At 46.3% G+C, this 141,763-nt stretch overlaps 4 protein-coding genes across 15 annotated transcripts in view; 2 read left to right on the forward strand and 2 right to left on the reverse strand.

The window, feature by feature from the left end:
* Nucleotides 1-2,510: 2,510 nt before the first annotated feature.
* CLUAP1 (clusterin associated protein 1) lies at nt 2,511-96,582 on the forward strand. 8 transcript variants are annotated; one of them, XM_068908797.1, is made up of 12 exons: nt 2,511-2,581; nt 21,009-21,120; nt 24,132-24,216; nt 29,960-30,139; nt 31,266-31,361; nt 46,395-46,478; nt 49,397-49,530; nt 50,695-50,836; nt 71,255-71,327; nt 81,507-81,614; nt 92,679-92,734; nt 96,277-96,582. In XM_068908797.1, exons 2-12 carry the CDS (start codon nt 21,020-21,022, stop codon nt 96,427-96,429), a joined length of 1,212 nt encoding a protein of 403 aa, XP_068764898.1. In that variant the 5' UTR covers nt 2,511-2,581; nt 21,009-21,019; the 3' UTR covers nt 96,430-96,582. The 8 variants fall into 8 exon arrangements, with proteins under 8 accessions (XP_068764898.1, XP_068764894.1, XP_068764895.1 ...); XM_068908793.1 differs by lacking the exon at nt 2,511-2,581 and adding an exon at nt 13,614-13,871; XM_068908794.1 differs by lacking the exon at nt 2,511-2,581 and adding an exon at nt 20,201-20,405.
* A 2,813-nt stretch (nt 96,583-99,395) lies between these two features.
* Nucleotides 99,396-126,492, reverse strand: NLRC3 (NLR family CARD domain containing 3). 5 transcript variants are annotated; one of them, XM_068908785.1, is made up of 20 exons: nt 126,000-126,491; nt 117,811-118,074; nt 117,235-117,422; nt 116,264-116,412; nt 112,235-113,978; nt 111,959-112,045; nt 110,888-110,971; nt 109,812-109,895; nt 108,899-108,982; nt 108,383-108,466; nt 106,847-106,930; nt 105,398-105,481; nt 104,526-104,609; nt 104,344-104,427; nt 103,914-103,997; nt 103,689-103,772; nt 103,519-103,602; nt 103,150-103,233; nt 102,753-102,836; nt 99,396-102,248 (listed from the first exon to the last, which is right to left on the reverse strand). In XM_068908785.1, the coding sequence occupies exons 3-20, from the start codon at nt 117,330-117,332 to the stop codon at nt 102,158-102,160; spliced, it is 3,261 nt and encodes a 1,086-aa protein (XP_068764886.1). In that variant the 5' UTR covers nt 117,333-117,422; nt 117,811-118,074; nt 126,000-126,491; the 3' UTR covers nt 99,396-102,157. The 5 variants fall into 5 exon arrangements, with proteins under 5 accessions (XP_068764886.1, XP_068764884.1, XP_068764885.1 ...); XM_068908783.1 differs by having other exon boundaries at nt 116,152-116,412; nt 126,000-126,490; XM_068908784.1 differs by lacking the exon at nt 117,811-118,074.
* NMRAL1 (NmrA like redox sensor 1) lies at nt 126,112-134,502 on the forward strand. Its single transcript, XM_068908982.1, is given in 10 exon segments — nt 126,112-126,405; nt 127,017-127,193; nt 128,259-128,621; nt 129,923-129,988; nt 129,991-130,153; nt 130,896-130,950; nt 130,952-131,084; nt 132,145-132,371; nt 132,758-132,895; nt 134,367-134,502. Coding segments are annotated over 8 exon segments (1,422 nt in total). The 3' UTR covers nt 132,316-132,371; nt 132,758-132,895; nt 134,367-134,502.
* The window catches only part of DNAJA3 (DnaJ heat shock protein family (Hsp40) member A3), a 13,959-nt gene continuing 5,646 nt past the window's right edge, over nt 133,451-141,763 (reverse strand). The window contains exons 7-11 of the mRNA XM_068908792.1: nt 141,139-141,203; nt 140,088-140,216; nt 139,197-139,312; nt 138,324-138,421; nt 133,451-134,667 (exon numbers count right to left, since the gene is read on the reverse strand). Coding sequence (XP_068764893.1) covers nt 134,645-134,667; nt 138,324-138,421; nt 139,197-139,312; nt 140,088-140,216; nt 141,139-141,203 — 431 coding nt within the window. The 3' untranslated portion in view covers nt 133,451-134,644. The remainder of the gene's footprint in view (nt 134,668-138,323; nt 138,422-139,196; nt 139,313-140,087; nt 140,217-141,138; nt 141,204-141,763) is intronic.

The following is a 141,763-nucleotide window of genomic DNA, read 5'->3' on the forward strand; positions in this document are numbered from 1 at the left end:
ATGGCTCTGCCTCTGCTGTTTTCGGTATGGGGAGAGCTGCGGCGAGCGGGAGGCAGCCGGAGGGCTGTGCGGTTCGACCGCGCGCGCCGGCGAGAGGTGCTGGAGGGCAGTGGGCAGCCCTGCGGGATCGAGCCGGGCGCCGGCAGCTCGCCAAACTGAGCAGTCGGTGTCAGCCTCGAGACGCTGCTGCTGGGGTCAGCGTTTGCCTCTGGGGCCCTTGTGCTGCGGGTGGGAAGCACCAGCAGCGCCACCCTGGTGCTTTGCAGGGGTGTCCCGGAGGGGCTCCTGGCGGAGGACACCAACACGGTGTGTGTGTGCACACCCACGTGTCTCCCTCCTCTTTTGGGGCCGGATGCCCCAAGCTACCATGTTCCCTGGGGGCTCTTTTCATCTGGACCTGGGCAGAAAGCAATCTCCTCCCACCAAAACTCACTGGGTTCCTTGGATAGCAGCGATAGGGGTAAGAAATCAGGCTGGGAGAAAGTGCTTTGGAAACAAGAGCAGGTGCCAGAGACACACAGAACAGCTGAGGTTGGAGGGACCTCTGGAGATCCAGCCCCTCCAGACCCTGGAGGTCCAAACCTTCTGCTCTGGCAGGTCACCTAGAGCAGGCTGCGCAGGACCCTGTCCAGGCGGCTTTTGAATATCTCCATGAATGGAGACCACAATCTCTCTGGGCAACCTGTTTCAGTGCTCCAGTGCCAGAGAAATACCAAGGATGACTACATTTTCATCGGCAGCTATTCACACGGCTTCTAAAGGCTTAGGCCATGACCTGTGGCTGCCCCAGCATGATGATGGTCCTGATGTTAGATCCTGGTAGGTTATAGAAACACCTGGGCAGAAAGTAGTACAGCCCCTGGCCACAGCCACAAGCTCTGATTAACACAGCTGGGCTGGTTAACACTCCAGAACTGTTAACTGGTAATGAAAAGACCTAAACATCATGTATTAACCCTTTGCAGGATGTTTCTAGGTGGAAGCTACCCTGGGCATCTGTCCTAACTTTATCAGAGCCTGCTGAGTGAGAGCTGCTGGTCAGCCGGGTGCTCAGAGGTGGCCTGAGATAGGCAGTCAGTAGGTAGGGATGGTAGGAGCACTGTATGGTTCCTGGGAATGAAGGTGCCTTTGCAGAAGTTGTGGGAGGATGTTTGTGCATAGTACTGAAGATCTACAGTTGGCAGCGTCTGGCTGAAGGATGGGGTTATCTGAAGGTGCAGCCACCCAAACTTCACCATAAGGTGGGGACACAGTGGCAGGAGACAGCGAGTTTCACACACTGGTGATGCCATTAAGATTAAGAAGGAGCAACACCACTGGCGGTGGAGATTACATGATAATTCAGGCTGGAGGGACTTCAGGAGGTCTCTAGTCCAACCTTCTGCTCAAAGCAGGGTCAGTGCTGGGGTCAGAGCTGGTTGCTGGAGGCTTTATCCAGTCTGATCTTGAAAACCTCCAAGTGTGGAGATGGAAGATGGACCATGCTAGAAGTCTTTAAAGCCTCCAGACGGCAGATGATGAGAAAGAAGAGGGTTTGCTGTAGGGTTTCTCTGCCTGAGTGCCGAACGCGTGGGACAGAAGCAGGCTCCGCAGCCCGGCGCCTTGGCCAGCCACCGAGCAGCACTGCGGGCAGTGAAACTAGTAAATCACAGAGGCGAAGAGAGGTGTGAGCAAACGAGTGCGTGTGCCTGCGGGCAGGATTAGCTAATACGAACAGAGATGCTCTTCGCCCGCTAACTACCGTGCTGGAATAAGATGTAGCAACCAGTAACGCCGAGAACGCCGGACCGTGGCCTTGGGAAGTCACTACAGCCGTGCCGCTGAAGCAGTTGTGCTGGGGCTTTTGCTGCCTTCTTTCCCGGTGGACAGCAAACTTTCTCCCGGAGTGACGACGTTTTCTGTGTAAGCATATCATTCTGCTGATATCCCAAGCTGCCCCTGAAAAGCAACTTTGCCAGAAGATGTCGAATCTCACGCAGTGCCTGTCAAAATACGAGCCGCTTTTCTTCGGCCGCCCAGGTGCAGAGGCAGGCGCGGGAGGGCTGGGCACTGGGGTGCACGTTTTGCAGGTGAACGTGGAAACGTTCTCCCCTCTTCACGCAGAAAGCCCATGGGGGAAATCCGTCTGCGGCTGCCCCTCGGAGAGGCAAGCCTGGCGTCTCCGAGCGCTCCGCGCAGCAACGGCCACGCAGCGAACACCCGGCCACACGTTTCCTTCCAAGTCGGAGCCAAAGGTCCCCCAGTCCCTCCGCAGCCTGATGCTTCAGCTACCCCTGCTCTCCCCGCCGGGGCTGGGACCCCACGGCTGCCGCTGCCACCGTGCACCGGCCGGCAGGGCTGGTCGTCCCCGCCGCCCGCTCGGGCAGGCACGGCTTCTCTTGCAGATGGTGGCAGTTAAACTTTGCCTTTCGCAGTGATTTTTCCATTACACCAGGCAGCCGAGCGTGACTCACGGGCGCTCTGCGGCTCATTTTGCACACTGAGCTCCAGATGGTCCCCCCGTCTCACCCTGGCCCGGACGGCTGCCTTCGCGCTGCCCTTTGCAGACTTGCTGCTCTCCCTCGACTGGCTGTTGCTCCAGGTAAGATCTGCTTCGCCTGCCTTGTCCTCCCTCCCGTACCGCTCGCCACGCTGCTGGCCGCTCGCGTCCTGGCTTTGCCCCTCTCTCCACGGGCTCACCCTTCCACGTGGTAGTTTTAGGGCTGACGGGGAAAGTGGGGGCTCTGGGCATGACGCAGCTGGTGCGCTGGTATAGTCCGGTGGATCTGGAGAAGAGCAAGGAGGACGTTCGGTGGCCCAGAAAGCTTCTGCACAAAGCGGGCCTAAGTAGATGAGGACTCCTCTGCCTGGGGGCAAAACCGTGGAAGGGGGTCCCCGACCCTGTGCCAGCACAGGGGAGCACTCGCATCACCTGCGCTCCCTCGACACAGGGTTCGGCAGCGGGCCCGGCCCAAGGACCCTCCTGACCGCCACGGCACGCGGGTGGGAGCACCCGGGGGCCCCTCCGCTGCTCCCGCGGGCCGCCCTGGCACGCACCCAAGCTGCACGAACACACGAGCCCCGGCAGCGGGGCCCAACGCGCACCGGCTTTCGCAGGGTCCCATCCTGCCCCGCACGCAGGCCCGTGCTGCACGCAGCAAGGACGTGGTGCTGGGCACCCGCCCTCCCGCTGCCCGCACCGGCTTAACGCTCTCGCCAGGATGCTAATATGCATCCAGGCTTTTAACGTTAACGGCACTGGAGGAAATTAATAAACTCGGACCTTCATCGGAAATTAGCAATTTGCTAGAGCGCGCGCGTAAGGGAGAGCTCGGGGAGATGTTCAGGCAGGAAGAAAGAGAAAGAGAGGCTTTTTTTCCTAGGGTTCAGGCAAATTAAATCCTGTGAAAATACTGGCTGTTTAGAGAGACTGTTTCTGTTCCCTGCCTGAATTGAACCCTTTCGCCATTGCTGAGGCGGCAGAGCCTTGGCTTTTGTACCCAAAAGGTCCAGGAGTGGTGGTAGGGCAGGAGGAGGGAGCCCAGGGGACCCGTCCTCTGCACCCTGCCCCAGCTCTGCCCAGCTCTGCGGCCCTCCGGCAGGCTTTGTCGCTTCTTTAACGTGCTTCTCAGTGGTGTCCTCGCCCGTGGTGGTGTCCCACGGGGAGGGAGGCCACCTGAAGCCGCGTGTCCTCCAGCTCCGGATGCCCCGAGGCTCTGCTGCGGCGTGGCTGTGCTGCCCTGCTGCCTCCCCGGGACTCTGCAGGGACCGGTACCCTGCCAAAACCCACCCACGAGAAGAAGCGGCGGACGGGCTCATCTCGCTGTAATCCTGGATTTGGAGCAGAGCAGCGATGAAGGAAGGCAGAGCACCCGGCGGGCGAGAGGGGCTGGGGGCCACCAGCGGGACCCACCTCGAGCCTCACAGCCGGAGGCAACCTCCCCGTGGAGCGAGCGCTGCCGGCGGGCTGAGGCCGGGGCCGCGGTGGCGTACGGGGATGGAGGGCCCATCTGGCGAGGAGCCGCTCACGGGGCCTTTGAAGGAGGCCGTGAGGAGGAGCTGGCGGGTGAGGAACGAACCACTCCAGCGCACGCGGATGTGCCTCGGCCGAGTCCCCACAGCACCCGCGGCTCCGCCGGAGCCCGATCGACGGGGTGCCGCCGAGCAGCACGTAGGGGCGGGCGCGGGGCGGGTGGCCAGGACGCCCCTGGCTGCCTCCGCTCTGGGAAACTTGGAGCCTGGTGGGGACCTTCACCCAGGGACCCTGCAGAGAGCTGCAGCGAGCGTGCAGGCGGCGTCCCTGGGACGGATGTGCCGATGGAGCCTGCTGCTCCGCGTCTCCCCCCTGCCTCGGCGCCCACATCCTCCTTCGCTTGGTGGCAATCGCAGGCTTTTGAAACGTCCCTTCCCAGTTCATCACTCAACGAGCAAAACCCCATGAGAGCGGCCACCGCTCTCCAGCAGGAGCTGGGATTCGGGGAGCTGCTTGTGCTGCATGAACATCCACCGCGGAGACACGCTCGATAAAGCTCATGTGACAGGGTTCGCTGTTAGAGGTCGGAAAATTGCCCCTGAACAGTCCTGCGCGTTGGGATGCTGATGCCTCTCTCGGGCAGGCTGAGCGCCGTGAGGGTTCGCGCTGGGAGAGCTGCTCAGAAATCAGAGTACGTCCGCCAGCGTCCGCCGTTAGCACCGCGTTGTGCTAGATACCGCACCAGAAAAGCGCACAGGGGTCAGCCTTTCTCCAAAGATCGTTACTAGACGTACCCATAGCACCCCAAAAGCACGTTTCGTTTTATGCAGCCGTTATTGACAGGGAAGTTCATGTGTGTGTTATCGTAGACTTTGCTAATCGTGCTGCTTTGCTTCACATGCAGAAGGAGTTCGGAGAGCAGAAACGCTAATCAACACATCATGACTTGCAATTATTCAAAGAACTTCTCAGAAAGGGCTGCCAGACCGTTACCAGGTACAGAAATCCATTAGCATATGAATGCAAACGCAGCCATGTGACGAGGGAGAAAGTAAAAGTCAGGGAAGATATTCCTCCTTGCAGCCACTCAATTCTGCGCTGCTCACTACTTGGTTTTAGGAGGCTGCTGTAATCTCGGATGCACCAAAGCCTTTTGGATACTAGAAAGCAAAACATTTCTGACATACCAGCAAACAGTGCTATTAAAGGTAGATAGATGCAAAAGTGCAGTCCCGCAACACGCGGCAGTGGATCCATGAAAGCGCTGAGCTGCTTGCTCTGGCGTTTGCTCTTTTGAGAAACTGCTGCATGCATGTAAGAAAAATTTGTTTCTTGCTCGAATCTCTCTGGATTTATTTGTTGGTTCAGGAGGGGATATTTCCCCAAAGCAGCACACAGCCATCACCTGAGCCAAAAGCAACCTGGTGCCAGGCTGAGCGCTGCAGGAGGTCCACTGGCTCGTGTGGGCTCGTGACGAGCGGAGTTTCCTTCAGACTTAATATTTCCTCCCCAAAAATGACGCTGAGCTTTGCCTAGCCACAGAGTGCTTCCTCTCTCCTTATTACAGTGGTTTTTGGTGGGTTCGACTTCACCCTCTGATACAAAGCAATGTCCTAATTACCTTCTGGGAAATACTGAGTCACTCAAGCCAGCAAGGACATCGCCACGGATTTCAGGGAAGCGGACCGCTGTGTCTCACCTCTGGGAGACATGCTTCTTTGGGGGTTTATTCCTGCAAAGGCCTTGAGAAATGCAGTATTTAATACTATTATATGCTTCAGCAGTTGTCTGACTGCTGCTGTCTTTATTCCAATAACATTATAAACAGATTAATTGGGCATTTATTCCCAACTAGTTTTAATGGTTTCAAGAGATACTAATGGCTAAAGGACTTTGGCTGGATGAGAGAGATGTTCTTTCGAGGAGAAGAGGAGGAAGCAGGCGAGTTTGCTGCCAGCCAAGGGGAGCACGGGGCAGCTCTGGGCTCCCCCTGGGGCCGTGGTGTCACCCTTACCCTCCAGCACCCAGCCCGGGAATCCCTCCTGGGTGCTGCAAGCCCATGCAGAGGGGACTTCTCCTTCCCACCCTGTCCCTCAGGGATTTTGAGGTCCACTCGCCCGATCCATAAACAGCACCATAGTGACCTTGCCTCCCTCTGCAACCTGGCTTAAAATTCAAGTGCAACGAGCTTGCCGTGCTCCAAAGGCTGCAGCACGGCAGAGCCGGCCCTTTCCCCTTAAGCGCTCCCTGGCAAAGCTTTGAGCCCAGGGTTTTGCCCGCTGTGGGTAGGAAGGGAGCATCCCATTTCCCCTTCCTCAGGCAACCGCTGCCGGGCGATCCCATGACATCTAACAGTCTGCGGCAAAGGTCACTCCCAACGTGGTGCTTCAGAGCGGCATTGCCGCTGCTCTTGAAAAGTGACTGCTCTCAGCTTACAACGCCATTATTGAATTCAACGCTTAATCAGAGAAACCCTCAACAGATGCCCTTCTTGCAGAGCGCCTGTGGATATTTAGGTTGCTGGAGCTGTATTCAAAGCTTAGCAAGTCCCCTTCGTTTCCGTTGTGTTTCTCCTTCTCATTCAAACGGAAAGGCTAAACGATAAGATCAAGAACTTCTCTGAAAATCATTTATATTCACATCCTACCCCGTAGCTGGACTCTTTGTACCCGTCCTCTGCTGAAGGGCATGGCCTGCCCTCTTCCATATGTAAAGCCTTGGCAGGCAGAGCAGCATCCTTATCCCGCGCCAGGGCGCTGCACCCCCGGCATCAGTACTTCAAGGGGCAGCTAGGAGGCTGCGCCTTTTATTTCTTCCTTGCCTACTAGGAAGCAGGTTGTGACTTCTATTACCACCACTTTAAAAAGAGTTGCAGTCTGATATACTATTTGCTTGTCTCCTCTTTCTGCCAGACTAGCTGTTTCTCATTCAAAGTTACATTTTCCCCTGCGTTCAGGCATATTACTGCCTGTCGCTCTGCTCCGGACCCCAAAAACTAGCCGCAATGGACACCTTGCCCTTCACCCAGAGCGGCAGCGCTGCTCCTCTGGGGTCCCGCGCTAGCCCAGCTGGAAAGGAGGAAAGCGGAGGCCAGGGCTCCTGCCGGAGGCTTCCTGCCGCACGGCCCCGCGCCGCGGCAGGCGCGGCGCAGCAGCCCCAGCCGTCCGGCGCCCGCGTCGCTCCGGGGATATCAGCTGCGGGGGCGCAGCGTGCGAATAAAGGCGTTGGACACCTTCCCGTGCAGATGCGATGTCCGAACGGACCTCGGGCCGAGGCAATCCGTCGCGAGCCGTCCTGCCGGGCTGGCGCCGGGCTTCGCGCTGAGCTGCGTTTCCAGCCAGTGCACGCGTGCGGAAAATGTGGCTCGCTTCCCAAATCTGAAGTGTAGCCTCAAAGAGGATCGCAAAATCCCTTTGGCCACTGAGCGAGAGGCAGCACAGTGGCAATCCTCGGGGCACGGGCACGGCCTGGCCCCGGAGCGCTCTGCAAACTGGGGTATGGCCGCTTTCCAGAAAGGCAAGAGGGTACGCACAGGTTTCCAGGTCCGCGGTGGCGGGAGTTGAAGATTAAACGTTGGCGGCTGCCTGCAGCGGTTGCTGCGACGGCTGCGGCGGGCCCCTCTCTGCTAAACCTGCTCTGCCCTCGGGGGGAAAGCTGGGCTGCCCCCTCCCCGCGGGCAGCAACGGATGGATGTGGAGCCTAGCTGGTCCCCTCCTCAGCACATCCTACCCTGCTCATTCACTGAGCTTTTAATAACAAACTTGAAACAAGTCTTGCCTATACCATGTTGCTCGTTTTACCCAGAGCCGGACATGGCAACGCTGGTCCCGTGGTGCGTGCGCTAGGTAGGATGCCCTGGAGGGGTTTCACCTGGCCGGAGCAGCTCCTCGGGAAACTCCACGTGCCACCACGACTGAAGTGCAAAAGCAGCAGCAGCAAACAGTAATGCTGCTTTCTGAAACAATTTGGCTATAGGTCAGTTCTTGCCACATCCTACTTGCTCCCACTGAAATACAGGGAAGGCAAACCTTGAATGAGCACCGGAAGTTTTCTTCTGATGAAACAATTTTAAATCAAATGCTTCATCCAATGTATGCCCCGGTTTGGAGAATGTGTTTCAGAATAGCTGAGCAAACACAGATAAAACGGAAACGGTAGTAGCTGGCCTCCAGCGACCGGCCAGCAGCGCTCCCAGCCTGCCAGTTCTCTTTGACCACATTTCTCTGAGATCATCTCAGACCAGGAGCTTAGCTTGGTTTCGGGTCTCTCTATAGACTTGTGTTCATATTACCTCTCACCTCTCTTTTTCTAATTTCTTTTTCTGATTTCTTTTTGTAAAGGCCAGGTTAAAAAGGTAGCTAGTAATTTTGTACGCCTTGCCCTGCACTGCAACCCTGCTGGCTGCAGGAATACCTGCCTGTACGAATGATACCCAAAATATCTGGGCCCTTTCAGAGCCCTATCGGAGAAGTACATCGTACAAAGCACTCTAAAAACACTCTGTGTGTCCATGCGCACATTTATTTCCCAAGGATCTTAGCACTTACATTTTTTTAATATACCCAAATGATGGTATTTCAGCTTTTCACCCAATCTAGGATGAAAATCACATTTACAATTTTTTGGCATTTCCAGCACCAGGAGAAGGCCGTTGGTGGCAGCGCCCAAGCTGCTGTGCCTCACAGACACGGCCCCATCGCACCCCACGACCCACGGGACTCCTCACGGCACCTCCGTTACAGACAAGCCAGCATCGTGGCAGGTGTTCTGCAGGTCACGGGATTTCACTGGATTTATGATAGACAGGGGCTTGTCTACCCGACAGTTTTAATTTCTTAATTGCCAGCTCGGCCAGCATTGCACCGAATGTGGCACTGGAGGAGACGTGTCCTGCTTCAGTGCCTCCCTTTCCCCACGGGAGCTGGGAGAACATTCATAGGAAGGTTGTAAGAAGTGATGGAATAATCCTTGAATTGGGGGGGAAAAAAAAAACCCAGAGAGCTTGCGTATGCTACGTGGGAAGTGTGCCGGCTGGGTGCGGAGGAGGAGGACCTTCGCTTCCTGGGCAGGGACCATTCCCCGTGGCCACCGCAGGCAGTGAGCCCACAAGCGAGGTGGCTCAAGGCAACGAAACAGGGCTGTTGCTTTTATTAGTGATGGGTAGCAAACGGAGCGTCTACTCAGTCTGGGAGCTGCTCACGTTAGTCCTGACTGTCTCAGATAGGAAAAACAGGTCTTGCTTCAAAATGCCAGCGCGTATGCCCAGATATATATTGCTGCAGCCACCCTGGGCTTAGCAATGAACCGTTATCTTTAACCTCTGTCTCTCCTGACCCCGCTCCAGGTGAAACGACAGCTAATCTACCGTTAAGCTCAGGCTGGGTAATGGGCTGGGCTAACACAGGTGTGATCTCTTAAGGGCATCTTCATCAGCTCGTTCCACTGACTTTGCTGGGACTATTTATGCGATCTCTGGAGGGATGGGTGGTAGATTGGGGAAGAGGAACAAGGGGGTAGCTTATTCTCCAGAAAATCCTTTGCAGGAAAGCTGAGTAGCTTGAAAGGTCTCATTCACTGCTGGCTAACATGTATATTTGCTATTGCTCTAGGGAATAAGAGGACCAATCCTGCTCGAAAGGCATGTGGGCTCCTGCAGCCTGTCTCCTCCCTCCCTGTGGTGTGGCCTGGGGCCATTCCTGAAGCCTCGCTGCGGAAGCGGAGGAGCGAGAGGTGGGCAGGCTGCATGGGCTGCTGCGTTAGGGCAAGCCGTGCACGGGATACGTGCTTGTAAAACCGGGAGCGCTTGTCCCTGAAACACGCCTCTCCCTCAGCCTCTCTGTGCGAGCCGGGCTGTGTTTATTTTTATTCTACCGGCACTAATACCCCAAGTGGTTTGTCTGGGCTTTCTTAGCCTGTAGCGGCTGGCAGAAGAAGCTGCGCTGGAGCAGCCGTGCTCAGAGGTAATCGCGTTCCCCAAGGGGAGCTGGCACAGGCTCTTGAAGCCGCGGCAGCGCGGCAAGCCCCGTCCTCGCTTCCCTGCGCTCTCATGGCTCAACCACTTCGGAGGGTGTTGAAGTTTTATATGACTTTGACATCTCTCTTTGCAAAACAGAGACAAATAAATAGTGACTGAAGAGGCTGCCTTGTTTTAGAGTGTATTCTGAGTCCTTCCTAGCCTCTCAGCTGTATCGAGTTGGGTCTCTTGACAATTTGTTGTATAATAAGATGGAAGAAAATGTGTTTTTCCCCAGGATTGTAATCTGCATGACTCACTAATGCTCTAGTGAGACACTGGAGTCCCTCAGACCGGCTGAGTTAGAGGAGCGCTTTACCTCTCCTTAGCACCTCTCACCGGCAGATCCAAAGGGCTTTAAGGAGACGATAACAAGGATGACAACCCTCCTTGTGATAAGCAATATGTTTTAGTTGGAGAAAGGGAGGTGCTGAGCCTGCACGTGCCCTGCGTTGTGTCACGGGGCAGGAGTGACAGTCCCCAAAGCCTAGCTACTGCTCCTGTGCTCTGCGTGTCAAGATGCATCTTCTCCAACATCCCTGTGAGGGAATTGTCCTGAGCCCACAGGTTTGCAAGGGTCCAGTGTGCCCGTTACCATTTTGCAGGACACTGGGCTGTTTAGTTTAATGGTGCTTGCTGTGAAAACGCACCCCTTTTCCTTGCTCTGGGGAAAGCGAAGTCAGACTCGCTGGCTTCTTCCCTTCTTACCAGTTTGTGGCATATATGAACACAGTAGCTCCCAATTAGCTGGTAGGCTGGGAAGGTTTGACGCTGGTCTCTGTTACGATGTTAACGGAGGCTGCTGTTCACCGTGCTTCTCTTTCTCTTGCCGTTTGTGGGGAGATGACTACCCTGCTTAAGCATGGCCTCCTGCACCCCATTGTCCCTTGAGGCTTGAACACAGAGAATCTGGGCAACTTGGCACGTGCTATTGTTCATTGGGCTCTCTTTGGCACTGGATTTTTTGGGGAATGTACAAAATCCTTAAAAATGCTGTTTTGGAGTGTATGTCTCTATAGCTATTAATAGATGCTGTGGGCTGGGCTGCAAATGGCCCCTTTGATTCTGACGTATTAGTCAGAGCTGCTTTTGCACGACTCGGCCTCTGATCATAGAAAGGCCAATTAATTAGTATAAAAAGTTGATGCTCCATAGTTCCCTGGTTTTCTCCTTTTCTGTTCACTCTGATTTCTCCTGTTGTAGGGAAAATCTCCAGGTGCAGCGGTATGGACTCAATGCGCTTTTTTGTCTCAGTATCATGTATCTTCCAGGAGCTTTGCTTCCATGTAGGAGGACACAGAATATCTTTAGCTCTCAGCCTCATAGATGCAGCCTGGGTCCTGTGAGCTGGCCTGGGCTCCTTTCTCCTGGCCCTCACTAGCACCAGACGCTGTGCGTTGACTCAGATTTCCACGCTCCAGCGGAGTGCCAACATGCAGTGATGGGACATTAGCAAACCTCTCTGCTGATGAGGGGTAAGTAGGAATGATCCCAGGCTCCTGCTCTGCAGCTTTTCCACCCAGGAGGCTATCTTCATGTGATTCAATAAGTTTTGGACTAGGTTTTGAGGAGTATTTGCTTCTGTTTTAGCTAATGAAACCTGAGCTGGTTGTGTTGGTGTGTTTCCTGGAGCTTCAGTAGAGAGCGATCTCCGGATGTACGTATTGCCTCCTCTCATAAAGAGGCACAGACATTCTCAGCCCAAATTTTTTGATGTGACCAGAGATCTTCTAACAGCTTAAAAGCCTATGAGGGCTCCCAGCCTGCAGAGGAAGCAATCTATCACTTGCCCAGGGAGCCTTAGATCCTCGTTACCTAGCCAAGGGGCATAATAATTCCCCAAATCCCATAATATCTTCAGTGCAATAGCTTCTGCTTCAACAGCAGGAAGGTTATAAGGTCTCCTTACATCCATCGTACAACTCGGACAGAGGCATATGACACAGCCAGAGCAAAGACAGCTCCTAAAAATGTTGCTGAATTTATCTACGAGGAATAGCTTCCTCTAAGCTCAATTTCACAGTTGAATGTATTTTTGCAATAGAAAAAGGTAGCTACCAGAAAGGATATAGGGGACGGAGCTGGGTTTATTTCCAGATGAGGTCCGGCTATCGTCCGTCTCTTCTCGCAATAGTGTTCCTGTGCTTTGGGCCTAGCTGCGCTCCTCGAGGGGCGAGGGATGCTGGGCACTGTAATCCCACTGGCTTTGCTGTAAGCTGAGAGGCAGGATCCTGCAGGAGGACTCAGCAGTCCAAAGCCTCTCCTCAGCCATGGTTACCTGCCTGTGTGAAGGTGCTGGCATTATTTGGATCACAAAACACTGAAAAGCTAGTTCCCATTTCTGCTTTTTTTCACCTGTTCTGTCTCTCCTGAATTTCTGAGCAGAGAGCTAATCCATGGGGAAGACCCAAAGGGAGCCCCCTACGCCTTGAGCTTTCAGCCTCTGAAGGACAGTATGGGGGCTTGATCCAGCTACGAGATATGGGACTTCAGGGCGCTGCGACCTGCACAAGGAGGAGAGGAGCATCTTCAGGAGCCGGCAAAGGAGAACAGGAAGCTCTTGGGGGAACCTGTCAGCCAGGAGGTGATAACCTCGAGGTGGCTCAGCAGGAGCTGCCTCTGCTTTACCTCTGTGCCCTGGCAATGCAAAGCACCCAACCGGGGTGAGGTGATGGTGCTTCTCGGTGGTCCTGAGCGTGCCAGCATTGTGCGGACCTGAACAAGACGGGTGAACGCGGGTTTCCTTCTGCCAGCCTAAGAGCTGTGCTGGTCTGTCCGGTCTCTCCGCAAGGGTCTGTTAGGGGCCCTTCGCCCCGCTGCGCCCATGCTGCACGCTAATGCTGCCCGTGCCGCACCCCAACGATCCTCCCCAACGCCTCCTTGCAGCTCCTGCCACGTCCTGTCCTCTGCTCCGAGTCTCTCCTCTATTTCATTATTTTTACTTAAAATGTTTTCTTGTCACAAACCTATTTTCAGTTGTATTGAACCTAAACCAGCTGCCCTGACCTCTTGACAGAGCAACACTTAATTCTGCTGCTGAGATCACAGGTTTCTGCTGCTACGGGGACATAAAACTGCCAGACTGGCTCAGAGCTGAGGTCTATTTATCCAAGACCCTGACTTCTCCCATGAGACAAGAGTTGTGGAGGCGCTTTGGTTTAACTGCTTGATGTATAAGCTGTACAATTGCTGATGACTGCTTGATGTATAAGCAGATTGGGGTACAGAAGACAAACCCAGCTTCCTTCCTAAAGAAGTGTCCTCCCCACCAGGCTGAGGGTTTTGGGGCAGTGTCCCAGGGATTGGATCGGCTCGGACCAAGGTGCGAGCAGGGCCTGGAGCTTTCGGCCGCATGGCGACCCGCTTGTGACGCTGGTGCACGCTCAGCACAGCGCTGCCCGTGCGTCCCCTCGGCACTCACCCAGCCCTTCTCCTGCTGCCCATCACCAAGCTCCCTCTGTCTTTTTGGCCTGAAAGCATCTTTTGACGGCGCCCAGAAGGCAGCGACAATCAAAAGCTTGAGGAAAGGGCTCCTGCGCTTGCAGCACGGGTAAGCGATGCCCCGACGACGGGAACTTGCCCTCGCAGGGCTCAGCTGCTCCGCTCGGCTGCGCAGGCAGAGAGGCATTTCAGGACTTTCAATGCAATTTGACAAATCTGAAATGATTTGAAGCAAGCTGTTTCTTCTCCTGACAGTGTAAAAGGCAGTAAGCTGAAGCAGCTGCTCACTGTTTAAATGCTAATATTACTTCTGCTTTTCCCTTTGGGCTCTACTGCGAGAAACCCGGCCCCTGGCAGCAGCGATGGGAGCAGCCCACGAGCGAAGGAGGAGGGAAAGGCATGCTCAGGGTGCCAACAGGGCAAAGACGGCACCTCGGCAGCAAAAGCCTTGCTGCAACTCCACAGGTAATGAATCTATAGGATAATACAGGAAGAGCTCACTTCCAGTTACTTGTGTCCTTAGTTCTGATGGTGATTCCTCAGTTATGATTGCAGTTAGTTTCACTAATGTAGCTGTGCCAGGAAGACCAGAGCTCAGAGAAGAAGGCCTTGCCCAGTAGGGCTTACTTCACCCTTGTTCTTTATGGGGCATGTATTGCTCAGCTGGGAAAGCACTGTGTTTTGCTTGGTGAGCCCCATCTCAAAGGCCAAATCAATAATTGGTGATAGGGTTATTCCAAGCTTACTTTGACTCTCTGTCTGTGACGAGGTTCGATTAAGGCTGTGCTCGTGTTGGCTGGTTGCTCTCCGTACCCTTCCCCCTTGCATGTCGAGAGCCTAAATGCTGACTCTGCAGGAAAACACCCCAAAAGTTTTCAAGAGCAAACAACGCTCCTAGGGAAGGTGATCTGAACTTCCAGCTCCCAGAGACGCGAGGGGTCCCCATACCTCTATAAATCCAGTTGTGCTGTGTCATCTTAAGCTGGACACCCCAGAACCAGGAGGATGGGGGTAGATAAGCACTTCTGGCTGGCTTCAGGCAGGCCAGGTGGTGCTTAGCTTAGAGGAGAGCTAGCAGAGAGGGGAAAAGCAATCTTGCTTTTCACTGCATACAAATGAGTGCTTAGTCTCTTCTCCTGGCCTGTCAGGTGAAGTCTGAGATAGATCTGGAAATCTACTTGCTTGGAGATGCTTTTTCACCCTCAGTAGCTTTGTTTGCTTATCTGCTGAGTGATCAAGCAGTGGCTGTTGATGTATTACCCCTTCCACTTGATACATGGGCTGCTTGTTATCCTGGGCATTGCACTCCGCTCTCAGCGCTCTCTTTAATGCCAGCGCATTAGCAGGCAGGGAGCTGCTGTGCAATGTAATTACAGGAAACGTGACATTCCTGCATGTTTTCCTTCACCGAACACAAAGGCTGCAGATTCCCCTGGGTTCCTCAGCCCACATGGCACTTCAGGCTTCCACCAGGGACCCTAAGCCACTTCCACTTCTCTGGGTCTGCACCGTATTGTTGCAGCTGGAAGTAGCAGTTAATTTCCTCTCTCGCTTCTGCAGTGAGGGTAATGTTAAATAAAGTGGCAAGGAAGGTGGGAAGGAAGAGGGCTGCTCTTGCAACTGCAATGTTAACACCAAGGAGTCTGCAAGCCGGCTGTGTGCCAAGCCAGCCCTCGGGGGCAAACAAACCTCTGACGGTGTGGACGGGGGCAGTGAATGTTGCAGCGAAAGACAGAAAACAGCCTTTAGGTGAAAACTGATCTGTCCCGGCTGGGTAACGAGGGAGGCTCTGAGTTGAGGAGCAGAAGGCTTTTACTTGCAAGTTAGACATTAGGAAGTGGATGCAAAAGACCGAGCGTGAAGCATCTATAGGACTCTTGCATATAGCAACCAAATGGAAACTTTACACTTTCATACCATGCTTTTTCTGGCATCGGCCCCTCTCTGGGGAGTGAATTTTTCTGGCAGACTCTCTTCCGAATCTCTCAAGCTATAAAGGCTCTGTCTGTAAAGCTGATGTTCTCCTACAGCATTTATCTAACGTAGCTTGGGAAATGACCCAGCAGAAGTATTCTCAAGCATCAAGAAGACCCTGTTGTCTAAAAGGTGACTTAGACAAGTAAATTAAAGAGTACAGTGACTTCATGCTAGGGTCTCTTGGGGCATAAATGAAGCTGGAGGCTTTTTTTACCCTATTCTCCCAACAGGGACAGCACAGATGAGTTTGTTCTGTTATTCGGTGCTTGAGAAATCTCAGGAATGCCTAATCATCTCAAGGTTTTTCTCTGCCTGATTTAAAAACATCAGGAAAGTAAGAATAAAAATTACTTGCTCTTACTTGATCAGATTTTCAACAACAGAGTATGTCCTAGCAATGCCAAGACCTACAGTCGCCCCATCCCTAGGATGAAGGACTGAATTTGCAGTGCAAGAATGACCAGGTAAGACGGTACCAGAAACAAGTGGGGAAAGCATGAAACTTTTTTATTCTGCATATTTAGGAGGCAAAATCAAATCTTGCTGGCTTTTCTAATACATGGGAAAGCAGGTGGTGGGACAGCGAAAGACTAACGGTTTAGTACTTTGCACCATGCATATACTGGAGCCATTGCTTTAGGCACATAGCAGAAGCAGGGTTACAGGTGAGTGTCTCAGCATGAGACATAGTTTTTTTCACCCTCCTATGTCTCAGCCTGTCCCCTGGGAAGGTGTCTGTGGCCACTGCAGCACTGTCACTCCGTGCCCTCACGCTCCCTCTCTCCAAACTGTCCTGCAGGCATGGCTCACCTGGCTGCTGAGCACAGTTTCATTCTGGATTTTAAGGCATCAAAATCTCCATTCCAATTATCTTGCAGGGGCACCACTGCTACTCCTTCAGGCTGTGTATAAGCTGGAATGAGTCCTGTCTTCATAACTGGCCAGAGGCCCTCATCTACCTACTGTGTCCATAAGCCCAGATGTGTATCCCAAGCACGGCCAAGGTCAACCTGACTCAAAGTAAAAGTCTGCCCCATGGGAACAGCATGAAATAGCAACTTTCCATTAAACATTATTCTCTGTTACTGGGAGAAAAATCTTGTGAAGAGGGTAATCTGCAAGGTACTATAATGTAGGAAGTAAGAATTTGGCTAGAAAGGTGTAATAGCAAAGCCCTCCCCAAAAAACAGCCTAGGAGAAGAATGGTAGATCTGTTTAAAAATAAATAAAAGGATGGTGACAAGAGTTCAGAAGGCTGAAGGGACTGACACAGGGAAAGATTAATAGAACTGATTATTTATATGTTGAAAACCTGCCAGATACAGGGGAAACATCCAGAAGTGATGGAACTGCACGGAGCCTGAGACAGGGAGCCTTTGTTGAAGGGTGCAACCAGCAGTTCTAAGATGATATTGGAAGCGATGAAAAATGCTGGCTGATCATCTGTAGAATCTGACAGCGAGATCAATGACACTGTCTTAGACATAAGGACTATTTGGATAACACAGTGAGGAAAGGGGTCTCTTAGCCTACCGACAAATCAAAACTTTGTTTCTCCACTCCTGAAACGTCAATGACAGGGCAAAGCAGTGGAAAAAATATATGGGAGAAAGGGAGAGTCCTGCCTGGGCAAATGTGATGCAAGAGCTCTTCCTCTCTAAAGTCTGTGAAAATGGCTTTTATGAATATGCAGAGGAAACAGATGGAGCCTAGCTATCCTTGCAATGTGACTACTTCTCCTTCCCTGTCTTTCACTTATTCCTTTGATCACAGAGGTCGTGTCTCTTGCATTGGTCCAGAAAACAAAGTTCTCCTAAGGAGAAGTCTGGAGTTTAGGCAAGGAGAGTCTATGCTCAGCCAACTCGGGCGCTCCACTTGCTCAGCTGGGAGCTGTCACAAAGACATCAGGTTGTCTGTAGTCTGACTATTCATTTGAACGATGTACTACTACTTAAAAGCACATTGTACTAACCATGCTCTCAGCAGTCAAAAGCAACGTGATGGCATGTAGCCTGAATCAATGTTGTTCAGCTGCCCAGGTCAATGATTTCTTGGTGAAATCATTGATTAATGGATGCTTGCGGGCCAAAGGATGACTACACACCAGTTGTGTTTTGAGGATGTATGGGAGCCAGATTGCTGGACTAAGATGCATTGGCAGAGTCCTGAAACCAGAAGGAAGGCAGTAAATAGGATGAAATCATACTAGCAGGGCTGGGGTGTGAGAGGCTTGCCTGGCTCCCCCTGTAGCACGCTTAGAGCTTGTCAGTCCTGAAGTCATTTGGTGAGCCCCCAAACTCATGTGTACAGCATATGAAACAGGCAGACTGTTTTATCTGTGAGGTGTTGAATAATAGCTGTTGCTAATGGTCTCTTCTGACATCCCAAACCACATTTCAGAATAAAGACATTCACAGCTGGGGCTGCTAATTCCTTAATCACCAGTGGTTCAGGCTGAGAGGTAGGGTCACCACCTTCCTCTAGAAATCAGTCTGTCTGGGTCTGAGCGATGGTCAGTGCCTGGCATGCTCACAAACAGCTTGGACAGGGCTGGCCAGCCCCGCTCCAGGCTGGCTTCTTCCCAGGCCCTGCCAGGCTCCTAGCAGGGGCTGTGGCTGAATTAGTGATTCAGATGGAGGCCAGTCACTGCAGGCGGGCAGTAAAGATGCTACCAGCTGTACTCCGAAACCTGCTCTGTCCATGGCTGCTGTCTGACAATTCACCTGTTGCCACAGAAAGCTGGGCTAAAATTTTCGGTCTCTGTTCCTTTCCAACAAGATTTCTAGTTTTTGTAATAGTGAAGGGAGAAAAGGACCCTCCACAGTGCCAACTGGGCCCAGTGGACTTTGAGTCTGCAGAGTCCAAAAATACAAAACAAAATCCAGAATCCACGGGGGTGACAGCTGCTTCATTCATGCAAGTGGTGGCACCTCTGGCCTGCAATCCCGTGGCAGAGGAGCGCTTGTGCTGTGGAGCTGCTGGCAGGTTCAGCTCAGGACCTGACGTTTTGGTTTCTGTGTCTCTGTCCCGCTAAAGCGTGTCAGTTGTTGCCTCTCGCTCCTTGGCTTCCCCCACGTAGGGTAACTTTTGGATTAAAGTATAAGCTCTTTGCTTACAGGAACGAAGCAGTGGGGTTCAGGGGAGCCAGGTCTGGAGATTGCCCCTCAGCTAGAGAATTTGGGGAGCCCAGGTCCATGCGTAGCTGTGATCAAGAACTGTAGTGGTATGCACGCCTGTCACAGGCAGATGGGGCACATAGATGGGAAGGGGACTACATGGCAGAAGAATAACTTCATTTTGCTGTGGAAGGGGGAGTTGTGTCCATGGGAGTTGGCTCTTGTGTCAGAGGTATGACTATAGACGTGTATCCCTTTTTCTTTCGGCCGTAGGTTTCCAGGGACGGGACAGCGGGATGGAGCAGGGCTTAGCCCTCGCTGACGCAGCATGAGCTTCTGCCACAGTTAAATGGCTGCAGTTTGCTTCCCTATGGGCCCGTTCTGTTCAAAGCTGCATCCACCCCATCTCCAACTGCACATCTGTGCTATCTAATATTCTCTTATCAGAATATCATTGATATTTATATGAAGATGTGATGTGCCTGCGGTAGACAATACACCAGCCATTTATATTCCATTTATTTTATGAGTTTGGATTTCCCCCACACATAATACATCCCACTAGTCAATGTACCACAGCAATAAAATAGGGGAACATTTCCTTCCTTCTCGTACTCCCTGCCAAAGTTATTAGATGCCTGATGCTCAATCTGGAACTAGTGACTTATTTAAGGTCTGCTATCCTGTGCCTTTCCATCATAAGAAACTTGACCTTTAATCATGCCTCATATTTTCTAATGCAGCCGCTTCTTTTCAGTACTTATCTTTCAAGGATACATTGTTATTTCCTTGTTTTTGATTACTTTTAAAATCATTTGAATAGGTACAGCTCAATATAGAGCCAGGTGCATAGATGTGTGCGTGTGCTATATATACTTGGGCAGTTACAACTGGAAAGCTTTGCAAAATGTTCCGAGACAGCCATAGATCAGCCTGACATCTAGATCATTTCCAGCTCATTCCCCCCGGCAGTATCGATGGCCCTGTCAGCACAGCTGTGGCCACTCAGTCCGGTGTTTCAGCAGAGTCCTGGGGTCAGAGCTCTTATGCCTCCAGGACACCTGAAACCACAAAGCGTTGGCAGAAAAAGTGTCATCTTGTCCTTACTTGATGCGTCAACATGGAAAGCCCTGCTGGCGACGTGCTCCGCCGGGGCAGGCTCCGGATGCCAGCAGCCCATGTGTATGAAACACTGCTGACACGAGCAGCCAGCGACAGCTGACGGCAGGAGCTGCGGGGGCGGCCTCGGGGGGAAGGCGGCTGTCGCGGCGACACCGGTTTTCCGTGGGCACGGACGAGACTGCTGCCTGCTCCCGCGGCCCGGGCATTGGCCAGAGGCCGCTGCGGGCATGGCGCTCCGGCCTGCCTGCCTCGCCTCGCCTCGCCGCCCAGGCCGCGAGGGCTCCGGCCGGCGGGCGGGAAGCGCCCGGGCCCCGCCGCGGCGGGGGTGCGGGGGGCAGCCCTCTCCGGGCGCGCAGCAGGCCTGGGCTCGGCTCCGCTCCCGCCGAGAGCCCGGGGCTGAGGGAGCGCGGCCTTCTCCTCCAGCGCCGCTGCCAGGGGCGCTGCCGCCTCTTCTCGGATAACGGCCGCAGGTGGTTTGTGGGCCCTCCTTCCCCCCTCCGTTTCCCGAACATCTTGTCTTCGCCCACGGCTTAGCACCGGCCCCTCCAGGCTCTTCGCTGAGGCGCCCGCAGCTGCCGCGGGGCGCCGAGGCCTCGGCCGCCAGCCCGGCGCTTCGCTTTCTAAGGCAGTTTGGCCCCGCCGCGGTGCCGTAGGGCGGTTGCTATAGCGACCCCGCGGCGCGGCGCGGCCTAGAGCGGCGGTGGCTGTGGCGGTCGCCGCCGCCCGCGGGCTCCCTGCGCGCTTCCCGGTCGCCGAGCCGCGATGTCCTTCCGCGACCTCAGGAGTGAGGGCGCCTCGCTGGGCGGTGCGGGGGGAGCGGGGAGGGGGGCCCGGCCGCCGTTCGGGGATATTCAGCTTTAAGTTTTTGTTAAGTCTTCGTTTAAGCCCTGCAGTTCCACACCGAGATCCAGCGCGGGTGGATTAAGTTGCGCTCGGGGCCTTGCAGGTGCCTCGGGCGCAGGCAGTCTTGCTGCCAAGACGGTCAAAGTGTTTCTTAAATTAACCTTTGCTCTCACGTCGCGTGAAAACGTGGCGGCCGAGGGCTCGGGCACCGAGGCTGGGGTAGTGCTGCCTTGGCGTAGCGCTGATTAGTGCAGTCTTTAGCTGATTTTATTTGAAAGGTGTGTTTTATAAAGGTGAGCTATTTTCAAATACTCTCCCTACCTGTGACTCTTTGGTTGAAAAATCACTTTTTACTTAGTTAGAGATAATTTGCTAGGGAAACGATGTTATTTTTCTCCCTTAATCCTTTCAGAAGCTTTATGACGAGTAGTGTTAACAGGGTTTGTTTAATGGTGAATGAACAGTGTGCTGTGGGAGCCTGAGTTGGTGGCGATGTCCATGGTGGATATGGAAAAAGAAATCGCTGCTGTTGGTTGTTTTTCAGATTTCACGGAGATGATGAGGGCACTGGGGTATCCCCGACTCATTTCTATGGAGAATTTTCGCAGCCCAAACTTCATGCTAGTTTCAGAGGTGCTTCTCTGGCTAGTGAAAAGGTTGGTGATTAGGCTAATGAATGTCGAGACTGATGCTGGGATGTGACATTTGCATTTGGAGCTGATGTTTTGATGTGAAATCGTATTAAGATGCCTAAAGAAGAACTTAAAGAAACTGAAAGAGAGTGCTACTGTTTTGAGGGAGCTACTGTTCCGAGTATCAGGTAGGAAGTAGGTATTTAAGCTCGCATTTTAAGCGTCTGACCTGTGGCTTCAATAGTTTGCGTATATCATGGATATCGCTGTGCTTTTTCAAAGAAGCCAACAATGGTTAAACCAAAGGAATGACACAAGCAATAAAGAAAGCTTTTTTCTTCGTTTCCTTTCTCTGGCTACCAGTGGTAGCTTCCTCTCTTCTGAGACTATGTAGTCCACAGCACAGCTTGAGCCTTGCTTTGGCGGTATTAAATTCAGGCAGTACAAGACTGAGCTATTTTCATTCAAAATCGTTTGTGGTGTTTGAATGCTCTGGAAGCACTCCTTGAAAATAAAGTGAGGTATATCACATCTCCCTTTGCGCAGAGCATGGCCCTTCTGACACTTCAGAAAACTTTGACGCAGTAAAGTCCTAACTCAGACTTCCAGATCTGGTTCTTACTTAGACGTCAGTTTAAAATAGTTTTCAAACTGGAAGACAAGATTAATGTTTGGAACGCACAGTGGTAGCTTTTTGCTAGTGTTCTGCAGTGACAGATACAATAGTGACTCGGCACTGCAAGGAACCCTGCATGGCCACATCACTCTGGATTTGAGTAATGTTTCAGTAGGGGTAAAGTGAAATTATCAAATATTCTGGTTTTTCCATTTTTATTATGTTAGCTGGAGTGATCGTTTCTTTGGCTTTTAATCAATGAAAAGGGTATTATAATTGTATTAAGGGTATAATTAAGGGTAATTGTATATAAGGGTATTCTACTCTTTTGTGGTTTTGTCCCATTATTAAGCTGCTGAGTGTGTACCCTGTCTTCCTATTGAAATGTGATGCAGTGTTCTTTCAGCTCTTTAGTTTAATTATAGAAGCCTAAAAATGTGTGAAGTAAAAAATAAAATGATTCAGTCCTGGCAGAGATTGCCTCCTGAAGGTGGATATATTTATTGCTCAAGTGTAGCTCTGTCCCTCAGTCCTGTGTTCTACAAGCTCAGTTATCATCCTTGCTGTATCTGATCTTGTACCCTAAACGAGATGGTATACAATGAGAATTTCTCAGGATATATTTAGTTCTTACTTTGTAATCAGAATTATTGTTTCAACCTGGTAGCGTGTAGCATTCATGCTATGTTTAAAAAAAAATCCACAGGACTAATCTGCAACTATCAAGATGTGGTTTTATGTCCACCTAACCTATTTGACAGACTTTATTTAAATAACTATGAAATTTGATGTGCTGATTAAATTACACATAATCTTCTTTCACTCATGTATATGGAAAAATAAAATACTTTAATTTTTAAACTACTCAGTGTAGAATATTACAATGAAAAAATGTGGAAGTGATCCATTTTTCAGACTTTTTTTTTGGCCTGGATTTATAATTAATCTCCATTAAGTTTAATTTCTCTTCCATTATATGTTTACGGAATACTATCACAAGTGGCAAGAAATAAAATAAGGGAATACTTAAACCAGTCAAAATTACTTGGATTAAATTACCTAATATTCTTTAAAGTACTGCTGTTAATAACAAGGGTCTAAATTACTTGCTGTTTCCATCTCATATTTAAAAACGAAAATCAGTATCCCTCCGTAATATACAACAGCAACACAAGAGAGCAATTAAAAGAAAATAAAAATGTTTTTTTTTTAAAAAAACAACACTGTTTGTTTAATGCACCTGAACACTTTCAAATCTTTAATTTTCTGTTTTACAAGATTACTAGGAGCCCTATGCCTATTAGTGAGGTGCTTCACTCCAAATAGCAGACTTCAGACCAAATAGCAACAAAACACTAGATTTTTGTTTCTGTTGCAAGTCAGATCTGCACTTAATGCCAACAGACAGCTTTTCCTGCTTCTAGAAGCCTTTTAATTGTACTTTAAAACCAAGAGGCTAATTTGCACTTGACTTGCTCTTAGTCTCAAATGTGATTTAAAAGTGAAGGTGCTATTTTGTCTGTGCAAATTGAAAATCTCAAAGCCTTTTATTAGACTTAGGGAATTTGCTTGCTTGCTTCTTCCCTGGTTCCTGTTGGCTGGTGATTTCCACTCTAGAAGTTTCTTTATCTCACTAGCAGCTTTTAAAAAGCATTTCACAATCTTTCAAGTTGAAAGACATTATAAAGATCTAATATTGAATACATTATTAGGGAAAGAGAAGTTAGTTTGGCAACAAGGTTAGGTAGTAACCAGAATTCTGTATTTGCTTCTCTGTGCGTTCAGAAAATTTCTTGCAGAACACACTTTCACATCAGTTTCATTAGTTTGGATTACCTTTGAAAGTAACATGTTTGAAATGATGTCTGTGAGTGTGAACTTCTTCCTGTCTTTCAAGGAATGGTAACATATATCAACTTTTCAAATTACATGGGAACTGTTTTTGCTATAAACTCTTAATAAGACTCTTTTTAACATGCTATCCAAAAGGTTGGCATTATTAGTTGTAAGCCTAGTGTTTTTAATTTGTGAAGCTATATGTGATTAAGTTCAGTTTGAATGATGTAAGCATCTTGTGATGTAAATGATAAATTATTTTTGAAAGCAAATATTTCATAGACTTGACTAAGCCAGCTAAACTTTGCTCCTTTGCAAAACTAAGTGAAAAGATTCATTCAGGCCCCAAAAGTAACAAGTACTTCTGCAGAAGTATCTTGGGTTTTATGGCTTTTGCAGTTTTTACGCAATCCCATTGTATGCATTGCAGGATTTAGATACTCTACCTGTACTAGGAGCTAAAGATTTATTTTGCAGTCTCTTACATGTTGATTTCTGTCTGACTCTGCCTCACAGATGTACCAGTCTTTTTAATACTGCAGATGTACTTCTTGTCAGAATCTATGGATGTTTCTTTCCACAGGTATGAACCTCAGACTGATATTCCTCCTGATGTGGAGACAGAGAAGGACCGGGTTTTTTTCATTAAGGCTGTCGCTCAGTTTATGGTAGGTCTGGTTTAAGCACACTGACATAATTCTTCAATATTAGACTTAATGCTTTATCTCTTAACTCCTTGTAATTTCCTTGCCATGGGTGGCTGGTATTGTATACATACAGTACACGTATTGTATTATAGTGCTGCATGTCAACTGCAGATCATCTTTGTTTTCTCTCTAAAATGACCATATACAAGCTATAAAATTGACCTGGATATTCTGCTAAGGATTAAAAAATAGTGAGCAGATGAAACAGGGGAGAGAGTGGTTTGTTCTTGAACCTTATTGATATTACAGCTTCAAAACTTGCAGTGATGCAGGTGTAAATGTATACATATTAATGTAGGTAGCTGCATTTCAGTCATAGTAGTAAAGCCAGATAGAAGAGTTCTTACTTGGATCATAAGCCCCTTTGGGCTTAGGGGAATCTTTTTGGTTTGTGTTTGCATAGCACCAAACTGAGTGGAGACATTGTCCATGACTTGAAGCCCTGTGGTAAGAGCTGTTATAAATTTGAACTGGCCAGGGTGTAGTGTTACTGAAATGGTGTAGTTATGTGTATGTCTTTGCAGAATTGGGATCTAAACATCTGACACTATAAAACAATATTCATCCTTATCACTCTCAGTTTGAAATATATATATGTGTGTGTATGTGTGTATATATAGAGAGAGACAGATATACATTTTATATATATAGATAGATAGATAGTGGAAGATTCAGCTATAGATATGAAATGATTTGAAACCCTTTAAATGGGTTCTGAAGAGACCCTGTCATATCTATTACTAACTTCAGATACCTGACCCTTTTGTATACACTAGTGTAGCCATAGCCTCTACTGATTTGTTCAGTTTGATAGAAAATTATACGCTGGTGTTCTGTTGTATGAGCCTTCTCCCTTACTCTAAGGCATGTGTTTCCCAGATCAAATCTTTTACCAGCTTCGTCTTTGTTAAGGAGCTGTTACTGTACTGAACCTTTTATCATGAGTCCTACTGTTAGAGAGGTGTTAGAATGAAGGCTGAAGTTGAAAAGATCAAGGACCGGATAATTCACTTAAAACAGAAGTACAAAAGGCTTTTAGCACTTCAGGGAGAAATGGAAATCCTAATAGTAAAAATCTTCCAGCTTCCCAAGTGTAATGCTTTTGATCTTATATATATTTAAAAAAAATCCTGGATATTTACTATTTTCTATTATTGTAGAAAAATAAAAATATAATATTATAATATGTGATATTTTTATAAGGATTGGTTCCATTAAGATTGGATACACAGAAGTATTGCAACTTCTCATAGACTTTTTTTAAAGCATGAGCATACTTGAATTGGTCCATTAACTTTTTTTAGTCCGATGGAATAAGATAACGTTGTTCACGTTACCTGTTATGTTGATGCAGCACGAACCTTTGTTGTAATGACAGATTTGCGTAGCACTATTGATCAGATAGACTAGACTGAATAGGGCTACAGGTGTGTCAGGAGACAATGGGAATCCTTATGCTAAAGCCAAAGATTAATTCCTTATAAAGTTTTTCTGAAACTTGTTTTTACGGTATCTTAAAATGACACTCTATCCACGCCAACTTTTGCCTTGAGATTTATGATGGTGTCCACCATAAATTATCTTAATTCCTAATTTTATTGTGTTGAAATATCATGCATTTCTGTATATACCACAATGCACTTTTCAGCCTTGGAGCATCGTAAGATGTGATTGACAGATCTATTTTTTTTAGAGAGATTTCCCCCCTCCAAGTCAAGCCTATTTTAAAAGGACAAGGATGGAATCAGAAATAATAATAGTAATACATCATTTTTCTTGTAATTGTTGATTTCATGCAAGATATCCCTAGAGGCTTTGAAGAATTATATGATATGATGCAGAAGATGAAACAAGTGGAAATTTCTTTACTCATCCTGTACTTCAAGTCTCAGTTAATATTACAAGATAATAAGGGGATTATTGTAGTTCTTCAATAACCAGACTGTCCAGCATGGAGTTTTTTTCTTTCTTTTCAGAATAAGAAAATCTTTTAGACATTTCCATAATAGTTTGTCGTCCATGAAACCCACAATTATCTTCTCCAATAGCTAATAGCTTTTTGCCTCTATAGCCAGATGTGACATTTAATGGAGATAGATTTACCTCAAAAGCAAATATTGGGGGTAGGTTAATCATCATGAAATATAATTAGAGTATCTATCTCCTTTACTGACTGAGGAGTAAAAATATATTAAGTTTTTACTCACATGGTGCATTTTCCTATGCCACTGGGCTTAAATATTTCTAATCTAATTAATATTTCTAATAGTTCAAGACTGCTATAATATTTCTAAGAGTTCAAGACTGTTTCATATCTGAGACAATAGTTTCTGCCCTTCTATTTTCTCTAATGATTCAAGGTCAGATCCAAAACCAGACTTAGGTCCTTAAGCATAAAATGGGAATCCAAAATGTGCTCATGTAAGTGGGTAGCTAATCCTGTAGTGCTGGAACTTACCAAATGCCTCTTTTTTGGACCTAGAAGTTCCAGAAGTGTCTGCTGACTTTTTTCATCATTCGCCTACCTAGAACTGCCCCTGCCTGATGGCTCAACACCTGGCTCCTACTTGTGCCCACTGGGATCCAAAGTTGAGACAGTGTTATATAAAGTCTCTTGAGAGTTCAGTCTCACAGGGATGCGTTCATGCATGCGTAGTTGGCAAACCAGGACACCAAACTTCTTGCCAAAGTAGCTATATATGCATTCTTTAAAAGCAGTGATGAGAGAGGTGGTGGAAGCAATGTCTGCTAATAACCTCATGCTTCCAAGGAAGCATGGTGGACATGTTCGGTTTCCGTTTCAGCCTGTGGAGTTTTAGAGCCCCTACCTCAACTCTGAGGAGAATATCCCAAGTATTAGGCAAGGCAAAGAAGCAATCCTTGTTCTTCCAGTTGAAACTGTGCCATTGTACAGGAAGGACTGCAAAATGTTTGGGCTAGACAGGTTAAAGGTCAGGACTCCATAACCACATGGCTGGAGCACTCAGCTGGGAGTTGTGGTTCTTTTTCCTTGGGCTGTTTGTGCATTTAGATTACACAGTCATTGGCTACCTATTTGGTCATAAGGACTGGAACTGCTCGCTGCCATAGGCACCCGAATCCTGCTCTTGGTATGGACTCCCTGGGCTGGGTGCTTTACAGGTCTGTGTCAGGGCACCAAAACCAGCAAATGCTCAGCAACAGGGATGGCTGTTGAAACTGAAGAAGGCTCTCTGGGGCTGAACTATTAGTCTTTTCTTTGAATGCCCTAGTGGTAATGTGCAGGGAGCTCTTACATGCCCAAGAATGTGTTAGTAGAGAGCAGTGAAACACAGCACTATATTGCAAAAATATTTATAAAAAAAACAATCTTTTGGGAGCGGAGGGGATAAATTGCAGGGTTTGTTGCTTGTGTGGTGTATCTGTAGTTCTGAGTCCTGGAACTACTCTTGTTGTTTGAATCTTCTTGTCAGAACCTAATGATTTTGAGTGGCTTGGAGAAGAGTAAGATCAGTCTGACCGTTTGTAGTTTTGTCTGTGCTTCATTTGCCTGGTAGGAAGGTAAATCTGCCTGGTACCTCTGACTCCTGTGGTCGTCTGTGACTTGAATTAATCAATTGGTAGAAAGTTTTAACGTAATAGGAAAGATGTGGACACACTGGAGAAGGAAAGACAAAAGTGCTCATCCTACCCTTTGGTTGACAATAACTTGTGCATTAGGTGGTATAGTTTTCCCTCCGACCCCCAACACACGCATGAAACTAGGATGGAACTGTAAAAATCCACCAACCTTCAAGGTTCCCCAGAAAGAGGAACATAACGCAACAACAGTGGCAGTGAAACAGTGCAGCGTTACTCTGTGGATCAGGCAGGAACCATTCACGTTTCTGGCTTTATCGCTGTTTACTGAGGCTCCGTTTTGCATCCAAAATTTGGCTCTGTAGCAATAGTAAGACATCTTAAAATAAAGCAAACTTTCTGCCTATCAATGCCATTCTGCAGTATATTTTAAATTATCTTTTGTATTGCATTGTGGTAATCTGACATTCAGAATAGGTGGGGGTGATTTTTTTTCAATGATACTTTAAAACCACTCAGAGTTGTTATAAAATAGGTGACCAAGGCTCACGTTTTCCAGACATGAAGTTACCTGCTCAAACAAGCAGAAACCTTATGTCAATCTGAAAAATATACATACTAGCATGTGTATTTTTACCTTTTTTGTTTTTCCGAGCAGTCTTTGAGTGGAAAACACTTTTTCCTTTTTATTAGACATTGATTTTTCTCTCTTGGGGTTGAATGAAATTGAAATTGGAATTCCTGTCTTTAACAGCATGCTTTATAATGTGGTGTATTAGGCTCCTTTGTGTAGAAGTTAACAGTTTCTGTCAATTTAATGTCATGCTTCTCTTAAATTTTGTACCTACTGCTTCTACAGGTAGTTTTTTAGATTCCTTCTACTGAAAAAACGTGAAGGAGAGCATATCTGGCTCTCTAATTTGTGCATTGGTTAATGCAAGGTCATACTGGTCAAATTTTTCAAAAGTGACCAGGTATTTTTGTGCCTTAAGTCTTGTACTCCCCCCAGTCAGGGTATACAACATCAGTAATCTTTCTGGAAGTTTTGACTTCACTTTTTAGCTGTCTTCCTCTATTCAGGAAGCACAAGTATAGTCAGTTTTCTCTGCTGTGTTGAAATTTTATGCGAGAAAGAAGTAAGAGTGAAACGCTTCTGAAAAATGGAGAAATCTGACTGTAAAGTCACAAAGCTCGGCAAGATGTGTAAGAAAAGATGTGGGCCTGCAACTTTTCGCTAAGTTGCTTTTTTTCCTTTAAAAGCTGGAGCTAAATCTGTTGTTTGAGATGTGGTCCTTGGTCCTTTGTCCCTTTAGTTTCACAGGGAATTTTCCTGCAGTAAATTACTCGGTGAAGGTCAGTGCAGAGCGGACAAAACTTGTACCACGTTAATGATTGAATCTTGGGCTTTTGTGAAGTTTTACCTGCTGTTTGCTCTTGGCTCTTTGTGGCTGTCCATCTGTAGCATAATCTTGTCAGGAATTTCAAGAACTGCATTTGTGTCCTATCTGCGACAGATGTGTAGTTTCTGCTATGCTAACTTTTCTTTCCCCTTAGTATTTTCAAGTATAAAAAGATAATGTTTTAATTCTTAATGGCATTTCCTTACCCCTTTGCCTGTGCTTTTCAGGCCTGGAAGAAAAGGGATCCAAGCCACTAATGTCAAAGCAGGGAATAATTTGAAAGAAACAATAAAATATCATTCTGCAGGTACTCCTGGAAAAGAAGATAGTTAATTTAGGATAATTGAACTTATTCTTGTAACTCATTAAGGGTGAAATTTACCCCTGTGCAGCATCAGCACAAGACCTGAGCAGCACTTAACATTCCACTTAAATTTAATTTGAATTTAAGTGGTGTACAGGGTTTTTGCTGATCTTCACACAGGGAAGAATTAATGGATAGTTTGAGTGTTTTCATTCTGATAATTATCTGGAAATATTTCTGACATACAGAAAGTGCATGTATATCAGAAGGTTTTCTTTTAGAAACATCAGTGACGTGTTTTAGACAAACGTGTTTCCAAACAACAAATTTTATTTCTGTAAAGCAGAGCATGGTGCCCCAAAAAAGTGCTTTTGAATGAAGTGTGAATACATAAATGAAGATCCTGTTCTCTGTGACATAGTAATTTCTTTCTTTCCGAAAGGCTACCAAAGCTCACATCAAGCTCAACACTAAGAAGCTTTACCAGGCAGATGGCTATGCAGTGAAGGAACTGTTAAAGATCACCTCTGTGCTTTACAGTGCCATGAATACCAAAGGAATGGAGCACACAGAAGTGAATGAGGAAGACAGCAGCAAGTTCAAGTTTGATCTTGGCTCAAAAGTAAGGAAAATTTGGACTCTTTATTTTGGCTGGGGGGGGGGTTGTGCTAGCTTATGAAAAACAAATCTATTTTCTGTCTGAAACTTAAATAGAGAATGTCCTCACAAGGGAATTGCTATGACTTAATTGTATTTTTACCTCGAACCTTCTGCAGTTGAATTTGTGTACTCTGACTTGTTTAATCTCTGTGTCGTCTTGACCAGCAGCATAGTACAAAGCAACAATGGCATGATACTGGTCATCTTTGTTTCGGAGCGCTATTGAAATTGTGGAAATTGGAGTAGGCCAGAGGAGATAATATTTCCAACCTATTAACCTTATTTTAAGGAGGAAGCTTGCACAATACTGACTGAAATATGTTTTTCAACCAGTTTGCTTTGAAGGAAAAGGGAATCTTTGTATTGTCATAACAGACATCAAAGCTGTTCAGGCTCTTAAAATAAAATCCTTCTACAGCTATTACGAAAGAGTCTTAAATAAATTGAGTCCCTGTTACTGCTTGTTGTTAATTTGTTTGCACCTTTTCTACCTTTTGATATTTTTAGTCTGTGTTTCTTTTATAGCTATATTATCTCATATCTGTTTGTTAGGCAATAATATTACTTTTCTTGGAAAAAATGGCAGTACCACAAAGAGATTTTCCTATAAGAAGAATTTGTGTATGTTTGTGTAAAATATGTTGTGTCTCTTGAAAGAAAGTACTTGATTAAATCATGAAAAAACCACTTCTGGAGTATCAAAAAACATTACCTATGCAATGTGTTAGCCATTGGAATGTATGCTTTGTCCTTTTGCTCATGAAAACTAAGAAGTTTGCCTTAGGCAGTTGTTGATTGGTGTTACCCAGGGCAGAGGCAAAATGAAAGTTTTGAGGAGTTTTTCTGTTGGCCTGATGTGATTAGGGTTTCACCTAGGAGTAGATGGAGCCTACTCTAGGACATTAGTAAGATCAAGAGACGGGCTCACTTTGATTCAGTGGACAACTCCCTCAATGTTACAGCAGTGTTTCAGTGACTGTGCTGACCCCCTATGTCATTTTAACATCAAAATGGGGAAAATCTGTTTGGATTGTCTTTGTGTTGTCGGGGTTCTCTTCTGCTATTCAGTGCTGTTGCTGTGTTTCCAGGTTGCTGATCTGAAGGCAGCTAGACAGCTTGCTTCTGAAATCACCTCCAAAGGAGCAAGTTTGTATGACTTACTTGGCAAAGAAGTTGAACTAAGGGTAAGTACGCCCTGGAGAGTGTGTAAGATCTTGTGTTCACTGGATGCTGCAAAGGAATAAGGGGAAACAAGTATGAGTAGCTGTTTTTAATAGCTGTATCTAAAATGAAGATTTTGTGAGTTAAAGGAAGGGATTGGAAAGTTTGCCTTTCCTTCCCACCCGTATTAGTACTTGCATTGCAGTAAGTCTGAGAGGAGAACAGTTCAGCATTTTCCCTTCAGAAAGAAACTGAAATACTCTCTGTAAAATCATTTAGAAACATTAACGCTATATGTGTGCTTTAGCAGTGGGGATAGATATGTCCTAAAAGATAAATGGATGATTATGCATTTAGATAACTAAAAGCATAGGCTGTTTATTTCTGTTACAGTAGCTGAGGGCCTCATAGACCTGTAGGTACATATTGTTTAGCTGAGTTGTAAAATCACAAGCTATTGCATGAAATTGGAGAAGTGTGATTGAACGCTCGTATTTGCCAATAAGTCTTTCAATTATTTTCTTAAATACATTTATCTGTGGTGCCAGAGGTTACTTTTTTTTTTTTTTTAAACTGATAACGGACATTAAACCCTGAATGTTCTAGCATTGTTCTTAGCAATCTTCAGATTTGCAATATCTGAGCTGTAGAAAGTGCACCCTGTAATTTACGAGTAGCAGACTGCATACCTTGATAGTTAATGCTCCCAGGTTCTTGTTTGAGTGTAAGTGTTTCAAAGGGTAGATGACGTTCAGAGAAGATTATCTGTGGAGCGTTGCCTTTTCTGCTTGATATGTTAGTCAGCACGTGAAGAATCATTGAGATAAGTAAGAGCTTCCATGCAACCACTTCTCATTGGGCCTGTTAAATAGGCGTCCATTGAAGATTTCTTAAAGTTGCAATTTCTAAAAGGGCAGGATTTATTATATCCTGTAGAGAGCATGTTTCTCATGGTATAATGACTGACTGCTAGCTAACCTAGTTAGGGCTAGCTAACCTTGTATAGGTACGTACTTTATATTTTACGTGGGGGTTTGACAAAGTGAACTTGTTATCTTTAAGAAATCCAGTCTTGGGAAAGATGACCTTTGCTTCTGTCTCATTAGCTATGGGTTTATATCCTAAAGGCACAAGGTGACACTATGACAGCACAGTGAGAACTTCCAGAGAGCAGCAGAAGAGACTTTCATGGTCTGTTCCTGATGATTTGTTACTGGTTCCAGCCTCGGAGCGAAACTGAAGAACCCATTTCTGGCTCATGTGTTAAACACAAAGTTTGGTACATAGCGTGTGGCTAGTTTGAGACTTGTCCATTTGGCAACAAAGTTTTCTTGTTAAAAGCCATGAGGTTGCAAAAACTAATTTTTCAATTGACTTTGAGTTTTCTTTTTTTTAAATTATAAGCAACCTTTTTATTTTTTTATTTCATTGCTCTGTGCTTTCCTTTACAAAGATTACCACTGTGGTGTGGTTGCTGGATTTTTGTGGAGGCTGGGAGGGTTGTTTTTTGTTTTATTTTTTAAAAGTGACTCTGAATACTTGCGCTGCCTTTGAAAAAGAAAGGGACACAACTTAGTGGTAGCTATTTCCTTTTTAGAACTGAATCATGCCTGTGATTCGTCGGCTACTGCATATGGGAATGCAGTGGATATGGTCTTTCTGATTGCTGTGTCTTCATGACTCATTCTACTGAATGGATGTTGTAAAATGGGTAGTAGAAAAGCACTTTCACAGTGGCTGATTTTTAGTTGGGATCTCTTTATTTTACTTTTTAAGGAAAGTTTATTTAATCACTTAAAGAATATATGAACTGATAGCAAGGCTTGAAGAACATGATTTCCATTAGTAACAGGAAGTTTCTTTAATGAATACATAGCTGCTGCTGTTAATATTTGTGGTGTCTAAAACTGCCATTTTGTGAAAATATTTCTGAGCCACACATTGGAAAAAGTGATCTAAAAACGAATCAAATTCCAAGTTTTTTGCAGACCATTTGTACTAGGAAGTAATCAAGGTGTTGGTCAATTTTATTGGCTTTGGCACTGTCATGCTGCTTGTTGCTCTGGGAAAAAGAGAGTGTATGGTAAACTTAGGACAGGATATTTGTTGAATGTAACCTGATATATTAGAAGATTTCATCCTTCTAGTTTTCCTGTGCAAATATTTTAAAATAATTAGGAGCTTATAGGAGTACCGAGCTCTGCCTTTCACTTAAAATATGAAACCTGGTTATCTGATGAGGCTTAGGGCCAAATGCTTTGGGTCCTGTTCCCCCCCATTACTGTTAAATCTGATAAAGCCCAAGGAAGTCAGTGGCATTAAAATTCTTTGCAGTAGCCGATATTGAGGACAGTAAGGAACTGCTCCATTTCAGTTCACGCTGTCTTCCTGGGGTTCTTCATAGATGTTGTGCTCTTTAGGTTCGCAGGGATGTGATCCTGTGTTTGCTCTTCTCCATCCCATTCCAGGTGAGCAGAAATAGAAGAAAGAACTGTCATTAATTCTGGCTTTGCGTAGGGAATTAGAACTTTGTCTCTATATGTCAAATTAGTTGTCATTAATCTAAGGTTACTTTTATTATTTTTTAATTTGGAGATTATTGATTTCCATTGCTTATTTTCTTTGGGTGTTGCATGGCAAAGTAATTCACACAATAAATTGCGTTGGCAGAGGGATTGTGCTATGAAAGGGCAGGAGGAGAGCAATATGGTTTATTTGCTCATTATATTTTATGTCCTGAAACCTGCTGCATATATTAAAATGTATTGACAGCTGTGATGTTGTTTTAATGAGTTTTAAAACATGATAGTTCTATATTCTTTGCACTGCTGCACCTCTTATTTCCAATCCGTCCATTTCAAGGATTGCTGCCGAGGATATGTCTCACTTCTGTCCTGAATGAAGGATACTTTAATTTCCTATAACTGTAAAGGGAAATAACAGCATTTGGCCCTGATGGGTTGAATTGGTCTGTTTTCATTGTTTCCCTTCAGCAGCTTTTGGGGAAAGATCACTGCAGAAAAGTGAACTAAAGTTTTCATTCTTATTTCTTTGAGAAATATCGAGTCTAACTTGCGTCACAACCTCTACGTTCTTTATTGAAACTTTTTTTGCACGTATCTTGTGTAGAGATTGTGTCGAAAAGCCTATACCTAAGATAAATCTTAGTCATGGGATATTTTACTTTTTAATAAATTATTTTTTGAATGAAAACAAATTTCAGCTAGAGCAGAGCAGAATATATTGAACAAGGGAATGTTTCTAATAGGTGTATCATAGATACATATTGATATTAGTATGTCTGTGCACTTATTGGTTAGGACTTAAGCCTGTATGCATTTTCTTGGAAATGCAGTACTGTGACTTTCTGGTTCCTTTTAAATAGATCATTTCCAGGTTGAATATATGGTTCTAATATATACATAAACTACTTTCAACACAGATAATCTACAATGTAAAAAAAACCCTTCAATTTCAAAACGGTAGAGGAAGCAAAACCTGCAAGTATTTATTTGCTGAATTCAGACTATGATGCTGTTGGTTAAGATTTAGAGCAGGGGAGGGGGGAAACAAACCAAAAGCTATACTATTTTCATACAGCAAAAATCACATATGTCATTTTTAGTTTAAACAAGAAGTCAGATTTGATATTTAAAAACAAGAGTAAAGCATTTCCTGAAGCAGTAGAAAGCTGAAATGTGAAGAGAAACCATTTGGTTCTAGCCTGCAGGTAGGTTAAAAAGATTTCCTTTCTCCCGACTGCTGTCCACAGATCCCATATCAATGGGATACCAGCTTGCACAGTGGGCTGTGGAGGGGGAGAAGTACGGGAGCTGCATATGAATTGTTATGGCTGTGCCACCCATAGGTGCTAGGTGCGAACTTGGTGCGGTTAACTGTGGGGAGCAATTCAATGCTAGGAAGAAAGAGCTGAAGAGCCTTATTTGATGAGAGAATCGTTGGAGTTGAATGTGGAATTGCACTGAAGTTGCTGGGATGTCTTTTTTTTTCTTTGTTTTCCTAGAACAACTGTAAATGAGCACAGCATAGGTTATTGGTGTCCTGTGGCAGTGCAATGTGCAAGAGACAATTTTTATTTCACAACCCACTTAACCCTTATGTTTTGCAAGGTGTTTTGCAGTTTGAAGTCTTGATGGTCTATGTCGTAAAACATAGAAATTGGAAAATAGGAATTCATGGAGTCTGAATATGCTGGTTCCTAACAATCTAATTGTTTCTCCATATGTAAAATCATTCTAATTTTGATATATGCATTAGGATTGTAGTGGACTTGATGAATGAATTTTGGCAGAATACAGTGAGATCCCCAGCTGAAAAGCAAATTCTATGCACAAAGGTGTGCGTGTGTTCATCTTCAGTGTTTCGTTGTGCTTCCAGTGGGACTTTCTCTGTATTGTATAACTATGTGGTCTTGATTTTCAGAGTACGTACTTCCAGTTTTGGATGATTAACTATACACCTTGAGTTTTCGCTTTCTTTAAGCTGTTTTCTAATTTTCTTTTCTTTGATGGGGAAGGGGGATTTGATTTGGATTTTGGGTAGAGATGGGAAACTTTATTTGGGTTTTTTCTTTTTTCTTTTTTTTTTTCCCCCTCTCTCTATATGCAGTATTTTCAGTATTTAGGATGATTAAAAATAGAAGTTGAAATTACCAGTGCTGCTATTAAGCCTGTTAAGCCCCTCCACCCAAAAAAAATGCGTCAATGTAGCTAATGTTGGTAGTTACAGTCACTTTGGTAGTCATGTGTGGTGGCTGACTCTGGACTTGCACAGCTAACTGCTACAGTCTTGTAAACAGCCAAGAGATGTTAGAAAATCAGCAATCTGCTGTATTTGTGTAACAGCTGGTGATAGGTCATTTGTGGGGGAAATGGCAAGCTGGATGTTGTGGGGAGGAGGGAAATGATGAGGTGATCCAGAAAAATTAAATAGCTTGAAATAAAGCAGTAATGACTTTCAAGGTTGGCTGTGATCAGTTGAGGAAGGACGCTCCTGCATGACCATGCACTGAACATTTGAAATCCAAAAGGAAAAATTAATATCTATTTCCAACACCTCAGCTAAGCTGCCTGACTCTGAGAGCCTGCCACTTTGCATCTGCCAGAGGTCCTGTAGACATATTAGCAGGAGCCTGTCAAGAAGCAGCCTTGCTTAGACTTGCTGAATTATTAGATGCAGTGAGATAATGAAGCAAAAAAATCCCCGAATAAAACTGCTTCTGAGCTGATGGCAGGCATAAAGAATTCTGACCTTTTCAAGGTTGATTTCATTTTATTTACCTCTTAATTAGATCTAAGCTGTGTAAAATCAAAGAAGGGTGAAAATAGTCTTTCTTCTGATGTAGCTTGCTCATGCTGAAGGTGGGTGACAAAGTGGGTCTCTATTTTAATCTTACTCTTGGCACTTACTCCTTTTAGACCTTGAACAAACCGTTTAGTCCCTGTTTATCCTTGTGTGTAAGTAAAATAATTTCTGTAGTTCTGTAGATTAAAGTTTTTAACAGCCACATAAAGGATTTATGGAGGAGCAATTTAAAAATAAGTGCAGGGTGTTGCTCTAATTGTTACGAGTGCACACAGTATAAGCTTGTTCCAAAACCTATGAAACTCATTGGGAACCTCTTTATAGACTTCAATGTGTAAAATATTTGAATTAAACTCTTAAGAGAGCCAGAGGCACTTAGATCCAGCTGTGGGATCGAAAAGATAGTTGCAGGGAAAAGAGTTGCCACTAAAGACATTTAACTTTTTGATTAAAGAGCCCTTGTTCTCTGTGTCTCCGCCACTCATGCTGATCAGGCAGATCACTGCCTGCCTCTCTTTATAAGGTATGGCTATGTGTTTGAGTGACAGCTGCGTTCTTCAGTACTCCTTGAAAATTAACCACAGAAGTTAGTTTATTTGTAACATTGGAAACATTTTCCATCTGCCAAATGTTAGTTCTGGGCGTTAGATACTGCTGTGGGGAGTCTGATAAAATAATTTCTCTCATTTCGTGTGTTTTGGTTGCATAGTTGCCACGTGCAAAGAAAATTACTTCTAGTGAAAATTTCTAACTTGAAATTGCCAGGATTCTGGAGAACCGCCTAGTGTACTTCCTGTCTTTTGAACTATCCTGCTTCAACCTGAAACCTGAATTGTCAGCTTTGAGGCAAGAGGCTTATTTCAAAGTGGGAAACCAAAATGGAACTCCTAGTAGAAATTAACTTGCAGTTGTAAAATATAGTTGAACTGATAGTACCCCATATTTTAGATTGCTTTAAGTAAAACCATGGTTATATGTTGTGTGGATACTTAGGTAACAAAGGATTTTGTAGTGAAATTTCCATTAATATTGGGCTTGCATCGTCTATAAATTGGCAGGTGGCACATTTCTGTTACAGTTTGAGGACCAGTTATTTCAGTGCATTGATGACTTTGTCAACTAGATGGAAAATCTGAATGCTTGTAGCTCAGATCTAGGTTATTTTGAAAACCCTTTCTAGCTTGGCTGGAAAGGTCATGTTCAAACCATCTTCTATATGTCACAAAATTTGTCAAAAACTATATGACTGTGCAAGAAATTCCACTTTCGTCTAAATCACAAACACTGAGGTTTTTGTTGCTTGTTATTCCTAATTGTCCTTCAGACGCAAAGTCAAAACCATGTCAAAATCTTAATTACACCAGAGCAAAATGTGCTGACTTGAACTGCCTTTGTTTCTGCTTGACAGGGGCCATGCAGTATTTCTGTCTTTGGGATGCTTGGAGCAGCTTCGCTGGCTGGTTAAGCTTTGCTGAGAGTAAAAGCCTGAGTCGTGTGGCAGTGTTTGCTAAAGTCAAAGGCTTGATGCACATTAGAAGATTAAACTGTCTCTTCGCATGATATTGCTGCATTCACAATACCTGCTCCTAGTTATGCTGCAGCTTTGCGTGGTGTCTTTGGACATCTTTTAGGTCTGAAAGGTGTTACTGAAGACTATATTCTTTTGTTGCTTATTTTTCCTGAGGAAATTGCAAGCCTCCCTGAAGTGTGTGGGGTTTTTTGTTTTTTTTTAATATATTATCTAGCAATGAAAAGAAGTGCTATTTCTAACACTTGTTACAGGAGAACGTAGATAAAGAGGAGATGCTCAAAGGAGGGTTTTTTTTTTTTTCTCCTTTGCCTCACAGGATGTTTTGCCTTTTTGACGACCCTGCTATTTTCTCCTTATTTGAGAACAAAAGACAAACTTCCACCTGTCTGTGCTGCCCAAGGACATATTTGGCTGTGTGTATTAGGAAATTTGTTCACAAGTGTAGCTTTTCATTTGCTAGGAGGAAAATGCTCATTCTTTTCTTGCCAGATGGCGGAAGAGACTTAGCAAACTACTTACTTGGTAAGGGCCTGTGGTCCAAGTAACATCCTGTAAAGTCCTGTGGACTAATCTGAGCTCTATCAATGTAACATGCCATGAAGCCTTGCAAGAAGTAGGCTGAAGATGAGATTCTTGAGGGATGTAAGAAGATACAGGTACAGCCAACTCGAGCATGTACTTACATATGTGCTGGAGTTTGTGAACTAAGGGTAGTTCAGTGAAATTGGCTATTGAAATAGGAGACGAACTGACAGCCTGGAGATCTGTATTGGGGGCAAGAGGGGAAAGAGAGCAGTATAACTTCACGCCTGTCAGAAATTTCTGAGGGGTGTGTGTGTGCTTTTTTTTTTCCTTGCTTTACAGTTCAGCAGTCTGCATGCTAGTATTTATTAGGGGTTTATTCTCTTCTAAGGCATATGTTTAGATTCCTTCTTACCCAGCTGGGCAGACCTTCTGATTCTTTTTGGTCTGTCTGCAGAAAAGTCACTCATGTTAAAACCTTAAGCTTCCCAATTGGTTTTCTGTCTCAGATTCTCTTCTTGTAGCATACTTTTTAAACATCATGACAGCTAGGGAAGTTTCAGACACTGTCTTTGATTGAGGACTCTGCATAGCTGAGTAGGGAAATGTCTCTGTGGAGTCACTTTGTGGACTGCTGAGATGAGCGTACAAGAAAGCAGCATAGCTTTATGGGAGTCTGGAGGCAGCAAAACTTCTCAATTATTTTGAGCTTTAATCTCTTGAGGAAGAAAATAAGCCGTTAGGAAGTATCGGGATCCTTCAGAACGTCTTGATTATTTTTAATGTCCCTCCTGTACCTTCCTGTTTAGACGTAACTATGCCTAATGATCCATTCCCTGTTTTGGCCAAATGTAATCCCGGTGTTTATTAACAAACTCCCTGGTTAATAAACTCTCCAAAAGGAGAGTTTTATTGCCTGCCTAGAGAGCAGTAGTTGCAAAAATCTATCTGAAGGGAGTGTGGGATGTAATAGATCCTGGATTAAGACTGAGGGCAATGGGAAGTAGCCATGAGGAGGGAGCTCCTCTGTATGCATGAGGCTTATGAGCTCCTGAGACAACCAGCAAGGATTTAGCCTATGATCAAAAAATGTTTGGTGCAAAGACTGGCAAACGGAGGGGAAAAAAGATTTCGTTTCTTGTCCTTATAACAAAAAAAAGTGTTTAGAAGCCTCTGCTAGACCTCATGCACATGAATGTATACGTATATTACATCACCATTCAGCATGAGTGACTTGTGAGCTGGTCAAGCTAAATTGCTTGTCTTGCTTCCTTACTTCAGTTCAGAAGATATGTATATTTATTTATCTGCAAGTCAAGCATGTAGGAAGTCGGTGAATTTGTTTGTGGTTCACTGGGATGGAAACCATTGCCAGTTGAAAAATGGCTCTTCAGCCTGCCAGCTTCATTGGGCATATTTACAGAACAATTTTTTACGGTAATGGCTCCTAATTGTTAACCAAGCATGAAGTTCCTAGAGGGGAAAAAAATCTCAGTAATAGAAGTGGGAGGGTGCGTTTGCAGAAATGGTAATGTCTTCCTTCTCTCACTTTTTGAGGCTAGTAAGTACATTTGACTTTTCCACACGGTGACAATACTGTGCAACAAGGCAGGATGTGAGTTTAGGTTGGCTTGGGTGTTCCGTGTTAACGCTGGGGAACAGGGAGACAGGAGTATCGGCAGCGGCCTAATGAAGTTGGAATGAGTTACCCCACTCGGGGGCATCGCTCTTGCACATTAGCATGGTCGCACAACAGCAAGACGACGCAAGGTAGCTAGCGCAGTCCATGCCCATGCCCTAGTTCACGTCACAGCAACTCCCGCACACAGACAAGTGCTTGCATCGCTGCTGCTTCCTTGACAACTGACTGACTTTAAGAGAAGCTCTTCAGGAGAAGGCCAAGTGATTGTACAGCTCTTACGTCTGAAATTTAAGTTAAATGAGTCCCTGAAAGTGCTTCTAGATTTCAGAATGGGAAAACCTTTCCCTCCCCAACCTATTTCCCCTGCTGCAGATACAAGGCCATGTTCTCGGGCACTTGCAGCATTTATCTTTCATGTGAAAGTTCTGAATGGGGTTGTAACATCATCCACATGATAGAAAAGCTACAGTGTACCCAGAAAGTGCTGTTTGCTGTTACCAGTTTCTGCTAGGGCCGTGATCACATGGTGCCTTCAGAGGAAGACTAATCTTGACGCTCTCCCGGTGCTTGGTCTGTGGAGCCCATATCATACTTGACAACATCCTGGTTCCCTCTGTAGCGTTTACTGCTAAATCCTGATGCTTTTGGAGAGTTTTGAATCGTCTTCTCAACTGTTTTAATTGTCCATATAAACTATTTCTTGACTTATAATTGATACTGTAAGTGGGCTAAAACCCAAACTTTTAGAAGCTTTTTTTAGCTGTTTTTCTTGCTTTGTGTTCAGGAAGATGCCAAATACATACTATGCTCTTGTAAGCTGCCATACAGGTGCCTAGTACCATTTGAGATGTCTGAGGGGTGTCCAAGACATTTGAAAAGGACTGGCAAATATAATATAGGGATCAGGGCTTCCCTGTACCACCTGGAAGATGATAGTGGATGCCTCAGGCAATTGAGGCCCCTATATTTTAGCATCTGTTTTAGATGCATACCATAAGAGGTAGTATACTTAAAATATAAGTATTCCTTAATGATCCTAGTGGGGCAGAGAAGCCCATGTGTTAAGGGGGAAGGAGCATCAGTGATAGCCATTCACTGAAGAGCAGAGCAGGAAGTTTAAGGTGGCAGAGCTTTGTGGAGCAGGCCTTCAGGGACAGGGAGGGTCCAGTGCTGCTTTTCTACCCTTCATATTTCAAACAACTTTTTTACGTTTAGCTGGGTATTAGGGAGTAGAGCTGCAAGAGGGTTTGATCAGGTTATCATCTCTCTGCTTGCATCTGACAGGATGCTTTTTGGTGAGTGATGTAGAGCTCCTGGTTAGTTGCACCAGTTGCTTTGTTATCCTTTGGCAGAAAAAAATCTGTACTGTGACAGTAAACTGCACGCTGAGAGAATAGGGTGTTTTGTGTCCTGCATTAGTCTGACTTTTCCAGTAAGAGCTAAATGGTGGCAGAGGCAGTGAGTGGGCCAGCATCGCTGTTCCAAGGCTCACTGCTGACCTGATTCTTGCGGACAGAGCCTCAGCGCTTCTGCTGTGAAGATCAACTGCAGCCTTCTCCCTCGCTGGTTTTTGGCCCAAAGGACCATCCCTCAGTGTGGGTGCAGGCTTGAGACAAGTAAATTCTTTAGACAGGTGGAGGTTTGAAGGTTTAAGATCAGTGTTATTCCCTGAAACGACTGCAGGGCAATATTGCTTAAGGGAATTTATCTTCACTTCTGATGCCAAAACTGGTGTGACTTGGGCAGAGCAGCCTTCCATATCCTATGGGGAATGTCCCGTCAGGCTGTGCTCTGTTCTGCTTAATTGGGTAGTCAGCTGGTCTCTGAGTGGGAACCTTTCTTGCTTTCTAATGAAATTCTCTTTTCCAAAGAAAACAAAGGTTTTTTTTTTTTTTTCCTAGTCTAAACCAGCCATCTACTTTGTTAGTTCTTCCAATTGGCTGTGTCTAAAGGTGAGATTCAAAACTTGGCAGAATTAAAATTTCAGCCCTTCCATACAGCACCAAATATTAGTCAAACCAGAAAGGATGAAAAAATTGCCAGCGAATAGTGTCTCTTGTGTGCTTTTATGTGTTTTCTGTAATAATTGTCAACTTTAGTTCATCAGAAATAATTTTACACTTGGCTTCCCTGACTCTCTTTTTAATCAGTATTTATTGTGTAAAACTGTAGCTGTGGACCTCTTGGACACTTTGAACAGGAAGCACTGGTAAGTGGTAAACAGATTGCTCATGAATATTTCTCTGTTTCTGTGTATGTTTGTTTTCTTAAGCTGTAATTATCAGGCGTAGTCCTAAATTGTTCTGCTTCTTACCTCCTCTTACTTCAGTAATTTTTTTTCTATATTTTTCATCTCTCTCGAGAACTCTATTTTTAATGCTTAATTTAAAGGAAATCTCCTGTGTATTCTGATTAGTACACTTAATTGCAAAGAGTACATTACTTCAAAAGGAAATGAACAAGGCCATATTTTTCAGCTCAGTTTCATTTGCATGCTTTTTTTGAGCACAAGGAGTTATGAGTACAGTCAATGACAATGTAATACCTGGTATTTGGATGGAAGTGGAAAATTGGTTTTGCCTTCACATATACACTCCGTTTGTATTCATAAATGTAAGCACAAATGGGGAGCCTCTATGTAAAGCCAGATTTTGAAAATCTCAGTTGTCATCTTGCTGAATATAGACTACTTAGCGATAAATATCAGTGATGATGACTAGAACCGGAGAAGAACATACTTTATTTGCTCATCTGGGCAGTCAGATTGTCAAAGTGGGTGTGTGATATTAAATTAATAACCTACTGTTTAAAATAACCTACTTTGATATTTTAAAGTAAACTTTTTTCCTAGCGTGCTGGTAACTTTTATCATTATTGTTTTATTTTATGTTATTTCTGTTCTTTGCCAGGCTTATTAATGTAGGCTACCTTCCTTTTAATCCTCTTCTGCATGGCCAATTGCAGGGTCCTTTCTGAAAAGAGATATTAAAACTAAAAGCTTCCTCTTGAAGAGTATTTGTAGGAGAACAGAAAGTGACCCAGTGACAGATATTCAGGAAAACTGGAAAAAAGTTGTGTGGGTGGTTTTGGTTTTTGTTTTTTTTTTTTTTTTACAACAGCTTTGTTGCTTGCAAATTACAATTTCTTTATTTTTCCATTGAGATTGAGTACCGACTTACATGTACTACTCTGAAGAGTCACAATCAGGTTGGTGGTAATTGTTGATAGCAATGAGTGAAAAATATGCATGTGCCAGTTTAGTTTTTTGGGGGGAGGAGGAAAGAGTTGTACGTGCGCAGAAGCTGACATGCCACTTGGATTCACTTGCCTGTCTGCTGGGGTGCCGGGAGGTTAACTGCACTGACCTTCTTGCTGTTCAGTCAGGCCCTGATCCTGCAAACAGGTCTGAAAATGCAGATCTCCGCTTTTGTACTGCTCTTGATCAGCCTGACGAATTTTCGTGAGCAGGCCTGACTGGACAACTGAGCTTTGCTCAAGAAATTGTTAGGAATTTCTGCACAAAGACTGTGGTCTGTATGTGAGACTTAGATGGAAGGCAGAGGAGGAAACCATGTTATACTTGCATAAATGATTCTAACTTAAAATGGTAGATTCTCAGAAGTATATCTAAAACAGTAGATCTAAATATTTTAGATCTAAATTTATATTAAATCAAACTTATGTCTAAAGCGGTTACCCTGATCTGGCACCGACTGTAGTGACTTGGGCATGTTCTGTGGGTGTTTTACCAGGTTACTAGAAGGAAATTGGCAACGGGGTTATTTCTAATTAAAACCTGAGAGGTCCTTGCTGTTTCTTCTATCTCTTTTGAAAATGGGAAGGAAAATCATTTCCTTTCTCCTGCTGAGTGATGAACTATTTTGTCTGAAATATGTTCGCTCTGTAGGAGAGAGCTCTCTGTTGCCCTCGGAAGAACTGAGGATAATGGGGAGGGCAGCATCTCCAGCAGGCAGAGCCTTGGCTTCCATTTCAGTGTCTGTGCATCTTTTCTCAGGGAAAATCATCACAAAGAAATAGGCATTTGACTGAGCTTGTATATACATGGTATTCTCCTAACATCTACTGAGATGCGTTATTTTTGTTCAGTCTTCCTCCAAAAGTGCCTACCTGTGGAGTTATATGAAGAGACAACCAAACATATTCCTCCACCTTATATTCATCCAAATTAACTTTCTGCTGCTTGGAGCTTATATTTCTGTGTGGGTGGGGGAACGTTCACAAGCACTTCAGGCAGTATAAGCTGTCGCTGCCACCAACAGATGTAGCTCCTGTCACTGTCCCCAACAGAATATTTCTCCTGCTTCCTCCCTTGTGCCAAAAAAAGTGTTTGTGCAGCATGGAGTAGGCTGCTTCAGGGAACTGATCCAATGGAAGAATAAATTCAGCAAAAAAAAAGCTGATTTTTTTTTTTCAGCTGGATCAGCTCCCTGGTTTGGTTCACTGTGTAGTTCCCTGAATTTGTGCTGCTGAGGTGGTGGGGAGGGAGCTAGGCTGCCTCTTCCCATACTTGCTTCTGCCACTTGGAGTGTGTCTGAACTGTAACATAGCAAAGTAGTTGTATCTGCTGCTAGAATACCTCCTTCAGTAGGATGGGTACAGCCTATTGCAACGTGTCTAATGCATTTTTAGATTTGTAGCCAGATGTGCTCTGGAGATACTATTTCCATCTTCATTTACCTGTTGCCAAATGGTTTGGCAACATAAAATGATTTTACGGACATCTAGCTGATGAGGTCTTCCCGCTTTCCTCCTAGTAGCAAACAGGTAGTCCAATGTTTTCGTATAATGACCAGGTCAGTTTTGTAAGACATCATACACACAAATGCCTGCTGAATACTCCTCATCCCATGTCTCCCCAAAATTGATGAGGCTGAGAAAGGATTCTTCGTCTTTTGGGATCTGAATAGGGAGCACTGACTTGATGACAAGTCTGAATTTGGGTCATTTGGTTATCAGAGTAGAAAATACCAATACACCTGCGTCATCTAATTTTCATGTGGGCACAGAAGGCACCTGCTGATTGTGGCAGCTGCCTGGCTAGGTTAGATACATTCATGTGACTTGTTGCTCTGCCTGTTTGTGGCACGGAGCTCATCCGTCTGTCCTATTGCTTTCACGGGTCATGTTGTAAAGATGATCAAATCTGTGTTATGTAGCATACCTTGCTCAGTGTAATGACCAGTGTGGTTTCCTTTATGTTAACAATAAGCAGTTCCTAAAAAAAAAAAAAAAAAAAAAAGGCGTTCAAGAATACTTGCAGTTCAGAGCAGTAGCACTCATCTTGTTTTGATATGGTGTCTTAAGTGCTTAGCATTGGGGAGCCATGAGGGCCAGGCTGCTCTGCAAAGGAAGGTGAGCCAGCAGCTGAGCGCAGTAATAAGGCAAGCATGAGCAGTGACCTCGCCAGCAAGGAGCCAGGATGCAGAGTGGCAGGTCCAGGTCCAGGTCAGGGCCAGAGAGAGTGGTCAGGGTCAGATGCAGTCCAGTCATCGCCCAGCAAGTCCGTAGGGATGAGGCAGGTCTGAGGTCAAGCTAGGCAGCTGAGCTGGTGAGTGTGGGTAAGGGTCAGACTTGTGGAGGTGGGAGACCTGGTTCAGACATTGCAGCTGCGCAGCAGCTGTGTAGCACAGGCGGGAACCAGCCGTAGAGCCTTAGCTTAAAAGCAGTTCCCAAGGGAAAGGAGGGGCAGGCCCTTGCTTCTAGCTTTCTTCACAACTGCTCTTACCAGTGATGGAGCTGACCTTGTACTCACCCAGCTAAACTTTTTAATGAAGTGAACTCCTAGAAGGTGAATACGCTCCAGGCCCCAACATTCAGTATTAGTCCCAGCCTCACTTAATTAACTTTTTCATAATTTCTCATTCTTTAAATCATCTGAGACATGATTTTTAAATATTATCCTATTCTGTTTGTTATGCAGCTGTTCATACGAGAGTTGCTTGACCACCCTCTGTTCTGCAAATATTAATTCCTTTATGTAGTGTTTGAATATATCAGTGTATTTTTATTTCATAGGAAGCAAGAACAGAATCTATTGCCAGACCTTTGGAGATAAATGAGGCTGAAAAGATGATGAAAATTGCCATCAACAATATTCTGGTAAGCAAAATGCTACTTTTTTTTTTTTTTTTTTTGCAAAACCTTCATTCCTCCCCTGCAAGAAGAACGCAGTTTGTTTTATCAACAGCCTAGCATTAAGCATGGCATAGCATGCATCACCTTCAAAGAACTGGGCCAAGCAGTGCTACACCTGGTTAGTTAACGTGCAATATTGAACTTCAGCAACTTTCGGTCTTCAGGTAATGTCAAATGTGTAAACTCAAGTTCATCAGGGCAGTGATCCGTCTGTGCTGACTCCTTTGGTCGTGACAATGAATACGATCATTGATGTTCCTTTTGATTTCCTTAGGAAGAGCATTGTGTTCAAAGCAAACAAACCTGTTAATTGAAACTAATAGCTCTTCTTGGCAGAGTGAGAGGTGCCCACACAGTGATGATTTCGAGCTCACAGTTAGAAATCACAGCCTGCAGTAGAAAGGGTAAACTATGTTAGCAGCAGTCCCTGGAAGAACCTGTTAAAACCAGGTCTGCTGTCAGACTGTTGCACTGTGTAACTGTGTTGGTTCAATGTGCAGAAACATTCACTCAGCTGATGTGTCTTTGCTGATAACCTCATGATATTTCTGTCAATACAGCTGCAAGAGAGTTGTGCTGGGCTTCCCTTACTGCTGATTTAGGGAGAAAACAATAGGAAAATCCTCTCTATTTTAGCCGCGTTCTGTCCCTGGTAGGGGCTCTATAGCACTGGAGACTCTAGGAAGGATAAAAACTACCTAAATCAGCAGAGAAATCTACAGCTCATCTACATCTAAGCTGCTTAAACTTGCTGCCCTAACTCAGTGGACTTGGTAACTCAAAATGTACTGGTACCTCTGGAGGGAGGAGTGAAGTTGGGCTCTGGAGGTGGGATAGCTGAACTGGTCAAGAAGTGAGAAGTACTGGTGCTGCGCTAATTTGGTGCCAAGTTGGTCCATCAGTACGGTTTTAGTTCCAGAGGTCCCTTGGTCTATCCAAGTCTTGAGAACACTGTCCTTGCTCCAGTGCTTAACTCCTATATCTCTAAACCATTAGCTGCCCTGCCAGCCATTGTGCAAGTATGGTGGCTAATTAAACCCTAGTAAGTAAGTAAGTAAAGTTATTTAACTGCAACCTGTATCCAGTCCAATTGTATAATTACACAGAGGAGAGTTCCAGATATAAATAGCCAATGCCTAATCAATAGATACTCCAGGTGATCTTTCCTTGCGTTTCTGCTATGGCTTGCAGTCTATATGAACTCTAAATGTTGTTAATGTGCATTGATATTCTAGGCAGTAGTGCTAATAAACTAACATCAGCATATTAGAGCAATAGGTTTCTTGGGAAATATCAATAACACATACCTCAACTGGTTTAGTTTGGACCAATTAATGAAATGACCTATTATAACTGAACAGCAAGTAACAGTTAGTGCTGGAATTTCAGCAAGCATGTGGTGTCCCTCCCCCTCCCCCTCCCCCTCCCCACAATTTCTAGAGCACACACACATTTAACGTACCCAGCTCATTTTAAGAAGCTGGAATATTTCCACTTCCCCTTCTGATTCCAGTAGCATCTGTTGTAACGTTGGGGATGCTTCCTAGCTTCTGTAAAGATGGGTACAGAAGGACTCGGAAAAGGATGAAGATATTAGAACAGATCAAGTTCTTTATAAAGTGGCATTTGTCAGGAAGAAGGAAAATATTGATGGAAGCCTAAAAATTCACTAAAATAGTACCTTGTTTGTATTTGTTCAGAAGCGTATACCTTGAAAGATGTCTTTATGCATCCTGTCAGATTTTCTGTTGCAGCATCTTTCCTTCCTGTTTCTACTGCTTTTTCAGTGAGAAATAAAAATAAAGGCCAGGGCAGATATTTTTTATTTTTGAACTTGGTAAAGAAATCTGATGTTTTACATTTGCAGAGGTCAGGAAATACCAAAATGAGAGACAGGAAATTGTAGAGAAGCTGATTTGCAGCTGGGGCATATTAGTCATGCTCCGTGTGCTGGTACCTGTGGAGATACTAAGTTTTCCAGATATGTTAGTTTTCCCCAATGAAGAATGCTTGAATTCTCTCTTAATTTAAATAACATTTTCTGTTATTGTGTTGGTATTTTAATGGCAGGTCTACTGCCAGGCACGACACTGGTTGGTTGTAGTAGGCCTGTTGGCTGTAGCTTATGCCATTTGAATTCAGCCTGCAGCAAGGCAGGATGCTCCGCAGTGATGTGTGATGGTTGATGCTTTTATTTTATATATATGTGTGTGTGTGTGTGTATATGTGTATGTATATATATATATGTATAAATATATATAAAAATACAGATATTCTAAAATTACTAATCTTTCTGGGTGAAGGATCTGGGAGGCTTTAGGGGTTGTGAATTGTCAGGTCTCTCTGTCCCTGGGCTAACCCCTATGCTCCATACCTCCTAAAGTAAGAAACTCTGGCCTATCCATCTTTTAGGATACATTGACCCTTCTCAAATGTAAACATTCTGCTTGAGCCTTGCTGAGGACAGGGAGAGGAGTGCTGCCACCCAAGAAGCAGAAGGGGGAGCCCATCTCCCAGGCCACCATTCTCTAGATAGCTGTGACAGAGGTGGAGAGCACAGGACAGATATATTGAGCACTACTGACATCTAACGATTTTGATATCGTTTGATGTGGCCTATGTGTAAACACCTAACAAAGAACATGCCAGGTGAGACCAGAGGTTCAGCTGGTTTGTTACCTGGGCCTCAAAGAGCTTTTTTTTTTTTTTTTTTTTTTTTAAAGAAACTTTTAATCATCTGAGCTCGGTTTAATGCTTTAGTTCGTTGTTCTGAGGTTCTTTGATAACAGGCGATGTGAGATAATATGGAATCTGGTTCAACATCTGAAAGATGTTTCTAATTATTCCAGTGCAAGCCATGGTTCACTGCTCTTCTCTCATAGGAACAAGTCCAAAAGACTAAGGACATGTTGAATAACGTGGCTTTGGATGAAGCCAATTTGGAAGCCAGGATTGAAAAACGGAAATTGGAACTGGAAATAAGCCAGAAGAGACTACAGACCCTACAAAGTGTTCGGTAAACTTTATGAACTGATCATCTACTGCATAAATGATCGTTAGCATAAATGATGGTACCGTGCATTCTTAATGCTTACTGCAGTGAGAAGTGAAGTCTGTAATGAGTCTGAGTTGATGGCGTGTGCAAGAGAGATTTTCTTCTCTACAGATGCTGAGCCGGGATTGTAATTGTTCATTTTTCAGTTACTGTGTATTTGAAACCAGCAAGATAGTGCTGTTAAAATGGCCAGAATATTATTTGGCGTTTTTTGTTAATTGTTGCTTGAGCTGTACAAAATACTCGGGTAGCAGGCCTGGCTCTTTAGGATATTAAATGTAAGTGGTGTCAGATGCTTCTCCTGGAAATGACAACTGACTGGTGCAACCATTCTTCTTTGTTCCTAGAGGCTTCTAGCATTCCCAGCCACCTGTAAGAGAAGGTCACTGAGCATCCTTTGTTGGGATTAGTTTTTCTTTTTCTAGGCAGTAATGCAGCAGTTGAGATTTACAGTTTGGGCTGATCTCATGCCCCTGTTTAAAGAGTGGGCTTATACTGTCTACAGGATCTATTTGTGACCTCATATGAAGAGAAAATAGTAGAAATATTAGAAAAACGAGCAGTGGAAGGAATGGCATTAAATTCATTTAGACATGTTTTGATCAGTAACACTTTGGGAGAAGTATACTTGGTAGGTTGAAGCATAAAACAGCAGTAGTGTTCTTTGGGGCCCAATAGTTGTCCTGTAGCAAAGGACATCAAGGCTTATTGCTGTCGGGTCTGGTTGTACTTCTAGCTACACAGCACAGTTTTGTTACAAATAAAGTCTCCAGGCAAGGTAGGTGACTTACAGGCCGTACTACAAGCTAGTCCTTGGAGTCATGAAATAGCAAGAAGATGAACCTCTCCTTAGGTTTGTTGAAATGCTGCCCTTCTGCCTCTTTGAAGGGCATGGTAGTGGGTACGCAGTAACCTTTCCTTTGCTATGTATAACTTTTGCAGGATAGGTATAGTATTTTTGCTTAATGCTTTTAGTCTCTGAAGTAGTATAGAATCTTGAAAATAAAAGGTCCTTTTACATTGGTTTAGCAGAAGTGGAAAGGCAACTCCAAAAACAACAATGAATTTTGGAATTCTGTGTCTACAGGTCAATATCTCTGAGTAGTTTGTTCTTGTTCTCTCTAGTCCTGCTTTTATGGATGAGTATGAGAAGATTGAGGAGGAACTGCAGAAACAATACAGCAGTTACCTAGAAAAATTCCATAATCTGACCTATATGGAGCAGCTCCTAGATGATCTTCGTAGAACAGAGCAAGAGATGTTTGAGGTAAGACAGCTGTCAAGTCTCAAATGACACTGTTGTTTAGCTACATCTATTTAATGGAGCCAGTTTCCGGTACATATACTATTGGCTTTAGCCTTGTAATGAAAAGCTTTCTAATACTCTCTTTACTAAAGCAACGTGCTACTAGTTGAAGATGCAGCTCTGAATGACTGGCAGTTTCTGCCATGCAGTGTAAGTTTGATTGCTCTCAGACAAACATAACACAGCTTTTGAAGCGACATCAGTGTAAAACCCACCTAAAACTCAATGCTGGACTCGGATACCTTTTTCCTATTTCTAACTTTCCCTGATTCTTCCTTTTTCTCTCAGTGTCTCTGTTCCTGAAGGATATTTTCAGCATTTCTAATCTTCTGGTGCCACGTACAGTGTATATGCTAAGAGTTTTTAGATACTTTTTTTTATCACCTGCTGACAATTGATGTGTAAGGGTTTCTTAGCACAAGGTCCTTCAGTTTCCTTATGATTGCCCTCTTCGGTGAAAACATAGTAAAAAGTATCAATGAAAAGATCGTGTATGCTGGAATCCTCTCTAACACAGACTTCAGTCTTGTTTTGCAGAAATTCTCTTTTTGGACTTCCTGAATTCTGTCAGTTCAGTGTGATTATCTGTTTCTTTTCTGTCTTGCTGGATAATCTGCCTCTCTGTCTCTTTTTGCTCCCTCCTTCAGGCAACCTTCCTTTCAGCTTTCTGTAGCTTTGTGTTTTACTGATACTATTGGCTGGTCATCTTTCTTAAAATCATTACCCCATGCATTTTCTGTTCTTCGTTTTAAACAGATGTTTTGGTGAATGATCTCTCATGAGACTTCTAGTATTAATCGATGTGTGTTCTACACCTTGTTTTAGTTAACTAGTGCTTCCTTTTTCTGGATCTTCCTGTCTTGCATATGATGATAGTATTTTATTTTGTTAACACAACTTGATCTTGGCAGAAATATTGGAGGGCTTTGAATAACGTTCCTTGTATCCAGCCTATAAATGCGTATTTTGCTTTTTCTATGTCTGTATGTGCTTACTGATTTGAAGGACCGAATTTTGTTTTCCTGTATTTATTTGCCTTCCTCCTTTAACATCATCATACCTCCGTTTAGTTGCAGTAAAATGTTGTGACCTGTGTTTATGCTGAAGATAAAGTAAGGCAACTTTTGTAGTTCCTCTGCTCCTGCGAGCTGCCTATCTTATATGTATGAGATGATGTCTTTTTTTTTAGAAAGCCTTGTTGCTCTGTAGAACTGATTGCGTCCAGAAGTCTCCTGCACTGAGCGTTGCCTAAGACACAGCGCGATGGACGGGGCTTCATAGCTGGGTTTCAGGCAGCTTTGCAGACGTGGGGGAAGCAGGATCAGTTTCCGTCCTCTTTCCGACATAGGAGAGGCATGCTGTATGCTGGTGAGAAGGCTCAAGTATTTTGCTGCATTGTTTGCTTGAGGGGTAACATACCCCGTATTTTAAAAGATAACGTGGGATTTGAAAAACCAATATAAGATTGCCAAGTCCACCCAAGCATTTGACAACTTGTTAATCACTGTGAACCAATTTCCCGTTAACATCCCTTTTTATAAGCACTGTCTCTATAAACATTAGTTCACGTATTTTTAATGTGTAGTCAGCTTCATATTTTCATGTCTTTTGTTTTATAATGTTCCTGTTCTTGCCCATATCTTTGGCAAAAAAAGGCCCCAATTATATGATAATCTTGAAATGAAGCCCAAAAATCTTACTTTTTTCCTTTTTGTTCAAATACTCTTGAAACTTAAGAGTAGGAATGTTTTGAACTGAGCTACTAGAACCCGTTTTTTTTTTTTTTTTTTTTTTTGAACAGAATTAATTAGTTGGCATACAGTTCTCGAGAGAAATATTTTTTAAAAGATAGTAAGATGAAGGAAAAGCCTTTGTCATTCAGGAATGCATCTGTGCTTAGAACGCTTTTTATTTTATTTTTTCCTCCTTCTCTCTAACTGTCAGACAGCTAAAAAAAAATATGCCCATATACTTTGGCTTTTAATTTATTAGGATAAGCAGATAGCGATACTTCAGCAACATTCAAAATTAAGGAGCATAAAATCTTGTGACAAAAAGGTAGGTTTCTCCCCATGTACTGCAGTCACTTGCTGTGTGCAGTATGCATTAGTAGGCATCAGAGCTAGGAAAGATCTTTAAGATATGCTTTATGCTAAATATCATCAGGTCTCCTGCATTTGGAATACATTCTTACCCTGTCTAGTGGTCTGTACTTGGGTGTCTCTAACTATGGGTGTACTCCCATGATCACAAGTGATCAAGCTGCCTGTGCTTAAACCGTCTGCAGAACATGTTGTGTTAGCTTAAACTGGCATGAAGTTTATTTCTGTAGTTTGAGTTTAACCTGAAAGGACCTGGAGGTTCTTTCATTTCATCTCCTGTGTATTAGAGGCTATTAAGTGTTTTCACTAGGGGGTAGTTGATAGGATCCCACTTCCTATAAGCTTTTGTGTTCTGAGCACCTTACATCTTGTGTGTGTGGATTCAGCATTAGTTCACAGGCCTTGTGTGAACTTAAAAAAAACAAACAAAAAAAAAAACAGGGGAGGCGGGGGGATTGCATCTGATAGTTGTTCTCCAGATTAGGAGAAGGAAGCATAAGGATCAACAGCAGAAAATCTGAATGTCTGAAAATAATAATAGAATATTTGAAGGAGGAGACGCTAACTATCTCTTCTTGGGGGGCAATCCAGTGACTCAAGTAGCCACGACTACTTAGCTATAGAAGCTCCTGCTTGCACAGAAGAAGCTATGCCCTTGTCTGTTTTACAGGCAGGTTTTCAGAAGTGCTAATATTCCAAACTATTATTTGAAGTCATCATGAGGTATCAGCGCTCAAAGCCCCAAGACTTGGCAAATGAAAGAGGGTGAAGAATCTGAGGCTTAACTAAACCCAGAGACTTGTGAGTGCAGTCCTATTTCCAAACCAGTGCTGGGATTTTTTTTTTTTTTTTTAAAAAGACAGTGTAGTGTTTAATCCACTTCAGATTAGTTCCCTGCCATCCTGAAACACTAATGCATCTCTCTCGCTTCTTCTGTCAGTCTCGATTTGCTTTTCAGGTATTATTTCATCACCTCTGGCTATTTGTTGATGAAGCAAAATTGTGGGCAGCTTATTCTGTGTTTGAAAACAGTTTACTCCAAAATTAGCACAGTTGCACACAGAGAGGTTGAAGCTGATGCTGCATGTTGTCCTGAGCTTTATCATCCCGTTACCATTTCTAGAATAAACAGAAGGAAAATGACTAGGATAATTGCATTTAATCTATTACAATACCCACTCCCTGCAACTGTCAAAAATTACTAAAAATTACATTGGTTTTTTTTTCAACCCTGATTTTGTTCCACCAAACAAACCTTAATTATCTTTTGTAGGAGAAATGAGAGTCTATTCTATTATCCTCTCCGTGTATTTTGTTAAATAGCTTGCTGGGAAAAAGCAACTCCAATGTAATTAGATTAATCCAGCACCCTGTGTGGAATTCAGTAGCAGGGACTGATTCCTGGACCTGCTTCCTTAACTAGATGCATGTTTTTAGAATTTTTTTTTTTTTTTGCTCTGATTAGGATACTATTGCAGCATAATGAGATTAATCTCCAGTGCACTTGCACTTGAAGCTGTTTTGGTACCATGCTGACGTTGCACAGCTAATGACATAGGCCAGAGTGCATTTCCTAATTAGAAAAGTGATTTAAAGATTGTACCCAAGTACACAATTTTAATTAAGTGACTTTGAGCAGATGAAGCACTCCAGCCTTTCTAAACCACAGTACTGGTGGTTTGAGTTGATTTTTCTTTTTTCTTCTTGTTTGTTTATTCTTTCGTTTCGTAGGTATACAGTTTGTACAGAGAGGGCTCTTTAGCCCGTTTTGTGGTGGTCTTGAGCTTCCTGTTCCTTTTGCCACGTGCTGTCGGTAATAACACTGAGTAGTATCTGGAAAGCAATCTGCTAGGTGCTGGACTCAGAAATATCCCTTAGGGGTTAAAAAGAACTGAAAAGCTTGGGGTTGAGCCTGAAGCGAATGAACTGCAATAACTGAATAGTTAGCTGATGGTGAAACTACTACCTGCAAGGTACCTACCTGTTTTTCTGTGAAAGCCCTTTGAAATGTATGAAAAATATGACATTATGTATGTTATCAACTCTGACTCATAGACATATCAGAAGTCCCCACATAACTCTTCCTTCGAGTAAGCTTTTTGATGTTTGTTGACAACCTGACACACACCTATTGGATCAAAGGAGTTTAAAATAAGGATATTTTGCCTTTGCAGTTTCCATAGCCTTTTTTTCCATTTTCAGTTACTCCTTTTATTCTGTTGCTGCTTTCTTGCGCTCTTCATGGGATCCATGCCTTTGCATTTCTGCGTGCTAGCAGGGATTTGTATGTGCTGTGTCCCCTCAAAGATTTGTTCTTACTTTTCTACTATGTGAAAACAATCAGTTTCATTCAAACACTTCATTTTAAAAACAGGATACAAATGAATGAAGTTGTTTGATTTTTTAAATATTAAAGCTATTAGAACTTTGAACTCTGAAAAATCAGAGTTTCAGGGCTTTTCAGATTTGGAGGCTGAATTTTTCTGTGGACTGTAACGAATGTCTGGACAGCACAGACTAACACAGTCCAAAAAGGCGTTTCTGAAACTAGCTTGCATAATGCCAGAATAACTCTGCAGTATATTATACCGCTTGCTTGCCTTTTCTCTAGACAGAATATACTAATTCTTTCTTTTACTGTTCAGGGGACATCCCTGAAGTACTTTCTTCTCCTTCGACTACTTTTTACTAAGAATACTGCATCATGAAATATTCTTTTAAAACTGCTTTTATGATGGTACTGTGAATTATCCACTAAGGAGCACCAGTGTCATGGTGGACACACAAGGGACAGTATGCACACAGCCACTTGGTCCTTATTTTTGGCTTCAGATTGCTTAAAATATTTTTCTTTTCATCACCCTGGTAGTACTATCTGTAAGCATGATAAAAGATTAAGCAAGGAAAAGCCAAACAAACAGAGTATATTGTGACTCTCCGTTTGCGTTTCCTACCCTCCACACCAAATACCCTCCTCGCCCTTCGTTAAACTCTTGATTTCTCATCAGAGCTCCATACCTGGAGAAGATGCTTTGTTTTGAATATGTACATAATAGGGATATCCGAGTTTTGCTTCACTCCAAGATACTCTCTTCTGTTGCTTCTTATATCTTCTGCATTCAGCGGTCCCATTTGAAATATTAAATCTAGAAATTCCCACTGCAGTGTGTCCTTATTAAAATAGCAGGACAGAAGGTTAATATGAAAAGCATTAAGTTTCAGTCTTTAGACTTCCAGCTAATGTATATTTGAATTATCAGTGTTTGGAAAAATTGTATTGGTACCAGGAGAGCACGCTTGGTCCAGTGTAGCTAAATTATATTGAATATCCCAATTAAAAGTAAGCATAGGCATCTTAATTGCTGATTGCATCTATTCTCGTATTTACTCTGGGGTACCCATATGACAGCCTTGGTGGGCTGAGATGCACAAATCCCATAGTGCAGAAACATGGAGAGAAAAAAAAAATGGAGGAAAGGAGTACACAGGGGCAGCGATACTTGGGAGAACAGGACATAGGAAGTTGCTAGACTGAGAAATGGTGATCACGCAAAAGGAGATGAGAAAGGTAGCGTGGAGTCCTAGAAGTAGAGATAAGTTGGGAGAGCCTGTAAAGAGCATGTCAGAAAAGATAAAAGCGTTCAAGTAGCTGCTGCTGCATGTGTTCACTCCATTGGAGCAAAAATCTGCCACCCCCTTATCCCAGTACATCCCATTTTTTTCCTCCTCTGAAAGTTCCAGAACAGTCAAGAGTTCTTTTTAAAGCTGGTTCTGAAGTTGAGATACAGGTGGGCCAGGTTGTGAGTCAACACCATTTCAGAACCATTGCCACAAGCTCAAGCATCAGGATTAAGGAAAAGTAAGACATCCTCAGGCAAATGGTGCCCCTTTCCACCCAGAGACTGTGTCATATTGATCTTGCCAGAATTCCACTTACATTCTCATCTAGGCTTATCTCAAGCACAGCCTTGTCCCTGGAAATGCCTGAAACCAATGGTAATCTCCATTTTGGGCCACTAAGTACTCTGAAAGCCTGCTCTTTTTAATGTGTTGACCTGGAGAGCTGTATGTGTCTCTCCTACTCAAGCTTTGTTGCCCCTCTGAGAGGGTTGAGGAGAGAGCTGACTTGGTCATAGCCCAGCCTGTTAAGTAGGGTTTAACTCACTTTGGCAGTGTTCCATTCACTTTAAATACCTGGTGGTGATTGTCTCCTAACCAGCAATGGCGATGTCTTATAGGGAGTGCATCCTACATCCCAGTTTCTCCTCAGACACAATGATTTTGAGCCCACAGCTCGTGTTTCTTAATCTGCAGAGCAGATTGGAATGAAGCTTCTGTGTTCCTACTGCTTAAGCTGGGAGATTGTGTAGAGAAGAATGCAGAATTATTGAACCTAGAAAAGAAGAGTAAGTAAACGGAAGCCTGATTTTTTTCGTAATTGTTGTAGATTAGTTGCTCAAAGATTTCGTATTCATTTAGTGTTAAAGAATTGCAACCTAATGTGTGTAAAGAGTGCTATAAACCGAACTTGCCATCCCCTTTCAAATGAGGGATTTGTCTGCATTACAAGTCTTTCTTACCTTTTCCCTTCTCTAACTCATCAAAATGAGATATGTAGAATTAGTTTTTATCCTAGTCTTCTAGCCTGTTATCTGGACCTCTCTCTTGGGAAGCAGGAACTGGAGGCTCAAATCTTCTCAGGCTGAAGAAATCCTAGATCTCCAATTCCTGTGCAAGGGCTCTAACAACAGGACTGTTAGAGAGAGGGATGCTAGTGCTGCCTCTTAATTTGGGACTTGATTGATGGGAAATAAGAAATAAACTGAAGTGTGCCAGCCACCTGGAGAAGAGATTCTTTGTTATAACAAACATGGACTGTTTTGGAACTAGTTGATCTCGAGATGATTCCAGGAATTGATAATGGAATCTCTTGTCTTTCAAGTTCACCAAGAACAACTACTCTCTATTATATTAACCAGTACTCTTGAAAGGAGTAAATACTCCCAACTCCCTTCAGAACACTTAAGTGTTTGTGCTACCTGTGACATAGGGAGAGGATAATTCTGACGTTAGATTCAAGCAATGATGTGACAGTGACTGCTTTATGGTGGTAAGCAAGGCACAGCTGTGACTACTAACTTCCAATCAGTATTAATTTGGTGATAATTTCTTCAGACAGTGCAAACTGACCTCAGGTTTACATTGCAGAATTGTACATTATTCAAGTAAGTATCACACATCCAACCAATGTAGCTTGTAAGCTAATACAATAAAAATGTAGTACATGAAGGGAATGCTCAATGAACTGTTATTGAGTCATTATAATTCATATCTTCCACAAAAGCAAATAGGAAAAGTAAAGAGAGGAGTTGTCATTATGGTAAACTTACATATTATCCAATGATGAATACATTTGATTTGCAGAATGAAGTCCTTCCTCTGTCACATTATTTTAGGCAGTAGTGAATTCCTGAGTGTTAGTGCTGACTTGAACCTAATATAAAAGCATTTTTAATTGGAAAACTCTGGGTAGAAAATATTAGTTTGTTGCTGGTTTCCACCCCCCACCACCTAGTGCTGTTGGATTCTATCACTTGACCATGTGGAAGGATTTAAAGGCTTGTGATCTTAACTAGTTCCATGCTACAGTCTGCTAGTTCCTTTCCAATCCTTTTGTCTTTTGTTTCTCTTGTCACAATCCTCTTGAACTTTACTCTGTTGCAGATAGTCATGTAAATCCTTGGCAGTGTCCTCAGTGGTGTATTACCTGTAATGTTCTGCTCCCTAGACTCCGATTTATTGTTCTTGGATGGTTCAGGAATCCTTCTTACATCCTTTTGAGCCCTTTGACTTTAGGCCTCTAGCCTGCTTTACTGAATCTGGATTGTCTTGATTCTGAAAGGAAAACCAAAGCATGTAAGCTTTCCATCAATTCTCAGTTTTGTGGCTTCAGCAAAGCCTTGAGGTAACTGTTCCTTTCTGTACTTGTAGTAGGAGGGTATGCTTCACTTAGCATGTCGGAAGAAAAGGTTGGATAGGCTTTGGGGGTTCACTTGCCCCCCACCAACACAGGAGACACAGGAAATGATTGGATTTGTCAGTATATTTGATTTTTTGTTCCACCTTCAGCTTGCCCTGTAGATTATTTCTATACTCACAAGACTGTTCAGGCCATCGTGGTGTCATAACCATCTTTTGTTCCTCAGAGAATCCTGTCACTTCCTAATCTTGCCGGGTGAGCTAGTGTCATGAAGCACTAGGAATGAGAGCTTCCCAGGAAGAGTAAGAGCTCTGAGGTCACCTAGCAGTTTATTGTCAAGCTGTGATCACTTTATGGTTATGCGATTCCCCTGCTTCACACCTTCTGTGAGTCTTGGCTGTTGCAGTTCTTGTTTCTATGTTGATGCCTCTGTTCAACTTTATTCATTAATGACCTGGATGATGGGACAGAGGGCTCCCTCCGCAAGTTTGCTGATGATACAAAACTGGGGGGAGTGGCTGATACACCAGGGGGCTGTGCTCCCATTCAGAGGGACCTTGGGAGGCTGGAGAAATGGGCAGAGAGGAACCTCCTGAAGGAAGTCCAATAAAGGGAAGTGCAGAGTCCTGCACCTAGGGTGGAATAACCCCAGGCACCAGTACAGGCTGGGGATTGACCTGCTAGAAAGCAGCTCTGCAGAGAAGGCCCTGGGAGTCCTGATAGAGAGGCTGTGGAGTCTCCATCTGTGGAGATATTCAACAGTTGCCTGGACATGGACCTGGTCTAGGTGACCTTTCTGGAGCAGGGGGGTTGGGCTAGATGGTCTCTAAAGGTTGTACCTGTTTGCCTTGTTCCTGTCCCATGCTGTGCTCTCTCTTACATCTTAAGGCTTTGCAATTCCTTGGGTTTGGCAACTTTTAACAGGTTATTTTCAAAAATGATGTTCTTCATAACTCAGTTTATGCCTAACCGTGCTAGACTTACCTGAAAGCAGGATCCTTATGCTACCTTTAACCAACTGAGGAAGGCATTTATTCTTGTACTTGTTCTGGTGAATCATGACACTGTAAAACTCCTCACTCTCAACGTGGCCCAATTTATGTGAATAACAAGATGATTCTGGTTAGTGGCGTAGCCAAGTGCGCTGTGGGAACAGTGATGGAAAAGCAGCTCAGCAGAAGCATTGGGTATAAACGTCACCTGTCTTTTTGTGAAAGCTCTTCCATATTTATGGTGCCCATTTCTTGTTGTGGAACAAATAAAGGTGGTCAAGGAGCAGTTATGTCAATCTGAAAGTGACCCATACTGTACAAAATGCACACGTGAGTGTGTGCATGGGGAGGGAACTGGCTAGCCCAGTTAGGAGCAATGGAAAAAATAGGCTGTATGCGTGTATATAATCCTAATCATTGGAGCCTCAAAAAGAGGGGGCAAAGAATTTGACAGAATAAAGGAGGATGTGAAGTAGCAAGCTATTCAGAGCCAGAAATGGCTCCAGAACTGCCAGAGCTCATTTTGAAGTAGATATGGTTGCACAGAGCTGAACTGCCACTCTTTTCAAGAGCCTTCAGGTAGCTTGCATCCAGTTATTTTGGTATTTAATTTGAATTGCTGTTCCTCCTAACATATAATCCAAAATAAACAGATAAACAGTGTAGCAATGGTGGGAGAATGTTTAAGGTGCAGTTTCTTTTTTTTTTTTTTTTTTTCTTCCTTAAATAGAAGCAGCTGTCTTGATCATAGAATCATCAAATAATTCTGGCTGGAGGGAACCTCATGAGGTCTCTAGCCCAACCTCCTGCTCAAAACAGGGTCAGCTGTGGAATCGGACCACATTGCTCAAAGCTTTAAATAGGATCTTGAAAATCTCCAAGGGTAGAGACTGCATAGACTCTCTGGGCAGCCTGTCCCACCATTTGGTTGTTTAATGATGAAAAGCATGCAGTGTATATGCGCAGAAGTAGAGTAACCTGGGCGGAAAGCTTTCATATTGTATTGAAAGCTGTCCAAGAATCTTGCCACTAGGAGAAATATCTACTTACTTTTTGAGAATAAGAGGGGAGAGCTGTAGCAAACAAGGTTCTTATGAAGCATAAATATGGCATTTGTATTTATAGTGCAAGTCATTAAACCCAATCCACAGTGCAAGAACAACCAACTATTCCGAAGTTTGGATGCTTACCCTTGAGCTAATATGATCTTTCTATTTAGTCCCTTCTCTTTGAGTTCCCAAAGGGAAGGTATTCATTTCTAGATGAGACCTTCATGCACAGACTACTTATTAAAGAGGGACAATAACTGGTCTGTCTTAAATCTCAGGACTCCATCTCTCAGTTTCAGATTATGAAGACTGCTGTTCAGTTCCGACTCCAATTTCTGTTCTGCAGCAAGTGGTTATTGCACTGTTTGAGTGGGACATACTGAAGTCAGAGCTGCTAAATAATCATATGACTGCTTTAGGAAAAAGCCTGTATGTGAGAAACATGAAACCAATATAATTTTGAAATACTGGTTCTGTGGACTGTGTTATTTTGGGGGGTGGGGGTGGGGAGATTGTGTTTGTTTGTTTGGTTGGTTTTTTTGTTTTTTTGTTTTTTTTTTTAAACAGTTCACTGACTGGTTTCATGCAGCCTGAACTTGATAGCATTAAGAGCTGCTATGTTCGGATAGCATCAGCATAGGTATCTTAGGCGATAAACTGCATCTTTTCGTATCTCTGCCTTCTGCTTCTTGCGTGACACTGCAAAGGCCCATCTGGGTAGCCTGATCCTTGCTCCATGGTCTTACAGGTCTTTAACAGCAACTTACCTTCCTAAAGGCTTTCCCTAAAACAAAGTAATCCTTAGAGTCCATACTAAATCTTTTACTATCCATACTAAATCTTTTACTATGATAGTTTTCATTTGCATCAGAAAGTTTTTTTTTTTTTTAGTGTTTTCCCTAATTTTTATGACATCCTGAATGAAGCTTAGTTAGGTTATTATATATTTTCTTGAGAAGATAAACCTTTCAAGAAACTTTCAAGGGTTTTTTATTACTCTGCCCTTCAGTAGAGATCTAACAGATCTAATTCTTTATTTCCATAACTGTGTTCACTGGAGTTCTTGTGTCAGAGCTTCTCAGGGCAGGACGCTACATTCTGCGGCATCAGTTCACTGTGAACTGAGTGATATAACCCCCGCTCGATCCTTGCGCTTCTGCAGAGCCTCTTTCAGTACGAAATCAGATTTGATGCTTCCCTTGATAAGTATTATTCTCTCAGCTTTAAGGAGTAATACTCTTCTGCCACACTTACTGAAGTACTTCCACTGTTACAGTACTGTTAATGAATACTACTTCTGCCACAACAAGAAGAAAAGCAGGAGACTGTCGTGATTTAAGATGGGAAAAGAATAAACTAAAAAGACTAAGTCACATGGTAAAGCAGCATAAGCTTTCCTGGTTTTTAAAAGAGTTTCTTTCTAGATAGAAGTACTGGCTGGTTGGGACAGAAGAAGAGTTTCAAGTTAAAAGAATTTCCCTGAAGAAGGACAATGAATCTAATTCATTATTTAAAATAATGGCTTTACAGCAGAAATGGATTTTTCCTCCTTACCACCATCACTGGTGGTGACAATATTATGATAACAGTTGGTGAATTTCTGCTAAGTATAAAGCCTATAAAATACTCTCAAGTGTGCTTTATATGTGTTTCAATGGAAATGATTACTCTAAAATGAGTATTAATGATGAGAGGAGATGACTACTTCAGGACATGAAAGTGAGGGAGGAGATGAGAATAATGAAAATAGAGAGGAGGTAGATGGTTTTACAATAGGGAATTATGATTTTCAGTTCATTCGGTGTGTGCCTATCCACTGTAAGGATGACCTCTCTAAAAAAAATAAAAAATAAAATAGGCAAATTGTGAAGATTTTCAGATGCTTCTCGGGCTGAAATGATAAAGATCTCTAAGTGATCCCTAAGCTGAATATTTATTAGTATAAACTTTGATGATGGATCCGGGGAATCTGCTAGAATAACTTCATAGTTTTTTTTTCTGGTATAGAAAGCTGTATTTGGAGCAGTAGCTCCTTTGAGACCACGTTCTTCAAAGCACGCAGTACTTATTTTAATTCAGGGCAGGGGAAGAGGGGAGAAGCTGCTATGGTATTTCTCGGAAAGCTGTATCACGGTGATAGTGCTATGACTGATGATGCCACCTCATCAGTAATTGTGAGGAGTAACCTCCAGATGCAAAATTCTTCTTTATGCCAGGAACCTGCTTTATTGCACTAAGCAGTTGTAAGCCAGTTTTGTTGTGGTTCTACGCTATTTACTGAGTACAGTATCATGTGATATTGAGACAAGTTTTTTAATTTTGAGTTTTGGTAGCTTTTATGGAAAAGTAAAAGCCCCTGTCAAGGAACTAGACAACAGATGGGAAACCGAAGCAATGGAGCCATCTCTAAATACTGCCCATCATGGTTTTTACTGAAGTGTATTCTCTGCTGAGAATATGACTCAAGCATTTAAAAGTTAAAGAAAGTTTAAGGTTAAAGTGAACATTAGTTTATGCAGTGTGAGCTGTGTTGTATTGTAGGCTAGCAGTTTGTCCTTTGATCCTTACCTACAAACTGTCGGCGGACTCATCCCCTACTGCAAGGCAAAATCCTGTGCATTCAGGCTGCTCCTTTGCAGAGAGAGCAACCCCTCGCCTCCTCACCTCCCAGCCTGTCCTTTCTAAAGTGCCTGTATCTCTTAAAACACTCCAGTCCTGTGAGCTTTCTCACCATATTTCTGTAATCCTTGGGAGATCAAAACTCTGCAACTCAGCACAGACTTCTAATTCCTCCCATTTGTTTCCTGTGCCATGTACACGTGTGTATAAGCACTGGAGATGGGCTCCCACTTGTGCTGCCTTCTCAGGGGAAGTGCCAGAGCCTGTTGCCAGATCTTCCGCTTCTCTTCAGGCCTTCATCATCATTCCCTGACAAACCTAGTTTAAAGCCCCTCTCATAGGCCCAGTCTGTTGGCCAAGATTTTTCTGCCTTGCTCTCTGATGGATCGCCTCTCTTTCCTGTAGTCTTCATTCCTCAATAAAATAAGAAAGAAACTCTATAACATTACAGTCATTTTTAGTCAAACATAACTGTAGCTATGCAGGTTTCAATTCAAAGCAAAATGGGCAGGAGTGTAGGGTCAGGTATTTAAAAGTAGTTTAGCAAGATACTAAGCGTTGTCTTCAGTTCTTAACAAAAGAGCTCTGGTAAGTTAGCATCTCATTCTATCGTCTATTTTAACTGTGCAACCTTAATAGTGTTCGCTTACCTTTCTGTTGTACCTAGGCAGGCTTCCTCTTATTAAAAATACTGTCACATTCTCTGTTCAGGCACCACACGATTTCTCCTAGTCCTTGTATCACACCCCTGCTGAATGAGTGGCAACACTCTATTATGGAAAAAAAAATCCCATTGTGCGCACATAGAAAGAGCTAATCTCAGTTGCTTTGTTCTATAACGAAGCAAGAAACGGCTGCTGAGATTAATAGGCAATGTGAAGAGGAGGCTTTTCAATCCATCTTCAAATCAGTTCATTTTAAGTATTACAGAGCAGTAGGATTACCAATATTCTCCAGCAAATCATCAGAAAAAAAGACAGAAAGAAATATTGTTTTCCCTTACTAAGATGAAAAGGTGTACATATATAGAGATGTCTGGAGAGATTTCTGAGGTTTGGAGGATGTCTGAGGTATGAGCAGAAGAAACAGCTTAGGAAAAAAAGGCAAGGTTGGCACCTGAACAAAAAAAGTCAGCTATCCCCAGTTGTTGTCCTGTCCTTCTTTTACATTTATCATCTTCCTGTTTTTTCCCATTTATTTTCCTTTTCTTTCTTCTCAGTGGTGACCGTGCTGTCTGGCCAGCTGGCTCCAGTACACAAATTCTTCCTATTCAAAATCCTGTCAGCCTTTTCTCCACAACTTTCTCAACAAATTTTTGAGTAACATAAAAATATTTAGATGTTTTAAATGATCAAATACTGCACCATTTTTTACGGGTTTTTCCTATTTTGGAGCCTATTGAAATTTGCTGCTTTACAGTCTAAAGGGGCAGAGACTCTTCTTCAGTTTCATGATTTCAGTAACTTGATTTTATTGTTTAAAACAACACTCGACAGCATTAGTTATATCATAAAACATTGGCAATCCAGAAATTGTATGGCTTATTCAAGTCGTGGTTCACTTGCGCAAAGTCAAACGATGTTTTCAACTGCTGGAGGATATTCTACGTGTTGGCATATTGGCCTCTTTTTTTGTTGTTCTCGTTTGTTTTAACAAAGAACACTGCACATAGTTGTGTGTAGTTTGCATATAGTTGTAATTGCATGTTGTTTAATAACCATCCTCTTCAAGAAATTGTAGTGCAAATTAAATAAAAAGCTGATAAATGAACAATCATTTCTCAGGCTACACATTTATATAGCTTTCTGTTAAAAGATTTTCAAAGCTGACTCCCATTCACCCTGCCTTAGAAACATGCATATGAGGTTTTACTCGTCTATGGAGTGATAGGTTAGTTTATGTTAAAGCATTTTGCTAAACAGCGATGTATTTTGTCTCGTTCCTGTTTTTCAAAGGCTTTCACTCTCAGATACAAGCTGTAAAGCCATTTGCTTTGCCACTTACAGTAGATTGAGATACAGGATAATATCTGTATTGCTCTCATTTAAATTCTGTTCTATGAAAAGCATACATGTCTTGAAATAATACATTCAAAGTTCTGCAGAAGACAGGTAAAATGCTTGCTGAGTTGGACAGACTTGAAGTTGGCATGGAAAGGGCTAAGTGGATTGTAAATGCAGGAGAAGTTTGTTTATTTAAAAAGCTCTTTTTTGTCCTGGTAGGTCAAGAAAATGATTTTTTTATTTCCTGTTAGTTTTGATTATATAGAGACCCGTTGTTTAAATGTCACAAGATAAGGTGCCTGCTATGGAAAACTGGTAACGTAACAGTAACTAATGTGAGTAGAACGCTTGTAGGGTTAAGACCTGGATGAATTATGAGCAATCAAAACCAGTTCCAACTTGATATCAAGAAGCTCTTTCACTTCAAGACAATTGGTCATCAGAACAGATTGCCCACTAAGGTTTTAGAGATTTTTAAGACCCAGCTTGTTAAAGCACTGAGCAATATGGTCGGATCCCAAAGCTGATCCTGCTAGGAGCAGGAGGTTGAACTAGGGGCTTCCTGAGGTCCCAAGCTTAGAGCCTGAGTTATTCTTTGATTCTAAGTGCCAGATAACACAAATTCCTGCAGCGCTGCACATTTCACTAGGCTGTCTGCACTGAGTTTGTAAAATGGTCAGATTGACTACTTTTGAAAGAGCGGACTTTGTCAGTGCACTACAAAAAAAATGCACGTTCTGTGAGGCAGAAGATGTAAAGTCCCATCTCAATGGAGATGGGCCTGCCTCTGAAGCAGGGGTTGCAGCCCCAGAACTTCTGGGTTCTCTGGTGTCCTGAAAGGCCTGGGACCTCGTTCTGATGGGGTGCGCTGGCACTGGTTTTGTGTTAATTGGCACTGTGTTAATTGTGTTAACTTGACGCTGTGGTTCCGCAGCTGGTGCTGCCACTGGATTCGGCGCGAGTTAGCTTTTAGAGTAAGATGTGTGAGGCATTTTGCCTGCAGCGTTTCAGTCTTGTTTATTTACTGGATAGACTGAACGTAAATATTGGCTGCTGCTCTTGTGCCTCCTGAGGCATTCAGTCCGTTCCTCATGGGCGCTTCGCGAGGGCAAAGCCAGATTTGTTGCTGCGTGGAGCTGTCACTCTGCACAGCAAACGTGCCTCTTGGCCACTGTGGAGCGCTCTTCTGTTGAAGTCCTTTGTACCACGTTACTTTATAGGTTGAAAAAGCAGCTGTGCCATTACGTTTGTCACGTTCTCAGCTTTTCTCCCTTGTCACATTTCAAAAGCGCTGCGTCACGTAAGAGCGGCCAACTGAAAAGCATCGCTGATTAGCCTGGTCTTGTTTTTGCTGAGCTGAAAATTAAATACACATGCATGACATAAATAATTTCTGCCAAGATCATGTATAGTATGAGGAATAGCGTTTACAGCGAAGGTGGAAGGAAACCCGGTCAGGCCAAAAATACAGGCGTATGATTACAGTCATTGAAAGTGGCAGGGAGAAAGAGAGTATCTGCAGCTACCACCGACTCAGCTGTTTAAAAAAAATGTATTTGCTTTTAAAACCATAACGCTCAACCAATGGAACTGTTGCAATTTTGTCACTAACTTCACCAGAACTAGAGCTCATCTGCATAGCTGAGGTCAGCCTTTTGAAGCAGTTTTTTCCTGCAGTGTACGGTAAGCTGTAGGCTGTGGTTTGGCAGCACGGCTGAACTGAGCTGAAGGGACAGCGTGGTACGCTCTCATCGGTTCCCTCGGGCTTTTGTTTGACCCTGCATCGAGCTGTTCAAGAACCTAAACCAGCAGAAAGTCAACACAAGAAACACTAGTGAACACTGCTCTGCCTGTTTAGCTCGCTGAGCAGAGGCATCCTGAAAGGCAAATCTCTTCAGTGGCAAGGCCTAGAAAGGCACTGCTGTGCGTAGATCCCGTGTGCTGCTTCACTTTCAAACCTTCTTCTCCTCTAGGTTGCGTCATTGCTGGGTAGAAGTTAACAATTATGCTGGCCCCTTCGGTGTGTTCCACTTTCCCCAGCAAAGTCTTTTGTGAATACGCAGTCACCTCTTCAGTACCTAGGGGACAAAATCAGTAATGAGGTTGAAAGCCAAAGGGCAGGGATTCTTCCTTGTGGAGAGTGTGATTTGGGACCACAGGCTCAATCGATCTCATGAATGCTGTAGAAGAACAACTAGGGGTTTCTGGAAACTGGAGAGCTCTGCTTAGTCTTGCTATAGGATGTGCAGTGAGTTTAATTTAAATAAATATGTTTTGTGAACAAGGAAGCAGTGATTCTTGCTCTATAGGTGGGAGTAACTAAGCCTTTGAGAAGAGGAATATGAAATATATTAGTATGTTGAGTTTGTGCTAAACTTGAGATTCTCTCCTCACATTCATGGTCCTCCCCTTGGAGTGTGCCGGATTAGAATACAGAAGTAAGGACCTGTAGGCCTTGAATCACAGGCAATGAAAACTGGTACTCAAAAGCATGGAATCCCAATAGTCCAGTGATTTCGGTAGTTTCTGTTATTGCTAGTTGCTGTTGGAGTATCTTGTATGCAGTATGACTTTGCATTTTGACCTTCTGCTTTACAGCCCTAGGTTTTGTGTGGCAGACACTTTCTGTGGTTGTCTGAAGTAGATTTTGGATCAGAATTTACTCCTTGTGTGGGCATGAGAGAGGCACTGACCTTTGTTTCTCACCAGGACAGCAGGTACAGGTTTTGTATCTGCCTGATCTTGGGGAACAGGCACAGCTCCTGCTAAGTGTTCTTCTGCAGTCTGCAGCTCATCTCTCATGGAACAGCATGAAATCGGGGCAACCGCTACTATAATTACCCAAAGAATCAGCCTTATCAGTGAGCAGTTCCCACGATATGAGGGTGTATTTGCCTTTGGGTTGTGTAGCTTTTGGCCTCCATTTCTACAGCTTCTTTTTCCTACAGTTTAGGCAAATCCAGAGCTCTTTGCTCATGCTTCTTTAATTATTGCATGTATTACATGAACAACTGCAGCAAGATGCTGGTAAGTGAGCTTTGTTAGGATCTTTGAAACAGGGTGCACCTTGATCAGAAAGCTCTTGGACAGGATGGCCAGTCTGTCTGAGGGGTGCTGTTGGGAATCCCCTCTGCAAGCATGCTCCAAGGCCTCTTCATCTGGGTCAGTTGAAATTCCTGGAGATGCCTGTGCTGCCAGCTTTTGTCAGTACCAGAGGTGGCAGTGTATGTGACTGGCCTCCCTAACTGGGCAAAATTTTAATAAAAACTTTGCCTGCAGTCACCGCGCTTTGGTTACATTCAAAACTGTGTTTGATTAAACACAACAATATAGAAACTATGATCTTTTCTCTGGAAACAAGTTATAAGAGTTCATTTAGACGCCTGCATGCATGCCACACGTTAATGAAGGTGCTGATCCCCATTGCCTATGTTACTGCTGACCTTGCTTGTTAATTCTGCTAAATATAGGATTAGACATAAATTGTGACAGTTTACCATTCCACTAATTAAATCTAACCACCAAACTCAAGCAACACAAAAAGAAAAGAAGTATTTATTCAGTACTTATTTCAAATATTGACAAATGTGGAACTTGAATCATCTCCCCTTACTACTTGTAAACAACTTTTCTGTAAGCTTTTTCAGCATGAGTTTTGGCTCCCAAGACAAATGTTTATGCCACTTAGTCCAGAAGTAATGCATCATGCAAGCCAGTCCCCAGGCCTCTGACCCCAGCAATTTCCTTGTGCGCTGAGTAGGGCTTGTGATTTCCCTCCTGGTGGGAGGGATTTTCTTTCCCAGCTAGTGCACTGCTGTTGTGCATAAAGATGCATGTTTCCATCTGAAAGTGTAGAAAAGATTGCCTATGATTCAGCCAAAGCATAACCCTTTCCAGACTTTCTTCTCATCTCTTTCCCTCTGTCCAACATGTATTTCAGTTGGAGCCCTTGTTTCCTTTCCACAAATGCACAGTTTATATAGAGCGATGACCCATTGTTGGCCTGTCAGAGCAACTGTTGTTTTATTATTTTTAATTGTATACTTGTTTGTTATCTTGCTAGTTGTGTATGGTTCTGCTTAAAAAAATTAAAGGCCCAGAAGAAAAATCTACTTTCAATCCACAGTGTCCCCATCTGCTTGTCTTGCTTGGCTGGAATTGTAGGATACTAAAAATCAAGAGTATTTTGAGCAAATTAGTGGATAAATTCTTCAATTAGTTGTTTGCCATATGTTCTGTCTTAATCTTATTGTATGCATTTGTGTCTTATCCAGTCTGTCTGCTTATCCACATCTAGTCTGCTTTCACCATTAACACTGTGCTAATTTAAACTTACTGTTATTAAAAAATACATTTTCCTGCCTGCTGCCCCTGGCATGGGGAGCACTAGTCCCTACAATTCCGTCTCTTAATATCTTGGCTAGATTTTAGTCCTAACTGGTTGGAGAACTTCGTGAACCCAGTGCAACACCTTCCAGAATTGCTTGGGGGCGCTTAGCAATCGAGTAGTACCTTTAGTGTCCTTGTTTGTGATGCTCTGCAAGTGCATACATCCTAGAAGACCAAAATTGCTCTCATCCGTTATTGTTTATGGCAGCGGGCATGTTTTCTTCCTAATCTGTTATGCTGGAATGGAAACATCTGTCTGTCTTAACTGCCGATGCCCCTGCTACCATCAGCCTGACTCCTTCCCTCTGAGCTTTTCATCAGGCTCCTAAATACAAAATAATACTTGCCACTTCTGCACCTTTCCTGTCTAAGAGACGCACATCTTACTCAAGTTATCTCTGCCAGATTTAGATTTTATAAGTCTCTATAGGCTTCTTTGTAAGGGTTTCCATTTTCACTGGAATTCGTTTGAATGAGTTGAGAATTGTTGTGATTTGCTTCTCTTACTCAGTACAGCAACCGCTGTTCTACCTACCTGTTTCCATTTGCTCTTAACCCCCTTTATGTCGTGACTGTATCATAACTGATACAATATACAATAGTATTGTACATACAATAGTACAACATACGATAGTGTTTCTCAGCCTATTTTTATCTAAAGGCCTGCTACATTTAATAAAGGAAATCAACAAACTATTTTGCACAGGGTTGCTATAGTGGTTTGCTTTTACACCCAAATACAATTTTGGCTATACGTCTAATGCATAACGAGTGGGCTTTTTCCTCCCACTTTGTTTGCATGTGTGGAAATGTATGAATTTGTTCTGTTTTAGTTTATGTATTATGAAGTAGCAGTCATTTCAAAACCACTTCTGGGGTTTAATGGAGTTTAAAACAACTACCAAAGTCTGCTTTCCACAGGAAGTCCTCTTCATTCTGTAATGGCAATAATTCTCTGTGGGATGAAGACAGCTGAACCCGTTTTCAATGAGATGAGTGAGGTTTCAGCCACTGGGAATACAGTTGATTTTCTGGGTATATTCTTTATATCCTGACCTTATGGGCGAAGTACACGGGAGCACCCATGCTTCAGTTAAGACCTTTTTTCTAAGGCATTTTCAGTGCTGAAATTTTCCATTCTCACTCTGCCTGTGAGTGCCCTTAACTGCTGTAGGACTATCCAAATAGCCACTCGACTGGGCAATGTGGCAGCTTTTCTGATTCGGTTGTTTTCACCTCTTACAGGAAGCAGCCAACAGACTCCATCTTATGCAGAACAGGCTGAAGGAGGAGGAGCAGCACCTACTTAAGAGTGGAGGTAAGTTGCATTTCTTCACTGCTTGTACTAGTAGAAAGATTGTTAAGCACTAGCTACGCTATGTATAAGTATCCACTTAAAAGCCTGAAGCTGAGCGGAGATGGGTCATAAACAGATAGAGTCAATAGACTGTATTGGGAAACGTGGAATGATAATGACTTGAAAAGTATAGCTGTGAAATTAGTAACCTAACTGCTGTGAAACGCTCTGCATCTTGCAAATTTTACCTGCAGTGCGGAGGGGTGAAAGCACTCACTAAACATACTATATGCAATTGCAGTGAGCAGATTTAGCCTTCATTTTGCGATTATCCAAGCCTGCAAGGACTAGCTGTGGACACTGCAATTGTCCCAGCACAATGGAATTGCTCATGAAAGGTTGGTGTGCTAACAAATTTGGCTGGAAGATTTCACCCAGCAAAATGCTTGTGTGTAGGTGAGTAGTCTCACTGGTTTATGAGGCCGCTCGACTGCCTCATGTTGTATGCCTTGCAAAACTGGAGTACAACTCTTGTTCTCAGTAGTTTGCCTGCTACGTCTGTGCCCTGGAGTTTAGTTTTGTGTACAGGTGAATTTTTTGTGATATGTGTATCAGGTCATAACTTTCACAGATGAAAAAACTGTCAGTTTGAAATCCTCTTTAATATCAATAATCTTCAAAGAGCGGGCCGTGTTTGCCTGCTTGCTTTTACTTGATTTTAGGGTAACTACAAAATGTGACAGCAATTAAAATTTGGGGGTTTTTTTCCTTTTTTTCTAAACTTACTTTTAATTGATTTGAGTTCTAGCTGAGGATCCGAAGAGAATAGTCACCTCTTGAGATTTTGCAGAAAGCTCACAACTCAGATTTTTCTCCTTTTGAGTAAAGTGTCAGCAGAACTTCCTCATTAATTACCGTGTGAATTTAGTATTGCAATATGTGCATTTTTATATGGTTAAAAAAAATAGAGAAGGATTAATTCTCAGGATCAGAGAGAGTGTATGAAAGCTGAAATTGACTAAGGACATGAAAGTTACACGTGACTGTTTCAATTTGCTGGCAGATGTTCTCTGAGCTAGCTCGTGAAAGAGAACTCACTTGTTTCTGCCCTTCTTTAATCTCATCTCTCTACGGCAGTGCAGTGAAAAGTGAAAAAGTTTTAGCTGAAATATGCAGGCTGTTTAGTATGAATCACAGGAACGTGAAATTGTTTCAAGAATTGTCTTGAATGAGAAAGTCCGTGGCCCGCTATCTGTCAGCGGCCAGGGTAGGTATAAGTTCAGAAGGGGAAGAACATTCATGACCAATAGTTAGCAGCACGAAGTATAGTGTGAACATTTCCTGATCTGCTTTCACCTTGTCAATAGATTTTTCACTTGAAAAATTATTCAGTGTTTTTGCATCTGTGAAATACTTGAATCTAAAGGTACCTTAGGAACACATGATTGTGACTGTTAATGACGTAGAGAATATTACCATAGTACATCATTATTCAAGTATTTAACTGTCAAAATTAGTGTTTATTCTAGTGATAAGAGCACCAGGATCCTGGTTTCAGTGTTAGCTGATTGTCCTATAGCCTTGGGCAAATCCAGTCATCTTTCTGAGCCTTTCTTTGCCTGTCGTTGTCTGCATACAGCTTTGAAGTCTGTGGGGCTGCAGAAGGATAACTGAGAGAATAATTTGACTCTTGGAAGCTGTTTCCCCAGGCGTGAGCTTGGAACACGGCTTCATTACGGGATGCTGTAAGGTTAATTTATTGAGTTTGTAAAGCTGTCTGAGACTGCAATTTGCTCTTAGATAATGATCAGGTACCAGCCTTTGCTTTCCCTTTAGACCAGACCGCACTCTCCTCCTCTCATTATTAGTTAAACGATGCCCTTTATACAATTCAAAACCAAGAGATGTGTTTTGGTAAGAAAATGCAGAGGTTAAATGTCTTAAATGACATGATGCCATATTAGTGGTATGTTTACGGAAGGGTTAGCCTAACTCTAGGATCCTGGTCACAAGAAAAAGCACATGCTACACACAAGGGGGAAATAAAGAAACAGCAGCAGAATCAGTGCAGCTAAAAAAAAAAAAAAAAACTTAACAGCTTTGCCTGGCCAAAACACCCTAGAGGTTAATTGTTGTGAAATTCATGCTTGAAATAGAAAGCATGACAAGGGATGGAGTTTCTGCAGTCGAGGCTTCCGAAGAGCCCTACAACCTTGCTCTGGCAATCAGTGATTTTATCAGCCTGTACTGTAAGCATCATATATATTCTGAGGAAATGGTGTAAACTGGAACAGGCATGAACACTTAAACCTTATTTTACCCGTATTCGGAGCTTGTCTGCCATATCCTCGTTCTAAGCTGGGACGTGCCATTTTAATGAGACAGACGCGCAGAAGATAGACAAGGGCTTTTCCTCACCATCAGAAAGATCCTTCTAAAGTAAGTTTTAGAAGAAAAATGCTTAGTCCACTTACATTTTTAAGTAATCCCACACCTACGAAGCAAAGTGCTTTTATCATAAGTAGACATCTGAATTAAGTTTGTTTAAAAAACAAAACAAAAACCAAAAAAAACCCCACCATCCAACCACAACATAAACCAACAGCTGTCTGGGCCTTTAAGCCAACAAATATATTAATGCCTGGTCACAGAGCTGTGAAAGTAGGCTCTGCAATCCCTTGGTCTTGCCTATTTAATGGACTGTGGAGTTGAAGGGATTAGCTTCTTTCCCGTGCAGCTTCACTCAGTGGAAAGCGGGTAAGCTGGCCTGGTGTCTCCTAACATCCTAAGACTCTCCACGTGAATCTTCAAGGTCCCCGAGTGGTGCTGTTAGCTTTGTTGGAATAGATTCCTTGTTTTCTGGCACAAAGGTGTTTCCAGATAGTGGGCCAGTGCCTCCTGCAAGGGAAAGGAAATAGTTCTCTGCGTCCTGTTACACTTTGTCCCGAGAACTGCAAACCACTTAATGAGGCTCTTCCAACAGCATGAACAGAATCTGCTGATACATTTGTTACCATTAACTGATAAAAGCGTTCCTCCTGTCCCCGTAATCACTCTTACCTTTGCATGCCTTCTAATTGATGCATTTCTCTTGCTGTCTGAATCCTTTGACCTTTTCTACTGCTAATTTGGTAAGAAGCAGTGGCAAATTAACAGTTCATTTCTCTGCAGTGAAAGTTGCAGGAGTTCTAGACAGCTCTCAGTTTAGTTTCGGGCTGAACTAACTCCAGAGAAACCTAAATCATAGCCTATGTTATTTGAAAATGTGTTGTGGAAGGTAGGTTAAATTGTGCAGGTCTATATTAGGAATATAGAAAACCTCTAGATAAGTCCTAATACTCGCACTAAAGATTTCTGCAAATTTTATGCAACAGCCTGGTTCTTTTCTTTTGCTGGAGGACATTGCAAATCGTCTCTTATTTCTCACAGAGCATCTCCATAAGACTAAGGCACTAAAAAAAAAAAAAAACTAATTTATGTGAAAAAGCATTCTTAAATTATGTGAAGATGTTGAACTTAGTGCTAAAAGCCTGATCTGTTTCTTATCTGCATGATGAAAATACATGCAATTGAGTATTTGCAGCAGTCCAAAAAATGTTTTTCATGATGAGTGATAAGAAAATTGCTGATATCTTTTGTAATCTTTATTTCGTATAAGATGCTGTTAGAGAAACCAATATACGATACGGTGCTTTTCATACAGTGTGGTGTTTTTTCACACACTATGCTGTCCTTGTAGCACATCCAAGGTTGGTGCAAAGAAACAAATGCCAACTGTCAGGAACGCAGGGCTTCGTTTAGTTGTGGAAAACAGAATAATGACTCTTAAAATATTATATTGGCTACTGCTCAGATGACCACTGTGAAGACTATTGGTAGAACTGTTGTCAGACATAGATACATGAAGAGCTGCTCTGGTGACGGTTTGGTGTGGAAGGAGGGGGCTAGGAAGGTCACTGACCACAGCAGAAATCCAGGATTTATTTCTTCTGGTTCATCCATGGTTGAAAAATCATATTTGCTGAAGGAAAATAGGAACACATGAGAAGTAGTCTAGCCTAAAAGACATTTTTAGCAGACTAATCCACTTATTTCATTTACAGATTTTTGTTTCTTTCTATTTTTTTGTGTCCATTTAAAAGCAGAATATAACAAATAAAGTAAAAAACTTTAAAAAAAAAAATTGGTTTTGAAAATATAAAAATAAACCCTTTAAACTTTCAGAATATTTCCTTTATTTCTTTTGACCAAAGCTATGCTCAGGATTAGATTTCAACTTCCAAAACATTTGCTGTACAGTTACATTTTTTTTTTCCAATGAATATACCACTTTCTGCAAAAACTGAGCCGAGCTTCACTTAGGTAAATCTGAAAGACTAAAGATGTACTCACAGGTCTGTCAGTACAGTCAGGTTTGTCAGCCCTGCATAGTCTTGCTTGGTCTGTAAAATGAATAACTATTCACGTTCCACAGGGTTATGAATTTACAGTAGTTCCACATTGTTCAGCAAAATTCAGGTCCCAGCAAGATTAACTGATGCTGCTGCAGAGCTTGAATTCTGCACAATGCACACCCAAAACGGTTTTTTGGCGAGTTCTACTTTCTCTTTTTGGACAGGCAAGTGAAACGTGCTTAACTTTATCGTCTTGCTCGATAAGCAGAGCAAATAGATGTGCTTGGGATGGCAGATCACATGATGCTTGCAGTTTGGTGTCGTCCTGACTCTGGAATTGGTGCTTTGAAGTCTGATAGTCGATAACCAAAAAGCCATATTGCAACAGTTGTGACATTTGGCGTGTAGTAATAAGTCGCTGGGTAATTTCCATGAGGGAGGGAAGCCTGGATAGCTTTGCTTATGCTCGGCTCCCTCGCCAGCAGGATGCTAAGACCATCTATCTTTTTGTACCAGACACTTGGAATTGGTCCACAAGTCTTGTGTGTTGCTTGCTAAATAATTGCAAATTTATGTTTTCATTTAGTAGTGCTTTGATGGATTTTTGGCTTTTAAAGCCGTTAGAAACTGTTATGGTCACTGAGTATGACCTCTTCTGTAAAGTGGGCCAAAAAATATCTTACCTACTCATTCCTGTGCCAAGACTATAAATCCCAGTCTAAATGGAGCTTGTCATTAACAATTATTTTTAATGATTTCAAGTGACAGAGACCTACTACTTCCTCAGGCAGTGGTTAATTATCCTTACTGTTAAAAATGTGAGATTTAGATACTGCAGCAATAGGCCATTTTAAAATAACCAAGAGAGATAAGAAAATGCACTTAGATGTAACTCTGCGACATACTAGTTGGTGTTTGTTAGTATGTTACTGTCCAGTTTTAGTTTATTAAGGTCTAGACACGCATACTTTCTGCTGAAGTTAGTAGGAGCTGCAGGGGCTTGGAGCTCGGTCACTAGCTCTTGGTACAGTGATGAATTTTTCTCAGATCGGATGAGGGAGCTTAGCTTTGTGCTACGGGCAAGGAATGTTCCCCACAGAATTTTCCTGTCTATTTTAAAGCATTTCTTTTCATTCAAATCGCAGAGCTGCGAACAGGTAAGTATTCGGGTTGACACACATGGCTGGTTTCTCTGACACAAGACATGAATATGAGTTTTGGTAGAATTGAGGCTGAGACTTTCAAATGAGAATTGAGCTCTACTCTCCCTTAGCTCACATTAAAAAAATCCCAATCTACTCATTTTTTTTCCCCTGTTCTAAAATTTCCTTCTATTATTAAACACATTTTATTTTTGGATCAAATGGCTGTCAGATACCCACTTGATTTTCTTACAGTGTTATTTCACCAAAATCAACATCTTACTGAATCCAGTAATTGCTGTGGAGTCAGTGCTCTTGTTTTCAAAACAGTGGTTTTTTATTATGAAATTATATGCTAAACAACATTTATATTTAATTCTAAAGCTTATTAATAAACTGTGCACCTTATGCTCATTATCTTCACCCCAGTACCTTCTTATTTTACAGTTGCATACATTTACTTGAATATTTATGCAAACAAACAAAACGGTAATGAAATCACTGTACATTATTAAATCATGCTGATTTTCTTTCAAGCATTGCAAACTACCTGAAATGAAATCATTATCAATATTAGTCGGTCTAAGTATCTTCCCCTTTTCTCTTTGGAAGCGACAGATGTGCTTTGGAAACAAATAAAATCTTTGGAGAGCAGCGTTTTCCAACTATGACTTTTTGTTAACACTGGTTTAATTGAAACTAATATGGTTGATTAAAGTTTAGGGAGTGAAAATGCTGAAATGTACGGAGAGAGAAATCTAAAATCCCGTGTCCAGGTATATTCTTTCTCAAGTAGTTTCATACTTTGCCAGTGATCTCAGTGCATGAGACTAAATCACAACAGTAGGGAAAGGGGCCAAATGCAGTTTAAAGAGTCTCTCTGTTGATTACCTTTTTATAGTAAAAATGCAAGGTTTAGTAAACAGACCAGGATTAAGCTCTAGAAAGCTGTCAGCATTGGCTTAAATTTGGGCACATGGATTGCTGAATTGCAGTTTATTGTTAAAAGTCAAATAATCTTCATGTAAACCCATGCAAATCTCATAAGCCAAGTGTGTTCTGTACTTCATGTACCAGTATGTGTGAATTTGGAGTAGTATGCTTTATCGTATTCTTTGCTTTATGCTGATGCTAAGAGAAATCTGCATTTTCTCTATAAAGTGTATGCCTTAGCTCGCTGGAATGGATGCATTGTAGTTTCTATTATGCAGTAATACACAGCAAACGATTGTGACTTCTCCTAGGGCAGCAGGTAGTTTCCCTCTATGCATTGCTAAATGAAACTTCCTGAATTGTCATCTTTTCATGAATAACAAGAGTATTTTGCTGAAAATTGGACACAGTGGATGTATACAATGAGAAATGTAGGATGCCAGAACCCTTAGTCCCCTAGATAAGAAGGGTCACACAGAGCATTAGACTAGTGTGCCGTTTAATCCCATTAAGCAGCCTGTACTCAGCTTGTCTTTATCTTGTATGTTTAAATAAATTGTCAGCACTATGCTCTGCTTCTGCATCCTTGGTATTTTAGCCTAGCACAATTCTGCTCTGCTGGTGATAACTCCGACTGTATACCAGGCAGAGCTGGGGCTGGTGATAGCAGCTCCAGAGCCATCCATCAGAGTGCTGGGTCAGAGCAGGATGTTTGTTTATTTTTTTTTTAATAAGTGAAAATGCGCTAGATTTCTTTCCAAATGGTGTATAGGAGACTCGGTCACAGATTTTGTTGTTGCTGAATTTGCATTTGCAGTTCCCATTTTTCCGTTCCTCCAGCTTGCTTTCACTATAGCAGCAGGCTTATGCTTCATATCAGACTATGTGCATCAGAGTTCTAGCCAGACTGTTTAATGAAAATCCTAACTCTTGTCGAACACTCATAACAAGAATTGTTTCAGAGTCGCACCTCGGAAGGAAAAATGATGTATTATGTTTATGTGCTGCTAATCTGCCTGGTGAATCTTCCTTCATTTTTATTGAAGAGTAATCCAAGATTTTTAAAGGCATAAATGAAAGGTAGCTGTTCAGTTGCTATCGGCCTTTGTTCTCTCCAAAGAGAGAATGAGTCCCTCCTATCCCAAGGCACAGGATCTTACAGCAAGTCCCACTTTCCAATAGAAAAATGCTATGAGGAATTATATGATGACATGAGCTTCCTTTTAGCAAGTGGAAACGGGTCACAAATGGCTGGAGTGCCAAGGAGTGCGCTACAGGGAGTTGGAAGATATTAAGGAGGCCACAGAGGAAGATGAGTATTTCAGAAAGAACTTTTCCAAGTACGTCGGAAGGAGGGTGGTAGATTCGTTCCTGGGTGTGTGGATTTTTTTTTCTTCCTAGCCATGCTTTTTCCTAAGGGAATTATATATATTTTACACATTATTATCTGAGTGTCTGCTGCCACAAGCAGTTAAAAAAAAAAAAATGTTTCCAGAAAAGTGAAATATAAAATTAAAGCCCCATGTTGTAACAGCAGTGACCCTACCCAGAGGAGAATCACATCACTGCACCTCTTTCTGGGTGAATGCTGTAAACCTACCTACACCCGAAGTGGTGTTAACTGGATTTGTCGCTTTGGATTATCAGCAGAGAGCACTGGTTCCATTAGTCTGCATCTCAGCTGGCAGCTCGTGCTCAGGAGGTCCCCGTGAAAAGGATAAAGTGCTAATGGGAATGAAACTGAAATGGTTTGGCAAAGGAATCGTATCAGCCCTCTGCCATATCATCAGCCCTGGCCAGTGATGCTGGTAGCAGCTGTACCACATTTGACAAAACCTGAAAAGGAGGAATTGTGCTCAATAACAAACAAACAAAATAGTCCAAAATAAGCAAGACAGCATTTTGTTTGTAGCCTGAAAACCATTGCAGATCAGGCAGTCTTGTTCTTTAGCATATAGAACGTGAACCAAAGTCCTTTATGTAGGCTACACATTGCTCTTCCCAAGGTGTTTGCCTGGGCAAGGACTAAACAAAATCCGGCTTTCCTGAATAGCAGCTAAATGGAAACAGTATTCAGGTCACACAGCAGTAAGTGATTCTTTCACTTACCAAAGAATAAACTGCAATACAAGTAACAGTGCTGGCTGCGATTTCTATGAGCCTCATAATCTTACTAGGATATCAAATACGTCCCTTGCTATAATGTTTTGTCATTAACTTAATATTGCAATGAAAAAAAGATTATGGAAAAATGTCTAGTATTTGTACATTGTCTAATAACTAAATATTGCAAAGATATATCAGCTCATTACTAATCATAAATAAAAGTGGTTATTTCCATTTTCAGCGCAGATGTGTGTAATTACATGAGCCTTAGAAAGGATTGCTTGTTCTCCCTAAATAATTAACTGGTATTGTAGCTGCACAGGGTGATGACCTAACACCGGAGTCTGGTTGGGTTTGACGCAGGGCTGTTGGTTCCACAGGCTCATGTAGATGTGCGATACACAGCAGTCCTTGCCAGGGCGACAGCTCTGAGCTGTAAGGTCAGCAGGCATAGAGGGGCTCATTGCTACTTAAATCAGGTAGTTTGTTAAGCCTTTGTGAGCTGAGGACCTACCTCATTGATTGACTGTTAGAAAAGCGAAGTAATTACAAGTGGGCCTTAGCGCTGGAAAGTAGGGCTCAGTCGGGAGAGCCAGGGAGTCTGCAGAAGGAGGTTGGCATGAACAGAATTGTTGGGGGACAGGGTGGAGGGAGAAGGGAGGCAGAAAAACCCCTAGGTTAGGAGACTTAAATGGAGCAGACCCTCTTCCAAACCTTCCACCTGCCTCTGAGCCCAATTGGACAGCTTCAGAGCAGACTCGGAGGAGAATCAGTTCAGTTGGTCATGCTTGTGAGCACCAAGATGGGACTGGTACAACTGATATGAAGAACAGTCTGCCCTCTTTCTTCTGCAGACGCTTTTACACATTTGAAGGCTTTTGCCATCCTTTTAAACGTCTGAAGGACAATTTAACCTGAGTTCTTAAGGTTCGTTCCAATTCAGGGACTGGGGAATGGGAGTCAGGGACTCAGGAGGATTTGGTTGGGATAGGAAGAAGAAAATGAAAAGGCAGTTTATGAAAAAAATTTGGAGAAATTCCTGCACCTTGGGAAGTTCTCTTGTCCTTCCAGGCATCTTGGGTTTAGCCATAACTCATTTCATTTATCTGAGGATACTTGATTGTGCTTTTCTAACCCATGATTAAATGGAAGGCAAAGAGTCTAAGGGGACATTTTTTGCTATTGCTCATGTCAAGGTAAAAGGCTTGGAGATGTATTAATACAGTTTCCAAAGGCTTTTAAAAGATCTTTATTCTGAAATCAATTGCTGAAATAGCACCTTATGACTGTATATATGATTCATACCCAAGGAGTATATTTAGAACATTGCCTTTATGGTACAAACTGAGAAACCCTGAGAAAGGTTTTTATACTGTACATTCTGTTCATCTCAATTTCTTTGGCACTGATATCTACAATGATGTCTTCCTTAGTGAGGACCAGGAAGTTGGCTGTTTCTCTGTGCTTGTCAGTAGAGCCAATGCTCTGACTGCTACCACATTTTGAATTCATCTTGGCCTGTAACAGAGGCAGAGCCTGCTAGCGTGCTCTTGCATCCAACTGCTATTCTGAGTTGTTGTGGGTTGGTTTGAATGATGTTACTCAACTGCTTTTGTTTTACCCAGATAATGACGATTCCGACGTAGAGATTCAGGAGGATGAAGGATCTGATAGCGAAGGGGAAGAGAGGCAGCTAATAAAGCAGTGCAAAGCCATGGAGACTGCAGTGCAAGGTATCTGAACCTTTCTTTAGTTTCCTTTCATCAGAAAAAACATGCTGAAAGTGTGTGAATCACCCTAAATGTTAGATCCTTTAGAATTCAAGGACATAGGCATTGCAGAGTCCTCTTGAGCTTTAAGAGGACAGAGTTTTGTGGAAAAAATGCTTTCAAGGGAGTGCATTAGAGAGTATTTACTGGAAAGAGTACCACATGAGAAGAATCTTCCCTTGGTTTTGCCTTGCAGATTCAGAAGTAGCTTTGAACGGAAAGCCTTAGAAAAGAAATTGCATTTCTCATTGCAAAGCATTTATTTTCCTTTAGGTCTAGACACGAGTTAGTCCTGGTAGGGTCATCTTCAAAAGGAAACCTTTAGTGAGTTCATAAAGCCACCTTCACTGAAACAGTTATCGATGCAAGACACCTGAACTATTTATTTTACGGAAGGATGTCTGGCCTCTGACTCTGCTTACACGTAGCAAAGTTTTAGCCTCTGGCTGCTGATTCCGGTAGAGCCCTCCCTGGTCAGTAGCAATTCAAAGAAATTACTGTCTGAGGGTCTGTGTTTCTGTTTTCTGTTTCCACTTAGGTAGAAAAAAAAATATTCTGCCCAGTTTACAGTCCAGCAAAACGAAACCACAAAATCTGGCTAGCTGTCACTGGCGTTCTTGTCAGCTGTGAGTGATTCTGACCACCAGCAGAAGCCCCTCTGGGCTCTGGGTGAAGTACCAATGTGGGTAATTTCATGTGCCGGTACTTCTGCTGGAACCTGTTACTTGGGTAGACTGCAAATAATTTTTTTTTCTGAGTCTAATTTTGCTCTCCTTTCTCTGAGCGAGGCCAGAGCTAGAAGCCGAAGTGCTCAAATCAATATAATTCAAGAATTTTGTATCGCCATTTTCTTTATGTCTTGAAATTTCTTGAAAAGTGCCAGAAACCCTGATATTCACTAATTTTTTACGTTGCAGTTTTTAAGAGAAAAGACCGTACAAAGTTTTTAGGGCTTTAGAGATGACTGTGTATAACTGTTCATAATGCCCCATCTCATCACTTCTCTTAGGCCTGGAGCGATAACCTAGAGACGTGGGAACTGGCAACAGTCAAATAGTCAGCTCTTAACATCACTTTTTGGAGAAAGAAGCTCTATTATAAAAACTGTAGATTTTGTTACAAGTAGAATTTTTCTAGGAAGAGCTTTGTTATCACTAACTACCCTGATGGCAAACTCAGCATTAAGTCAGTGCTTGTCACACTTCAAGCGTCTGTAATCCCCAAGACGTTTTCTCTGTCGTGCTGCTTAGATACGTTACTACGCTTTTGTAGCTCTCTGCCTTGTGTTTAGTAAATTACTTCTGGCGCATGCTTATCCTCTGACTTTCACATACTCTGCTGTTTGCTCGCTACAAGGTGGCCTTCCCAATCTTTACCGTTTCCTTATCTCTGTGTATTTTGGAAGTCTCCCTTAGCTGGTCTGTCCTCTTTCTACCTTCTGCCTGCTATGAACAGAACTGTCCAATCAGCTCCAGGTATGGTAAATGGCTCCTTTTCTGCAATTCATCCAGAAGAGTAATGGCTGTACTCTCCCATTCTTACTCATAGCACTTCAGTTCTACAGTCTCCTGGCAGAGACAGATACAAACGTTGTTAGACTTTTAAGCTGAGTCATGGGCTCACTTTTCTGCTTTGCTAAGGTTTCGCTTCATAATCTTGAGCCTACTCACCTAGTCTTTCTAGCTATATCTACACTGTGAAGTGAAGAGCAGGCTTTCTGTCTGCGCTGCTGGCTTTGGTTCAAAATGCCTACGTTTTTTGTTTAAGAAAACTCAACCTTGGGATTTCTATTCTTCTGGCTTGCTCATTCCTGCCCATCCCTTATCTGTCTAGACTGTATGAACAAAAGCTTGGAATATGTCAAGATACCAGTCAGGCCAGAGCTTTCCTCCAGCAGCTCCAGCCTGATCCGGAGTGCGTACTTACATGATGAGCGATTCTGGACTTCAGAACAGGTTCAGCTCTGCACTTGTCTGGGTAAATGGGCCCCTTTGGTCCTGGTCCTTCACTGGCAGTGAGGTTATATGTTTGACTGTGTGACCCTCACACACTGGTGCGCTGGTGGCCACGTCAAGACCTGAGACTGAAGTCAGGTGCTTCAGTCTCTTTGGAAAATTGAGCCTGAACATTCACTGGGTATTTGTCATTAAATATATAGAAAATCTATACATATACTTCAGTATGGATACTGTTTGCATTTAAAATATACTTAATTATTATGGCAGCATAATAAGAACATTATTGTATTTATTACTACTTTCTTTTCCTGACTCAGTTCAAGACATTTCAATCATTGTCTTTTGAAGAATTGTATTTTCTTAAAAGGTGGTGCTCCCGAGCCACATCTGCCCTCCTGCTGAGGAGAAACAGGCTGCTGGGGTCACTCTCTGCAGATGCTGTGGTTCACTTTTACATCTCTAATTTCTAGGTTATTAATATGATAAGAGAAGACTTCCTCCCTCTGTTCATAATAAGTGGGCAAGTACTCCAGTGTGTTTGGCCATGATAGAGGCAAGATTTGCAGGGAGAGATAATATCTGTTATTAGGCCACTCGGTATAATTGAGAAAAATGGACATGCTTTCAGGCTCAATAGTGCTTTCATGAGGTCTGTCTAGATGCAGCAAAATTCAAAGTAAATGCAGCTTTGACAGAATTGTTCCTAATTTTGTTTTTTTTAGTCAAATAAGAGACTTGAAGGGATAGGATTTAGTCTCCCGTGAAGCCGAAAAGAGTGATAGCAAGGGAAGACATGACAAGCTGCTAGTTCCTGTGGTACAGAGAGAGAACTGAAGCCTTATTCCCCTCATACAAGGAGGACTAAGAAGGGGCAAGTTAAGTAGGAAGTTTTAATGAGCTATGTAGCTTGTATCTCCACTGAGTTCAAGATTTTTAGACTCTGTTTCCAAAAGCAGCAAACCTAGCTTTAGGAAGCCAGGAAGGCTTGTGTTGGTATGAGAAGGGAACGCGCATGGGGTGGAGGAAAAAACAGCTAGGAGGATAGTAGCCATACCGGCAGATGTTGGCTTATTGAGTTTGTGAAACTGCAGCATGGTTTATAGTGATTCACAATTACAGGCAGGTATCCTCCTTGATGTAGCTTATTATAATTAAATCCACGTATCGCTAATCATTCGCTTTTATAACTAAAAGAATACATTGATCATCTGTACCTTCTAATTTGAAGGTTGTAAATGTGAATAAAAATGCACAATCCGCTTTCATTCTATCTGGCGAGAGATAAGTGAGGCAGTTATGCAAATGAAATAGTAGATGCATGGAGAAGTTAAGCAGCCCTCCCCAAGGTCACAGTATGGGTGAGTGGTGAAATTTGGAATAAGACTGTGTTTTATCAGAGTGCCAAAAAATAAAGAAAAGAAATTCTTACAGCGTTGTAAGGTCTTAATCATCTGCATCTTGACTGAAGCAGGCTGTAGACCACTAGTTTGCAACAGATTAATTGTTCATGTGCAGACAGGGTGGATGTCAGGATGAGGAAAGCAAAACCTTGTCCGAGGAATGTGGAAGTTGCCATGCCGGGTCAGTTGAAAGGTCCACCTAGCCTGGTCTCCTGTCTCCAGCACTTGCTGAAAGAAAACGTCAAGGGGAGAGTGTAAGACCATCCCTCAGGTACTCTCCCGTCCTCCAGTTGTTTTGACCCCCATCAGGGTTTCCTGAGCTGAATGTGATTTCCACATATTTAGTTCAACCCTCAGTAGATTTTTTTCTTCTAGGAACCTGTGCAGTCTCCCCTTGAGCTAAAGCAAGTTGTTAGCATCCCTGCTATCGGAAGTGACAGATTTTGAAGTGACATTGTGATTACATGGGCAGATCTGTTATTCCAGCCTCATTCAGACCAGAGCTCTGAAATGCATTTTGGAATCGTGAATCAATTCAGGATCGCTCCTGTTGCCAGTGTAGTACTGGCTCATTGTGCAGGCCATGGCAGGCTGGTACGCACTGTGCTTGGAACAAGGTAGGCAGTGAAAATGCTACTGAGTGAAACAGAAATGATCTGCGCTTGCAGAGCTATGGGACTGTGCCTGTCCATATTAAATCATCCTCTATTCCGCTATCCATCTTTCAGCTCCTATATCCAAATGTTTTAGAAGCTTGTTGATGTTAAGGGGCATTTTTGTCGTGTTCGCATTGAAAAGACTATTTCACTTGTCGAGGCAATAACAACTTCAGCCTCGTTTGGTGTTTATTGTAAGAAGATGGCTTTATCAAATTCTGAATGCTGCTCAGTAAACAGTCAGTTCAAAGTCAGACAATGAGAGTGCAGCTTTCTTGGAGCCCGTTACCTTTTCAGAACTGCACCCAGAGGATCAATGTGATAATGATGTGTTGGCAGACAGGCTTGCAAGTGTACTTGGATAAAATCTTAGCCTGTGAAAGCCTGCATGTTTTAACATAGCAAGGATGAAAATGTCTGGATGCAGTAGATGAGAATAAAGGATCTTTGTTAAGAAAGCAAAGTATATCTCCCTGGAGGAAATGAAAACAAATATGCAACAATCAAACCCAAGCACGGGCCAACTTGCCAGTGCCAGCTCTTCCTGCGCTATAGCCAGGCCTGTGCAGATTCCTAGTCCTGCTACAGAAATATTTCCTGGAGGGATTGCACATGGAGTGGCACATATCCAAAGCGTGCTTATGCTGCTGTTATGTCAGACATTCAGTATCTTGGGGTGATGATGATGTTTATCCCCCCTGTCCTAGTTTTCTTGTTAAATTTGAGCTTGTGAGTGTAAAATGGGAGCTGGCTAGCAGACACTGAACAAAGGCCAGAGATGACCTTTTCACAGCACGCAGGGTATGAAGGCTGAAGCAGCCCTCATTTTTTCCTCAGTCTTTTAGGGGGAAAGGGAGATTTGACGCAACAGCAAGAAATAGCCCCACTAACGTGTTTCCAAATCCCTTCTTACAGTGCACGAGCTAAAAAGTAGGAAAGTCATGATCTGTATTTGTTCTCTGTTGAAATGGTCGGTCGTCTTTTACAGAAATCCTCTCTCTAGCTTGTGACAATGTTCAGACATCTACTGCATTTCTAGAATGCTTTTCTTCTCTCTAGCTTCCCCAGGTGTGTAGAAACCACAGACGTGCTGTAAATCTGAAGCAGAGTGAAGGAATTCGATTAGGAATACACAACAGCTGCCTGCTCCTTGTTCAGTGCCTTGTTCACATTGAGCTCCTGTGGAGGTCGCCTGCCTGACTGTTAGAAATATATGTTAAATAATTAATCTATTTCTTCCTTCTCTCTGGCTCCTAAAAGAAATTACATCTAGGAGTCCAAGACCATGAAACATGTGCAAGTGAATTTATCTTTACAAATACAAGATGAACAGTTCTGCGCTTTCTCTCAAAGTATTGCCTTCCTTTCTACAGTGGAAACGATTCTTGATAGGAAAAGTGTGCTGAAGCTCCCTGCGCTTTCCTAGGCATCGTTCAAATGCTGTATGAGCCCATCAGCCCTGATCTCCTAGCTTCTTCCGTAGGGACAGCTGCCTTTTACTGGTATGCAGCTTAGTGCAGTGTGTAGTCTCCCTTTTTACTTTTCCAAAGTCATTCCTCCCAGCCAGTATATCCAGAAAGCATTAGAAACAGTGAACAGGATGTCCCTGCTGCTGCAGTCAGAGGCGCTGGAGCTTGTGTTGTTGGAAGACCAGAAGAAAGTGTCTCACTTAATTGCCCACACTTGGCAATTAAAGCACTCTGCCACCCTGGAAGTTTTGTCAAGGGTCTGTTTCACATGCACGCTTCAGCCACGGACTCAAGAAACTGTCAGTCTCCTTTTGATGTCCCAGCAATTCCAGCCTGCATCCCAGAAGTACCAGGAATCTGCAGTTCACATATGCAATGGGACTTCCAGGTACCCTGCACCTCACGCTTTGGGAGGCCTGCCCCTGGATAGACTTCAGTGTTTGCACAGGAAGGAGAGCTATAGCCTTTTTGTGATGCCAAATGGGCAGCGGTGAGTCAGGCATGAATAGCAGCCTCAACACAGGCTCTGCTGGGCTTATAACTCTTCATACCTTTCCTTTCCTTGTAGGGTTTGTGATTATTGTGCTTGGAAGCTTTGAAAATACCCATCTGATTTCTTGGCAATTAACAGTAGATACACAGCAGTAGAAACACAATAAATCCTTCCATCTGGTCAGACTGCTGCTCTTTTCCTGATGGTTCTTCATGAATCCTGATGTTTGCAGGCCTCTCATTGCATGTCTTTGCAGATGGTCCTTGATCCAAAGCCTGAAGTGAGGAGATGAGCAGGTTTGGATTTTGCTCTTACCGTGGTAGTGGCAGAGGAAGAGGACTAGAGAGGCATAAAGAATGCATCAAGCAGGAAGGTGTTTGGCTATGTGTTAGCAGGAATCAACTTCTCCAGCTGTTTAATAACGTATGAAGTCAAGAGGAACAATTTTCTAAATGCACCTGCTCTCAAAGCAGCTCACAGCCTTGTAGGACTCTACCAAACTGGTATTGATCTCTGTAAACTTTTAAAAATAAATTGCTCCTTTGTGAACGTCACAAAGTGCAATTTTACGCTGATTGGGACTTCATACACATGGCATATAGCAGCTCCTTGTGACTGTGCTTCTGGAGTAAATGTACTTCTCTAGTAAAGCAAAGCACGTTCTAATGGCACACCCCATAAAAACATTTTGGAGAGTCAGATTAGTCTCCTCTTCCTTGCCTCTTCAGTTCAAGCAGGAACAAAGTACAGTCAACACTGTAGGTACTTTAGGAGCCACTGAGTTTGAATGCCAGTGCTCAAAGGAAACGATCTGGGGAGGAAGAAACGTGACATAGTTGCTGTTCTGATTTTAACGTATTTCTGTGTGAATCTCCTTAGATTCCCATCCTCTAGATAAGAGTCTGAAAAGTCTTTTGCTTTAGCGATATGGCTAGCTGCTGGATGTTACCAGGAATGTGTGGCTGGGGAAAGGGTGGCAGTCAAGCTTTTTTGGAAACACTCAGCACGTAATAAGAGTTCAGGTCCTAGAAAAGGGGCTGCCATTTGGAATTCACAGAAATGAATTTGTCTTAACTTGAAATGGAGCTCCCTGCCTCAATCTGTTCATCTTCTTCTAACAGAGCTGTGTTCAGGTGCATATTTTTTGTCAGCAAAGTTGAGCACACATCGGGAAGGAAGAGGCTTTTCTGTCTGCCTTCAGCCCATGTTATGACAGCTGCAATACTGGAGGAGAAAGAGAGGTTGTAGGTCGGAAATGGTGAGCTTGAGACTGGCAACTAGCTCCCAAGCAAATTTCCTTTTGGGGGAGGTTATAAGAAATAGCTAGAAGTATGCTTATCCTGAGCAACAGCTGTAGTGGACTTAATTGATTGTTGTATTTTGGTAATGCCTAGAAAACTCAGCTGAGCTCAGGGCCTTGTGCTAAGGGATACAAACACTCCCACATCAGAAGGCAGTCCCCAAAGGACTTGCAGATCGGAGCGATCAGGCAAAAGATTTATCCCTGTTTTTTGGGTGAGGAGGTGAAGCAGAGGGAAGGGAGGTGTCTTGTGCAAGCTCACATTGGGAATTTGCATTAAGAGCTGGAGACTGAATGCAGATCTCCAAAGTGAGAGCAAAGTGTTGCAGCTGCAAGTCTTATCTCCCCCGTCATGGTAGGTTGTCCTGACCTCTCTGGTTAAATGTCACTTCTTGTTGTCAGGCATGGGGTTAACATATACCCTCTGCTGAGTAAGAACATGTAAATCATTCATATCCTGTAGATCCTTTGTAGGCAGCTGCACAGATTAGTACAATGGCAAGCATCACATGCAGAGGAAAAATTGCAAATGCTCACAGGCTTAAAATCCTGGATATGCATTTGCTTCTGATCTTTGATGGCTCCAATGGCTATAAACCATGGCAATGCACTGTGATTAGATTTGGATCCAAAGGTGCAGTGAATTACAGCATTTTACCTAATTATCACTCTGTACAGTCTGTCCCAGCTGAATTCGCATTGTCTGTGAGTAAACATAACCAGCTTTCACCCGCTTGGAAGCTGTAGCCAGAGTGGTGCAGCACTAATGCCATAGCAAACTGAGCCCGGCTAAATTGTACCCAATAAATTTCAAGCGACAAACACCTCGTACCTGCCAACTCTCCCTGTTTGGTACAGATGACTCCTCTCTTTCCTGCCTCCTCTCCAGTACACAAATGCACTCTAGCCATCTGTCCTGTCTCTTGGTCCTACACAGAGACACTTAGTTTTTCAATATCTGAAAGATAAAATGTGCCTCCCACCTTTATCACAGAGGCTCTTCTATTAATGTGGATAATCTGCTTTCTCTCCTGCTTAGGCTACAGCATATTGCATACCCTGAAACTCCAGACCCTCCACACCCTCTGGTGTCCCCTGTGAGTGCCCCAGGGTTGTGCCACAAGACGTAATGCTGATCCCACAGACACTAGTTCGAAAGGTGCTCCTGGCTGAAACCAAAGTAAGGATCAAAGTCAGGGCAGTATTTGATTCACTTCTGTCTCCAGCTGAAGCAGTCAGTTAGATGCTCACAAGATGTCCTTACTCTTTACACCGATGGTCTGCCAATATCCCATGGGTCTTCTGCTAGCATTCTCTAAGCGCTTCCCTTGGTGTTTTTGCCCTGCCCTATTTCATCATATCACCTTATATGATATCCTGATCCTCTTTTACATTCAGGATGTGTCTTATCTTTGTCTCATCAGTAAATTTCAGGAGCTGTCTTCTGCTTTCTCTTTTGAAGTAATAATTCTCCATCTAGCACTGGATGCTGAGTCATGTACATATCAAAACTACAGTTAAACTCTTGGACACATCTATAGACAACGTAGATCTATTGTCTCCTAGGGATGGTGGTTGTAGTTGTCTCTGAATTTATACAGTATGGTCTAGTGTGTATCACAGAAACTGTCTCTAAAGCGTTTAAATTATCTGCCCTGACGCAGCAAGGTTTTTGGCAACTTCTGGATGAGTTAGCCAGCTTTTTGCCTCATCTAACCAAAATCAAACTTGCAAAGGGAGCAAAAGGGAGCTGTATTATTTTGTACTTCGGGATGTACAAAGGAGGTTAGACAGGGTATATTTTAAAGTTGCTTTGTTCTCATGCTAAAAAGATAGGTTTTGTCTAGATTGGAAAAACCCATGGAAAAAAATTAGTGATGACAAGAGAGAAATAGATGATGAAATCTGATGGTCACAGCAGGGCTGTTAAGTAGGCATCCAGTTAGCACTGAGCGACTTCCAGTGGCTGCAGAAAGCAGGGCAGAGAGAAGTGAAACGTTCTCCCTTTGCCCAGGCAACCCACGTGCAAAATTCCCCCAACAATTCCACACTACCCATTTCCACCCCTTCCAGGGAACAGCAAAGGAAGGCCACAGACATCCTCCCTGTTTCGGATGACCCCTATGTATGCAAAGTAGCTAAGCAAGGCACAAGCGTTTTCTCCCTTTGAGATGAATTCCTTCCAACCCTTCTTCCAATGATGAGAACCCCACCTACCTCTGCAGACTTACACCTCTGGCTCTCAGCAGGGAATTCTTGCCGTTTGCCTTGGTGCTGCCTAGGATTCCTGTGAGAGATGTGTCCTTCCTGGAAGGTCTGAAAGGATCTGAATATTGGAGGCTCTTTAAGGAACTGACCAGATGGGGGAAAAAAAGGGATTTTGTTCTCTGAGCATCAAAGCAGAGGAAGGAATATACCAGTTTCATTCAGAGAGTCAAGGTATCCTACCCCCTGAAATCCTGAGGAACCGCTACTCATACTGGTGTATAAAGGAGCCGCAGATACCCAGTGTTTGGTTCAGCTGCAGCCAAACCTAGGAGGAGCCTTTTATTTGTTTTTTGCTGTTCTCATATTCAGGTGAATTCTACAGATTTGTCCCGATTGACCTGTTTTTCTCAATCTTCACATGGGCAGATGGGAAGCAAGTAGAGTTTTGTGTGGAAATCCTTGAAACAGTTATATACGTAGTTCCACTTAATATTTTCTGCCCTGAGTACGTAGAGCTTTACAGGAGGCGTTTTGGGAATGACTCATGTACTGAATAAGATTACTGAATCACTTACCAGGAAGTTGGATGAAGAGAGCCCTTAGGAGCTTCCCTGTCATTTTCCCCAAACTTTAGCCAGAGGTATTGTTTTCTTGCTGGACATTCAGTGTATGATAAACTTTGTCCCGCTTAACGTAGCGCTAGCTCAACAGCATAAAACCCATTTCACGTCATGCTTCATGTGTTGAGGAACTGTCTTGTAGTTTAGTGTTTAACAGCAATTAATTGGTCCTCTTCTCTGGAAGAGTTGTGTGCTAAGTCCCCTTGTGATTTTTTTCCTGGAATTTGAAGCCAGAACGATTGCTTAGATCTGATATCCTGTGTATCACAGGACACTAAATTTACCCTGTTATCCTGGAACTAATAATTTGTTAGGATTTGAAGAAAACAGGAAATGGAGAACCTGACAATGCCCCTAGCATCCTGTTCACCCTTAACGGTGAGAAATCACTGCTGTGTTTCAGATTGAAATTCATTTGGCTTATTCTTATATCCTTTTGCTAGCAATTTAAGAGCTTGTACGCCCTAGGATTTTCTCCTGATCGGTACCTGTACACCATAATCATATCATCTCTCAGCCAAATTTCCAGTAATAGTTTGGGCTCATTTCCTAAATAGTTTGAGCTATGTAACCAGAAATTTTCCCTGCTTGAAGGTTTAAGCAGCAGGCAAGAAATTGGTATTAAGTTCCTTATGCATGACAAGTAAATGCTTGTTCTTCAAACAGTTATGTGCCCTGGCCTATAGAACTATCATAGTGACATAAGGTAGCTGTGGAAACTTGATCTTGATTGGAATTACTCTGATATCTCAGCCTTTCCCTCTTCCACCTTCTCCTGAGCTCTGTGGCTTAACAAGTGGGATGACCTTACATACATTGGGATCTTACCCTCTCACTGCCTCTCTAAAAGGTAAACCCTGAACTTTATCTTTCATTCTCCCTCTGTTAACCATGAGCCAGTCTTTATGGTGATTTTCTTTGCAGGAAGAGCTGGCAAACGGATCGTGGGAACAATGCATGGTGGAGACACAGAGGAGGACGTAAGTAACCATCCCACATGCCTGCAGAGCTTCTCTGAGAGTGCTTTAGAATTACCACCTTCTCCTCAGCTAGAGAAACAGTTCCTTACCTGGTGAATCTTCATGCCACAGGCCTGCTTCTCCCTTCCTTTCCTCCAGCTATCTGCGTGCACACATACTTTCCCATTTTTCTTTTGCTCGTGGAGTCTCTGGGCATTGGCCTGTGCTTTAACCACAGCTTGCAGTGTGTAAATAATGGTACATGTGCTGCAGGAATGCTGCCATCCATGCTGTTCTGCTGAGCTGTTGGGGCAGATTGCTGGGAGGAGGGGAGCAGTGCAGTGTAGCGGGAGTCAGACATATGGATCTAGGCATATGCACTGCTCCAAAGATGTACCATGATTTGTAGCCCTCTCACTGGCCTGTATTAACACACAGCATCTCAAGCATCAGTCCTTCAGCTACTGTGAGAGGATGAGAGCTGAACTGTGATCTCTGTGCCATGCGAGACCCCTACTTTGCAGATAGAGCTGTCTCATGGCTCCTTGCTTTGCATCTGCTCTAGGTTGACCTGGTGAGCAGACAGTGCCTTGCAGGTGCACACAGGTTTGTACAGCAGGCAGGTATTCTGACTGCTGTGCTCAGCCTGCTGCAGACAGGTGATCTTTCCATGCCTCTGGGCACTCTAAGTGGTACATCTGCACTAGGAAGTAGATCAAGGGCCTCTGGCCCTGACACCAGCTGCCCTGATATGTTTTGCATCCATACAGTAAGCTCTCCCCTCCATCCTAAAAAGGTGCATGGATCCAAACTGCCTACTGGGAGTGACAGGGAAATCCTGTTCCCTAGATGGTTCTTGGATATTGTCTGGGAGAGTACTAGTTAGCACAGGTCAAAATTGTGCTAGGAAGTAATACAAACACTTAAAAACTGTGATGACGGTGGGCTAGTCCTTGAACTTGTGCTATCTGTTAGTTTGCTAGTACAGATGTAGCCGTTCTGTCTCACTGTCCAGTGGACACCCCCAGCAATGCTAGAAGGTCAGACACCCTGTCTGGGCCAGCAAGAAGCCCTGCAGTACTGGGGCATCCTCAGTCTCTATCAGTACTGCCCTGCCTTTTGCCACCTTCATGCCATAGAAATTAAGCCTTTTTGAAATAAAGAATTTGCTCTTTCAAAAGTCCTTCACAAAAGTCCATTATGGACAGCAGACCCTGGCTAAGCAGCAAAACACTGGCTTGGATCAAAAAGCTGAGGTTAATGGACAGTCATCAGCTCGCAAAAGCTACTCTGTTGCTCTGCATTGAGAGTGGGAATGATGAGTACTACAGTGAGGCAGGGCTCTACCCTGTGATCCAGCATTTGGGGCCTTTGGGTTTATCTATTGTAAGTCAGCTCCAGTGAGGTTCAGCACAGCAGCCTGCATATTATGTAGTAACACATGGGTCTCTGAGAGCATGGCACCTGCTGACCACAGGCTGGTTCAGAGACTCTGCCCTCACCATCGAAGCCCCTGATAGTATTGCAGTACCTACCTTAGAGACCTCCAGTGAGCGATGTGTCCCACCAGAGCCAAAAAGGACTGGCAGCCCCAGAGTCCCAAGGAAAAGATTTAAATTCGGAGGGAAGCTAACAGGGGAAATCACCACCAGAAGATACAAGAATAGCAGGAAACTCGTAATATTCACCACCAGATACAAAAGCCATTCTTTGCCACAGTTGTCCAACACTGCTAGGTTAACGGTCTGGGCAGGCTTTCTCCTGCAGGCAGGGCAAGAAGAGAGAAAATACCTCTGTTCTTCTGTCTTCCCCATAGGAAGACACAAACACTATAGCGTTAAGGGAGTTAAGTTTCTTGCTAGAGAGGGAAGAACTGCCTTTTTATTCTTCCCATCTTCACATTTCCTGTAGGAAAGGAGCTTACCTGGCCATGCTCTGCTGCTGGTCTCTGCCAGAACGGACCTGGTTAAGGCCGTTTGGTGCCCTTTGGGGAATGATTTATGCCTTTGGCATTCAGACCCATCTCTGGGTAGGGAAAGGAGGTGCTAGGGCTGCAGATGGAGGTTTCGTGACCTTAGTTTTTCCTGTCCCTATGAGCTTCCCTGACCTGCTTGTAAGCAGCTGCCCAGAGAGAGTATAGAAAGCTGTATGTGTTAGGCATCTATGTGTCTGAGACTAGGGAAGGAAACTAGTGAGGCTGGTTTGAACCCATCAAAGAGTTAATCAAGCTGTGGAGTTGAGGAGACCCCAAGAGCCACCAGCTGTGTGCCAGGCCTCTGTTGCTTCTTTGCTAGCATGGCTCCCCTTTCTTCCTCCTCCCCCCATGTCTGGTGAGACCTTGAACTGTGCCAGTGAGCCTGGGCCCCCTGCCCAGCTCAGGGAGTCCCCACCTTTCCTTTTGGGAGTTTCCCCTGTGTGTGGAGCAGGGCATCTCTTGCAGTTGCACAGCTGTGTGCTGCAATAGGAGGCCCCGCCATTCACCCTATCATTGAGCAGAGCTGCCTTTGAGTCTGGGAGCAGCCAGGAAGGCAAGGTGAGCACTTGAATTGAAGGTGACTGCTGCCCTGCGTGGGGAGGAAGAGGGAACCCATGTCACGCAGCTCTCCCCCCTTTCCCTGCTTCTCATCTCAGTTCCCCTCCCACTCTGGGCAGCTGCTTTTCCTGGAGGATGTGTTTCAGGCAGGAGCACCTGCAGGTCTCCTCTTGGGGAGCAGGTCTCTGGGCACCTGCTCTTGGTAGCTTAAGCTGAGTTTCCCCCGTTTCATTTGTATTCCCAGTGTCTTTGCCGGAAAGCAGTGCAACAGTTCTCAAGTATGACACACAGCACCTCAGCTGTACCTGCTTTTCCTGCTGCCTTCTCTCCTGCTGTCATTCTGGTTGCTTTCTGTTTTCTTTTATGTTCCTGTACATTTTTTTTCTGTTCTGCTTCTCCTGTTCTTTTCACTCTGACTCTCCAAGGGGGGATCTGCCCCAGCCCAGCCAGGCACATGCAAGACCAGGGTACAGGTAAGTTTCTCTCCTGGAGTTAAATTTTTTCCACTAGGCCTAAGTCCCTTGGTCTCGCATTAGGTCTCACTTTAAAGTTAAAGCTCCATAAAGTTTTTAATACCACAGATTCTGCAGAAGTGAGGGAGTCCATTGTTGTCAGCCTGGTGCAGTGTGGAAGGAGGTGTGCAACAGATTGAATGGAGCAGCCACTATCTAGTAAAGTGGCGAACTGCAGGTGAAAGCCATGCACGCCTTTAGCTCAGCCTTTCATTATTTTGGGAGGCCAGCAGCACAGCAGCCTGAGCTACAGGCTGGAGGAAAGCCTTTTGCAGAATCGGCCACTACTCGCTGGAGCAAGTCCAAATCTAGATTCCTACCAGTCCAGACAAAGTGCCTTCCCCTCAGCCCCAAAGTGTGTGATCATGCCGAGTGCAGGCGAGGAAGCAACTTAATGAGCCAGCCTCCTGTACTTGTGAGCTGGCAGAGATGCCTGGCGAATAGTGGGCTTTGTCTGTTGGTAGGACGTATCTCTGAGAAGCGAACTGGCCGTGAATTTTGTGCGCTCTCTCCTGCAGGAGGACTCGGAGGACAGTGAAATTGATTTGGATGATGATGATGATGATGATGATGAAGATGTAGAAGATGACAGCATGGAAATCTCCCCGAGCAAATCCAATCGCCGGGCAAGGAAGCCAGAGCTGCTAGAGGAAAGTGATAATGACTTCTGACCCTTCAGTAGCAGGACCAGGAGGCATCTTGAAATGCAAACTTTGGACAGCATGCAGGTCAGGACCTAATAGCCTGCCATCTGAAAAATGCTTGCCAGCATGAATTCAGGAGTTGGTAAATAATGTTCATTAAACTTGAAAATTAAACTTGGATTGCTAATCTTGTGACTCTCAAAGTATGAGCAGTATGAGCAGTTTATCCGTAATTAGAATCACAGTAATGTGGAATGCTGCTGTTTCCATAATTGCCTTAGAACAGGCCCTCATGCACCACAGTGCCAAAAGCTGCACTCCAGTGAGCACTGTGTGCTTGATTTCCCTGCATTTCACAATATCCATACAGACTTGTTGGCTTAATAAATCTGGATGGAAAGCTGCTTTGGGAGCACATTTAAATTGATTTTAAATCTGGCTTAAATTTATTTATCCTAAACATATTCCTTACTAAATCAAGGGCTTGTCTCCACAAAGAGCAGCACCAGTTGGACTAAAGGAGTGAAGTTAAAACAGGGGAGCCAGTGAAGGGATTCTCAAATACCACCTTCAATGCGGTATCTCTCAATATTTCAGCTGTGTCAATGGGAAGTGTTCCTAAACTAAACTGAAATTGGCCATGCTTGAACGTCCTGAGAGCAGCCATGCAGGACTGTAATTAAAGCCATGCAGGCATTGTAATTAAATCCATACAAAACCAGTCCTTTAATTATACTGGTACTTCTGAGGTGCACTGAGCTTTAGGCACCCAAACAGGCCAGAAGTGTAGCCACCATTGCTCCCCTTTGTTCCTACACATACCCTTTCTTGGTTTTCGTCCATGGGAACCCAGGAGAACAAATGTCCACACCCAAAAATCCATAGAAGTTGATAGGTGCAAAATGCTGTTCTTCCAATAGCTCCCCTGTTGCATTTTTTTTTGTTTATGTTTATTCCTCCTTGTGTCATGAATGGACATATTTTCCATATTTAGTTATTCACTATTTTCTACCTTGATTTCTTATAGAAACAATATAAAGTGACTGCGCATTTGTCTGTGCCACTCCTCCCCCCCCCCCCACCCCTGCTCCAAACTTTTGGACTTCTGGCAAGTTTCAGCTAAGAGTGATATAGGTCTCCAGATATTAAAATCCTGCATATTCTGACAAAAAAAAAAACATGCCAAGTTTACAGGAAAGACCCAGATTTGTGCTTCTTTGCCAGATGTAAGGCTGTTGTCTGAGCTTGGCAGTTACCTGCTCTGTGGAGCCTGTGGCTGAGTCGTCAGCATACGTGCACAACCAGCCATTCAGTTCACAGTAACTTGGTATCAGCTACAGCAAGTTACCCTCTGTCCTACTGGCAGAGAGGGAGAGGGATGTTATGAGACTATTTCAAAGAGATGTTCAGTTATTCAGTATTGCTTGCGAGGAATAAGAGATAGTGTGTGCAAAGGCCAGAAGATCATAAGCAATATGGTGGGAGCTGGAGATTAGTATAAGGTAGTGTCGGTATTGGGACTTCAGCACAAACTTATAGGTAACCAGGCTTTGTTAGTCTGCTGCTCACAAAGAACTTGGTATACTGAGAGGTTCAGTTGGTTAGACTGATGCCATCAGTGAAAGCATACTCAGGTTAGAGCAAAAAGCTAGAGTTTGCCTAGTGTATTGCCACTTTTCTTTTAGTTCTGCTGTAGCATCACAATTTATCTTCACAGGAGCAGAAATCAGTACTTGATTAGAAGAGTTCACTTCAATGTGTGTGTTCATCAAGGCAGATGAGCCCAGGCTGTTCTCTTGCCCTTCCCTTCCCTTACTTTTTTTTTTTTTTTTTTTTTTTAACATCAGCAAAGCACTTTGCTTTCCCTCTACCTGAAATCTAGTGTCAGGTCCAACCCCTCTATTATTGTGCTGAAGGAAGGAATGCACAGGAATTACTTGAAAAAACAAGAGCTTTTTCATCTCTCCATGTCTCTGACCCTAAAGGTGGAACCTTCACACTTCAGGCAGTTGCCCATCAGCAAAGCTCAGAACTTGAAATGTCATGTCAGAATGGGACAAAAGTTTACAGGTAAATAAACCACAATGTTTTTGTAGTAACAGGGGACATATGTGAGTGCAGTGATGTACTGAAATGCACGCAATTATACAGGTTTGAGCTGAACAGGCTGACACCATGTTGCACCCTGTAAAGTTAATTGGCATTTTGCACCTCACTTCAGAGGAAGCAAACATGGAGGTCAACTTCCTTAGTGCTAGACACCTGCTGCAAATTTGTTAGAGTGGTCCTGTGACAGCCAGGTAGAAAGCGCACATGCTTGCCATTGCCATTCCCTTTCCCTCGTGCTGAGAATGTCCAGTTTTAGGTCCTGTTCTGAAAACATTCTCCCATGCGATGCGAGGAATCCGTTCTGGTCCTCCCCTCATAATAGAAAGAGGTGAATCTGGCCCAAGAGAGAGATTTCTCATGAAACAGGCCAATCTCTGGGTTTGGGCTGCTGTTTTAGAGTTACAGTTTTCTGTCTTATTTCCTATTTTGTAGCTGAAACGGAAAGATGACTTTATACTTTCTGTGCATAGAAACGGAGCCTCTTCAGGCAGCACTGCCACCTAGCCTTTCAGCACAGCCAGCCAGGTTTTAGGGTAGCCATGCCTTGTATTGCAGCTTCTTGTACGAGGCATAAACAGCAGTGCTTTTAGCACCCACCTCCCATTTCCAGTGGAAATGCACCCTCCAAGCATTTGACACCTTTGCCTCGGAAGTGTTAGTGTGTAGCTAGATACTTGTACATGTGTACAGACAAATAAAACATTCCGAATTGTTGCATTAACTCTGCATTTTCTGGCATTCCAGGGCATGGGAGCCAGCTCAGAATTGTTGATTGCTATCTCCCGTTGGTGTTCCAGGTGACCTCGGATGGGTGGCAGCTGTGGTTTATGCACAGGCTTTGGGTAGGGTTGGCCCTGAGCCACTCCCTCTGCTTGGGAATAATGGTAAAAGAGGTAGGACTTAAATCCACGTAACTATATCCTGTTGGAGGTTGTGAGCCAGTCCCTAACTCATGTTCTCCCCTGCCTGGAAAAAAGGCTTTTGAGGCACTCCCTCATGCAAATCCCATCTGCTTCTTGAGGAACCAGGGGAGAAAATATGCCTCCCATCCTGGGCTGCTGCTTATTCCATCCCCATTAGTTGACCGAGCCTTCTTCAGGACAGTCGGTCATTTCCACGGTTGCTCATTGTTGAGCCTCAGCCTGCTGCTTGAGAGCCAGAGTTGTGAGCTGAAATCTCAGAATTTCAGCAGGAGTCTGACTCTGGGCTTATACCAACACAGACTTGAAGTCAGCCCGGCTCACTGCTTTGGGACTAGGTATTCTTTTCACATTTGGTCCTGGCTTATCCTGGCATGATGCCTTTCCAGGGACCGTGGCCTTGGGCAGAGAACAAGTCCATGCTCCCCTCCTGTCCCAGGTGTGGTGCTGAGTACAGCCAGCTCCATTTCAGCGCAGTCCATCCGTGTGGCAGGCTCCCTTCAGGATATGTGCTGGGGAAAAATCACTGCAAACATCAGGGTTTTTAGGAAGAAAACGGGTTAAAAAAAACCAAGACACATGTTCCTAACTGCAGCCTGAATAGCTAAATAGTCTCCCCATAACTAACATCTCAATAGTGTGTGCATGAAATACTGGTGTTTCTGAGGCTGGGAGACGGTGAGCTACAGGTTAGTCATAGGAGAGTGAAAGAGGTTTAGCAGTTCTAGGAGCTTGTTCCAAAGCTCAAGTGAGAGTTGGTGCCCTGAGCTGTGCATCCTGCCGAGGCTGTTTGTTTCCACAACGTGACTGAGTGCTCCTTTCAACCAGAGCCAGCTTTTCTCTCCATTCTATAATCTGCCAAGAACATCTGCTTCTGTGTATGCCAGCTGGGATTGCCTTCTGACGCTGTTGGGAATGACCACTGACTTCGGTGAGAAAAACAGCAGGAAGTTATTCCCGTGTGCAAGGACTTTAGCGCTGAGCAGGCCTCTAAACCCTTCCTTTACAGGCTGGGCCCTCCTTGGCTCACCTGGAGGCCAGTCACTGTATGGCCCATACACCTTGCTCCTGGCAAGTGGCAAGATGAGTCATGAGCCTTCTTGTCACACTAGAACATGGCGTGGGGTGTCTTGTCCAGGCAGTGGAGCTTGGGCCTGACAGTGCCCCCAGAATGTTGCATATGATGTTCTGCAACCAAGAGGAAGGCAGTGCAAGGCAACCTTTCAACTAGGAACCCCTTTATTTCCAAGTATGCACATAATCACATAGGATACCCCAGCATTTCTCCAGGATCAGGCCACAGAGGTCCTTGAAGCAGTTGCTTACTGGACTGAATGCAGCAGCAGCATGTTGGACTCTGGCTGGAGCAGAGCAGAGGATAGGGGGACAGTCACTGGAGGGAGACTCTGGGGGTTGCAAAGATTGGCAGCTGGTCCATCTTTAAATCTAGCACCTTCTGGGGAATTGCTGAGTCTCAGCCATGCACATAAAGGCATCACCTAGCACCTCTGCTTTCAGAAGCCACCCACCCAAAAGGTGACCTGCTAGGGGAGGACCCACTCCACAGCCAGAGCATTGGGAAGGCATGTCCAAAGGTCAGTGTCACTGATGGCAACAGCAGAAGACCCAAGCAGCCCAGCCTAAATTTGAGCAGCAGAGCTTTTTGAGAAGGTGCTCCCAGGTGTAGCATCTAGCCACATCTGCTAGAGATGGCCCATCCTTGTGCAGCGCTCTTCCTCCTGCTCCTCCTCATTTCCCACGGTCTTTCTAGATGGCTCCACTCCGATGCCTTGGGATTCATATCTCTTCCGAGAGGCTTTGATAGAGAGCAAGACTACCAAACACTTCTGTCACGCCTAGCCAAAATCAACCTGCTGTTGAGGGCAAGGCAAACACTACAGGTTGTACTTGCTGCCTGGGACCCTACAGTTGTGCAGGGAGCAGCCCTTGCTCTGAACTGTCCAGGTCCAAAGCACCGCTCTGTCTGATCTGAGCAAGGAAACCACAAACTTTTTGTGTCTGTCTGGGATATCAATGAGCAAAGTACCCTGGAAACCTGCAGGACTGGGCGCTATTTAGCCAGGTGAGAAGTGTTTCACCCAGTTCTTCTGGGATCCCTCCCATCATGAACTAGATGGAGGGGAGCTGGCTCTGTGAACAGAGTTCTAGGGCACTGCAACATTTGCCTGCAGACTCAGTCTGGGAAGAGAGCAGTGCTCCTCAGTGATCAGGGTGTACCAAATCGGGGCAGTGCTCTGAGCACAGCGCTGCATCCCCTGGCATCGAGGAGATCGCAAGAGGGGGTTGCTACTGCAGGTGGTGGGGGCTCAGTTTCAGTTTACCGCTTCAGTGAGAAGAGCCCGGCCCATGTGCTCTCTCCCCCTCCTCCTTTCTCCTTGCCCTCCTGTTTACATTTTGCCTGTTCCTGAAGCCTTGAATCTGCCTTGAGACCTAGGAGAACAGGGATGTGGTTGCAAACTCCCCTGTTTTTACCAGGAGCAAGTCCTGACCCTTCTGCACTGCTGATCCAGAGGCCCCAGGCTCCAGCACCTGCTGCTGTGAGCCCATCCTCTTGGGCCTTGCCAGAGAGCTTGGGGGCCGTCCTTTCCCCAGCTCTCCTCTGTCAGATGGGGGTGGAAGGCCAAGCAGCTCCCTGCGTAGGCACGCTGGCCAAAGGGACACCTTCCTGCCCCACGGGGCTACATCCTGGCTGCGGCCAGCCAACCTCACACTTCCACGACGCAGTCGGGTGAGTTTGTTCGGATAGCATCAGAGATCATCTTGGCTCCTGACTGGCCAATGCAGTTCCCCTGCAGGCTGGGAGAGGAGAGGAAGAGTTCAGTCTTGGTCACAGGGGAGAGCAGGATCCCAAGTGGGTACACAAGAAGCTCCCCAGCTTTGCACCAACATCGTCTGCACCCTCCCCTTGCCAGCCTGGAGCTCTTGCTGGGACTTTGGTCATGGAGGACTCTGGATTTGAGATCCTGGAGGCAGCAGGTAAGAGGCAATAGCAGGCCTCTGAGAAGCTGGAAGGGCTAAGGCAGCCTAGCCCTGTGGTGTTTTGGGGGATGTTTGCCTTTTGGGATGGTTCTTTGCCCCAAAGGCATAACTAGCTCTCCAGGGAGGAGCGGTGGGGCCTAGGGTTGTGTGCAGATGTTGGCTGTCAGCTGGGAGGAAAACACCCTGTTGGGGAAGTCCCTGTAGGGAGCTGGCAATGGGGCATACCACCAGTGGGGAAGGTCATGCATGTTCCCCTGACTATCCCTGAGGCCTTCCCCCCCCCCGCCTTATCATCCAGTTGAGCGTTCAGTGGCCACTTACTTCACATACGTGAGGCCATGGTTTCCCTTCAGAGCCGTGGCGATGCAGATGGCTCCGTCCATGCCCAGGGAGTTCTCCTGTAGGCTGCAAGGAGGTAACAAGGTCAGAAAGCACCGACCGAGGAGACGTGGCCACAGGGGGGGAATTCCCTCAGTAGTCACCAGGATGCTGGCTTGTTTTTACATGTGTGCAACTGTACATGTCCAGGTGTGCAGGTATACATGTGTGTACATGGGCGTGCATGGGTGTTTGTGCATATGTGGGTGCAAGGGGCATGCTGTCAGTCCAGTGATTTGCCATGAGAGCCCCCAGCCTTGCTGTCCCCTCACTGCTCCTTCCAGGAAGTCTGGAAATACTCCTTATTTCTTGGTCTTGCCCCAGGGAGCAGGATACTTACTTGAGCCTGCGGAGGCTGCGGTTGACCTTCAGTGCATTGGCCATCGCTTTGGCCCCCACCACGCCGATGGAGTTTCCCCTCAAGCTGCAAAGGAAGGCAGGCCATGAGGAAGAGCAAGCAAGGCAGGCGGCCCAGGATGACCTGCAGCTCAGCTGGGCCTAGTGCTGTCCATAGACAAGAGGAGAAGGTGGGAGAGGCAGCCCCGTGCCAGCAAGCAGAGGGGCGGGCAAGCTGGGGTCACAGTGCCCACAGTCTGGATAGGACACTACAGGTGGTAGCAGCGATATTGAGCTGATCAGCAGGATCTCAGAGGCCCACAGGGAGCAGTGTCACAGCAACAGGGACTTGGGGGCCCCACCAAACACTTACTCTAGGATCTGCAGGCTGTTGTTGACCATCAAGGCCTCTGCCAACGCTTGGGCCCCAACCGTGCCAACTGAAGCCACCTGAAGGCTACAAGAGAACAGGGACCTTTCAGTGCATGTTCTGAATAGGCCACCACACCATACTAGGGCCCCCACCACCGCCTGGACACTCACTGGAGATCTGCCAGGGTTGTGTTGACCTTGAGAGCAGCGGACAGGGCGGCCATTCCTTCATCGCCGATGGCGTTCTCCTGCAAGCTAAGACATGCAAGCGCCGAGTCAGCTCTTCACACATCCCACCCTGGCCCAACTACCAGAGACGACGACTGAGGAGAGCAGACAGTGACAGGAGATGTGGCAGCCCTAGAAGGGTTTGAGCTGCATCAACTGCCTACTTACTCGAGGCTGGCCAGGCTGCTGTTGTACTGTAGTGCTTGTGCCAGGGCCATGGCAGCTTTTGCCTGAATGAAATTCCACTGCAAGCTGCAAAAAGAGAAGGGGACGTGAAGCCCTGGCCTGCATGATGTGAGGACTCCCCAGTCTCTCCAGGCTCAGCACCCATCTGCTCACCACCTCCAAAGTGATGGAGGCTCCAGGGTACCCCTGCTCACCCAGTACCTTTGGCAAGACCCTGCTAGGTGAGCGATTGCCAAGCCCCGTGGGTCCAACCTGGATGGTGCAATGCGGATCCCATGGCAGGACAATTTAAGGAAGCTGTTGTCATGCTGTGGAAAGCCTGAGGCCCAGGAATAGTGTCCCTGCCAGATACTCACTGCAGGGGCTTAAAAATCAGACATTGGAAACAAGCCAGGTCCAAGAGAAAACTCACTGGAGGGATGTGAGCGCCCGGTTCTCTTTCATTGCTAACGCGATGGCCTTGCCACCTTCATCATGCAACAGGTTTGCTGCTAAGCTAGAGGCAAAGGACAGAGGATGCAAGTTACACACGGCTGGATCCAACTTCAGTGACATGATGCAGCAGTGTGAGAGCTCTCCTGGGCACAGACTTACTCCAGCTTCCTGAGGGTGCTGTTGGTCCGCAGGGCTTGGGCGATGGCAGGGCCCCCCTCTTTGCTGATGGAGTTCTCCCGCAGGCTAGGGAAAGACAGGGGAGAAACTGGCCTCAGGGTTGGAGAGGAGTGCCAAGGCCCCTTGCCCTCCTCTCTGGGGCATTTATTTCAATGACAGTCTTTCTGGCTTGCATCTCCATCAGCATCTGCATCTCCATTCCCCGCATCTCCATTTCCAGGGAAACGTGTGCTGCCAGCAAACAGACACTGCTGCTTTTCCCATCTTTTTCTAGAAGAGGACAAGCATGAAGTATGACCTTGGGATGTGGGACTGCATAAAATAACCTTGTCCAAGAGCTTTGACTGCCCGTAGAAAGTAGGGAGTTAAATACTTTTGTAGTAATTTCTGTCCTAAGAAATGGACTAAAACTAGCTAAGCTCACATGCCCAATCAGCTATCGAGGTGGGCTGCCCTGTGAGCTGGCGAGGTTAGATTGGACCCAAACAGATACTGTGTCCAGCTATTATCCGCTCCTCAGAGCAGCTGGGTTTCAACTGTACATCCTACAGATTTGAAAAACATAGGCATATCAGGATTTTTTCCGAGCCTACCTTCCCTGCCGTAATTGTTTCACTGCTAGACACAGCTGAACTGATACTTGTCTCAAGAGGAGAAAATTAGCAGTGAGAAGAGACTGTCTGCCATAGGAGGGACAGGGGCTTTCAGGATTCGAGAGCCCTTAGACACAAGCCCAGCCTGGCAGTCAGGCTCCTGCAGCCCATGTAATGGCAGGCAACCGTGCTGTTGTGCAAGCCACGCTAGCCATGGTGGCAGCACTTTCACACAGGGTGGCCAGAAATGCCATCACTTACTTGAGGCTGATGAGTCCCTTGTTGGAGCAGAGAGCCCCTGTCAGCGCGGTGACCCCAGCGTTGCTGATCGAATTGCTCTGGAGACTGACATACGACAGAGGAAAGCGTTAGGATGGGCCATTTTGGACATCACCAGATAGGCTGTGGGGTTGTGTTTGGGCTAAAAAGTGACTATTTCACTGGGAGCCCAGCCCCAGGGAGGCAAGGGAGGGCCCTATGATTTTGCAAGACTAAAGGAACAAACACAGTAGGAGAAGCAGTAGGAACCCAGCAAGGGGCTGTGGGGCAAGGCTGGAGCCTCGCAGGAACGGGCAGGCCAGGATCAGCATCTCACCACAGCAAGACCAGCCTCTCTGCTGATCCCTGAAAGGCCCCGCTGAGCAGAAGTGACCAGGCTTGCTGGCACATCTAGAGAGCCATGTCCCCAGGTAGCCTGCACTGTAGCTGCTAGCTCAGCGAGGGATGTGGTTTCTGTGGTCTTTGGGTCCTTGTCCGGCTGTGGAGAGCCCTCCCCAGGGTCAGATGACACAGTGCAGTCCTGCAAAGAGCCCAAGGCAGGGCAGCTTGTCCCCAGGGGCCACCAGCCCTCTGCTCTGGCTGGATGGGAGGTGTGGTCCTCACTGACTCACATTTCTGAAGGTGAAGCTTGCACCATTTCCCTGACTCTCTGCCAGCCCCACCTTGCTATCTTCTGACCTCATTAGTCAATTCTAATTGCATTTGAGAGAAAAGGCCTCATACTGCTAGTATCCTTCAAAAGCAGGAAAAAATCACCATCTGGGTTGAGGAGTAACTCCTTCAGTGCCCTTGGTGGTGAAGGAAGGGCCAGCTCGGCCACTCCCTGCATTGCTTTGGGATGTCCCAGCTCTCTGCACGGCACTACAGCCTGCACAGAACACGCATGGCCTTGTGCCCAGTCAGCAAACCAGGGACAGGGAGATGCGAGAAGGATCTGGGGGTGTTAAAAGAGGCAACTGAGGACACGGGAGGGATTGAGGAAGGGATGGGAGGTATTGCTGGAGTGAGGAGGCTTGACTGGGCTCTGTATGGGTGAGCAGAGGGGAAATTGGACATGAATCTGCAGGAGAACAGGCCTCTTCAGCTCCTTAGCTGAGAGCAAAGTGGTTTTAATTAACATTCCCACTCTCAAGATATTCACAGTTCTAGAAACCCTAGCAGGAGAGATGCAGGAACTCACTGCCATGTGCCAGGCAGGTAGCTTCACCAAGACCCTGGGGGAAGGCCCCCAAGGCTCCCCCAGCCTTTCTCTTCACACATCCTTCCCTGGCCCGACCCCCAGAAACATGCCTGAGGAGGGTGGACGACAACAGGAGACATAGCAGGTCTAGGAGGGTTTGAGTTGCGTCTAGCCACACGTGAATGACCTAGGGCCAGACCCAACAGCAGGGCAGTGAGACAAGCAGGGGCTGCCGGGCATGAAGGACTTACTCGAGGTTTTGCAGACTGTGATTCACCTTCAGAGCTTCAGCCAAGGCCACTGAGCCATTGTCTCCTACAGAATTGCTGGAGAGTCTACAACACAAGGGGAAGATGCGTTACCCTCAGCCTCAGTTGCATGGCAACCACAGTCAGCAGTGTGGGGCCTGCAGTCCCCTGCACTTTAGCAGCAGCAACCAACTTTGCTGGCCTTCCCTTTCTGAGGCCAAGTGTAGATCTGCCAGCAAAAGAATCATCTTCAGCATCCTTTCCACAGTCTTGGGGCACGGCCTGACTGCAGAGAGGCAGCAGGACAGCCCGGCACCCTGCTTTTGGAGGGGGAACGTGGCCTTGCCTTGGGGTAGTGTCCCCCCACCGTGTGCACAAAGACCCTTCCTCTTAGCTACATCATGACCATCCCCACGTTCACAGCAGGACAGACTGATGGGAGGAAGCATGAGCTGGTGCAAGCTAGGAACGGACACCATCCCCTTTGAACACTGCCCTCGTGGAAGGGCTAACGCTGCAATCACAGTGCCTGGGGAACAGCCAGCACAACCAGTGGCTCCTGCGTCCCCGAGAGGACCAAGTTCATCCTTAGCAGGTGAAGAGGAGATCCTGGCTGTGCCCTGGGCTCAGCCCTGTTCTGATGTGGGAAAGTTTCCCCAGACACCTTCACACATGTGTTTGTAGTGAGTCTCTTGACTCCAGCTCCCCGTCTTGAACAGTCGGCCTTTCCAGTGGTCCCTCTGCCCAGCATCACACACTGTGGCTATACTGGTAAGAAAAGCCAACCAGGAACCCTTCTCTAGCCCTGAGGCTCAGTGATGTGGCACAGCTGTGCCACAGGAGAGGGGCTATATAAGCCCCTTTCCTGCCCAAGGCACATAGCCACATCTGAGCTGCCTGCTGAGAGCAGGCCTTTGTCCGTGTTATCTCCCAGTACTTGGGCACTGCATGGGAAAGAAAGGCTACCTGGGGCAAAGCTGTGCCAAGGCATGCTGCCTGTGAAGGTTCTGGGTGACCAGGACAGTGCTCTGGCCTGATATCAATACAGATTGCATACATGGCAGTGGATGCCTTTAGCAAGGCCTGTTGGCATCACGGCTGCTCTGGAGATGGGCAGACAGGAGGCCAGAGTGCCGACGCAGGGGCCCCTGTTGCACCACACAGACCCAGTGTCCCGTTGGGTCCTGGGAATGCCCTCAGAGGCTTCAGTGCTGGTTTCTGCCCCCCTCAGCACTCTGGGGTGAACTGGGGGCCTGGGGACCTGCTGCTCACCTCTTCTGGAGGGAAGGGTTGGCCTCTCAGTTCGTTTCATGGCTACCTGCTCCCTGCTTCCCCAGAGGTATGTAGAGCATCTCCGCACAGTTGAGCTCAAAGCAATTCTGCCGTCCTTCCCACCCTTTACCCATGAGAACCCCTTGGACAAAGCTAGCCTAGACCCCTGCCTGTAGCTCATGCCCACAGATCCCAGGGGAGCTCAGTATTGGCATCAGCATCCCTCGGCCTGTTACAGCTATTCATTCTGCCTCTGCCGACCCTTACATCAGTTCCTTGAGGCTGCAGTTCTGCTTCAGTGCCTCTGCGATTTTCCTTGCGCCATGGGCTCCAATGGAGTTTTTCTGCAGGCTGCAAAGGAGAGGAAGTCACCCATGAACATCAGCCAGCTCAAGGTACATCTCCTTTGGGGTGGCACTTGCACCTCCTCGTCCTCTTTAGACTGTTCCTCAGCTCTAGTAGTGCTCTTGCATCCTGTGTGCACCCTAAGGATGTTTCAGGCTGGGAAATAGGTATCCAAGGGACCACTTTGCACATTTACGACTGTCTCTAAAGTTCTGGGAGGTCTTTGTCATGGGAGATGGCATGGGGAGGGTAAATTGGGTTCACTGCCTCTCCCAGTTCAGGAGAACTACGGGAAAGGGCAGGCTCTGCCATTCACTGTGCACGGACAGCTGGCCATGAGGATGCAGCCGAACTGGGCTGTGACTGAGCCAGCGTGTGGCCTGCCAGGTGGCCAGGAGAAGCAGGGCCCGGGGGGGACACCAGGTCCCAGTCACTCACTGCAAGGTCGTCAGCCGGTGGTTGGTTAAAAGGGCCTCGGCCAGGAACATGGCGCCTTCCTCCTTTATCGCGTTGTGCTGCAGGCTGCAAGGAGAGAGAGGAACAGAGCAATGCCCAGCTTCTGCGGCAGCCAGGTGGAAAGGCAGTGCCTGCTGCTTGCCCCGTAGCCCCCCACACCAAGGCAGGAGCGCAGAGCGGGAGCCATTTGCCTCGGTGCTTGCTTGCCCCATCCGGTGGCTGGGCCCTAAACATCTCTGCTCCCCCTCCCTCCTCTCCCACAATATTTGCCTCCTCAGAGCTTGCTTGGGCAGAAGTATTTTTTTCATTTAGGAAGGCAGACTTGTGTCAGTCAAACATTTCAAACTCCATGTTGATTTAAGTGAGTTGTCTCAATGAAGAAAACACAAATCCGCAATGAAAAAAGACCCCCTAGACCCTTTGGTGTCATTTTGGGGCCAAATGAAATATTGGCCGGAAACAATGGAGGTGGTGACTCCAGCTCATGGAAAGTGAGACCTCTCGGCCTCCCTTGCTTCACCGCCCACCAGACTGCCAGCACCCTAAGAGCCCAGTGTGGGGGCTGCCCCCAGCTCTGCGTCCACTCAAGCCCAGAGGCAGGGGGGTCCCATCAGCTCCAGTCTGGGGCTGCCCCAGGGAGCCAGGTCTCTGCTGTGCAGCTCAGTTTGGTGAACTGCCCAAAGCAGAGATGACTGAAATCCCATTCAATCTATTTTTGTGCTTGCTGCCTGGCCCAGCTGGCTCTGCAAGGCTGAAGCTGGTTCTGCCCTGGACTCCTCAGGTGCTGGTCCACAAAGGGAAGAAGAGCTCAGCTGGAGAAGGGATGGCTGCAGGCAGGCTTGTCCTGGGAATCTGCTCCCTGAGGTGCTGTGGAAGTTGAACGTGGGAGACTTACTTCAGGGAGAGCAGGACTTGATTTTTTTTCAGTGCATCAGCCAGTGCTTTTGCTCCCTTGGGGCCAATGGAGTTGCTTCGCAGGCTGGACCGAGGCAGGGGAGAGACAGGCAGAAAGGCCAAGGTTAGCAAACTGAAAGTGGCAGCCACCCACCTGCACAGAGACTCTCTGACCGCAGGACTCCAAGTGGGGTGTGCTCAGTTCAGGCCAAATGCCTCCACATGGCATGATCTTGGGCCCACCATGCTCCTTCAGCTGTAGTGCCTCTGCAGGTGTCCCCCAGGTGGTCCATGTCTGGGTGGGATGCTCACAGAGAGATGCAGCCATGGAGCAGGAAAGGTAGGGTAGGCCCTCCTCAGTCCCGTTTGCTTGGCCCAGCAAAAGGGCACTTCCTACCACGTTCAGCACCACTAGTGACAGTAACTGCTGTCGGTTTGGTATTTATTAACGAACCCACATGGTGGAACTGCAGCGGGTAGGATCCCCTGCAGTGGGCTCGCTGGCACCTTCCCCCACCCCGGCTATGACGATGAGGGTCGGTTGGTGCTCCTGGACCCCCAAGCCCATCTGCAGGCACACTGCCAACCAGCTTTCCCAGCAGACTGGTTGGTACCCACATCCTCCTCAGCCCCATAAGCAGGGTCCTCAGCACCCCCATTTGCCAGGCAGACGCCAGAGCTGTACTGTCTCCTCTCAGGGGTGCCCGTCAGCACAGCATGCTCTGCTCGGAGGTGCCCAGAGCGTCACTGTCACCAAGTCCTTCCCCACTGGGTCTGACCATTTTGCTGAGTTGGTGTTTGGGGGAATCAGCTGACCCTCACTCTGCCCAGCCAACGACAGACAGCAGGCACTGAGGCCAAGCAGGTACTGCTGTCGTGCGGCACCAGGCCAGCAGCTCGCAAGAGTTATATTTGCCTGTTTAGCAGTGCAGCTTGAGGGGCTGAAGGCCACCCTTAGCTCAGAGGGGAGGCCAGGTCAGGTGAGGTCTGGCTCTGTTTTGGCCATGGGAATGGCTGAAGCACCCCCAACCCCAGGGGGAATTGCATAGCATGAGCTAGTAACAGGATAACACTTACTCCAGTGCCATCAGGCTCCTGTTGACCATCAGTGACATGGCCAGTGCTTTGGCTCCCTTATTGCTGATCTGGTTTTCTGCCAAGCTGCCCGGAAAAAGAAATCAGATGTCTTTCTGGGGAGAAAGAGGTTCTTGCAGCCCCTGGCATGTCTGCAAGTCCTGCTGGCTGTGCTGAGGCCAAGGATGTAGGTGGAAGAGGTGTACCAGAGGGCACTCAGAGGAGAGTGATGGGGAGCATTTGATTGGTTCGCAGTACAACTCCTCCATGCTTTGCAAAGTAGGTAATGCTTAGAGGTACGCCCTCTTGGGGTGAATACCAGGCAGGGAATTGCAAGGACAAGACAGAATAGGAGTTTCTCGGCTTTGAATTTGTTCACGTAGTGAATCCCCTAGCCTCTGCACTGAGGCCCCTGGGTGGGGATCTGGGCAGCTGCCTTGTTCCTGCCTGCTCCCCTGGCAGACTGCAGAGTGCGGATCTGTGCAGGGACATGCAGCCACAGACAATAAAGAGAAGGGACATAGGGAAAGAGAGGATCCATCTGCTTGGGGCCAGGTGTCTCCCAACGTTCAACTCGAGAGCCCATCCCCACCACACGTCAGCTGCTCTAGTCGTTGCTTGGCTTCATATGTCTAGCAAACAGCCAGGACCTTGGGAAGGAAATTCTCAGGACAAGCAATCCGTGGCTTGCTATCCAAATTACAGGTTTAGGAAGGGCAAGGAGGCAGGAATCTGGCTAAAAATAACCAAGGTGGGTGGCACCAATCAGGGCCTTGGATGAATGATGGCCTGCATGGGAGGCAAACGCAGGGCTGCTGGTAGCAGTTGTCCCTGAGAAACCAGGCGAGACAGCCTGCCGGGCTGCCACCGGGAAGCACTTTCCCGAAGATGGGGTAAAAGCAGTTCCAGCACAGAGCCTGGGCACAGGCGAGCTCCATGTGGAGCCAGCCATGTGGCCTGGCATCCTGGGGGAGCCGTGGGACAGCCATTTCCAGAGCTCCCCACCTTTGCTCTGTGCATCCTCCTTAGCTGCTCCCCTGCGAATGGCCCCATCTGGCCTGGTCCAGGTCCTACCTGAGCTTCTGGATCTGACAGTCCTTCACACTCAGCACGCTGCCCAGCAGCTCCATCACGTTGTCCTTAAACTGGTTGTTGTCCAGTCTGAGAACAACACAAAACAGAAGCAAGAAGTCCTCAGGGCAGAAATGCAGACCTCGGGGCAGATCTATCTGCTGATGGATAATGTTGGTGGGCCTACACCTCCCATAGACACCTGAGATTTTGAGTTTCAGAACATAGAAACATGGGAGCAGTCTGACATCCCTGTTTGCTTCTCCTACAGCGACTTACCTGAGGTTGTGGCAGAAGAGGAGCTGGGAGAGCAAACTCTTACAGACATTATAAGTGAGGCAGTTGGAGAGATTTGTCTCCTCCATGCAGACATCAGAGACCTGCAGGAGATAGGCCAGAGCAGAGCAGTTCACTGGCGTTAGCATCCCAGACAAACTCTCATTCTTCATTGCTTCTTCCACAGTCTTAGCAATCTCCATGTGCTGAATTTCATATAGGCACTGCATGGTGTTCACTGTCCTTGAGGAGATAACATAGTCTGTGTTCAGGCAGCCCTGGAGAAAGCTGATTGCTTGGCTTCTGAAGCTGTTGTGCTCATCCTTCACCAGGAGCCATCCAGAGAGCAGCTTGTTCACCTGTGGGGAGAGAAGCCCAGAGAGAAAACGCACAAAGATATCAAGCTGCCCATCCTCTGCCTGCAGGGACCTCTGAACAGCACTCTTGAAGTGACTGAGGAAACCCAGCTTGGGCCAGGACATCCCACTCTCCGTGAAGAGGTCAAATATTGCCCTCTTGGCAGCTGTGTAATAGTAAATGGCTGCTAAAAACTCCTGAATGGTCAAGTGGGAGAAATAATAGGCTGTGAAGGACTGCACCTCTTCTTTGAGCAACAGTCTACCACACAAGCTGCTCTGCAGCAAGGAAAGGTCTATGCCGTACGTCTTCATGTCCTGTTCATAAAACACATACTTCCTTTTGAGCAGGCCGTAGAAAGCCAGTCTGCTCAGGTTACCCATGATTTTCTTGCTGTTGTTCACAGCTTGCTCTATCCTGAGTGTCTCTCTCTGCTTTTCTGGCCAATCACTGCTCAAAGCCATTTTAAAGTAATAGGAATAGATTTCTGATAAGGTCTTAGGAACAACTGTCATTTCTTGGGCTTGATCGGAGCTATTTTTTAGATAATAACCTATTGAAGAGCCAGAAATCCAGCAAAAGCCAGGAACTGTACACATGATGTGTAAAGATCTGTTAGCCTTGATATGACGCAGGACTTGGCTGGATAAGTCTCTGTTGTCGAGGAACATCTGGTCCAAAAAGTCTTTCATCTCTGCAGCTTTGAAACCTCTTATTTCTGTCATGCGGTCAACAAGGCCGCCGGGGATTTGGCTGGCCGCTGTTGGTCTTGAAGTGACCCAGACAGAAGCCTCCTGTAACAGGTTGCCCCGTATAATATTGGTGATCAAATTGTCCACTTGAATCTCCTTCTTGGGATCAGTGCAAACTACTGTGTTGGAAAAATCCAGGGGAGTCTTGAACTCGTCCAAGCCATCCAGGATGAGCAGCGTCCTGGCAGTTCCCGCGGAGATGCAGTTTGGCTCAGTGATGTGAGGGAACGCTGACCGGATGAGCCTCTCGGCGGAGAGTTTCTCATAGGTGTTGAGTTCCCGGAAGGTGAGGGGCAACACAAAAATTATGTCCCTGTTGATCTCCCCCTTTGCCCAGGTGTAGACGAACAGTTTCACCAGTGTGCTTTTGCCAATCCCAGCCACCCCCACGGTCATGGAGATCCGAGGGGGGATGCTGACTTTGGACAGAGGCAGGAAGAGCTTCTCTAAAGGGATGCTTTTGGATGCGTTTCTTAGGCCTTTGGTAGCTTCGATCTGCAGGATGTCATGCTCCTTCTGCTGGATATCTGTCAAGCCCTCCACCAGCAGGAGGTTTGTGAGTCGCTGCAGGGGGCCCGTCTCCAAGCTGTTCCCATAGTAATTTTGGAGGCTCTCCAAATGCTTCTGCACCATTGGTTCTGTGCAGAGAAAAACAAAATGGCGGGGGGGGGGGGGAGAGGGGCAGGAAAAGGATGATAGCCGTGAGTGTAAATGAGAAGCACTGCTTTACTTTTCTCCCATTCCCATGAAGAGGGGAAACCACATGAAGCCCTAACATCCAGGCAGGAAAGTATGTGTCAGGCCCTCAGTGCACTAGTAGGCCTAAATGGCCCTGACTAGTCTCCCTTGGGGCCTCCCCCAACGCCTCCTGACCAGGGGCTCCATTTAAGCTCAGGATTGGGCCTTCAGTCTCTGACTGGGCTATGTTGTAGGTGTACCTGTCTCCAGTTCCATCACAGCTGCATCCGTACCTGTGCCTGTGCCTGGCTATGGACCTTGTTGATCCAGCCCCTGATCTGTGGACTGTCTTCCCAGCCTGACCTCAGACCTGCCTCATCACTGTGCACTTGCCTGGCAATCACTGGACTGGACCGGACCCTAGTTACCTCGCCAGACTTGATCCTGACCTGCAGATTGACTTCCCAGCCATACCTTGGTCAGACCTGCCTCCTCACCAGGGATTTACCTGATGACCTCGACTCCTCGTTGAACCTGGCTACCAGCTGTGGGGCTGTCCTGCTCACCTTGCTCAGGTGCTTTGGGACTAGGCCCTGGCTAGTGAGGCCCCTGCTGCCCTGCCAGCTATGTCATCGTGCTTGGCTCCCTGTCTCTCAGGGAGCAGCTGGCCCTTGCTGCTCCCTGATGGTATATTTAAATCCTGCATCCAAGGTCATCCTGCATCCAAGGTCAGAGGCTGAACAGGCAGGGGACGGTGCTGTGAGAGGTGCAGATCAGATATGTGGCTGCCCTCCAACCAGAAGGGAAAACTGGAAAACCTCCCCTCGCAAAAGGGTGCAAGGAGAGCAGCCAGAGGTGGATGGAGGCCCTGTGGCCCCTCAATGCCCAGCCATCCTCCTCCTGTCACCCAGCTGTTCCCAGCCCAGCTGCCATGCTCCCCAGCCACGCAGGAGCTGTGTCCAGCTCAGCAGGCACAGGGTGGTTGGTGTGATATGCACGTTGAGAGGATTAAAGACTGCTCCAGAGCATTCCCAGACTCACTCTGGACATGTCTGACTGCTGCTCTCATAGGGGCTGTGACTGCACTGGGCTTTCTGTGCTCTGGTGAGGTGCGAGTCCCTTAACAATAGTCATTTACAGCTTTAAATAAGAGTGCAAGATGTCTCATAAAGGATCTGCTTACTGGTGGCTGACAGACTGAGAACTGAACTCCTGATGCCCCTAGCCAGCAAGTCGTTTATCCTGTGCTCCCCAATTACCAGCCAAGCAGCTCCTTCCTGATTGCATTATTCTATCTTCCCCGCTCAAAGCAGCGGGGAAGTTGCATTTCACTACCTTGGTGGCAATTTATTAAGCAGAACCCCGGGAAGTTATTTATATTGAAGGGCAACATAAAACAAGGACCTGAGATGAGACAGAAGCTGATGTTGGGGCTGATGCCTTTGGTTGGTGAGCCCAGAGAAGAGGCCTCCGAGTCTGGAGGCTGCAGTTTGGCATGTCTGAGATGTTCTCCTCGATTTCTCCCCCTTCCCAGGCTGCAGAATAGTCTCAGAGAGTGCATGGCCCACCTGACGTCCTGCTGCATCTCTGATAATGGCATTGCTGCACTGGGGTGGCAGTAGAGGATTCATCCCAATTCTGTCAGACTAACTGAGCGAATTCCTTGGGGCATGCCGTCTTGCAAGGTTAGGTAAGATGTCTGTGCTGCATTCCCCTGGAGATGCCTCTTTCTCTCCTGTGACTCGTACAAGCCTAGACGCTGGCTTAGCCTCTGACCACCACTCTGCTCTGCCTGCGAGGGGCATGAACCATTGCCCCCAGTGTGGCCATTGAGGAATGCCAGGGCTGCCCATAGAGGTGTGCTGAGAGCAGCAAGGAGCCTGGGGTAGCCCGGAGGAAGGCCTCTCAGACTTGGCACACAGCTCTTGTCACCTCCCTCAACCGTGTCCTTCCCAGCCAAGGCTGGAGGAGGCCCTAGGACAACCCCATCACTCATGCAGGGCTCCTGACCCCAGTCGAGCAGCCAAACACAACCTGGCTCTGTGAACATCTCAGGGGTGCTCTGGCAAGCACCCATAGCCAGGGAATGTCCTCACGGACACCCCGCGTCCGGCCCAAATATGGCCTGCCTACCATAGACAGTGATGTGGAGGTAGAGCTGGGAATTGGTGGTCTCGATGAAGGTCTGCAGGGACTGTGAGGCGTAATTGCCCTTGCTAGCCAGGACATCCACCACAGCCTTCACCTGCTCCGGCCCGGAGCTCGCCTCCTGCACACGGCCGGCCTCTTCCGCCGTGAGGATGTCCAGCTTCTGCAGGTAGCAGATGATCTCCTCCAGGAATTGGGGTGAGATAGACCTCACCAGTTGCTTCCGGTAGCGATTGATCCAAGCCTCTGTGGGAGAGGAGAGCAAGGGGGTTAGGGCTTGTATGGGCCCTGGGTTCATTGTTCAGGGGCAATGGGGAACCACAGCACTGGAGCATCTGATCCGACCGTGAAGGTGGCCCTGCTTGGAGCAGGGTATGAAATAAAGCCCTTCAGAGGGATCTGCCACCTAACAAAGTCCTCCTTGGGATGACACCATCCAAAAGCTGGGGCAGGCTGTTTTATTAGGAGCCGCTTGGTCAAGGCAGCAGCTACAGAAATTGGAGCCAAAGAAACCTAAGAACATGATCCTGAAATGACATTTCTTCCTGGAAGCGGAGTACATGCAGAGACAAAAGTTTAAGGAGACCATTTGTCTGCAGAGAGAGCTGTTCCCACTGTGTCCACAGAGCAGTCCCCAAGCCCTTGGACCAGGAACTTTTGTCAATCTTCACACCTTGGCACCCTATTTTTAATAGAAAACTCTACCAAGGTGATGGATTTCCTTCAACCGCTGCTCCTCATGCTGGCCCACGGACCACAGCTTGGCAACCGGTGTCCTTTGGCATGGATTCTAAGAGTTTAAGAAACCTGGGAGGCCTTTCAGAAGACACATCTCTAGGACTCTGTTGTGTCACTACGCCCCTCCCAAAGGCTATACAAACAGACCTGCACAACCAAAGATGTCCGTTCCGTGAAAATTCCCCATGTCATTCAAGCAGTCACATTTAGCATGTGGTTCTCACGACAATGCAGAACCACAGCCTGGCCTGATGACCCTGCAGATTTCCAGTTTTTCAGCTTCAGCGCTGCTCCATCTGGCTATCTTCTGCCTGCCGAGCTGCCACTCACCTTCCATCAGAGGCCTCCCGTGACATCAGTGATCTCTGGGCAAGGAGCACCCTGTTTGCAGCAGCACAGCCGTCAGCCTGGGCCCACCACCTTCCCATGGACTGCCCCGGTGTCCTCTCTGGAAGGGTCACAGCAGACGGCACATCAGTCGAGGCTCCTGCTGCTGCATTCAGCCTTTATCCATTTTCCTGGTGGAACAAGAGGAAAAGCATCAGTAGCGATGTGGGAGGAAGCCTGCCTTAAGCTAACGCTTTGCTAGCTGGTGTTGAGCGAAGGGTCCATCCCCCTGCAGTGCACCGGGAGCCTGGGGGAGAACAAATCTCCCAGGGCAGGAGGGCTCAGCCTGGTGGGCTGTGGATGAGCCGCCTCCAGTTGAGACTAGCTCAGTCCAGAGAAACATCTGTGATGCGGTTAGCCAAGCTGCCAGCTGAAAGAGCTCAGCTGGAAGCTCCCAAAGGAGGAGCCTCCCCGGCGCTGGCACACAGAGACACCGGCTGAGCCAGGTGCCACAGTCCTGCACCAGCATTGCGACTGCCACAGACAGAGCTCACATGCCAATACTTGGCGCGTCCCTACCTGATCCTCTGGTACTAAAACCCAGCAGCGTTCATCAGCTTTTGATGAATCAGCCTTGGCAGGAGGCAGCGCAGGGGCCGTAGTGCCGCGGCATCCCTGTCCACATGGGCAGACTCCACGCGCTTCTTAGCGCCTTTGCCACAACTACTTATGCCGGCGCTTTTCTTGGGCAGACAGTGATCATTTTAATTGCCCATATGATGACAGCAGTCCTCGGGCCATCTGCAGGGTGCCCAGCAAGCGTTCAAGTGCCAGCATCAGCGCCTGAGGGACAGCAGGACTATGAATTACTTGTGAATTTTCTTTCTCTCTGTTAGAAAGGAAGTTGAGGCAAAACTACAGAGGGCCCATTTCAGTTTCGAACTCACCTCAGAACCCACCCAGAGCCTCCAACACAACTTGCTTAGCGGTAGCAAACACCACATCCTGTTGCAGAGCTCTCTAGACGCTCCATTTTTGGCAGTGCTGATGAATCATATTCCCGCTTAGAGAAGGAGCATCTACCTGCTCCCTCTCTGTGGGTGCTGCAAGACTGCTGCCAAACTACTCCTTTTATTTTCTATGTGTATGTACCTGATCTCTGAATCCAATTGCTTTCAAAGCAGAGAATGCCTAGATCGGGCCCACAAGGCTGTCTCGCTCGGGGTGCTCCCAGGTGACTCATCCCCATGGGGCAGAGAAGCTATTTGCATGGCTACGTTCCCACATGTGCCAGCCAGACGTGCTGCACGGAGGAACCTCACATGCAGACAGCGTTGCCTTTGCCCAGGCCCCTTCACAGCACATCCTACAGAGTAGGGTAGGTGTCCGAGAGGCTTTCGGTTTTGAAGGACCAGCCCCTTTCCTGCAGCCTGTCCCCCTTGACCCTCTGGCAAACCATAGTTTGAGGTGTGGATTGAATAAGCCCTCAAGATGAGGATGGGAAGCAGGTTGCTGTTTTAAGCCTGGCTGAGTCTGAACCCACAAATTTCGCCTCCAAGAGGGAAACTGAGATCCCTCTGCTCCTCCTTGGCTGCCCAGCTCTGGCCTTCCTGTTTTGCAGGGGCCGGACAGAGCGCCATGCTCTCCTCTGGCAGTGGCTGGCCCCACAGCTAAGCCCTCTGCCCAATTCAGCAAGGCTGCCACTTGCAGCTTGACTTGCCTTGTTTTTTGCCCCAGAGCCAGTGGCTTGTGCAGTTAGGATACAGGAGTCAATTAAAGGAGGTCCGTGAGCAACTCACTGTTACATTTTCACTCTTTGCTGATGTCTTGTTGTCTCTAACTGGTCTGGTAAGTTCAATTAAGTCTCTGCATGCAGCAGGCAGTTTCCTCTCTTTGCTGTGTAACCAATAACATGGCCAAAATGAAAGATTTTTTTTTCCTATTTGTAGTGATGTTTCAGTCTTCTCTCCAAAATATGACCAGAGAGCAAAAGCCCTTTGGGGAGAACCTGTTCTAATGCCAGAGATTATCTGATCATGTTCTCTGGTATTACTTCAAAATGCAATACTGCTCTTGGAAGTCAGCAGCCTCCGTTTAGCTCATGCAAAGGGGTCTGACCTGGCGAATAAAGCAGACCGAGTAATGCAGAGTCAGCATTTTTTCTGCTTCCAATAGAAAAGTTTCACTCGGATGCAGCTCTAGGGCAGCCCAGTGGATGGTGGTTTACCCTGAAGGCTGCATCCTAGGAGGGCGAGGGGCGTTACGTCCTCTTACATGAGCTGTCTGAGGCTAGAGGCCAGTCAAAGCCGATCTCTATAACCCATAGAGAGATGCAAAGCATTTCCGGGGCACGAGCTGGTCCATCATGAGACTGCTGGGATGATTTGCCTTCTAGACGAGCCATGCTCCCCAGCGCCTAAAGCTGCAAAGCAGCGTCCACAGCCGTCCTAGGTGGAAGGAGCTCAGCAGGGCACCCCTGCACCCAACCAAAGCCCAGCCAGGTAGGAAGCTACCGCTTCACTATGCTGGGGGCCAGGCAGACCCGGTGCTGGGATGGGGACAGGGAGCAAACAGCGACAAGCGCTTGTAGCTGGCCACGCTTTACTGCTCACCTGGGCCGAGCACCCTCCACACCTCCTGCCACCCTCACCCAGCCAAGGGAGCTTGGGCAGGAAGGATGAAGCCAGGCAATGAGCAGCAGAGCTCAGTCAAGGGTCTCGGTCCCTATGCGTAACAGCCCCCGAGGTCCTAGGACGTGTGGGGCACTTGCAGCCAGCAAACCGAGCCCAATGGGCATAAGAGCCCAAATCCTGCACGCCGTATGTCCTCAGCCCTACTGTCAGCACAGCAAGACACTAGTAAGAGCGACTGTCCCCGCCCGGCATCTGCCTCCCCGGGGAGCAGCATATCTGCAGAGTGGCAGGCTCCGCCACCCGAGGGGCTGCGGGCAGCTCCCGCTACTTCCTCCCCGGCAGCCTGGCCCAGCCGGGAGGCTGCCGAGGCCGCGTGCCCAGAGGAGCAGTGATCCGGTGACGGCTTGTTTCTGACCTGCCTTGCTGCCTGCATCCCTGGTGGCACCGAGATAATAAGATGAAGTACAGGAGGCTGCGCAGCCGAACTGGCGAATGACATCTGCAAGCCCCAGGGAGGGAAAGTGGGGATTTTGCTTGCAAGAACTTGGCATTAACACTTTTTTACCACGTTTGCTGAGCTCCGAGAGCTCGGCCCAGGGGTAGTGCAGGGGGACTGCGGGGCTGACTCATTGCCTGACTTCAAACATCACCTCTCGCTCCCTTATCCTCTGCCTCCCTTGCCAAGCTTCCTGAGGACTAATGATGAGACTCACTTGGAAAGAGAAACCTTCTTTCTGTTGGTCACCCTGTAGTAAAATTGATCTTTTCCTTCCTATGCTGCACCTAAAATGAGAGCACTCACACGTCACCGACAGAGTCCCAGGAGAATCCATCCACCTGGTGGGTTGCTACAGGATATGGGGCTCTGGGGACATGGGGATGTCCCCCACTGAGCCAGGGTGAGTGGGGAGGTGACACACAAGAAAGCTTCTGCTGCCAGCCCCCTGGGCACGGCAGCAAATTTGCCAGAAGAGATGCCATCCTGCTTCGATTTTTAACAATGCTTCTGTCTTCCAGCAGAACACTCTTCCGTCTGAGGAAGAGTCCAGTCAACACTGATGTCGTCTCACGGAGCTTCGACCATATGTCCTCACTGGTGCCTTGACCATTAGCAGGGAGTAGGTACTGCTCTTCCTGAGTGTTGCTGTGTGCCACTTGCACAGCTCGCTGGAACTGGTGTAATCCCTAATTCTGCATCCAAATCGGTGCCTGCGAGTCCCCGACACGGGGCTGCAAGGGCCCCAGACACGTGCACAGGCAGACGCGGCCGGCAGCTGCCGCCCAGCCGCTGCGTTTGTCACTGGCGTGTTTCCTGTCGAAGAGTCAAAACTGCCTGATGGCAACGCTGGAAATAAATGGATTGAAACGTCGCTACTTTGCTCGTCTTTGGCTCTGACTACGTAAATGCGCACTGGTCTGTTCCCGAATGCCAACCTAGGACAAGACAAACTCGCTAGAGGCTGCACGAGCAAGGAGCAGCCCCGGGACAGCTGCAGCAGGAGGGTGACTGGAGGTAACGGGCTGTTTGCCTCGCTGCTCTCCCCAGCCGCTCACGTCTTCCGCCTGTACTGAGGTGGCTTTGGCAATAATCCTTCCCCAGACAGGACTGTTTTCCTGTTTTCCGTGAATCCACCGAGGCCTGAGGGTCTCCCCGGACCCAGCTTCACCCTGGGAGCCAGGGCCACCGCAGCGGCCACCAGCAGCACCATAGCTGCGCCAGGCTATGACCCTCGGGAACCAGAAAGCCACGGTCACCGCCACGTGTGCAGCTACGCGGGGGCTCGTGGGCAGAGGCGGCTGACGCGATGCACGCACAGCCGGGTCAGCGCCCGGTTGCAACCCTTGCGGCATGCCTCCTTCCAGGGCCTTTGCATGCCCCGCTTCACCTGCCGCTGAGCGCTGCGTTGCCCCCACACCCAGCAGACGCAGCACGGTTATGTGTCTCGTCTGAGTCAGAAAATACCGCAGGCCGAGGCTCTACTGCTCCGCCTGAGAACAGCCTGCGACAGCCACGGCGTGGGTGCATGCAGCCGGGCTCGCGCCGCAGCTGCAAGGCGTTCAGGCACCTGCCCATGCAACGGGCCGAGCGAAGCTCGCGGCACACACCGTAACCCCTTTTACATGTTGTTTGTGGAACCGCAGTGCAGAGCGGCGCCCTTCAAGTATCAGGGGAGTCTGGTTAACACCTAGAGCAGCCCTTTGTCACCTGCGGCTGGCAGAGGCTTTGGGGCCAGGCCAGCTCTAGCAGGCTGGCGACTGCAGACTGGTGCACAGTCTTTGCAGGCAGCAAACTGTTGGGCAAGAGCTGGCTGCTCTCCTGGACGGCTGCAGCACTCTGCGTATGGAAAATACTGAAAATGGCCCATCTGCGGCATGTAGGTATGTTATAAAGCTTCTTAGATTAATTGCATTATGAACCAGGTGCCTCAAGGAACAAAGAAATGCCCATTCCCATGTAGCATCCTGCCCCCTAACAAGCAGAAACCCTCACTCCTGCCCTCGCCTTCTCCCAGCCTCATCACCACCATGGTTGGGGATGCCCGTGGAGCCAGTTAGTTAATCAAAGAGCTCTGGTCTGGCGCGATGTCTTTCAGATCTGTCTGCAGCCGGTGGACCAAAGCCAACAGCCCAGCACCCCATCTCCTTTGTGGTTTCTCTCCCCCAGACACAGCAACAGCATTTGCTCAGAAGGAAACCAGCCCACGGGCTCTTCCCACCATTTCCCGATGCGCGCTGGGTTTCCTCCCCGCGGTGCCCTGGCCTGGCTCCCCAAGCCAAGACAGTGCGATGACCGCCAGGTCCCCAGGTCCAGGTCAGGGAGAAGAGCCCCACGGCACTGACAAGTCCCGGCTGGCCGATGGCAGAGAAGGGAGCCACTGGCCATAGGTGATGCCCATGACAAGTAAAGATAGCTGGTGCTATCTTCAATTTTTAGCCTTGTAAGAAGCTTGGGTGGTGGCATTTGCTCTAGCTGAAGGCCTGGAAGTCTCCCTTACGAACCCACTGTCTCAGCGGCGCTGGTCTTTTTTTTTTTCTGCCACGTATCCACTGTGAATTGATCCCAGCTTTCAGTCACCCTTGGTCACTGAATTGCACACGGAAACAACCAAGCCAACATTAGCTACCTCTCAACTGATGGTTTTTGCAAATCCTTAACTCAAGATGTAGGCTGCCACCTCTTGGCAGAACTGAAAAGAACTAACAAAACACTATTTAAGTGAAGCCATGAAGTATTTTCTGCGTTATACTCAATTATGAAATTTGCAGATTTGCAAGTAATTCACCCACCACCTAAGCTTGCATTATGACTTTAAGCTTTAGTCTTGCTTTTTTGGTCTGGATTTAATGCTTGCAGAATTATTGCAATTACAGAGTGAGTTGCCCAGGCACACTCTCCTGCCAGGCCCTCCTGTGCTTACCAGGAGGACTTTCTCCAAAATTACGGAGACCGTTTTAACCCAGACAGTGTTCGGAGCCCCTGTCCTGTAGACACCGTTTACTGTGAAGTTTTACCGCAAGATCTGGAGCTGAGATCTGCCACGCGCATAGCACACACTGTGGGCGGCTGCAGCTGCCCTGTGGCCGGGGGCGAGGGGGGCCAGGTCACTCTCTCACTGCATGACCGGGAGGCCATATAGCAGCAAGCAGTGCTAAAGGCTCTAGTTGCCCCAAGGTCTCCTGGATATCCCAAATCTAACCCTTATTTGTCTTTTTTATTCCCCCGCAAAAAAGAAAACAACACCTCACTCAGAAGAACAGCCTGAGCTTGCAGAAACGTGTCCCCACATCTGCAACGGAGCTCACTGTCAACTAAAGCCTCACTAAGACAAACTGATTCCCCAAATCTTAAATAGTAATTTAATCTCAAATATTTACTGCCAGGCTGAGAAGAACTTTCAGGAATTTACTGAATCTGTATTTCTAGGAGGTAGCTTGGAAAGGCCGGAGCAGTGCTGCTCAGATGTCCGCGGGGAACCGAGGTAGGGGAAACGTTTGTGAGCTCTCGCCAGCACTAGCAAGAGCACTAATCCCCCCATCCCTGTACGCGTAGCGCACAGCACGCAGCCCCGGCCGTCTCGGTCAGTGGCTGCAGGGGCCCGACACAGCAGGAACGAGCAGGAAACGCTGGAGGTGAGGAGTCTGTGACCCATCCGCAGGCCGACCACCAATAGTCCCAAGAGCAAATCTGGCCAGAAAAACAACCGTCGATCTTTGGATAATTCCAAACAGACGGAAAACGAAGCTGAATTCGGAGAGGAGGCATCCCCCAGGGCTCTGCTACACCTCGCAAGCTTCAGGTTGAAAAATGATGTGTTACTGAGCTGGTCGCGTCCCCAGGACAAGCTTGAGCCTGCGCGTGTACACAGCTACCGGGAAAGCACATCTCCCTGGGAACGCGCTCTCCGTTTCTTGCCGGGAGGACCTCAGTTCTCAAGACATCCGCGTGAAAACTGAGAACGAAAAGCTGCCAACCTGCTCCTGTAACGAATGTCAGGCCCCTGCGTCTGGAGGCGCCTGCCCCAGAGCCGGCTGCAGCCTCCGAGGGGCCGGGGGGGCTCGTGGGGCCGCGGGACCCTGCCACCCCGCAGACGGTGGCGGCTGTCAGCGCGCGGGGCCCGGCCCAGGCACCCCTCCAAAGCTGCAGCTTCGAAACGCCAAAGCCAGCGGCAAGCTCTCAAGAAAGAAACTTTTGTGCAAGATCTATGTCCTAGGCACCGCGATCTCACCAGATTGCCCCAAATGCCGCGCAGCTGGGTTTGGAGAACCCTTCCACCCAGTGGTCAAACCGCTGCAAGCAGTGGTGGGGACGTCTCGCTTGGCGACAGCACCCAGCCTGTGCTCCAGCTGCTCCTCACCCCCCTGCCCAATGCATATAGGACACGTGCTCTTCCTAATGATCTTAGTGATTAAACAAGAGCAGGATTAAGCCAAATGCACTGGCTACAGTTGAAGTGGTGCACCGCTGGCAGCCCGGCCTCCGACCCGGCGTGCACAGCCTCACCTTGCAGCGCGCTGGGCATGGCTGCTTTTTCCCTCTAGTGCTGCTGAGCTTCAGCACCTTGACCTGACTTCTGCAGCTGTGGTTTACATGTAGGGTTTGGGGATCCCTTTGAATGAAAAGGCCTAAGGAGGTACCAGATGCAACTGTTCAGGCTTCAGTGTTGCTGTTCTCCCTGGCTGAGCTCAGAAGAGGCCTGGTGATCCCGTTTCCCAAGGAAGGAACTGCGGGTGCAGCTTGGCAGGGGAGATGTCAAGGCCCATCCCAAACTGCTGATGGATCCAAGACCCTTGGCTCTTTCTTTGGTGCGGCTGGTTTGGAGGCAACATGGTGCAATTTTGCACTGTGCCACAGGCAAGTGTATCAATTATCTCATCCCTGTCCATCTGCTACATGTTGGGGGTTTCTTTGGATTTTCTGTAAAGTTGTTTAAGTTTTTAAGAATTTTTCTAAATGCCATTAACATGGTTGCGGGGGGGGGGGGGGGGGGCAGGGGGGACAGAAACTGATGATGCTATAAAGCAGAGCGGCTTTGCAATAGCCCCACAGATGGGACTGCCTGGCTGTGGCTGCCTCCATGCCTCGTCCATGCAGTCAGTAGCGGACAAGAGGGGACAAAATTGGTGACCAGCGCCTGGCCCCGGTGAGGGCTGATGCTCATCGCCAATGCTTAGGGCCATTCCTTGAACCTCTCCACCTCTGGCCATGCTGTAGGAGTGTGACAGCAACCCAGGATGGTCACCTGGGAGCAAAACTGGGAAGAGCTGGGGTGTCTCACCACAGCAGGCACCATGGCACCAGCTCCCGCCCACCTGCCTCAGCATCTCAGACCTGAGCACGTGGCTGCCCCGAGCCAGTCTCCTTGGCCATGGAGAATCCCATGAGGTGCCACTGGTAATTAGTCTCTCCTTGCCTGTTCCTGTAACCTTTCTAGAACAGCTCCTCACACCGCCGCAGACAAGCCCAGCACAGTACAGCAACTCCATTTCACATAGCTGTCACGGCAAATGGTCTCCAGTGACTCTTCTCCATGGTAAAGGGCCAAGTGATGCCTCCCCTTCCCTCCACACCCCTCCCAAGCAATCCCCTCCATGAGAAAAACAGCGGAGTTCAAAGCAGCCCCACCAAAACCTTACCGTGGCTTCGTGCTACCTTCTCCAGGTCTCTGCGTGAACAGGAAGGGAGAGAGGGCATCCCTAGTCACAGTAAGAGCACCTTCGGCCTCTGCGCCTCTCCATCACCCAGGCCATGGCTCCCAGCCAGCCTGCCGACCTGGGCAGTGATGCCCCCCTCAAAGCTTTGATTCGTCGCTGCCTTGATGATGAAATTCAAGAAAGAAAATGGAAGCCAGATCCCTCTGTTTCACGGGACCTTCCCCTGCCCCACCAAGGAGGCACGGAGGAGCAGGCGGGCGGTGGAGACCCCCCAGAGACGGGGCACCCGCAGATGGGGAATGCAACGGGTGACACCTGGGAAGGTGGTTACGGCATCTCCCACCCCACCGCTGTTGTCGTTCCAGCTGAATTGCTCTTCTCTCTTTCAGTTTGCTTCTCACCCCTTCCTGCTCTTTGGGTCTTGCTCGATCTTCCTTCCTGCCTGTGCAGAGCCGCCAGACTGCTGTGTATGCAAATTGATGTATTTACTGAGAAACCCATGGCCTCAGCGCAGCACCTTGTAACCACCCACATCCTATCTGGTAACCCCCACACATCAGCGCTGCTGGGCCCACCTCAGCAGGACAGGAAGATGTTCAGTGCACGGCCGTTTCCCAAGCCATGGCTGCTTTCTCCCAGGAGAGCTGCAGCTCTTCTCAACAATGTACAAATTAAAATAAATTCCCTAGCAGCAGAAACCACAAGGAGCAGGAGAACCAAGATGGGGTTTTTTTCTGCTTCATACATGCTCACCAGCCATGAACATGAAGCTGGATCTAAAACCATGGGGAGAGCTCAACAAGCAGGCTCGTGTCACAGCAGCTCCTCCCGAGCTGGTTCCCTTTGCTGGGCCACGCGAGGAAACATTTTGATTTTCCCTCCACTAGGAAATTCAAGTTGTATCTTGAAAACATTGAAAGAGCAGAAGGGGCACGAATCAATCCTCCTTCCTCCAGCACCGTTCTTCTGCCGACGTTGAATGTTTTCTCTCATTCTCAGGTCATTTCTGAACAGATGGACCAAGGCTCGCCACGGAGCAGCGTGTTTATAACGGAGGAGCCGGGGCTGCCGCGGCAAACGGGGGCTCGTTCCCACGGGCTCTGCGTTGCTGGGCTTGCTAGAAACGGTCTGCAGGAGCGGGGCTGGCGTGAACGCCCCATCTCTCAGTTCAGGCAGGTGATTTTGATCCGCCTTTTGTATTTCGGTTCATTCTGCTTGGCTATGCAAAAGCCCACCTTGCAAATGCTGTATGTTTTGCTGGCATTTAGATGAATCCTGTTAATTTTGAGAGGCCAAACTGACAGCGGCCCGCGACGTTTGTGCTGGCTAAGCGGGCAGAGTGGAAGAGCACTTCTGCGCCGTGACCGAAGGCACATCTGCTTTCCTTGAATCCAGGTGCAGAAGTCAGTGCCCAGGAAAGGGAGGGAAGGGTCTTTCACCAAAATGATGGGATCATCGAGTGGCAAGGTGGGGTTTGCTCCCATCCCGTGTCATGCGCGGCGGCTCCGTTTTTCAGGCCGCCAGCTGCCGCTGCCAGGGGTGGCTTGGGAGTGGTTGGAGTAAGCAAAAGTTTGCGATCAAAACAAATGAAAATAGCACATCCTGTTATGATAACTGCCCGGGCGGGATCAGTTTATATCTCGCAGGTAACTCGAGTTAAGCTGCATCTAAATGAATAATTGCACACCTGTACCAAAGAGACCAGACAACATTAGCAAGTCCCCTGTGAAGCGGCTTTCCTGTGGGACCGGGATAAATGTTTCCTTTTGCCTGGTAAGGGGTGGCCCTGCGTGTTCAGCACAGAAACCCTTTCCGTCCTAGAGTACAAAAATAGTCCTAGAGTACAAAAATACAGTAGCAGAAACAATATCCATCAATCATCTCTCATTTAGAGAAGATCGAGGGCTTGAGAAGATCGGTTCCAGAGCTGGACAAAGTTTTAGGGCTGTGCCCAGGAGAGGGTGTTTCTCAGGCAGGGTCATTCCTCTGTTATTTCTCAGGTGCATTTGTTCAACGGCAGTACTTAGGCTCACCAGGGATTATGTGTTACGATAGTTTTGAGCCGATCTCTTTCCTACATGTCACACCCAGTGGTAGGTCACGTCCTGGTAACGCAACACGCGTGCCCTTTGGGGGCACTTCCCATCCGCCTTCTCACCGGGCCTCTATCCGCAGCAGTGGGAAATGGCTATCAAGCACGACGATAACGCCAGCTGGTTTGCGTTTCCTTTTTGACCCCAGCCAGAAGGTTTCTTCTGCAGCCAAGCCTGGCCTCTCCTGCCCTGCGCTAACCTCCGCTCCTGCTGCGCCTTTCCAGCTCCTGCACCCCGCGCTCCCGGCCCGCTTCCCGGTCTGCCCTCCGAGTTCCCGGGGAAGCGGCAGCACGTGCTGTGGCCGGCTCGGCGAGGCGGCGCACACGGGTCGTCTGCGCGGGCGGCACCGGCGGCCAGCCCGCCGGAGCGGCCGCTGTCCCCGCAGCCGTCCCTGCCACCGCGCAGCTCATCCAGGCTCTTCCGCGCTCCAAGTCGGGCTGAAATCAGTGCGTGGACGCCAGCGCTGGCCGGGCTCACGGCCGGCGGGTCTGGGTGCAGCGAGCTGCATCAGGTGAGAAGCGTGGGTGAAAGCAGGAGCTCAGACCTCCAGCCCCAGCCCCTGCTCCAGGCTGCAGCCATCGCGGAGATGTCCGTGGGCACACACCTTGCTCTCTGCTGTTCCTGGGGACGTGCTTGGTAGGGGGGGGTTTAAAAAAAAAAAAAAAATCTCTTCTCCTGGCAGGTGTGAGCTCTGTTAGTAAACTCTTACTGTGTCAGGAGGCTTGTTTGAAGAGGAGCCAGCATCTGGGGAGGCGCACGAGCTGCCGCCTTCCCTGCAAGCTGTGGCTAAAGGCATCTCCTCACATCAAAGCCTGCGTCTGGGTGCAAGCACACCCGCCTCCTGATCCCCACCACTAGAATATGTCCCTCACACATTTTTGTGGGCCATTTACTTAATTCACAAGCTGATTGCCCACTATACTTCCTAAATTTGACATCCCAGCTTTCCAGCAGGATGACTCCGACGCCTCCCTCGTTGAGTACGGCGCGCTCTGCTCAGCCCGGTGCCGGTCGGCGTCTTTAATCTTCCTGGTGAAGCTTGTGAATGACACCAAAATTGGTGGGCTGGGTAGAAAAAGCACTCCAGCGGTGACCCAGCCCACGCTGCCCGGATTGGGGCAGCAGCCGCTGCGTCAGAAGGACCGGCCCGCTGGCCCGCCGTTAACGGGTGCGGACTTACCGGCGTCACCGCGCCTCCCTTCGGGGAACGGCTAACGCGGTGATAAGACCCAACGGCTCCCCGGCGGGTCGGTGCAGCTGCTTCTAGCACGGTTTAAGCATTCGGCCGGCCCGGGCTCGAGCAGCACGCGGCCGAGCGGTACGCGGGGCAGAAGCGGTTTGCCGGCCGCCCGAGCGGAGGTGTCGCGCCGCTCGCTACGGAAGGCCAGGGAGCGAGGCAGACGAGAAAGCTCGCTGGCCAGGGGTGCGAGCGGTGCCCCTGCGCTTGCGGTCCCTGTCCCCCTTCCCCGTAGTCCCCCGGTGACTGAAGCGGGAGCCTGTGAGGCCGAGCGGAGGCCGAGCTCCGCGGAGGCCTCCCAGGGCTGAGCCGGGGCGGGGGCTGCCTGCAGCGGTCTGCTCCGTCGACCGCGCGACGGGGGAAGCAGAGCGCCCAGGTCCACCCAGCCGACCTGCAGGGCTTCCCGGCTCTGCTCAGCCCTGCGTCCAGCTGAGGGCTCAAGGTGCCGGCCCCCGACCCCGGAGCTCGCTCAGCTGGTGTGCGCTGGGTTCATCCCCACCCAGGGAATAAATGGGAAGAGCTGCCAGCCCCTGGGCTAGGGGCTGTCTTCTGGGTCAGCCTCTCTTTCCACGCAGGGGAAGTGGCGTGCCTTGTGCCATGTGGTGCACAGCAGCCTGGAGAGTGTGAAGCAGCGAGCGGAGGGGGTCACCTGGAGGTGCCCCACTTTGATGGCCAAGGTGAGGTGGAGGAGTACTTCTGGGCCCCAGGTGTTCCCACCATGACCATCCAAATGCTGTGCTACTTGGAGAATTTCCTCTCTGTCTTAATGCCTCAGAAGAGCCAGTGGGGAGATGCCTCCATCCTGGGTAAGATGGTGCCTCTCCCTTGTCAGGGCTCTGTCCCTTAGGTCTTCACCTGCTCCCACTGTGTGCAGGCTTGCTGAGGAGCTGTCACCTCCATGAGCTCCCATGCAGTGGTAGGACATGTGACAGCAGCCCTGGAGCTCCTGTTTGCTGGCATGGGAACTCCCTGGGGATTTTGCCTGAGGGAGCAGCCATGCTGCATGTGACAGCTACCTCTCGGGGTGACAAGCCTGAGCCCTGGCCCCTGCCACGGCATCTTTGCTGCTGGTTTTCTGGAACAGTCGTACTGCTGGTGCAGGTTGGCACCAGTGCAGACCGATGGTGAGGAGAGGCCTGTGGCAGCCTGACTGCAGAGCTGGGGCTGCACTGTGCTCCTCCAGACCTGTTTGGCTGCCTGTAGGATGCAAGTGAGGTCCCAGTTCTGGTCCTGGTGGTTGCTGTGCAGATCTCTGAGCTTCATTTAATACCCCAGATCCCTGGAGTTGGGGGGCTGGTGCTTACAGGTGGGGGTTGCAGATCAAGGGGAATCATGATGCTGGTTGGGCAGTGAAGGCCACGATCTCGCAGCTCAGCCCTGCGAGTGCTCTCGTGAGCAGCCAGGCCGGTGCAGCTCTCGGCTCCTCCTGACCTCGTGTTTAGTGGCTGAGTGCCGAATACTCCAGCTGTATCTCCTGGGAACTGGCATCTCTCCAGGGGGGCTGTGCTGTAGGAAGCTCTGACTGGGCTCGATCTTTCTCCCTTGCAGCGCTGCCCATGGGGGACGCCCCCATGGACGGGATGGCAGCGGAGGACCCGGGACCTTGTGCTTGGCCTGCTGAAGTCCCCAGAGGAGTACGTAGGCTGGGTGATCGGGCTCAGCATAGGCAAGCTCACCATGGCGGAGTACGCTGCCGCCTTCTCCCAATGCGCAGGCAGGACTGTGGAAGCCACCAAGGTAGGAAACGTCCCTTGGCATTTATGATGCCCTCAGGGTGAGGGAACCTGGGGTCAGGGCCCTACAGCTTGCCTGGAGGCAGGAGTGGGTCAGGTGGGAAGCAGGCTGACAATCCTTGCGCCTTCCTGAGGGCTGAGTGCTCTGCAGGTCCCTGCCCAGGCTGTGCTGCTGTTGGCAGCAGCAGAGGACAAGCACAAGGGCCTTTCCTGTCTGTCCGGAATAGCGGGAGTTCCTGTACACGGGCTGAGGGCTGACAGCAGTGCCACCCATGGCAAAACAAACGCCCTTCTGCCCCAGCAAAGCCACAGCTCCCCCCACCCAGTGGCACTGTCAGGAGCTGCCAGGATGGAGGGCCTTGACCCCCTAGTTTGTCACAGGGGGTCTGTCCCAGCCTAGTCTTGCCATTCAGGATGTGTCTCACTGCCCCCAAGCGCTGCTGGAGCAAGCGCTGGGATCAAAATCACCTTGTAGGCATTGTGCTGCTGAGACACCTCCTGCTCTAGTGTGCTCAAGTGCACCTGAGCTGCTACATGCATGGTGCAGACACAGAGCAGTACCTGAAGCCTGAGGTCTCTAGGAAGACCCAGGGGCCAGGCAGTCACTAATGAGGCTGGGGACCTGCAGACCAGGCCTTTGCTTGCCAGATTGGGCTGGATCTGGAACAAGCTCCTGAGGGCTTGTGCTGCATGAAAGATTTTTCCCACAGCCACCATTGCCACCTCCTGCCCTTTGCATGCTGGCCTTGGAGGAAGGGTGGACTAGGGTCTTCATCCAGCCTCCCACCAGCATGCTCTGGCTACGGCTTTCCTCTGCTCTATCTTCATACTGCAGGGCTGTTGCCTCCTTTATACAAACCCAACTGAAATGACTGGTGGAGCAGCAGCAGTTAAAGAAAGGCCGATCCCTCCTCACCAGTGTAAATAGCCTGGCAGACTGCTCCGCCGCTGTTCCGCTTCCTTGCATGGCTTAAGTGGCTGAAGGGGTCCCTGGGAAATGCCCCAGCCTTGTGAAGCTCCAGCCTCTGCCCTCTGTAGATGTTTTCTTCCAATTCTTTTCACAGATCTCGGTGGAGGCATACAAGAAACTTGGCTTCCCTAGAGCTAAGGAATTGGCTAACATGTTCTGCTTCTATGCCCTGAAGCCAGACCACAGTGTGGAGCTGACCTGCAAACTCAACCCCAGGGCCAGCACCTTCCATCAGTGGCTGGCAGACAACAAAGCTGCCCTCTGACTTGGCCTTCCTTCTTCCACTCAGGCTTATGCAGCAGGTATCAGGTGCTGGCTAAGGTGAGCTGCACTGAGCTGTGCTGTGTTTTCACCAGTGCCCTGGTAAAAGCCTGACCCTACAGGAGCATGTGCAGGAGCAGTGTGCTGATGCAAGGGATGGGAAGAGCTTTGCTACATGCACGTGTTCCCCTGAGACTTTAACTACCCCATTTACTGGAGACTACTTTAGGCCACTGTATTTAGAGTAAGAGGAAAGGCTGTTCCTTGCACAGCTGCAGGCAGACGAGCAGAAGTGCTGCCTTGCACAGTTTGGTCAAGGAGGCGTTCAGTGATGCTGGGGTGTTTTCCCTTCCATAGGGTTGTATCTGGTTTTCCCAGGATTGCCCTCTTTTCTGGGCAACACTGAGGATGCAGCACCATGTGGTGCACTGACTTCTTTTTGGCAGCTCTGGACCACAAAAGGCCAGCACCTTCCCTGCAACCGCTCCAGGTAGCCACAGCAGGCCAGAAGGTGGCACTGGTGCAGGCTCCTAAGCAACTAGAGAACACTGGGATTCCTCCATGGACCAAGTTCTGCACCATGGGTAAGCAATGCAGCATGTGCTGAGAGATAGTGTGTATGCATTAACAGCACCTGTGGCAAAGAGGTGCCCTCAGCACCATGCTGACAGCCCAAAGACTAAATGCTCTGTGCTGTGTGAGCTGAGAGCCTAATTCCTCAAGCCTGGCAGCTCTTAGCGGCCAAAGCCTGGCCTTCTGGCTCCAGAGATGACTGCAGTCATTGTCTCTGGTAGTTGAGTAGAACCTTTGCAAGACTGGTCTTCACATGTTGTGAGAAACTCCTGTCACTCTTCTGCTAGATTGTTCCAACCATGGACTTTAAGACCCATTAAAAGCACCTTCCTCCACTTTGGCTTATTCACAGCACCCTTAAGACTCTGCTTACATGAGAGACTAGAGACAGGGCAGTCATGCATGTACTTAGTCACTTGTGGCCACAAGGTACTCAGTACATCTAGATATATTCTCCCCTCATCCAGACGAGACATCCCTTCCTTGCCTGTGTTGCTGGGGAAGGGTTAGAGACAAAGCAGTACAGTCAGGAGTCCGGTACAGTAGAAGAGGCAGTAAGGCACAACAGTTGTTAAATATCTTTATGAGATCAATCTTATTTACATGGATACAGAATTGCTTTACAGACAGTTTAATCAGGAGGCAACGCGTGCTTTATTTCAGCAAATTAAGAAGGGCAAGACTATGACATGTCCTTGTTTAACTGGTCAATTAGTGTGTGGGCTTGATGGTAGCTGCAAGGTATAACTAATAACAGCTAGCTACAGTAACCATGAAAATACTCACTGCAAGAGCTCGACTCTATCTGGAAAGAGCGAACCACTTCACTTGTATTCTCACACATGTAGGTACAATAAGACAATGATTCTTAGACCAATCATTTACACTATCTGTGTTGCCAACATTAAAAAAAAAAAAAAACAAACTTTGCCCCAAACTGGCAAAGGCCTTGGTGGTACTGTAACATAACAACTGAACACTGTGGCCATAAAGATTTTTCCAGAGAACTGGTGTGAAACTTGTACCAGTTTCAAAGCAACAGCATTTGTGTTGCAACTTTAACTTTGGAGGGGAAGGGAAACCTGAGGCAAAGTGCAGATTCTATCGCTGCTCTTTGTGCAGGAAATCAACAGGACTAGGAAACCCCACATCTGCTGAGGAACTCATGGCAACTGTGCGCTGACACATCTCTGTGGAAGGGAGATAGCCCACTCTTAAGAAATGTGCAAGATAGCTAGAAGGGCATGGGAGATTGTCATGAAGACAGGGTCAAAAGTCACTGATGCACCAAGTCTCCTAGGAGAAGATAAGCAGTAATAAGCTCACCACACACATCCAGCCCTCAGAAGGGCACCTGAGTGAAAGCGGTCATCTCAGACTCCATTCAGCAAACTGCTCCACTCTGGGCTGGAAGGACAGTTTTTATTTTGGATTTCCACTGTTTTGGATTCTAATTAATATCTCAATTTTAATTTTTACCAGTAGGACTAGAGGAATTCAAGTGAACTTCCAGCAGCAGTAGGAACTGTGGAGCAACCTCGAGAGACACCTGTGCATTACTGCAAAGACAGCATCTTCCTTTGTTACCATTTCCTAGGACAGCAGTTGCTCATGTCACAATAATTGTTGGTGCCTCAGTGGTTTGTGGCCCCTCCAGCTGGGATTCTCATTGTACTGCTGATCAACATCCTTCGCTCTCCAGAGTCCGCTGCCAGAAAGATTCATCCCCAACTGCAAAGATGATCTGCTGCTGCTGGCTCTTAGTTTCCAGTAGAACGTTTCCCTGTAGTTGAAGTAAGGGAAACACTTAATACTTCCTAAATGAATCAGCTGAAGGCACACGACCCCTGCAAGCTGTTTTGCAAGTGCAGCATTTAGAGAACACTTCCACACCTGACTTCTAATCATGCTTTTTTTGCCACAGAGAACTGACAAGTTTGAAGCGTCTTATTCACGCCTAAAGTGACAGGAAGCCGATCCCCTGGAAGCCAAGACACCACAGCCTGTCATGGCTGAATAAATAACTTCAAGTCTGCAGTGCTCTCCCATAGCAGCTCAACATCGACTAAACGGTACCTGCATCCCAGAGTAACGACACTGTGCTGAATTTGTGCACCATGGGTTTTGTTATGCTTTATAACAAAGGAATTCCTTCCTGGCAGTCGCTGGCGCCGCAAACCCAAGGTAGGGCAAGCCTAGGCTGAGCGTGCAAACACCAGGAGCTCTGCAGGCCCATCTGGGCCTCCCAGCAAACCCCTGCTTTGCCAGGCAGCATTGTAGGCTGCTCTGCAGTGGCAGCTTCAATAGCTAATGGGAGCAAACTCAGTGTTTGAATCAGGTACAGTCACTGAGTGGGCAAGTACTCCCAGGAAGCAGAGCTGCAGGGGTTAAGAGAGAAGGCCAGCCAGTTCCTTGAAGATGGATCCAGCATTTCCCTTTCTATAGCAACAGCAGCACAATTTAGTCCATGGATTTTTGCTCCAGGTAACACAGGACAGCCAGGGCTTTTCATACTAGCAGCTGGAAGGCCTGAGGCTAAGTGAGAAGCAATGCTGTGCTTTTGCTGCTTCTACTGCCCAAGAATAAATGCAGATTCGGCTTAGTGCAAGGGAAAAACAACAATAAAACACAAGAGGCTTCCTACCTCAGATGGGTTATCAGGAGCTAAACATTTTCTTAAGTTTGGTAAGGAATCCCTCCTTGTTCTCCTCAGCCTCAGGCCTATCCTCGCCTGCTTCAGTGCTAGCCGTGGCCCTGCCACCTGGACACAAACAGCAAAGGGCTGCCATCAGATACATTCCTCAGACCACGCCAGCTACATCTCCCATCAGCAATCAGCACCCTAGACAAAGTGATAGGGTTATTTTAGCGTGGGCATGGAGGCTGGTAAAGTTTGAAGTCAGCTGGTTTTGCCAGTATCCTTGTGTACAGGCATCTCCTGTGCCTCCTATGCCAATGAGCTGTCACAGAGCCACACTACTAGGACCTCCGGGAGTGACAGCAATGCAGAGCCCAGACCCCAGAAGTGAATGAAAAGAACGTTAGCCCAGGTAAGACTCAAGCCCTCCAGCTGACCAAGGGAATTCTGGTGTTGTATGACAAAGGCAGGTACCCCAAAAAACTTTGAACATGAGCATTCGGAATTTAGAGACTGCTGCTAAAAGCTTAACCAGACAGCAATGACTTTATGGAAGAAAAGACTATTGGTGGTCTCTGGAACAATCGGTCTTGCCATTTCATTGTCTGTATCATGGCCCTTTAGAACAAAAGGGTGTGAAATCAGACTGGGAACCTGTCTGAGGCAATTCTCAATTCAATGCTCAGACAAACACAGCATCAAGGTGTAAATTAAACTCGAGGGCAAATGCAACATCCTCTTGGCAGGCATTTAACAGCTAGCTGTTCAAGCTCTGTTATTACCAGTTTTTTAGTAATCCAGGGCTTGGCAGACATGAAAGTTACACCAGGATACATTACAGTGTGAATGTAAGCTGTGTGTCCCAAAACGTCTCCCTACAGAGTCCCATAAGAAACAGCTCTGTTTAGTTTATGGTGCTTAGAAAAGTTTCAGGCTAGAATGAAACAGGCCACAAGTATTTCAGAACAAGTGTTTACCAAGATAGGGAATTTTAGCTGGGATCAACTAGCTAATTTTCCTATATAGACAAACCCTAAGAAGTTTTCTGTCCCTCTGAGAAGCGGCTACAGCAAGAATAAAGGAGACCTTTTTGCTACTCTGCTTTTTCCACACTAAAAGCATCAATAACAAAAACCATCAAATCCTCCTCAAGCTTTCTTTGCACACAGAGAAAACAAAGTCCAGTCCTCCCCATCCTCCCACACTCAACTCTCGAGTTCAGACTGATGCAATGGTGTGAAATACTGTGGCCTTTGGCAGAACACGCCTCTGTTCAGGGTATGCTCTGCTTCCCAGGACACACTTTCAACAGCCACCTGTCTCTATACTGCAAACTACTAGTATTGTCTTTAAACCACCTTGTTGAGAAATTGTGGTAAAAACTGTCCACTTTATGTCTCAAAAATAAAAGATCTATACTGCATTTTTTCCCCCTTTGGCACATAAACGTCTTTAAAAAGCTGGAGTGAAAGATTCGTGCTTAGAGATCTCTCCCCCTCCCCCCAAGATTCACCCTGAATGCTTACCTACAGTGGAGATGACAATCCCCTTAACCTCTGTATTATGGAAGCACTATGAAATATAATGCTGGTAAAGTATGGCACACAGTTTTCCAATATACTGAACTTTCCTGCTTCAGCCTACGTTCCTCAGGATTTGTAATGTGAAACGGAGAGGACTTGAGTTTCCAGGAGCACATGGCAACTTTGAAAGACTCTCACCTTTGCTTAGCTGTATATAGCCTTTTTGGTTTCTAATATAAAAATAAATCACAGCCTAACAGACTTTAAGAAATTCATTGCTCCAATATGAGCAAATAAAAAAACATTTTCTAGCAGCAGAAGACAAAGCTCTTGCCTTAGTGTTCTACCATATATCTTATACTGTTAGCTGTTATTCATGCTAGATACCTCACCAGTGAAATGTCAAAGCACATATTTTTTGCTACAACAAAAATTTTAATCTGGAGCTGAAAGAACAGCTTTACAAAGCTTCTGCTGACTTCAAGCAGTCAGTTAGCAGATAGAAGCAGTTGCTTCTATCCAAGACTCTCCTATATGCACTGAATATAGCTTAGAGTGATTCTGACAGCAGCATTTCCATTCAGCTTTTAAGGAGTAATTTAGAACCCAACCCCAAGAGCACCATGAGCATCTTCAATCCTGAACAGCCATTCTATGTTTTCAAAGCTAGTGACAAACAACAGAGAACACTCTGTGAAGGCTTTCAGAGAAGTTCCCCACTGAATCTCACTGCAGTAGTTCAGGACATTACTGGCAGATGTCCATGACGTTCCTGTGCTGAAAGTGACTCTTCCTCTGGGGGTCAGAATTAAGAAACATTCCCGCAGAGGTCAGGAGTGAGTGCTGAGAAGAATGGATTAGCTCCCATACAGAAATGAGCTGAAGTATATTCCCTTTTTCTACCTCTGCTACTAAGACAAGTTACCTCTGGCCTAAGGCAGCTAAAGGCCTTCATTACCACAGCAAGATTCACCAGAACTTGTCAAGGCTCTGGAGTATCTTAAAGGTAGTGGTACTCTGCTCTCTGTTCATGCACAGATTTGCCTAGTAAATATTGGAGTAATGCTTTCTGCCAAGAGGCTATTTCCCTGCTTTATGCTACAGCCTATTAATATCAGACCAGTAAAAACACCTCTTAAAATAATACTCTCAGCAGTTTGTGTTGACATCCTGTCTGAAGATCACGTTGGCTTGCCTTCCTCCCCTTGAATCCTCAGGGAGTATTCTGCATTCCCACCCCAACTCCATGCAAAAGGAGCACTAATTCCCACTGCTTACCTGATGCTGTATTTGTGACTCCGTTCACTGTGCCTTCCACATCTGCCTCGTCCTCAGCATAGCTCATCATTAAAGCTCTCTGGCGATCTGTCAGCCTCCTGCAGGTCAGTACACAGATGGTTACCGCCGTCCTTAAGGACAGATGTTTTCTATAGGCTTCCCTAACCTGGCAGCACACGCAAGAGGCAGCTACTGGAAGGACAAGATTAATAGATCTGAACTACACTGAGAATCCCTACGGTGCTCTTAAAATGAGCACTCTATAAAGAATAATCCCTAATGGAAGAGGAGTGATATGACCCACTGCATTTCACCAACTGCAGTAAAAAAAAACCAAAGTCTTCTGAAGTGTTGAGAAGAACCCTGCGGGGCTGCAGCAAAACATACATCTGGCAAGGAGAGCTCAGGAAACAAACTCCCCAGCCGAGTGCAGCAACACAGCTATAAAGTTTTTCACCAGTGGTGCAGAGGTTCAGCAAGTAGTCTGAAGAGCAACTCCCAATGACTTCTGTTCCTTTAAGCCACAGGTACAAAAGCACAGGAGTGTTACAAGCCAAAACACTGAGTTCCATGTAGCTGGCATCTGCACAGAATCAACAGAGAGCAAGACAAATCTGCAGATGCAGTACTTGCATAGTTACAGGTTTCAGTATTTTTACAGCTGGGTTCTCAAAGTGTGCTTTTTTAAAAAAAAAAAAACAGCAACAAAAAGAAGTTTACCTCAAGCAGAAAGCAGTGTGAGAAATTAATGAACTGGCTTCTGTCCAAGAAACACTCAGCAGATAAAGCAAAGAGGCATTTTCATAAAATTTCTCTGAACTTCTTTTGCAAGGAGTTCAAGATCTCACAGAAGCTTGTATTGTATCTACTTACTGAGGAACTTTTATCTTTATGTGAATGTAGTGGTCTCCATAGCCGTAACTGTTAACTTTGGGAATGCCTTTCCCACTCATTCGGATTCTCTGGTCTGGCTGAATACCAGGGGGTATCTATGAACAAAGAGAGTCAGGTTTATCATTTATTTTAAGCATTTCTATAGTAATTATCTATTTCTATAGCAGGCTTCAAAATAAGATGGAGAGATCTGGCATGTTCATGCATCTGGACATATTCAGAAGCTGTCAGTAATGATGAAGAAGCTTTTGAAGGAAAGACCAAAGAACCCAGTACAATTTAGAAGACCTTAGACAAGATTTCTCCCTGTTCTCTGAGACAAGATACTGTAGTAATTGTGAGAGAAAGGCTTTACCTTCTCCTCCCCAGTTACTGAATTATTGTGATCCTTTCCTTATCAGTAAGGAGGCAACGTCCAAATACCAGTGTTGCTGTGACAGACATTTAATGCCCTTGACCAAGTAATAAATAAAAATACCAAATAAAAATAAGAAAAGCTGATATGTGGACAGTATTTATGAACATACAGAAACAGGCCAGTCTATCCAGGAGAATCTTACATATGAGATAACATTCACAGTATTAACAAAATCAACCAGCAGGTTTTCCCAGCACTCAGCAGCCTGTCATTTTGAACGGTGCTTTATTGGTCCAGCAATCCACATAGGCCTTCCTTTCCCTGTCCCTATACAGGGATAGGAAAGGAAATGTGATCAAACAGGTCACAAATTACCCGACAGTCCTTACGGAAGAAGTAAGAAACTTGATACTAGCAGATGCAGGAGATTTGCCCCATCTTTCCAGCAAAGGAAGAGTTGTTGCTGTCCTACATTACGTTATGCCACAGCTCTTCTACATAACAGAACTTACCGTGATATTGATTGTCTCATATAAGCCTTGACACCTGGCTGTACCTCCCAGAACAGCCTGTGCTATTGAAATAAGGAGGTCTGAATGGATATCTGCTCCATTTCTTCTGAACACGGAACTTTTTTGAACCTAAAAGGCAAGCAGTTCCAAATAGTGAGCACAACAATATGAAGTTATCATTGTAAACCGCTTTCAAAGTTCTCAGAAGAAAACATACCAGAATGCTGTAGTCAGACCCTTTACTATCCACAAACTGTATGGCTAAAAAGTCTAAGTTAATGTTTAGTCATTTAGAAAAAAATAGATCCTGACATAACCTTAATTAGCCAGAGGCTTAGGAGGATGTTTGCTTCCTATTTCAGCAACTCCCTCCCCTAATCCAGTTTTTTAATTTATCAGTGTCAGTACAATTCTCTGGAAGACTGAGAAGATACTGTCTTGTCCCGTACCCTGAACAAGGGAAAGTCGGAATAGGCAGGCCAGCACCTTGGCAGCGGCATCACAAACTGGAAAAGAACTAAATCATCCTTCACAACAAGAAAGGTGCTGAAAAAAAGTCTTCTCCCTGACAGAGACACATATGACAGGATATGTGCAGGAGTAGAGGGCCCCAGGTACAAAGGATTTGCAAATTAGCACTTAATGGGTATTTGCAAAAGCACGTTTTCCCAGCCAGCACTTAAGTGCATTCCTGCAGCTCTCCTCAGTACTCACATCAGTGCAAGGAGACAGCTCCTCAAGTTTCCAATTCAAAGATGGAGGGCATCAAAAACCCTCTCTGCATTTTGATGCCTATTACCATAAAGCCCTCATCCCAGAACACACAGTCCAATTCTTTATGAACAGACTTAACATTCCACCACTTGTTACAATGCAGATCTTCTGCTATCTCAGAAAGTTCACGTGGATCATATTACTTCAGCTGTTTGAAAGGATCACTTGCACTTTCCCCTCCTGTTCCCCACTCACCCAGACTTCCCAGGCAATTGTGAAGGGAACAAGCAACCAACTTAAATAATAAAAGCAGCTCATGACATATAATGATACATACCCTGAACGTAATGAAAATTTCTTTCTTTCCCACAGGCATTCGAACTGTCTGCCCATCCTCAACACCTGCAGTTAGATAAAAAAACAGGAACGTTAACCTATTCTACCTGGTGTTATACTCCATGTACTACTTAAATACCTACAGCCTTTCTGTTCAGACCTCTTGCCATCCCCAAAAGCCTGCCACCATAGCAACACCCACACCTCCAGGAGCGCAAGCCACAAGACCTACCAGTGGGAAGCACAGTAACACTCTCCACAGGAGCCCAGGAGCTGCGGCCAAAGGAAGGAGGTGTCAGCACACATTTACAGCTCAGACCTGATCACTAAGGTGCCAGGCAGATGATCACCCCTACACAGGCTCATTATACCTCAATCCCTACCAAATTCTTTGGGGGAAATAAGGAACTAAGGAACACTGGACAGCCTCCACAAGCCTCAGGAACCCAGGATGGTCTCGAAGAAGCAAATTTTCAGCCCCACTACCCATTTTATCTTCTTTGCTGAGAAAGGCAATGAATACGCTTTCTGTGAGCCAAATTAAGGCTTTCAGAATTCCCCCTCCAACTTTCCTTAAGGAGCAATGAAAGAGTCAAGTCAACAAGACCTTTTGAGAGTTCCGCTCT

This window comes from Struthio camelus, chromosome 15, assembly GCF_040807025.1.
Source record: "Struthio camelus isolate bStrCam1 chromosome 15, bStrCam1.hap1, whole genome shotgun sequence".
Classification (NCBI taxonomy): Eukaryota; Metazoa; Chordata; class Aves; order Struthioniformes; family Struthionidae; genus Struthio; species Struthio camelus.

What these genes read in the sequence shown, in the direction of transcription:
- CLUAP1 (XM_068908793.1), top strand. Translation starts at nt 13,769, where the DNA reads ATGGGAGCAGCCCACGAGCGAAGGAGGAGGGAAAGGCATGCTCAGGGT. An exon ending in GCCTTGCTGCAACTCCACAG is followed by an intron (nt 13,872 to 21,008) that starts GTAATGAATCTA and finishes GTTGTTTTTCAG; the next exon opens with ATTTCACGGAGATGATGAGG. An exon ending in GCACCTACTTAAGAGTGGAG is followed by an intron (nt 71,328 to 81,506) that starts GTAAGTTGCATT and finishes TGTTTTACCCAG; the next exon opens with ATAATGACGATTCCGACGTA.
- NLRC3 (XM_068908782.1), bottom strand. An exon ending in CCTCCACATCACTGTCTATG is followed by an intron (nt 113,979 to 116,151) that starts GTAGGCAGGCCA and finishes TTCTCTGCACAG; the next exon opens with AACCAATGGTGCAGAAGCAT. An exon ending in ACAACCCTGGCAGATCTCCA is followed by an intron (nt 103,603 to 103,688) that starts GTGAGTGTCCAG and finishes GTTCTCTTGTAG; the next exon opens with CCTTCAGGTGGCTTCAGTTG.